Source organism: Coenobita brevimanus, chromosome 26, assembly GCF_032717465.1.
Source record: "Coenobita brevimanus isolate Jiangsu-jjx chromosome 26, ASM3271746v2, whole genome shotgun sequence".
In the NCBI taxonomy this organism is placed as follows: domain Eukaryota; kingdom Metazoa; phylum Arthropoda; class Malacostraca; order Decapoda; family Coenobitidae; genus Coenobita; species Coenobita brevimanus.
The window spans coordinates 26217590-26361768 of NC_136979.1; the positions used below are offsets into that span (position 1 = coordinate 26217590).

General features: G+C 44.9%; 1 protein-coding gene across 1 annotated transcript; it reads right to left on the reverse strand.

Annotated features, from left to right (window-relative positions):
* Nucleotides 1-13322: 13322 nt before the first annotated feature.
* LOC145394191 (UPF0389 protein CG9231) lies at nt 13323-100539 on the reverse strand. Its single transcript, XM_080268175.1, has 3 exons — nt 100171-100539; nt 29635-29728; nt 13323-15471 (listed from the first exon to the last, which is right to left on the reverse strand). The coding sequence occupies exons 1-3, from the start codon at nt 100358-100360 to the stop codon at nt 15252-15254; spliced, it is 504 nt and encodes a 167-aa protein (XP_080124301.1). The 5' UTR covers nt 100361-100539; the 3' UTR covers nt 13323-15251.
* Between the last annotated feature and the right edge of the window lie 43640 nt (nt 100540-144179).

The window sequence follows — 144179 nt, forward strand, 5'->3', positions numbered from 1 at the left end:
TCTTTGAGAGAGGTGAAGTTAGTGAATGTACAGCGAGGTTGGATGGTGAGGAATTGGAAAATGTGAGTACGTTTAAGTACTTGGGTAGTGTGATGAGTAAGGATGGAGGTCTGGAGGGTGAAGTGCTTGAAAGGGTACAGCAGGGAAGAAAGGTTGCTGGTTCTTTGAAAGCAGTGATAAGAAACAGGGATGTGAGCATGGAAGTGAAAAAGTTACTACATGACAGTATTGTGATACCAACTCTAACGTATGGAAGTGAAGCTTGGACATTGTTGGAAGGACAGAAGTCAAGAGTGAGAGCAGTGGAAATGAGTTATTTAAGAGGAGCCTGTGGAGTCACGTGGAGAGACAGGCTGACGAATGAGGATATAAAGGAGCGTTGTGGTGTGGATGTGGATGTGATAGGAAGTGTTATGAGGAACACATTGAGGTGGTTTGGCCATGTGGAGAGGATGGAGGGTGAAAGACAGATGAAGAGAGTGTATGTGAGTGAGGTGGAGGGGGGAAGAGGGAGGGGGAGGCCGAGGATGAGATGGAGGGATGGGGTGGAGAGGTATATGAGAGAGGGGTGTGTGAGTTGGGAGCAGGGCAGTGAAATGGCGGGGGACAGGGTGACTTGGAGGCAATTTGTTTGTGGCCACCCCAAACGGGATTGAGGCGTCTGGCAATAGATAGATAGATAGTAAATCAGTCCAGTCATGCAAGTCCAGAAACAAATATTTTTTTTCCCATTATAGTAATCCCCGTACTATCCGGACGCCCACTTTCTGGACATTGTGGTCCTGGACTTTCCCCCCCCCCCCCCCCCCCCAAAAAAAAATCCCCCCCAAATCCGACTTTTTCCCCACCCGTAATTTGAAATTGCCGCGCGACACCGAACAGCTGGTTTACACCATGGCCCCATCACCCCTTCCTTCTTCCCCCCTCCCCCATCCCCTGTCAGGGTTGCCATTTGGTATTTTTCATTACCAAATGTGGGCCAATTTGGTAATGAAAAATTCGTTTGGTAATGAATCAGAATAATGCATTACCAAAAGGATTTTTCACATGTATGAGGATGTTCTGGTGCCAATATTGTTTCCCATGACTAGTTGTAGTTTCACACTATTGTTACATATTACATATAAAGTTGTTTATTCATAATTAACAATGGCAATGAAGTGTGAATGATAAACAAACAAACAACATTTCACTGTAAAGTGTGGCATGGGATAGGATGTGCAATCAGACATCTTTTAATCAAACACTAGAGTAAAGGGAAGGCGATAGAGAAATATAAATTGTATATATGTTTAAGACTTGGGGGAAATATTTACCTTGTTGGTATACTTTAATGTAATCAATACTACTTTATTGAGGTGTATAATGTACATGGTACAGTTATGATGCTTCTAATCATGTATAAATCCCAGTTGTCTGTGGAGGTTTAGCACCTCTGATTTTGCTGACCCAGCACCACACCCAGAGGGGATGCCGGCTATATAGGGCAGAATGCACATATCATTAGAATGAGAGGGATGTATAACTCTGCGCTCTCTGTGTCGCAGTTGTATCTTTCTGTGGCCAATAAACAGAGATTTAATCTGCTCAACTTTAGTTCACCTGCACACGCTACCTTCTAAATTCCTCCAAAAGGATTCTACACCGATTTCCCACCATCTGCAGTGAGTGAGAAGACGTTTTGGTGGAGTGTGTCAGCCGGAAGTGACTTCGACCGGGTGCAACGTTAACCTTGCTTGGAACTGTGAGGTCACGACTCAGCTGATATATATAAATTGGTGATCAGCTGCAGGGTTCCAAGCCGATATATTAGTGACTAGTTGAGGAATCCATACAGCTGAAACATATTTTTTGGTGCCAGCGGTGGAATGACAGTGCTAGGATACGACAAGGTGCTAAAGGGATTGTAGTGAAAACCCTTGCAACCGCTCGTGATTTTACAGGCGAACAGAAAATCTTACTCTCCTATTGCAAAGAGACTAATTGCAGAGTGAGTAAGTAGACCAGATATCAGAGTAATCTGGTTCTCTTCATCTCTGCCTGGCAAGATATCTCTGCCTTCAAGCGCGAACTGGCAATTATCTTGCTATCGTACTGAGGCCAGTGCGGTGAAGGGTGGGATCATCTAAACGCATCTAGCAACTCTGGACGTGGAGGCAGGTTTAGTGTGTGGTGTGGTGGAGCTGTGCAGCGCAGTGGAGTGCCTTGCAGTTGCCCAAGGACAACCATGGGGGACAGAATCATTGTGTGGTTGGAGGAGAAACATTGCAGGGAGTGTGGACTTGCAGTACGAATCTACCAGGAACTTCAGCATCATATGACACCTGGGTAGTGTACATGCACAGTGAACCCTCAAACACACTTTTTAAGCAGCACATGTTAGTTAGATAATGTGTGTAAAAAAAAAAAAAAAGGTTTCTCAGTTTCCCCTCAATACATACATTTTCTGTATCTCTTGTCTGTGTCCCATTCTCTATTGCTAAAAGCCATAACTAATCTATTTGTGTCAGTTTAAATTTTCCTGTGACAGGGAAGGGAATAAATTCTGACAAGGTTAGATGGATACAGTGAAGAAGTGGGGACGAAAATTAAGGGGAGATTCAGACAAACCAACCACAACGGAAGGTGAATCAGACTCAGAATTGGGTGAGTGGTTAGGCACTCTGGAGAAAGGCATCAAAACTTTAAGTAGTCAGGACACTTCTGAGGAACTGGATAGTGGGGACTTGAACACTACATTTGCATTCTGGTCATTCTTATTCTACAGTTCCTGAAAGTTCAGTTAGGTCCAAAATGGTCACTAGTCTTGCTAATGAGGGTACTCTTAGTGAAGAGACTGTGGGTGTTAAACAGACTCCAACAGCACCCATGATCACTCAGGATAACCAAGGTCCAATAATCTCTGCTAGCTATGCAACCACTCACATACCCACTTACACTTCAGGCATGTTCAGTACACCATTAACTTTTGGATAGCAAGGACAAGACCATTTATTTGCTAATGTTCCTTATGCTAATTCATGGGGCATGAATACTAACAGTATTGGCATGCAAATCCAGGATCCTTCTGGTAAACCATGGGACATAAATATTAACAGTATCAGCATGCAAATTCAGATGAATCTTCCTCCCTTATGGCAACTCCCTAACATGGCACCCACCAATCTGGCTGCTGCTAATGTTCCTTCAACTTTACCTCCTGTAGCACTGGTTAGACAGTCCCAAGGACAGTTTGTTCAGGCACCTTCGAACCCAGATTGTATAAAGGTGCTACCTACAGTCCATTACTGGGGAAGATGATTATAACATCCATCGCTTCCTACAAGACTGTGAGGCCCAGATACATAGATTACAGCTTGCTAGTGACGGGGAAAAGATTTGGCATATTAAAGCCAATTCCCCAGCAGCGGAAATGTTGGAAACCTCATTATTCCAAACCGGGCCTATTGCTCATGAGTGTGAAAAGTTTAAGGAAGCCCTCATCGGAAAAAACTAGGTAACCAAGCTAGTACGGGGGAAGTTCAGGGCCACATGCCAAAGTAAACAAAATCGTACAGTCCACTGATGCGTGTGTGGCAGCTATTAAAAAGGTGAAATTGCTCTCGATACCTTGGATCATAAGGAAAGGCCAGGTGTCTTTGATAGTGGACACTGGAGCATGTGTAAACATTATTTCTAGTAAAGCGCTAGAAAGGCTGAAGTATGAAATGCCTCAAGCTAATTGGACGTTGTCAGCACCTGATGTGATTTTGACAGGTGTGACAGGGAGTAAAATGAAGATCGTATGCCAGGTACCGTTGACAATGAGGGCAGGTAAACAATCTCCTGTGTTACATGCTACATTTTATGTGGTTGAGGATTTCCCTCTGCCAGCTGATGGATTATTGGGCTTTGAATCCATGGATGAGTATAACGTGATTATACACCCTCAGAGACATTCTATTTCCTTTAATGGAAAGGAGTTTGTAGGCCTTAGTCCCTCAGCAACACAAGCCAGAATTGGCATCCAATCAGGAGCCATTCAACCAGTTGTGACTCCGACAAGTGAAGCGTCAAGGGAGTCCCCGGATGCACACGAAACAGACGGTATGGATTGGAAGCAGGTCAGGGCTATAGTGAGTGGGAATCACCACTTACCCAGTCGAACTGTCTGCAAAATTCTTGTCCGAGTACCTGATGTGTCAGAGGGAATTGATGTGGTATGTTTAACAGTGACCATAAAACATAAGGCATTGTCGCTAGAGTCCACCCTGTGTAGTGTCGGACTAGATCAGTAGACGCCCCTCTTCATCGCAAATATGAGTGGTGGCGCAATTAAGCTCAGAGATGGATGCTATATAGGTGACGATGTCCTATGGTGCCCCTGTAAAGGAAGTCAACGACGTACCAGTGATCTCTCCCATAGTCACATTACAAACAATGACTCATTCGGAACCTACACGTCTTGGGAGAGAAAAGCTGCTAGAACAATACATGAAGGTAACAGATAACATTGCCCATAAAATGCGGTTACTAGCATTTCTTAAAGAATTCTCCGATGTAGTGGCACTTCCAGGAGAACCGCTGGGTAGGACGGACAAGGTGAAGCATCATATTGGGTTGTACCCTGGTACAAATCTGATATGTGCCTGCATACCACCTACCACACACCCAAAGGAAAGCAGTGGAAGAGGAAGTTGAAAAGATGCTTCATGATGAAGTCATTCAGCCTTCTTCCTCACCTTGGAATGCACCACTCTTTCTAGTGCCTAAAAAGGATGGTGGTGTGAGACCTGTTGTAGATTTTCGGCAAGTGAACAAGGTAACCATACCGGATTGTTACCCAATTCCACATCTCAGAGACTTACTGCAGTCCTTGGGTAAAGGAAATACTGTGTTCACCTGCCTGGATCTAGCGTTAGGATACTGGCAGGTGGAGCTGACCGAAGTCGCGTCCCATCACTGCCTTTAGCACTCACCATGGGCACTTTGAATTTCTCCGGATGCCTTTTGGACTGAGTAATGCTCCTTTGACATTTCAGAGGATGATAAATCAGTTGTTTGGTGACATGATTGGGCAGGACGTCCTAACGTATCTAGATGATTTAATAATTGTAAGCAAGGATATACACACTCATTTTAGTACGTTAAAACGAGTGATGGAAACCTTAAGATCCGCGGGTCTGAAAATCAAGCTATCGAATGCGATTTTCTAAAAGCAAGTGTTAGATTTCTAGGGCACTTAGTTGATGGCGATGGCATCAAGGCTCTGCCGGATAAGGGTACAGCCATGGCAAATTTCCCTACGCCCAAGTCCAAGGACGATGTTCGCTCATTCCTAGGGCTCACTGGTTTTTACAGGAGCTTTGTCCAATTATGCTGCTATCGCATCACCATTGACGACGCTACTTAACAAGGATGATGCATGGCAATGGGGACCATCGGAAGCAAAAAGCTTCAACGACTTCAAGAAAGCCATGACAGAGACTCCCGTGTTAGCGTTTCCCAATTATACTTAACTTTTTTACCTGTGCACGGATGCCTGAGGTTAGGGACTGGGAGCAGTGTTACAGCAAAAGAATGAGGAAGGCAAAACGCACACCATTGCGTATGCCAGTAGGGCACTAAGACCCCCGGAATGGAACTACTCTGTAACACATCTGGAGACATTAGCAGTTGTGTGGGTGTTAGGACATTTCCAGGATATCATCTTCGGGTACTGGATAATTGTTTTAACGGATCATGCACCCATATGCAACATGTTTAAGGGGAAGAACTTGCATGGTAAGGTTGCGCGTTGGTTCAGCAAGGTACTGGAGTTTGACCCAGAGGTCAGGTATTTACCAGGCCGACAAAATGTCGTTGCTGCCTCGCTGAGTAGAAATATTGCTGTTGCCATATCTGAGGATATCCCTCTTTCTGGGTATTCCCCAGGCACAGTAAAGGCGGAACAATGTAAGGATACGATGTGGTCTCGAGTCATCTATGCCTTGGAGTCTGGCAACGAGTCATGTCTACCTGAACTTCCGGTACCGATGACTCACTTCCATCTTCAACAGGGTCTTTTATATAAACAGCCCCCTGGGAACGACACTGTGTATCAGTTGGTTGTTCCTACTACACTACAGCAAGTCGTGTTACAGTTGGTTCATGACGTACCTCAAGCGGGTCATCCTGGACGGGACAGATGCATACGTGAGGCAAGAAAGAAATACTATTGGCCGACCATGAGGAAGGACATTGAAGCCCACGTTAGTCAATGTGTCAAGTGCGCAGAAATGCAAGGAACGACAGGACCTCCGACTCCCATTTTGGAGTATCCCCTACCAGAAAAACCGTGGGATACAGTCTCCACTGATCTCTTAGCGTTGCCAAGGAGTCATCAAGGCTCAAGCTATGTATTGGTGACAGTGGACCATTTTTCGCGATTCACTGTTTTAGTACCTTTACAGACGAAAACTGCAGAGAAGGTGGTGCACGCTTTTGTAACCTCAGTGATTTGTCCATACTCAACACCCAAGGTATTGCTCAGCGATAATGGCAGTGAATTTCGTAACCAAGTGTTAGAGGAAATCTGTCATACGTATGGGGTAAGGCAAGTCTTTATTACGCCTTACAGTCCCAAGAGCAATGGCCAGGTGGAGAGAACAAACAGGATGATACTGAAAGTCTTGAGACCAGCAATTACCACTCAGACAGAGTGGCAAGATTGGCTGCCACATGTAGCAGCGGCCATCAACTCCTCAGAAAATTCAACGGGGAAATCTCCTCATTATATCCTTTATGGAGAGGAGAAGGTGTTACCCTACGATTTGCTAGCTGGACCTCTTACCCCAGTGTATAACCAAGAGAATTATGCCAAAGTACAGCTTGCAAAGTTTCAACACATATACAGTATAGTGAAGTACGAAAAAGATTAAAAGCCTCAAGAGCGGAGATGATGGTGAAACAACACAAAGGTAGTCAAGAAAAGACGTTGGAGATAGGCCAGAAGGTTATGATCAACAACCCTGAGAGAACTTCCAAGCTCAGACCTAAGTTCCGCGGACCATATACCATTGTGGAACATGTGTGTGGACACAGTTATTGACTAAGGAATGATGCTGATGGAACTCAGGAGGCAGTACATGCTGACATGATCAAACAAGTAAGTCAAGAGCTAAGCCTAACTAACCAATCGTCTGATGTGCTGTCCCCTCTGTCTTCGTCACAGTCTATGACGTCGTCCATACCTGTCCCTAACCAAGAGTATCGCAGCAAGCTACAATCCCACAGTAAGATTGATTAAGGGAGTATCTTCTCTTACAGGCATGTGGCTCGCGACTGGACTCCTTTTGTGTTGCTTGGAGTGGACCTGTGGAACGATGTTGGACATGGACACGACTGCATTAATGCCAGGAGCACTGAAGAGCCCAATTGGAGAGGTGGTGATAGTAGAGGATGCGATATGCATCTGCTACCCAATGGAAGGATATCTCCAAGCTCCAGATATTGTTAAAGAGGTCTCTGAGGGATTGTTTCACCTCAGACAGGAACTGTCGGAAGTTGGCAAGTTATTCAACCGGAACCCGCAGTTGACAACCTCAGATAATGAAGCCTTGGTACAAACCTTGCATGGTATAACCAAGCTTCACACTGGACATATAGTTAGGCTCACAGACAGACTCACTAAATTGCATGTCGCTTTACCTAATGCAGATTCTGATCTTTCCAAGCATGTCCATGCACGTACTAAGAGAGGACTAGTGGATCTCCTAGGTATCCTGTCTCATAAGCTTTTTGGTACAGCACTAGACAAGGACGTAGTGCAATTTGGTAGACAGATGCATGATTTGGCATTGGCGGCAAAGGCGAATAACAGGCTAATCGTACACATGTATGAACAGTTACTTGAGTTCACTACCAAAGCTAAAGAGATAATTAAGACTACCAACTATCTCGTAGGAGTTGTGAACAACATCCAAACCACCTCACCAACCCTGGCTAACTTAGTGTTAATCGCTGAGTACTTACATGCTCTCGACAAGTCAACCACTGCTTTCGAGTCGCATGCAGCCAATGTGGTGGACAGCTTAATCGACGCAAGTTTGAACAGGGATAATGCTTTATTGCTTCCTACTCACATTCTGATCAGTGCTCTTGACGTAGTTATGGTGAAGCATGGATTTATGCCACTTTTGGTATGAGTCAGCGGGAATATTATTACCCATTGTTAGAGGCCCAGTTGACCCATGATGGCATCCTGATACTGGTACCTATGAGGAATGCTGTAACATACCATGCATGGCGGTTCATTCCTTTCCCTTTTGCTACTGCTAACAATACACTTGTTATTCTGAATGAGGGACCAGAGGTGCTAGTTATATCGGATAACAAAGGGTATATAGATGAAACAACTGTGGATGAACCTGAGAAGTGTAAGGCCTCATTTCTTGATCTCCATGTATGTTCTGCTTTCCATTTTGTCTTCATTCCGTTAGGGGTAGAGAAATGTAAGATGACCTTGTTGGACACAAACACTTCCTCCGCACTGCAACATTGCACTTTACAACCCATTCAATTGAAGTCAGTTTTCCATGCTTATGTACATGCGACAATACTTCTTCTTTCCTGAGACTGAGGACGTAACACTCACATGTGCCTCACCAAACCAGTTCCTTACGGTAAAGGGTTACTATGTTGCAACCGATTATTGTGAGTTACACAGTAAAGAGATAGCAGTTCTACCTAACAAGCACCATCTAGCCTTGTCGGTGAACTTCTCGTCCCAGTTACGACCATTTTTACCTTCATTCAGTGTTTCTACCTTGAATGTGAACAGGCTGTCTGGTGTGCTCAAGGAGATACAGTTCCTCACTCACCTGAACAAGACTGATTTAGAACCATATGTACTGTCCTATCTCCCTTCATACCTTTCTCCTTCCTATTTTGGTCCTGGCATTGGTCTTCTACTTGTTGTGGTCTTGTCCTGTGTTTGTGTTTGGGGCTACTATCTACGAGGCCGAATGAGAAACCTACTAAAACCACGGATCCGTACTTGCGGATTGCAAGTGGACATGGCTAAATAGTTAGCTACCCTACACATTGGTTAGGTTACACAGTAGTTAGGACAACAATGTAGACGGGGACGTCGAAAGGTGTGGCCGAGCAATGTTCTGGTGCCAACAGTGTTTCCCATGACTACAGTAGTTGTAGTTTCACACTATTGTTACATATTACATATAAAGTTGTTTATTCATAATTAACAATGTGCAACGAAGTGTGAATGATAAACAAACAAACACCATTTCACTGTAAAGTGTGGCTTGGGATAGGATGCGCAATCAGACATCATCTTTTAATCAAACACTAGAGTAAAGAGAAGGTGATAGAGAAATATAAATTGTATATATGTTTAAGACTTGGGGGAAATATTTACCTTGTTGGTATACTTTAATGTAATCAATACTACTTTATTAAGGTGTATAAAGTACATGGTACAGTTATGATGCTTCTATTCATGTATAAATCCCAGTTGTCTGTGGAGGTTTAGCACCTCTGATTTTGCTGACCCAGCACCACACCCAGAGGGGATGCCGGCTATATAGGGCAGAACGCACATATCATTAGAATGAGAGGGATGTATAACTCTGAGCTCTCTCTGTGTTGCAGCTGTATCTTTCTGTGGCCAATAAACAGAGATTTAATCTGCTCAGTTTCAGTTCACCTGCACACGCTACCTTCTAAATTCCTCCAACAGGATTCTACACCGATTTCCCACCATCTGCAGTGAGTGAGAAGACGTTTTGGTGGAGTGTGTCAGCCGGAAGTGACTTCGACCAGGCACAACGTTAACCTTGCTTGGAACTGTGAGGTCACGACTCAGCTGATACATATACAGTAAATTGGCGATCAGCTGTGGGGTTCCAAGCTGATATATTAGTGACTAGTTGAGGAATCCATACAGCTGAAACAAGGATACACAGGATGGAGATGGTGGATTGCTTGATCTCTCTGAATAATCTGCTAGCCTACCTAGCGTGAAAATAATCAACATGCTGTTAATTATAAGAAAAGTGATTACATGTATTTCCACTTGTATATATGATGAATGAAGAATAAATGCTAGCTTTACGAGTTTGATGAGGAAAAGTTAAATTTACTGATGAAAACTGAGGAGTTTGGTAATGTGGCCGTTGCGATTTGGCAACTCTGTTTCCCCGTCAACAACAGTTACTGCCTAACTTCGATCGTAAGTTGATGCTTATCGCAAAGGAAGCCACACATGCTTGCTTTTTGTTAATAAACAGTGAATAAACTGCAATACCTCACAACTAGACCACACGGGAATTTACAGTGTTGTGCAGTGTTAAGAAATTAGAATTTAGAGTGCAAAGGATCAACTGTGGAGTGCAAATTGGCTGTTGAAACTGGCATGGTGCAGTTAAGAACAATGTGCAGTGTTAAACAATTATAACTCACAGTGCAAAGAATTAAGTGCAGCACAACATTGGATTACTGTACGTGCTTCAAGAGCATTTTAACCACTGCCAAATCTTTAGAGAAGGGAGCCACAGACGTGCTGTAAGTACCCTGGCTGAGGTACAGTCACTTCTAATTCCTCATTCTTTGGTTCCTTTTCATTAATTTCATGCTTTATGTCCATTATTGGTGTGAATAGGGTCTTAAGTAGGTTTAAATAGGTGCTATGCATGTCCGGTAGGGAGTTATTTAGGTGGCTTTCAAAGTTAGGCTGTGTTAGGGTCCTTAAGTACCAGTCCAGGAGCCAGGGGCCCACTTTCCAGACAGGACCACTTTCCGGACATGCCTCTGGCTCTATTACGTCGGATAGTAGAGGGATTACTGTAGCTATTCAGTTCAGATTTAGTGAATTCCAGTTTGGCGAGTTTTATTTTTTCTTCTGTTTCTCGTCAAATGTGAGAGTTCACTGTATTTCGATTTTTTGTATACTAAAGCATTTTTCCCCATGAGAAACTTAAGAAAATGAGATGCGTTCCAGAAGCCCCCAAAAAACTGTCAACTAGCTACTCTGTACTGTATTAGGCTGTTGTAAGCTCTTAAATCTACAGTAGAAATTTTAATAAAAGGTAAATGACCTTTAAGCTTGTGTTCCAGCATCAGGGTCTGGTGTTGCTTCTTCTTGAGAAGCTCCCCATATGATGATGATGAAGGTGAGGGACGTTTGAGAAGAATGATGAAAGATGCGAAAGATTCTCAGAGTACAGGAGGCACACACTACAAATCCAGGGTGCGGGAACAGACTGAGATGAAGCAAAGGTAGTTGCTTGCCTCGCCATACACGACAGTGGTGCTGCGGTTGGTCGCATGCCAAATTTTAAACATTTTCTCGTAGCACTTTTCATACCATCGAAGCATATGCCTTTCGTATAGGGGAATTTGTCCTATATTTTTCACTTACACACCTTTGAATTTTCGTATATTGGGGCCTCGTATATCAGGGACTCCCTGTATCCTTTTTTCCCATTGGTCCTTAACTTTGTAAACCGTGGAATTCGTAATCCATGGGTAGGTACCGGTCTGTAATTGCCGCAGATTAGGCGACTCCACTGTAACTAACATGTGAAAAGATGTGAAGTTTACTTACCAAACTGAGAGATGAATGAGGATGGAGCATTTCAGTTTTAATACAGCACAGTTTAATCATGAATAAACTTCAAAGAAAACATAGCACCAGTATACATTTTCACTATATTTATCATCCAGTCTTTCAGTTCATCATCACAGTCATATGAGCCAAATGGCTACACTACTTAGTCCAGACATTCAAGACAAAAACAACCACCTGGATGGTATTACATGGTCAACAAAAATCCAACCTTCCCTAAGATGTAATCCCTTTTGGGCAACAGTTAGTTAGAGTGCCTTAACTCACTGTACCATCATGTGGTCATTTAATTACAAGAGGCAGGTTTTTGCAATGTTAAAATTTAGGATATTTTACCATTCTTGGTAATGTATACTGCCATTATTGCAAGTGCTGAAATTTCATATTTAACTGAATCTTGATCAAGATTAGGTGATGCTGCTCCCAAGGTACTTTGAATTACTCCCCCAAGGCACTTTGAATTACCTTGGCTTCTCCATACTATAAATACACCAGTGTGTCAACTTCCTGGATGAAATATAGGCTTTTGTCTTTCTTGGAGGGAACAATTTGCAGATTGTAGCCTTTGGTTCCTTCCTTACATATAACAAATATCAGCTCAGAAACAAAAAGGTAAGCATAGCAGAGTTAATATGGTGATGTGGTGGAGTGAAACGTGACCACACGGGCAGCTAATTTCCTGTTTTGAAGAACCTCTCCAAATTCAATACAGTATTATTGTCAAAATTGGTCAAACTAATTCTGACTAGCAGTTCTCACCAAAACCCACCTTCAGTTATCATCAATTTTATCCAGTAGTTTCTTGGGCTACAAGAAATCATCTGGCTTGTCACTCATTACAGTCACCTAACAGTAGTACTACAATGACAATGACAAGCCTACATATGGTGGTGCTGTGTTCCCTGGGTGAAGCAAAGTAGCTGCAGTGTCCACCCAGGAGCCAAACCACCTAATTCCCTGCACCTAGACACTGGGAAGGACCCTGATCTGGCCCTGGTAAGGCACTGTCTACCACTAGAGGGTGCCAGTTTCCTACACAGGGTATATACCGTATTGTACTGTACCGGTATAATAGCTCCGCAGATATAACTGCTTCCCCGTGGCTGAAGAGTTTGTTCAGCAAGACACTCTGAGATTAAGCAATGGCAATTACAATGATTAAATAAAAAGAGTGGATAGTGGATACCTACTTTAAAGCCTTGACAACATTCCTGAAGACTACAGATATCTGTTCTGCATAAACTACTGATCTTTAAAGCAATATCAATGAAAATTACAAAATGGAAGGAAAACAAGAATATACCACAGACTGGATGTGTGCTAGAACACACAAAAAAATAAATCTTTAAAAAGAATACTGTACTACTGCATAATTACTTCTTTAGTCCCTGAAATTTAGAATACTGTACTTAACCAGTTTTGATCCTATTTTATGAGTACAGTAATCCCGCATTTTTTGCGGATTTTTTGTCTACGGTTTTGCCCTCTCGCGGATTTTCTTAGCATTAATAAGTTCAACAAAAATATCCTTGAATATACAGAAAAAAAAAAAATTGAAATTCCCACTGCTTCCAATTGTAGCGCGGTAAACTCACGCCACCCTCTGTCCCTTTCCCGTGGCCCCTCTGCCAGTGTTACCATATCTAGCATAATTTTATTCTTTTAGCATAATTTTGATCAAATTTTCGAGTCTGGAATATTTTTTAGCATATTAGAAGTTTTAGAATCATTCTAGCATAATTTAGAATGGAATGGAATATTTTTAGAATAATTTTATAAAAGCTACAAATCAGAGAGAGAGAGAGAGAGAGACGAATAAGGTAAGAAGATGTTTGAATAGTTGGTTACTTTCAGTTTGGGCTTGGTTGGGTTGGATTAGGTTAGGTTAGGTTAGGTTGGATTAGGTTAGGTTTTAGGTTAGGTTCGGTTTGGTTCGGTTAGGTTAGGATAAGTTTGAGCTTTGTACTTTACCCATGAAACCTAGGTTTTTCCGATGGATTTTGGTATGATTCATTCGATTTTCAGCTTCATTTCAGTCGGAAATGACCATTTTCTGTGTTTCCCCCCCTCCCTATAACCCCCGATTCCCCAAAGATCCCTCATTATTTCAGGGGGATGGGGGGGGGTCATATCTCAAAATCTGGTTATTTCCGATGGAAATGATGCTCAAAATCGAACGAATCACATCAAAATCCATCAGAAAAACGTAAGTTTCGTGGGAAAAAGCAGTATGGGTAGATACCGATATTTATCCTCTTACTGTATGTAGGTTCATTTTAATATTTTCATAGTAAACAATATATAATTAATATGTTGCACGAATATGTATAGAATTTTATCATTTAGCTTCAAGTTAGCATAATTCATTTTTTACTTGGAACAAATATGCTCAATCTAGCATAATTTTTTCATTGCCCTAGCATAATTTCGTTGTTTGGATATGGCAACACTGCTCTCTGCCTCGCATTCTTCAGTCCACGCCTGACTGCCTTAAGTGGATGTTGTGGTTGTAACCACACTATGATATGAGCCTCTTGCCTCCCACTTGCTTTCCACATGGCCCCAGGACGTAAGCCAGCCTCACCAAAGGCTAATAATACAATTAGTAAGAACTCCAAAGTGACAAAACGATCAAGTTATGACCTTAGCAGAGAAAATTGTGTTACTGGACAAGCTAAGAAACGACCGTGGGAGTGTTTGCTATCACCAGTTAATGCATCTTTTTATTTTGTACTGTTTTGTTAATAAATGTGTAGATAATTGTGTATTACAGTACGGTGTTTACGTTTTTCCTTCATAATGGAGTATGTGCTTTCAATCTTGTAAGAAGGTATTTCGGGATGAGTATGGAGGTTTCGGGACAATTCGCAGTCACAACAAACACAAAACAATTCGCCTTCATTAATGAAGATAGCTATGGGTGACGCTAGAATATAATTCAAAGGCGACTACAGCGAGGAAGAAACAAGTTAATTATTGACTAAAGGTGCAACTAATAAATAATATCCAGAACCTACGCTACTGAACATAGACTTTGCTGGATCCCCCTGAAATATAGTTATTAAAGTATTGATTAATTAATAATAAGTATATTTATCAAAGTATTGATTAGTATATTTATAGAATGGCGGGGAATCGTCTAGGGTGCGAATTGTTCTGAAGGGGAATCGTCCATGTTTTGACGGGGAATTGTCTGACGGCGAATTGTCTCGCAATCAGTATGGACATGGACTGTGTGATGGGCAGCATGGTGGACACAAGTGCAAGTTTTCAATTGTTAATAGAGTATTCGCGGAATTGACTTTTCGCGGGGGTTACAAGAACGTAACTACCGCGAAATATGCGGGATTACTGTACTATATGACTGGAAAATCTGTAGCAAGACACTGATTCACACACCCCTGTGATAACAAAATAGTTGCATCACAATCAGATCCTTAAGTTACAAAGCGCAAAAGGAATAATGTAGCATAGAAAAAACTAGAAAAGGTTCTACAAGCAACTATATGGAAAACTTCATTTACTTTAGGTTTTCACGAAGCCTTCAAACTGTCATCTTATTTTTACTTTATAAACTGTACTTTCTACTGTGAATATATATATTCCTATCACTTTCCAATATACTACTACATATTTATGATGATAATTACATTCTCTTTGCATTTTCTATTTTTTCATGTGCTAAGGCAGCTTCCTCATTAACTTTACGGTGCCAGTCTTCATTCATTCTGATGACTGACTCGCCTCGATCTCGTGCCCTCTTCCCAGAGTAGACCATGACAATGCAACCAAGAAGAGTTGCTGCACACATCATTAGATTAATCTTGATCCTTGCCTTGTTACGTGCTCGTTCCAAGGTGTCCTGGCTAGGGGGGGAGGGGGGAGAAAAAAATCAACATTATACCAGTATGCTAAGATGCAAAAATAACATACCTTCCTATATCAACATCGTAATCATCATCAAAATCCATTTTCCCATATTTGCATGTGGTGAGGAGATTCAAAGCATGGATCATTTTAAGTATGCAAATTAGGTGAGAAAAAAATCCCATGTACAATTCCTTATTTTATGCCTCACCCCTTGTCCCACACAAGGTATGAGGTTGCTTGTGTGGAACAAGGACACACAAATTTCTGAACTCACGAACACTGAGGGGGGGGTAAACGTAGGCTTTGCTGTAAGCAGTAAAATCACCTTACCAAATCAGTTCATCCTGATAGTCTGTTATATTTTTCTGATTATTTCTGGGTTGGTAAATAAACATTTCTTGTTAAATCTGTTTCTCCGCTGTTTTTAGCTGTTCTGGTGTGACGACTCTTTGTCTGATTCGTTAATGAAATGGTGGAACACACTGTTCTAATCTAAGTGTTTAAACCTGGCCTAACCTAGCTTAACAGCACCTAATAATTTAACCTAACCTAATCTTCATTTGGGAAGTTGGGAAATGAAGTCCACATTTGAGTACGATGAGTTTCGTCCACTGTGCTGGAAACAATCGTAGGTACAGATTTAGAATATGACGATAATAACAGGGAGGAAATCTTTCAGTAAGAAAACGTAATTTACCAAACTGAATATAGACTGAAAAATACTGAAACAAGCTGGAGGAATATACATTGAACTGGAAAGGTCTTCCTGGTACTTAAAGTGTACATTTACCGGTAAATAAACCAGTTTAACAGTACAGTATATCGCAGCCACAGCGGGACCAATTGGGAGTGATAGCTGAGGGTTGAGTGTACAGTACTTGTATTTTGTTTCCGCCAGATTAATCGTGCTTTCGGACTAATCGGGCACCCCTTAACACCATATAGCCCGGATAATCAGGCTATCTCTGTATATATGTATGTATGTATGTATGTATGTATATATATATATATATATATATATATATATATATATATACACAGTACCCTCGGGTCCAACACGGGTTTGTCCAAGACGGAGACCATAAATAATAATCTAATATAATGCTGTAATAAGGTTGTATACGTCCAATGTGGAACCAACAGTTCATAACAGCCCAAATCCGAGGAGAATACAGCTACGACAGTCTCACCCGGTCCAACATGGTTCCTACGTCCGGGAGAGTGACGTGGTTGTGATGTTGTCTAATAAGACACTGGCATCTGGTCACGTGATGACCAGGCGGGGCTTGCTTTTGTCTCGCTCACCAGTGTTGTGGACACACCGTGCGTTGCACTCAGCAGGTAATTGCCTCTCCCTATGTAACCATGCCTAGGAAACCGTCTGATAACCCCCTGAAGCACCGCCATCTACCTCAAGCTACTAAGCTGGAGATAACTGGGCTACTAAGCAGGGGATAACAAGTTCAGAAACACACTTTCAAGATAAGGATATTTGTTTTGGTGCCAAAATAGGTCAAGACTGACGTCTTTAGGGGCACTTCTCGAAGATTTTGTGACAATATTATTGTTTTCCATAAGGTTTTGTGTTGGTCCAAGACATTTCTCGTCCTAGACGGGACCCTCAGGTGATAATATTACTGTCTTGAACGCAAGGGTACTGTATATATATATATATATATATATACATATATATATATATATATATATATACAGTACTGTATACACACACACACAGGTCGCCAACAGAGACAGAACTCTTCCTGGATTGTGCGAAAATAATCGTTAAATCAGCGGCGAAAAGGAGACAAGCCTATTCTGATTATGTAAATGAGTGTGTGAGTGGTGGTCCCGTCAGGCAAGTGTAAATAAAAAAAACACAGGTTTCGGTCAAAGAGTAAATAATATAGTGGAAATTGAAAGATTCCATATGGTTGCACAATGGCGGAGGGCGACGAAGCTTTGTTTACATATGGTGAAAATGAATTTGAGGGCTTCTCCGAAGATGATGCGGGAAATGGAAGTATTATGTTAAACCAAACAATAGTAAACTGGGAGAAGTTTGCACACGCAGTGTAGAACAAGAACGAGAAGTCACATAATTGAAAGCGAGAAACGAATCTGCATCAAATGAAATAAAACAGCTCAAGAGGGAGAATAAGAGGTTGGAAGAAGAAAGAGACAGGATGAGAAGTAAACTAGATGAGAATAACTCTAAGTCAAGTATGCAAGATAAGCACATTAAGGAAATCAAAGAACAACATGAGGAGTGAAAAAAAAATTCAGAGGGAAGGAAACGTAGATTTGAAAGAGATTATAGAACAACAAAGGAAGGAAAAGGTGGAGAAGGAAGTGATCAGAGTACTGAGAAGTAGAGAAGTGTTAGTCAAGGATGTAGCAGATAAAAAGAAATGTGTAATAATTTCAGGAATAAAAGAAAAACATATGACAGTAAGATGAGAAACAGAAAAAGAAGAACTGAGTAAGGTTAAAGAAATAATATCAGTAGTTATGGAGGGTAACAATGAAGCTCAAGAAGAGACTGAAGAAGTGATTAGGTTAGGAAAGTATGAGGAAGGAGGGGCGAGGCCACTGAAGGTAAAGTTTAAGTCCCAGGTCATGGTAAATGAAATCATTAATAGAACTTGGAAACTATCAGACAAAGAGGGGTTCAAAAATGTTTGGATAAGGAGAGATGCAAATGAGGAAGAAAGAGCTAAAATACAGGAAGCAAGGGCAAAAAACGAACAGAGAACGGAGGAAGAGAAGACAGTGTTTTATTGGAGAGTTATGGATCAGAAATTGAGGAAGTGGTACCGACAGAGAGAGGGAGAGAAGAGGGTATAAAAAACAACAAAAATTTGAAAGTGGCATATACTAAAGCTGATGGTTTAATATTGGCTAGGTTGGAAATCAATGACTTCTTGAAGGTTCATGAACCTGATGTTATGTGCTTTGTAGAGACTAAGTTAAGAGAGGATGTTGATGTCCATACGGGAGATGGTAAATACAAACTGTGGAGAAGAGACAGAAAAGATAAATGGGAGGAGGAGTGATGACAACAGTGAAGAACAACATAAATGTAGATGCTGTGGAAATGGGACAGGGTAGGCCTGAAGTGATCAATATGAAACTAGAAACTAATTGTGGGAGAGATATGGCAGTAGTATGTCTTCCTCCTAAGACAAAAGCATGGAATGATGATGAATACCAAGAGATGTTGTCAGACATGGCTAATTATTTACAGAAAGTGATTGAGAAAAGCAACAATATAATTTTAACAGGGGACTTCAATTGTAATGAGATGAACTGGAAGGAGTGGGACTCAGGAGGTGGTGAAGATTCGTGGGGCACTACATTTTTAAATATAACAATGAACAATGTGATGATGCAGTGGATCAAAGAAGAGACAAGATTCCGAGAAGAGGAAACACCAGGAAGATTAGGTTTACTGCTAACCAAAGAACATGATGTAACAGAATCTTTGAAATATCTTTGTCCTATAGGAAAAAGTGATCATGTGGGCACTGAGTTCCACATGATAATTGGGAACGTGGTACCAAGAGACGAGTTTTACAAGCAAAGAAGATACAATAATGGGAAAGCAAACTTTACAGGATTGAGAAAATTCTTCAAAAATGTGGACTGGAGAAAATTCAGAGAAACAGGAGAGATACAGAGGAAGTGGGAAAACTTTCTGGACCTCTATAATTTCGGAGTGGAAAAATATGTGCCAAGAGTAATGGGGAAAGAAAACAGGAAAAAGGAGTGGTTTAATGGAAGGTGTATGATAGAAAAAAAAAGAGATGGATACGGCATGGAAAAACTGGAGGAAGAGAGGTAACAGAACAATGGAAAAATATAAAAGAACTAGAAATGAATACACAAGAATACGCGGAGAGGAAGAAAGGAACTTTGAAAAAGGTATAATAGACAAATGTAAGGATGAACCCAAACTGTTTTATAGATCTATCAATGGCAAATTGAAACAAAAGGAAGGAATCATCAAACTGAAAGTAGATGGAGAGGTACATAAAGATGCAGCAATGCAAGCTGAAATAATGGACAAACGTTTCCAGTCAGTTTTCACTAACGAAAGTGAGTTTGTGGATGGGGAGAGAGTGACTAGTAATGTAATGATGAAAGACATAAAGTGGAAGTACAGGAAGTGTATAAATTACTGGAAACTCAAGATGTAAGGAAAGCCCCAGGACCAGATGGAATCTTTAATTGGGTACTGAAGGAATCAGAGAACAACTGGCGGATAAGATTCACGGTTTACTCGTGTGTTCTCTGGAAGAGGGGAAAGTGCCTCAAGAATGGAAAAGGATAAATGTGGTACCAATTTATAAGGGAGGGAACAAGGAAGAACCCCTGAATTATAGACCAGTGTCTCTAACCAGCAAGGTTGCAAAATTGTGTGAGAGAATCCTGAAAGACAGATGGATGAAATATCTGGAAGAGATGAATATTTTGGCTGAAAGTCAGTTTGGATTCAGAAGAGGAAGGTCATGTGTGTCCAATCTGTTGAGCTTTTACTCAAGAGCAATTGATGTGCTACAGGAAAGAGACGGTTGGGTGGATTGTGTGTATTTAGATTTGGAAAAGGCCTTTGACAAGGTACCCCATAAGAGACTATTGTGGAAACTAGAGCATATAGGAGGACTGAAGGGAAACCTCCTGGAATGGATGAAAGACTTTCTGAGAGACAGACAAATGAGGACAGGATGTCTGGATGGAGAGAAGTAATAAGTGGAGCCCCTCAGGGCTCTGTGTTGGCACCAATAATGTTCCTGATTCACGTAAATGATATGGTAGGGGGAGTGAACAGCTATGTAAGTCTGTTTGCTGATGATGCAAAGATCATGAGGAAGGTAGAGGCAGAAGAGGACTGTAAAATGCTGCAGGATCTAGATAGGATACATGATTGAAGCCAGAGGAAGGAAATGAAATTCAATGCAAAGAAATGTAAAATATTGGAAATGGGGAAAAGTACCAAGAGGCCATCACTGAACTATTTGATGGGTAATGAACCTATCACAAAAGCGAGAGAAGAGAAAGATTTGGGAGTGCCGGTCTAGGATAGTTTGTCTCCTGAAAAACATATTAACAAGACGGTTAGAGAGATGTATAAACTCTTGATTAACATAAGAGTAGCATTTCATTACATGGATGAGGAGATGATGAAAAAATTGATAATGGCCATGATCTGCCCCATGTTAGAATATGTAGCAGTACTGTGGTCCCCACACAAAAAGAAAGATATAAACAAGATTGAGAGAATACAAAGAACAGCAATCAAGGTGATCCCCAGTCTGGCATATCTGTCGCACAGAGAGAAGCTGGAAAAGCTGGATTTGCCTTCCTTAGAGGAAAGGAGAGAGAGGGGCAACATGATTGCAGTGTTCAAAACCATGATGGGAGTAGATAAACTTGACAGAGATGATCTGTTTTTATGGGATACGAGAGTAACAAGAGGACATGGAATGAAACTGGGAATGAAACTAAGAAGCCAAGCGGCTTGAAAGATATCAAGAAATATAGTTTTCCTTAAAGATGTATAGACTGTGGAATAACCTGGACAAAGAGATCTTCCAGGCTAAAAACTTAAACGAGTTTAAAGCAAAATTTGACTTATTGAGAAACAGAGACGGGACCCCACGAGCGTAGCTCATTTCCTGTATATCACAACTAGGTAAACTGAAGTAGGTAAATACACACACACACACATATATATTTACATATATATATATATATATATATATATATCATCATCCATCATCCGGACCTCCATATATCTATATATGGAGCCTCTGTGGTATAGTGATAAAGTATGTGTTTTTGTACACTGAAGAACGAGGGTTCACGCCCCGCCAGAGTAATAAACTTTGGGAGCGTTCTTCTAGCCACGTACTGCATTGGCGGTGGTTGAACCTGTATCGTATACTATAAAGTACAGTAAAACCTCACTATATCGGACTAATTGGGGCCTAAGCCAGTCCAAAAAAATCGAAAGTTCAATAAAAAGTAACATCTGAACTCCCCCTGGACTTCCTCTTCCTTTTGTTATGCACAGAGGTTTGCTTGCCATTCATGTATTTATTCTCTCTCTCTCTCTCTCTCTCTCCCAGCACTGGGCACTTCTATTTTCTATCTATCTATCTATTGCCAGACACCATAATCCCGTAAGGGGTGGCCATTTGACTCTGAGTTATATGTTTTATGGGGAGGGGCACTAACCCTCCACCAACCCACTTGCTGACACGTAGGGAGCACGTATGGTTTGGTTACATGGTTACCACCCAGCGTTGTAAATGGTTTCTTGGCTTACAGGAAACCATTCGGCTTGGCATTCAATGTAAAGCCACCTGCAAAGGAAAGAAAAGCAATAAGAAGTGACAGGAAAGATGGGAGTGTTACTTCACATATTTTTGTCTTCATCGTCACCTTCATCTTCACCTTCCCATTCATTTTTACCTTCACTTTCAGTTCACTCTGACATTCACATTCACTTTCATATTCTCTTCCATGCTCATTTCACATTCACCTTCACACTCACTTTCAGTATCACTCATTCTGAATTTTCCTTTCACTTTCACTTGCAACCTTACTTTCTCATTTTCACATTTAGCTTTACAATTATTCACTCACCTTCACTTTTGCCCTCCCTTCTTTTACTATCACATTCACCTCCACCTTCACTCACACATTCACCTTCACTTTCACTTTCACCTTCACTTTCAACTTTTCTTTCACCTTCATCTTCACTTTTACATTCATTTTCACCTTCACTTTCATTTTCATTTTCTTCTTGGCCTTTACTTTCACCTTCACTTTCACCATCTTCACTTTTACATTAATTTTCACCATCACTTTCACCCTTCATCTTCACTTTCTCTTCCGACTTCACTTTCACATTCATGTTAACTTTCACCTTCACCTTCACTTTCACTTTTACCTTCCATCTTCACCTTCACTTTCACTTTTGCCTTCACTTTTACTTTCACCTTCACCTTCTCTTTCACCCTCACTTTCACTTTTGACTTCACTTTCACACTACCATCACTTTCACCTTCACAATGCCTTCACTAACCTTCACGTTTTCATTCACTTTCACCTCTCTCAGAGACAAAGAGAAGGGGAGGAAATATAGATGGAGAGAGAGAGGAGGGACCAAGGCTAAGCCTATCTTCCTCATTTGTTTATGCCAAGGGGATGCCACTTGTCATTTCTGTATTTATTCTCCCTCTCTCTCTCTGTTGACTTTGACATTCCATATTCACTTATGTGCTCTCTTTCACCCTCACTTTTACACTCATTTCACAGTTATTTTCATTTTACCTTTCTCTCCCTCTCACCAGAAAGGGAAAGGGAGGGAGGGAAGTTATGGAGGAGGAGAGAGAAAGGGGGGACTGAAGTTATGGTATCTCCTCTGTTTGTTTGTTTTATTGTTTTTTTCCAAGAGAGGACTGCTTCTGGCTTTATTGGACTTTTCCTGACGCATAAGAATTTAGTTCACTTGGCTCCTCGAGTCCGATAAAAGCGAATTCCACTATACTGATGTCCATTATATTGAGGTTTTACTGTATGCTTGCACCCAGTCAGCTAGCGCGAGCCGATTACACTTGGTTCACAGACTACACACACATCCAAAGCCATTCCAACATCTACAATTACACTTACAAGCACTTCTCACCCTACATACAATCTCTACCAGACAGCCTAAGCCACTTGGTAGAGATACATTGGCTGTATTGTCCCCACTTCAGTTGGGATAGGCCGGTCCTGCAGTGGACACTCAAACGACTGATGAGATTAGATATATATATATATATATATATATATATATATATACATATATACAACTAAAAAAACAAACAAGAAGCCTCGGACAAGGACTGACCAAACGATGACGACCCAGGACCGGACAAAGGACTTGGTAATGAGTACATGGAATGTAAGAGGAGCAAATGATGAGGTGAAAGAGAGAGAGATTGTCCAGGTGCTTGAGGATGCGAAAGTGGATGTATGTGGAATAACTGAAACAAAATGGAGAGGAGAAAGTGTGAGAGAATGGGAGTATGGATGGGGTATATGTGCAGGAGTAGCTGAGAATGAGAGGGCAAAGGAAGGAGTGTGTATAGTTGTGAGTAAAAGATGGAAGAAGAGCATAAGACAGTATGGATCAGTTGGGTCAAGGATTGTGTGAGTAAAGTTGAAAGTTGGAATACAAATGTGGGCGATTGTGTGTGTGTATGCGCCAATGCAAGATCGTGCTAGAAGAGTGAGAGAAGAGTTCTGGACAAATGTGGAAGTGTGCATGGAAAAGTTTGGAACGAATGAGAGAGTGTTTTTGATTGGTGATATGAATGGTAAAGTTGGTAATGTGAAGGTGGATGGAATAGTTGGTGAGTGGGGTGTGCCTGCTGAGATACATGAGAATGGGAGTGCGTTAGTGGACATTTGTGCTGGGAGGGGGTTGGTGATAGCCAATACCCTCTTCAGGCATAAAATGATCCACAGGTATACATGGCGAGTGATGAGAAGGGTGGGTGGTGAACTGAATGAAAGGAAGGCAATGATTGATTATGTGTGTGTGGATGAAAGGATGCGAAGATGTGTAAAGGATGCAAGAGTGTATAGAGGTTGGGGGAGTGGACTTTCTGACCACTACTTGGTGGTGGTTATATGTGGAAAGGAAGAGAGAGGTGAAAAGATTAGTAAGAGAGAGTAAGAAGAGATTGGATGAGGAATTTGGAAGGAATTTGAGTGTAAAATGGAGGGACTGTAAGAAAATGTTCTGGAGAGAAGTGAAAAGAGTAAGACAGGGTGGAAGTGAAGTTAGCAGGGGAGTGAATGATAAAAATGGTAGATTACTAGTGGAGAAGGGAGAAAAAGTGAGCAGATGGAGAGAACACTTTAAGGAATTGTTGAACATAGAGGATGGAAGTAATGCGAGTATAAGTGGCTGGGGAATGGCTGGGAGAAGGAGGGAGGTGAGAAGACAGGAAGAAATCAGTAGGACAGAAGTTGTGGAAGCAATGAAGAAAGTTAAATCGAGGAAAGCCCCAGGAATTGATGGAGTGTGTGGTGAAATGCTGAAGCATGGGGGAGAGATAGTAGTAGAATGGATGTGGAAGATGTGCAGATTGGCCTGGGAGGAAGGTAGAGTCCCGGAGGACTGGAAGTCAGGTATAATTATTCCCTTGTACAAAGGAAAAGGGGAAAAAGAAGTGTGTGGTAATCATAGGGGCATTTGTCTTCTTAGTATAATAGGAAAAGTGTATGGTAGGATACTTATAGACAGAGTTAGAGAAAGAACAGAGAAATTAGTTGGAGAAGAACAGGAGGCTTTAGGAAGGGAAGAGGTTGTGTAGATCAGATATTCATTCTTAGATCTTTAGTGGAAAAGTTTCTAGAGAAGGGAAAGAAGTTGTATGCGGCTTTCATGGATTTGGAGAAAGCATATGACAGGGTGGATAGACAAGGATTGTGGAAAGTGTTAAGAATATATGGAGTAGATGGGAAGTTGTTGAATGCTGTGAAGAGTATGTACAATGGTGCGAAGGCTGCAGTGCGTGTGGATGGTGAACTAAGTGAATTTTTCTCTTTGAAAGTTGGTTTGAAACAGGGATGTGTCATGTCTCCATGGTTGTTCAATCTGTACATGGATGGGGTAATAAAAGAGGTACAAGGTAGGGTAGTGGATGCTGGAGTGGCCCTGGTGAGAGAGGATAGTGTTTGGAAACTCCCTGTACTGTTGTTTGCAGATGATACTGTGTTGTTGAGTGAAGACGAAGGGGAGCTGCAAGGCTTGATGGATGAGTTTGGGAGAGTGTGTAAGAAATGGAACCTAAAGGTGAATGTAGGGAAGAGTAAAGTGATGGTCTTTGAGAGAGGTGAAGTTAGTGAATGTACAGCGAGGTTGGATGGTGAGGAATTGGAAAATGTGAGTAAGTTTAAGTATTTGGGTAGTGTGATGAGTAAGGATGGAGGTTTGGAGGGTGAAGTGCTTGAAAGGGTACAGCAGGGAAGAAAGGTTGCTGGTTCCTTGAAAGCAGTGATAAGAAACAGGGAAGTGAGCATGGAAGTGAAAAAGTTACTACATGACAGTATTGATACCAACTCTAATGTACGGTAGTGAAGCTTGAACATTGTTGGAAGGACACAAGTCAATAGTGAGAGCAGTGGAATGAGTTATTTAAGAGGAGCCTGTGGAGTCACGTGGAGAGACAGGCTGACGAATGAGGATATAAAGGAGCGTTGTGGTGTGGATGTGGATGTGATAGGAAGCGTTATGAGGAACACACTGAGGTGGTTTGGCCATATGGAGAGGATGGAGGGTGAAAGACTGACGAAGAGAGTGTATGTGAGTGAGGTGGAGGGGGGAAGAGGGAGGGGGAGGCCGAGGATGAGATGGAGGGATGGGGTGGAGAGGTATATGAGAGAGGGGGGTGTGAGTTGGGAGCAGGGCAGTGAAATGGAGGGGGACAGGGCGACTTGGAGGCGATTTGCTTGTGGCCACCCCAAACGGGATTGAGGCGTCTGGCAATAGATAGATAGATATACATATATAGTAAAAATCCTGTCTTTCGGTAACCAACGTCTCGGAAAATCTGAATTTACAGCAGTTTTAAGAAATAGTCCCATTCCAAGAGTTTTCTGGCTTCTGGGCACATTTTCTTACACGTATTGGTATGTGGCAGTTTAGAAAAGAACGCCGTGTTTTCAGCCATCTTCTGTAGTGATGTCACAGACCTTACTCCTCCCATAAGGCTCACTGGCTAGCTACCAGTGCTCTTGGGTGAGATGGTATGAGTGGTGTGTATGAGTCTTTGTGATGTCACAGACTTTACTCCTCCCATAAGGCTTACTAGCTAGCAACCAGCACTCTTGGGTGAGACAGTATGAGTGGTGTGTACGTGTTTAACGTGTATTTGGCCGTGACCTCTTCCTGTGAGCGGTCACTTAAAATTGTGGTGAACTCATGGTGAACTTTGTCTTGCCTTTACTCTGTTTTTTCGGGTGCTTAGCGTTGGAATAAGGCTTCAACAAAAAGGACAGCTTTCTTCTGAGATGAAGAAATGCATGTGTAAGTTGCTTTGTATTTCACGAAAGCTATAATTACTGAAAAAATTGGAAACTGGTGTTGCAAGAATGAAATTAATGAAGAGTTCAATGTGAGCTCTCCTATAATTTATGATATAAAGAAACAAGTGTAACCTCTACAGGCTTGTGTCAAAAGGTTCGAGTGGCTCATCGATCGAATGAAAAGTTACAAAAAAGCCTAAGCTGACTGAGCTTGACGAAGTGTTATACAAGTGGTTTGCGGTGCAGCGCTCAGAAGGGAAACCTGTGTCAGGCCCAGTGATAACAGAGGAGGCCAAGATGCTTTATGAGAGCCATGTGCCTTCTCAGACGGTTGCTTTAGGAATTTCAAGCAACAGCATGGCATCAGGCAGCTGGATGTTAGCACGAAACCCAGCCTGCTGATGCTGCCAAACATTACAGCCAAAAATTCTCTGAGCTAATCAGAGAGCGTGGATTACTGCAGTGCCAAAATTTATAATGCAGATGAGACCAGCCAATTTTTCAAGAGTATGCCTGAGAGAACTTTGGCTTGGGCTGGTGAAAAGACTGCAAATGGCTTCAAATGTAACAAGGAGCGCCTAACAGTGCTGATGTGTGCAAATGCTTCAGGTACACAGAAGTTAAAACTGTTCATTATTGGCAAATACAAGGTTAGGTAATTTTTTTTCCTATCATAAAAAAAAAAAAAAAACATACGTTGCTTACTGAATATTTACAGTAACGTGTACGGTTGACCCAAAAAAAACACTAGAATGCATTCACTGTTCATTTGTAGGACCAGAATCAAGCTCACAACTTGCAGTCCCAACCCAGATCATCCATACATATGCATAAATACACCATTTGTTCCTTATTGAATATACACGCTAGAATGCATTCATTCTCCGTTTGCAGGCCCAAAATCAAGCTCTCATTTGCAGTCCCAACCCAGATCATCCATACACACACTTCATATGCATAAATACACCATATGATCCTTACTGAATATTTACAGTATTGCGTATGGTTGACAAAACACACACACACACTAGAATGCGTTCTCTCTTCATTTGCAGGCCCAGAATCAAGCTCACACTTGCAGTCCAAACCCAGATCATCCGTACATACATTTCACATGCATAAATACACCATATATTGCTTATTGAATACAGTATTGCATATCAGTGAAAAAAAAACACACACACACACTAGAATGCATTCATTTTTCGTTTGCATGCCCATAATCAAGCTCACACTTGCAGTCCCAAACCAGATCATCCATACATACACTTCATATGCATAAAAACACCTTGGTTAGAGTTACTTTGTGTTTTCTATAAATAAAAGCACAAAAAACACACTGTGTATTCTTTATTTATTACTTAGTTTGCAGTGCGAGACGTGGACCTTGTAAGAGGGGAACAAGTCAAGAGTGAGAGCAGTGGAAATGAGTTACTTGAGAGGAGCATGTGGAGTGACATGGAGGAACAGGTTGACAAATGAAGAACTGAAGGAACGTTGTGGGGTGGATGTGGTTGAGAAGATTAGGAGAAATATACTGAGGTGGTTTGGACATGTGGAGAGAATGGAGAATGAAAGACTGACTAAGAGGGTGTATGCAGCCGAGGTGGAGGGAGGGAGAGGGAGGGGCAGACTGAGGATGAGGTGGAGGGATGGAGTTGAGAGGTATATGTGGGAGGGAGGGGTGAGTTGGGGGGAGGGTAGTCAAATGGTGGGTGACAGAGCGACTTGGAGGCATTTTGTCTGTGGCCACCCTTTTCGGGATTAGGGCGTCGGGCTAAAGATAGATAGATAGACAAGAATATATTGGTTTCCACATAATAATATAGACGATATCAGTGTTGTTTCACTCACAGAATACATCATCATACCGCACCTTCCTTGGCAACGTTACCTCCTTATCACTTCTGCTTGTTTCTTCCTCAGGCGCTATGTAATCTTTGTCCTCCACATCGTCATTGACTGGGGAATCACTCTCATGTGTGAAGGCATCGAGGGTGGCTTGAATTTCGTCATCAGAGAGACCGCGGCGCAACATGTCTTTACTGGCTCGGTCACTGCTAACAGGTGAGTTGCCGAGACAATGGTGTGCAGGGGTCACAAGAGGACGGGGAGTGGCGGCGGGTAGAGGAAGGTCTCCTGCATAAGCCCACCAAAAACTGCCCGCGAAACTTGAAAAATGTGCAAATGACGGACCTCGCAATTGCAGAACTTACATCGTCGGGTCTCAGCATGAAAAAAGGTTGACGTACCCACACTTTTACGGGATGCAGCGGGTTAACGCACATGAAAGCACTACCAATGAATATCATACCCTTTCAGGATCCCTTTTGGATGTTTCAGAATGCTGTCAACAGTGTGGTCAAATCAGGGATTTGTTGGGGTCACCATGTGAACCTGTGAATGTGATGGGCCGATCGTCTGTACACATGTATGTACAAGGTATAACTTTACTCCCTGGAATCAAATCATTGGTGACGATGCTCAGTTTCCTATTGAGAAGATAGTGTATAAGGTCCTTTCCTGTTTTGGCTAGTGTGTACTATAATGTTTATCATAGTCTATGCTATTCAGAGTGTATTTAATTAATTTTGAGTGTTCTTATTCTAACCATTATTAATGACTGGGAAATCTTTTGTAAAAAATGTGATTGGTCAAATTGTAGTTATGTTACTAATTGGAAATGTAATGATTTCCTGCTTTCATGAAGGATATATAGGTGCACTGATCAACTCTTTAATAATTCGCTTGTTTTTTGGACCATAATTGTTTGCTAATACATGATGTGCTGTTGATCATGTTAAGGTTTATTATTGCTTGAAATCCTGTATGTGTAACTGGATACTGTGGTCAATAAATACTTACTATGGATATACAGTATGTAACATGCCTGGTTACCTATAGACATAAAATATTCTTAACCCTTGTGGTGCTGTAGACCTTATTTGAGCCACAATTTATGCTGGTTATAAAACAATGACTCAGGGGAAGTTAACAACTTATATACAAAGAATCAGCCTTGCAGGGGTTAAATGAGCATACACACGGCAGTAAGTTTAAAGAAAACATACCTTACTAAATCAGGAACTTCAGACACAGTCTTATATTTTCCTCCCCACACCAGCAAGTACTTCTCCAGACGGTTAACCTTATGGTCTGTCAGTCCTGAAAGGTTATTTAATCCTTTAATATTTCATCAGACAGCCCAACAGACTACTTTACACACTACTGTATAAAATCATTACTGGATTTTCCAAATAAAACAACTATCACTGAAAAAATACAGTTATGAATATAATCATGTAACTGTGAAATCATATGAAGAATGCTAGCACTTCATGACATCTTCACATTAGTGCAGTGCCTGATAAGCTACACCATGCATCCCATAGGCTCCCTTACAAATTAACCATTCCAGCTGAAGCATATCATACTGATGTTAAATGACAACATCAACCAGAAACTTCATAACTTTGTTGCTGTTGTTATTGCTGAATAGCCCCAGTCTGTCTGGCTGAGCAGACTCATCAACCACAGACAAGCAACCATCCCTGCAGAGTCATCCTATGCAGTGAACCGATATTCCCTTGTGTCAGACAGTGCCTCACCACTGCGAGACACTGGGAAGTATGAAGGTTTAGTTCTCGGATTTGCATCTCCACCCCTTTTCCTTTGTACAAGGGAATAATTATACCTAACTTCCAGTCCTCCAGGACTTTACCTTCCTCCCTCATTTGAGCCACAATTTATGCCAATCTGCACATCTTCCACATCCATTTTACTACTATCTCTCCCCTATGCTTCAGCATTTCACCACACACTCCATCAATTCCTGGGGCTTTCCCCAATTTGACTTTCTTCACTGCTTCCACAACTTCTATCCTACTGATTCTTCCTGTCTTCTCACCTCCCTCCTTCTCCCAGCCTTTCCCCAGCCACTTATACTCACATTATTTCCAATCTCTATGTTCAACAATTCCTTAAAGTGTTCTCTCCATCTGCTCACTTTTTCTTCCTTCTCCACTAGTAATCTACCATTTTTACCTTTCACTCCCCTACTAACTTCACTACCACCCTGTCTTACTCTCTTTACCTCTTTCCAGAACATTTTCTTACAGTCCCTCCACTTTACACTCAAATTCCTTCCAAATTCCTCATCCACTCTCTTCTTACTCTCTCTTACTAATCTTTTCACCTGTCTCAAATCAAAATTAAAAAATTCAAATCGGGTGCCAAATGTGTCAAAGTGCCGAGTGGTGTGGTGATGGAAGTTTCATGGAAGGAAGCTTCTGTATACAGTAAGACCTCACTATAAGAGACTAATTGGGGCCCAAACCAATCCGAAAAATGTGAAATTCCAATAAAAGCGACATCCGGACTTCCCCCTGGTAATCCAGACTTTTTCCGATATATCAGACATTAGTCCGGATGGCATCAATGGTTTTTAAACTGTTTTGACTACCATTGCGGTACTGTACTGTGTTATAACTTCACTATATTAATCAAATGGTATAATATATATTATAATACTGTACTGTAAAGTGATAAACATGTCTTTTATTTACCGTATTGTGGTTAACATAGCTGAAGTGGTCAGGCAGCATGGACTGCTTCTGGCTTTATCGGACTTTTTCCGATACAGTATATAGGAATTTAGTCCGGTAGCTCCTTGAGTCTGATAAAAGTGAATTCCGGTCTATTGAAGTCCATTATATCGTGGGTTTACTGTACTTTGAAAAACTGGTGCATTTCATTGAACAAAATACTCATTACAATGGGGCTGAGGTGATCAATTTCCATATCTTGTGAAACGAATTCTACAAGAAACATGCGCAGGCTGTTAGGCAGGTAAATCCACTGATGATGACCCAAGACCAGCTACCCACACTCCAAAGAAGGCATCTTATGGAACCCTAGATGAAGCAGGTAGTCCTGAACCGATGCTCGAGAACGATGAGTGAAAATGACAAACAAAGTGAAGTATAGTGTGCTGTAGGCTTAAGGAATTTCCCACAGTAATATATATTAAGTTTTTGTGCATTTACAATACGTGCATATTATTTTTAACCCTGGACTTACTCTAATTGGATTTACCTGCCTGCAACTGCTGCTTTCAACACTATGCATTACTGGTGAGTTAAACAACCCATAACAACTTACAGTTCGTGTCTTCAGTAATACATTATTAAGTAAAAACTTTGTGTAATATGTAATGTTAATATGTGCCATATTGTATTATGAATGAAAAGTGAAATTTTAGTTTAAACATGAAATTGTCTTAGGGATCCCACCCCAAAATCCGAAAAATCTGATAATCCAAATGATGCTTGGTCCACTGCCATTCTGATTAATGAGCTTTTACTGTATACAGTAAAAGTCCTATTATTCGGCAGCTGATTATTCGGTAGATCCGACATTTCGGCAGTTTTGAGAAATAGTCCCATTTACGAAAATCTTTGATTGTTCGGCAGATGTCCGGAATCATCTCAGCAGTCCAGGAAGTGTTATCTGTGACTTGTAGGCCAAATGTTTCATTACGCTTCTGAATGTTCACTAATTTCTATATTTTTTCAGACTCAGGTATAGTATTGTATTGATTACAATATTGGATAGTATCATACAGTACAGTAACCACCCCCTCCAAATTAGCGAGGGTTACGTTCCAAGCCCCCACGCTAATTCTTGAAATTCGTTCATTCTTGACGCCTTCCTGAAAGTGTCATTTACTGGTAACTGCATAGTCCATGAACCACTGATACTGTAATGCATTACCCATAAATAATGGTGCTTGTTAAATCAGTTTCCCCGTTGTTTTTAGCTGTACAGCTGTGACAGCTCTAGTATTTTTATTCCTCACCATAATGGTGGAAGGGACTGTCCTGTTTAACTAAACCTAATCTAACCGAGTTTAACTGTACCTAATAATTTAACCATACCTAACCTAACCTAAAGTCAGAAAAATACTTAAAAATAAACTGGAGGAATATGAATTGCTAAAGTCTCTCTGATGAAAGTTAAACGTACATTTAGCGCTCATTCTTTTGTTCGTTTTTGTGTTTAATGTGAAAAAGAGAGTATTGATGCAAACAGTAATATACCCCATTAATCCCTTAATAACCTCCGGCACTGAACAACCCTTTACAGTACTGATGTCAGTGATATCAAGTTAGTGTGAGCTATAAAGAAAATTGAACAATTATGGGGAGGGAACGAAGGTCACTGATACGTTTACACGACTCTACGCTAAGATTCCAAGCAGTCAGGTGGTCAGTTATACTCAGATATTTTCGCCCATTTGGTAAATGCCCCGTAACTTTATAAATTTTCCCGTGACTCACAGTGAATCATAGCATGGGTTTGGGAAGCTAAATAACATATTGCTAGGTGAGCCAGACGATTATCTTCACGTCTTTAAGAAAAACAAGTTGATAGAAGAAGGGAAGAAACTTACTCTACATACTCAGAGAGGGATTAAATTTCTTCCATTTTCTTAAAGATGTGAAGATAATTGTCTGGCGCACCTAACAATGTGTTATTTAGCTTCCTAAACCCATGCTATGATTCACGGGAGAAGTTACAAAGTTACGGTGCATTTATCAAATGAGCGAAAACATCTGAGATTAACCGACCCTCTAACTGCTTGGAATCGTATCGTAGAGTCGTGTAAACATACCAGTGACCTTCGTTCCCTTCCCATAACTGTTCTTAGTTTTTTACTGTAATGGGTTGTTCAATGCCGGAGGTTATTAAGGGATTAATGGAATACATTACTGTTACCATTAATACTCTCCCTTTCCCATGTAAACAATAAAAACGAACAAAAGAATGACTGCTAAATGTACGATTAACTTTCATGAGAAAGACTTTAACAATTCATATTCCTTCACTTTATTTTATGCAATTTTCCGACTATTTTATTTTGTGTTTGGAGAAAATACTGTATACAGGACTCACTCCAAACATATTTGTAATAATATAAGTAGTGATGAGTTCACCAATACAAGTGATGTACTGAGCTGGTAGGTAATATTACGTATCATTTCGGCCATCCAGGAAGTGTTATCAGACTTGTATGCCTACTGTGTCATTACACTTGTATATGTTCACTAATTTATATATATATTTCAGATTCAGGTATAGTACTGTATTGATTGCAGTATTGTACAGTATATAGTACTCTCTCCAAACAGTTGTAATACCATAAGTGGTGATGACAGTGTTCACCAATATAGTTAAGGTACTGAGTGGGTAGGTTTTTTATTATTCGGTAAATCCAATATCTCGGCATCAACCCGGTCCCATAGATGCCAAATAATGGGACTTTTACTGTATATCTTTATTCCACTCATTTTTAATGTTTCCGTAAAGGCTGCGACATGTGATGCTGTTCTTCACAGGTTGCTAGGCAGGACTGAACATCACCACCTGCATCCTTGATCCACTTGAGGCCACTTCCTTGATCACGTGAGCATACATGACACAATACATGTCACTAACGGTACAACTTCTTTATATTTTTATCTTTTCTTTACTTAAATTAATCTTTAATGGCAAAATTTTGATGTAAAAACAAATGCCATTAAGTTTTATTTGAATTACTTTCCAACATTTATTGTCATAAGTCTGAATCACAGCAAAAAAGCTGTTGTAACTCAGATTCCCTCCTCCCAACACAAGGTAGTCATTTCTGTTAGTCACCATGTGAGTTTATATTGCATTATTATTACCTTCATTTTTGTACAGTGCTAAATATGCCTAATAATGCACAGTGAGTGTGCATGAATGTGTTTTGGGGTGATAAAGCAGCTTTCAATATGGCTATTTCAAGATCCCCCCCACCCATTAGTCATATTATAATGAGTCTTATGTTACCACTTATGCAGCCTATCAAACTCCCCAATTAACTGTATAAATGGCAAGCCCTCTATAGTCACTCCTTGTTCTTTCCTCCTCTTTTCTTTCAAGTTTCTCCTTCTGTCCACCCTGTTTCCTCTTTTCATCCCTTCTGTTCAGCCTGCTAACTCTAGAATGAGTTAGCCACTCCTTCTTTGGCTCTGATATCTCTGCTCCTTCAGAGCCCAGAAAGTAGCTTCCCAGATGCTGTTTAATGTTCTTTGTTCATACAGCCTTTTTTCTCTTTCTTTCTCTATTGGGGGGTAGGGGCAGTGACAGTTTACCTTTCATTCTAATTTTTGCTTGCCTTTTTATATATTATGTGGTAATATGCCTTGCTGTGATACCCTTATATTTCTTGTGTTGAAACCAGAGGGGGTGGACATTTTCATCCCACGGCATCCACCCGCATCCTGGCCCCTGTTTTGGGACATCACTTTCTGTCATCACAAGGGGTGCCAAGTTGATCGATGGTGGACAAATGCTTTATGCTGCAGCTCGAGATGGAGTGATGACCGATCCAAATGCCTCTTGCCCTGTGTCCTGCAGGTCCCCAATCTTGTTTCATTGGCATCTTGCAGTGCTGACATCCTATCAAAACCTAAGTTCCTCTGACTAGTGCTGTCAAGGTGGCATCATGGTAGATGGAAAACTCTATCTAGGACTACTGTGAACACCAAGACTTACAGATGATGCTTCAATGTTCAGACTCACTTCAGACGCCTTACTTCTCGGAGGCCACTCCAGGACTAGGGGGTTCACTCAGCCAGAGCTCCCAGAGATGCATCCAAGAATATGTACACCTTTGTTTCAATATTGATAATGTGAAGGATGTCATCACAAGAAAGGAGGCGGGAGTCAATGTCAACTGGCAGAGACAATGGGGAGAGGGAGGAGGAGGAGGAAGCACAGAGTGAATGCACAGCAGCCATACTGGTATATGTCACTGTACAAGACCTTCGAATGTTGTTGCAAACGGGGCCAACTCCTGGGATTTTCCTGCACTCTGATTTTTTTCCCGTGCATTTACCAGGCAAGGTCAAAGTTCATCTTTCAACACAATATATACAATAGATGTTTACTGCAAATCAGTCCCACATAAACTGAATGTCTACTGTACAGCTCTGTGGGACATACCTTGAACCAGAGTTTTATATACTGTAATGGTAAATTTTCAAATGTACCTGTACACAGCTTTATCTAATTTTTTGTACATTTATCACAAAAATTTCAGACATTTTTACTATGGTTTATTTAAGTCATTATCTAGTCATAAATCATACTGTCATGCTTATTTCCAACCCTGACTCAACCACTACTTCTAACATTTGCATACACTGCCTTCACCAACCCAACAATAAATTCCTCAGTTTCCAACCTTCTCACTGCCCACCTTACCAATTCCCTCTGGTCAATGTAAAAAGCTTTTCCCAGGTCAACATAACCACAGTACAATCTCTAATCCTCAGCCATGTACTTCAGCAAGCTTGTTTTCATCTTAGTTTTTAAATGCTCCAACATGCTTGCATGTGTCAGCCTTGGCAGCCTAATGGCAGCTCTCCATGTTGCTCTCTATTCAGTCCCTTTTATCTCCAAGGTCACACTCTATGACCTAATTCCAAGCCTTTTTCAGTCTGCCTCTCCCACCTCCACCTTCAACTTTCACACCTCTCACTTTCTGCACCTAGTTATCATCCTCCATCCTCTCCAAATGCCCATCCCTTCTCATCACATCAGTGCATTCAAGTCCCATCCTTCCTCTCCACTCTTCATTCATGACTGTAATCCCCCAGGCCTGTCTGTCTAGGATGTACAGGTACTACACATCCATGTGATCATTCTATCTCTATACGTTTAAGCCTGAGAATATCCTTCACCTTTAGTGCACAATATCACTACCATACAGCATTGCACTCTTTAACACATGCTGCATTTAAAGGACCCCTAGGTACAGAGGGAGAGCCCTCTCAATATCAGGTGAGGAAACCATCAACTCCCTTAATTTCTTCTTTCTAACTACTCCCTACACTTGCTACTGAGATTGCTCCAGCCCCACCTCAAGACATATTATTGCCCCCATATAACAAAACTCTTCCACACACTCAAGAGATTCTCCAGCAAGATTGCCTTCAACTCTTCCACATACTCAACTAACCCTCCATCACGACTGCCTTTCAACTCTTCCAGACACTCAGGAGACTCTCCAGCAAGATTGCCATTCTCACCTCCCTCCATCTGTATGCTTTCCTTTACATGAAATCAACATTATTTCTCAGCCAACCTCTAACACCACTACATCTCTTATGCACCCATTAACACAAACACTGCAAAAATTGGAGTTATTTCCCACATCCTTGTAGCAGATTGCACATCCACACACTCCTGCTATGACACCTGCTCTAGATATCATTACTTTGTTTTATCCACATTTACATATACTCTCAAACCACTGTACCCCATTCTATCTCTCCAGTTACTATATCTTTCCTCCACCTCCCTCTCATTCTCCCCAGTCAACACCAACTCAGCAGCATATAATACCTCCCACTTGAACCTGGTTCTGAAGTCATGTGAGAGCAAGTGCCATAATAAGCAATATGGGACTTACAAATGACCCGTGATGCACATTAATATGCATGGAAAATTAATCATTCAAACCTACATTCACTCTCACCTGGATGCATGCACCCTCACACATTGCTATAACCACTCTAAGCATCTGCTCCTCAGTCCCATGCTTTCTCATTGCTCACTTTACCACGTCCCAGAGCATTCTGTCAAATGCCCTCTCCAAATCAGCAATGACAAAGCACAACTCTCTTCCTTAATATATGTTTCTCCTGAAGATGTTGGACAACTGAATACCATATTACATCAGTGCTCCCTTTGTCTGGCATCAACCCAAACTGTATCTCATCAATATTCACCTTTTCCCTTATCATAAATTCCAGGACTCTCTCCATTACCTTCATTATCTGATCCAAAAGACCTGTGCCTCAATAATTTCTCTTTCCAAGACCTCACCCTTCCCGTTATACACATTTACAATCATGCTATTCAACCAGTCACCTGGAACACATTCATATATATTAAATCAGTAACTAAACTCACTCCTATACTTCCAGAGACCTTCAACATCTCAGGATACAGCACAAGCACATCCGCAGCCTTCCCAAACAGCAGTATCTCAATTGCCTTCCCCATGGTACCAATATCAACCAAAGGCCAAGGGCCAAACACCGGATCTGCCATTTGCATACTGTTGTCGTTGCATGCTCTGTTGACAGGTAATAAGCATTTTGCAGCAGTTAATGCAAATGATTAACATGGATTAAGATGTTATGCACAGATCATTGATTATTGAGTTATATTTACCGCTAATTAACGTGTGTGGTGCTGCGTGGTCATAGTAAACACATGGTGAGAGGAGTTATTAAAGGTGAGATAAGGGGGGCAAGACTGAACGTACACTCACGACAAGGAGTTGCTTATACCGCAGAGGTGTAGGGAGAGAAGTCAGTCTGGTGATTGAGTCTGGAGTGTCAACACATACAGGTGCAAGCTGGCGTGGTTAGGACAGTGAAGTTACTATGAGTAACAATAACAACTGTGCCTCGTGATGCCATACACCCTCACCACGTAAGCTGTCCTATCATAAGTGTGGTAACACTAAGTGTTTATGGAAGGATGTAGCCTAGTTGTGGCATACATATGTATGTATGTATACATATATAAATAAATATATATATATATATATATATACAGTAATCCCTCATTATACGATGGGGTTCCGTTCCTGAAAACCCTATCGTAAAGGAATCCATCATATAGCAATCCCATTATAACATGGAGTCAATGGGGATACGTTCCCAGACGTGCCTAAACTCTCACATACACACACCTTAGCACTCGCATACATGAAATATCCTTATGTTTAAACATTTAAAGTAGCACATTAATAGTGAATAAAGAGAAAAAAACATGAAAACTACAGTATACAGTAGTTCTTACCTTTACTGAAGCAAGCAAGGGTTGTTTATGTGGTTCCTAGACAATTCGCCATGAAGTCGACAATTCGCCATCATAATATGGACGTTCCCCGTCAGGACAATTCGCCATCATAATATGGACGTTCCCCATCAGGACAATTCCCCGTCATTCTATAAATATACTTATTACTGATTAACTGATACTTTAATAACTAATTTTCAAGGGGATCTATCAAAGTCTATTTTCATTCAATAGCGTTGGCTTTGGATTTCATTTGTAAGTTGCACTTTTAGACAATTTGCTTTTTTAGTTAGTTCTTTTTACGGGGTGGGGCACTAACCCACCACCAACCCTTTTAGTCGCCTCGTACGACAAGCAGGGATACTGGGGGAGTATTCTTGAAAACCCCCCTACCCCCAGGGGGGTAGATGTGGATGTGGTTGAAAAGATTAGGAGAAATACACTGAGGTGGTTTGGACATGTGGAGAGGATGGAGAATGAAAGACTGACTAAGAGGGTGTATGTAGGTGAGGTGGAGGGAGGGAGAGGGAGGGGTAGACCGAGGATGAGGTGGAGGGATGGAGTTGAGAGGTATATGAGGGAGGGGGGGGTGAGTTGGGGGGAGGGGAGTCAAATGGTGGGTGACAGAGTGACTTGGAGGCGTTTTGTCTGCGGCCACCCTTTGCGGGATTAGGGCGTCGGGCTATAGATAGATAGATAGACTTTTAGACAATATTTAACTTGTTTCTACCTTGCTGTAGTTGACTTTGAATTATGCTCTAGCATCACCCACAGCTGTTTTCATTAATTTCCATTGGTACTAAAACATCCTGGGTATATTTTAAAATGACTTTGAAGAGGTACAAGTACAGTACTAAAAAACTAGTGTACAATACTTCCTAAATAAACTGATATGAAAATAAACAACAGGGAATCATCCTGATGACGAAAAGTCCCGATGGCAAATTGTCTTGTTATTGTTGTGATGGCGAATTGACTTGATGGCGAATTGTCCTGAAACATTTATATGGACGTAATATGATGATTATTCGTATAATTCCAAAGTATGTTGATCGTTCACTTAAGGTAATTAGGCATTTATATAAATGCCAATGTCTCGTATGTAGCCTTATGCTAAGATAAAGGAATGATCATAAATCAGCTGATTCACGTTTCAATATATTATTATTTTTTCATTTAATGCCCATGATTTGATGCCATATTTTACATTTGCTATATAAACAATAAACCACCATCACTTTCATAACTTACATAATTCAAAAACTAGTGTACTTGCTAAATAAACTGATACGTAAATAAATGACAGGGAATCGTCCTGATGGCGAATTGTCCCGACTCGGCCTCACAGTCACAGCCCTCACTCATCAATGTCAGAACTGGCTGGCTGGGCAGGGCTGGCTGGCTGGGCAGAGCTAGCTAATGAGGCTGGATCGGTAGACAAGTGTGTGTGGTCCAATGCCAACAGTGTGAGGATGTTTTTGTTGCGTTTGCACATTTGCTGTTCAGAGCCGCGAATGATCCATCATTGTAGCAAATTGTTCCCATTGTATAGTGGGCATAGGGTACTAAAATTTTGACATTGTATAAGTGAAATATCGTATAAAGAGGCATCGTATAATGCGGGATTACTGAATATATATATATATATATATATATATATATATATATATATATATGAGGCATCTATTGGCAGAGTGATGTATGCGCCAAAATGGCCGATGGTGAGTTACTCCCTCCAATATGTAGGAGGAGCCTTCTAGATCCTCGCTGTATAAAGCTACATACAAATAGAACCCTTATGGCTGGCTGGCAGGTGGGCAAGAATCGCGTGTTTTAGGCTTTTAAAACCCATAGAGGAAGTCTGCTCCCACATGGCAGAAGGACGTATGGGCCACGAACAGCTAGCCATTGGGAGGCCACGTCTCAGTACTAGCCTCCAGCCTAAACCAGTCCCCCACCAGTGTCCCCCTAAACCTCGCACGTGGTTGATGGGCTGCACTGTCCTCTGCCCATTTTGAGTGCTTTGAGTGCTTTTAATTAAAAGTGTGTGGTGAAATGCTGAAGTATGGGGGAGAGATAGTAGTAGAATGGATGTGGAAAATGTGCAGATTGGCATGGGAGGAAGGTAGAGTCCTGAAGGATTGGAAGTCAGGTATAATTATTCCCTTGTACAAAGGAAAAGGGGAAAAAGAAGTGTGTGAGAGTCATAGGGGCATGTCTTAGTATAACAGGAAAAGTGTATGGTAGGATACTTATTGACAGAGTTAGAGAAAGAACAGAGGAATTAGTTGGAGAAGAACAGGGAGGCTTTAGGAAGGGAAGAGGTTGTGTAGATCAGATATTCATTCTTAGATCTTAAGTGGAAAATTTCTAGAGAAGGGAAAGAAGTTGTATGCGGCTTTCATGGATTTGGAGAAAGCATATGACAGGGTGGACAGACAAGGATAGTGGAAAGTACAGTATTAATAATATATGGAATAGATGGGAAGTTGTTGAATGCTGTGAAGAGTATGTATGATGGTGCTAAGAATGCAGTGCGTGTGGATGGTGCACCGAGTGAATTTTTCTCTTTGAAGGTTGGGTTGAAACAGGGATGTGTCATGTCTCCATGGTTGTTCAATCTGTACATGGATGGGGTAATAAAAGAGGTACAAGGTAGGGTAGTGGATGTTGGAGTGGCCCTGGTGAGAGAGGATAGTGTTTGGAAACTCCCTGTACTGCTGTTTGCAGATGATACTGTGTTGTTGAGTGAAGACAAAGGAGAGCGGCAAGGCTTGGTGGATGAGTTTGGGAGAGTGTGTAAGAAAGGGAATCTAAAGATGAATGTAGGGAAGAGTAAAGTGATGGTCTTTGAGAGAGGTGAAGTCAGTGAATGTACAGCGAGGTTGGATGGTGAGGAATTGGAAAATGTGAGTACATTTAAGTACTTGGGTAGTGTGATGAGTAAGGATGGAGGTTTGGAGGGTGAAGTGCTTGAAAGGGTACAGCAGGGAAGCAAGGTTGCTGGTTCCTTGAAAGCAGTGATAAGAAGCAGGGAAGTGAGCATGGAAGTGAAAAAGTTACTGCATGACAGTATTGTGATACCAACTCTAACGTATGGAAGTGAAGCTTGGACGTTGCTGGAAGGACACAAGTCAAGAGTGAGAGCAGTGGAAATGAGTTATTTAAGAGGAGCCTGTGGAGTCACATAGAGAGACAGGCTGACAAATGAGAACATCAAGGAGTGTTGTGGTGTGGATGTGGATGTGATACGAAGCGTTATGAGGAATACACTGAGGTGATTTGGGCATGTGGAGAGGATGGAGGGTGAAAGACTGACGAAGAGAGTGTATGTGAGTGAGGTGGAGGGGGTAAGAGGGAGGGGGAGGCCGAGGATGAGATGGAGGGATGGGGTGGAGAGGTATATGAGAGAGGGGGGTTTGAGTTGGGAGCGGGGCAATGAAATGGAGGGGGACAGGGCGACGTGGAGGTGATTTGTTTGTAGCCACCCCGAACAGGATTGAGGCATCTGGCAATAGATAGATAGATAGATAGACAATATAAAAATGAATCAAAAATCAAGTAATTGCATTATTAATATAAAAATTTCACAATTTATTAATTTTTGTTTATTTTTATTTGGATCACATAATTATAACCTGTGTTAATATTTTGTGTGTGACCCCAATGCAGGAGTGTGCATTTGTGTGTTTGTTTGTTTGTTTGTTTTTTCTAAACAATATGAATTGGAGCTGATGGGGGACGTGGAAGGTGTGTGCAGGATATTTACTGAAGAAATATGTGCAGCATGTGATGTGGTGTATGGGAGGAAGAGAAGACGGAGGGGGTGCAAGGAACGGCGTGGTGGACTGAAGAGGTCAGACAGGCTGTGGCACAAAAGAAGAAAGCATACAATGAATGGATGAGAAATAGGGGCGTGGAAGAAATTGAGAGGAGGAAGAGAGAGTTATATGTAGAAAGAAAGAGGTCAAAAGATCAGCAAGAGAGAGTAAGAAGAGAGTGGATGAGGAATTTGGAAGGAATTTGAGTGTAATGTGGAGGGACTGTATGAAAATGTTCTGGAGAGAGGTGAAGAGAGTAAGACAGGGTGGAAGTGAGGTTAGCAGGGGAGTGAAAGATAAAAATTGTAGATTACTAGTGGAGTCACATGGAGGGACAAGCTGACGAATGAGGATATAAAGGAACGTTGTGGTGTGGATGTGGATGTGATAGGAAGCGTTATGAGGAACACACCGAGGTGGTTTGGCCATGTGGAGAGGAGGGAGGGTGAAAGACTGACGAAGAGAGTGTATGTGAGTGAGGTGGAAGGGGGAAGAGGGAGGGGGAAGTCGAGGATGAGATGGAGGGATGGGGTGGAAAGGTATATGAGAGAGGGGGGTATGAGCTGGGAGCAGGGCAGTGATATGGCGGGGGACAGGGCAACATGGAGGTGATTTGTTTGTGGCCACCCCAAACGGGATTGAGGCATCTGGCAAAAGATAGATAGATAGACTAGTGGAGAAGGGAGAAAAAGTAAGCAGATGGAGAGAACACTTTAAGGATTTGTTGAACATACAGGATGGAAGTAATGTGAGTATAAGTGGCTGGGGAATGGCTGGGAGAAGGAGGGAGGTGAGAAGACAGGAAGAAATCAGTAGGATAGAAGTTCTGGAAGCAATGAAGAAAGTTAAATTGGGGAAAGCCCCAGGAATTGATGGAGTGTGTGGTGAAATGCTGAAGCATGGGGGAGAGATAGTAGTAGAATGGATGTGGAAAATGTGCAGATTGGCCTGGGAGGAAAGTAGAGTCCCGGAGGATTGGAAGTCAGGTATAATTATTCCCTTGTACAAAAGAAAAGGAGAAAAAGAGGTGTGTGGTAATCATAGGGGCATTTGTCTTCTTAGTATAATAGGAAAAGTGTATGGTAGGATACTTATTGACAGAGTTAGAGAAAGAACAGAGGAATTAGTTGGAGAAGAACAGGGAGGCTTTAGGAAGGGAAGAGGTTGTGTAGATCAGATATTCATACTTAGATCTTTAGTGGAAAAGTTTCCAGAGAAGAGAAAGAAGTTGTATGCGGCTTTCAAGGATTTGGAGAAAGCATATGACAGGGTGGATAGATAAGGATTGTGGAAAGTATTAAGAATATATGGAGTAGATTGGAAGTTGTTGAATGCTGTGAAGAGTATGTATGATGGTGCTAAAGCTGCAGTGTGTGTAGATGGTGAACTAAGTGAATTTTTCTCTTTGAAGGTTGGGTTGAAACAGGGATGTGTCATGTCTCCATGGTTGTTCAATCTGTACATGGATGGGGTAATAAAAGAGGTACAGGGTAGGGTAGTGGATGTTGGGTGGCCCTAGTGAGAGAGGATAGTGTTTGGAAACTCCCTGTACTGTTGTTTGCAGATGATACTGTGTTGTTGAGTGAAGACGAAGGGGAGCTGCAAGGCTTGGTGGATGAGTTTGGGAAAGTGTGTAAGAAACGAATCTAAAGGTGAATGTAGGGAAGAGTAAAGTGATGGTCTTTAAGAGAGGTGAAATCAGTGAATGTACAGCGAGGTTGGATGGTGAGGAATTGGAAAATGTGAGTACGTTTAAGTACTTGGGTAGTGTGATGAGTAAGGATGGATGTTTGGAGGGTGAAGTGCTTGAAAGGGTACAGCAGGGAAGAAAGGCTCCTGGTTCTTTGAAAGTAGTGATAAGAAACAGGGAAGTGAGCATGGAAGTGAAAAAGTTACTACATGACAGTATTGTGATACCAACTCTAACGTATGGAAGTGAAGCTTGGACGTTGTTGGAGGGACACAAGTCAAGAGTGAGAGCAGTGGAAATGAGTTATTTAAGAGGAGCCTGTGGAGTCACATGGAGAGACAGGCTGACGAATGAGGATATAAAGGAGCGTTGTGGTGTGGGTGTGGATGTGGATGTGATAGGAAGCGTTATGAGGAACACACTGAGGTGGTTTGGCCATGTGGAGAGGAGGGAGGGTGAAAGACTGACGAAGAGAGTGTATGTGAGTGAGGTGGAGGGGGGAAGAGGGAGGGGGAGGCCGAGGATGAGATGGAGGGATGGGATGGAGACGTATATGAGAGAGGGGGGTGTGAGTTGGGAGCAGGGGAGTGAAATGGCGGGGGACAGGGCAAGTTTGTGGCCACCCCAAACAGGATTGAGGCATCTGGCAATAGATAGATAGGATTCATTAAATTGCATTTTTTGAGAGCATTACACTGATATAAAACAACATTAGTTTTTTCTTTATACCTTTTATGTACACATTCTTCAAATTAAATTTTAAGCTTCAGTTACTCGAAAGTAACCCCCTGGTGCATACATCACTCTGCCGACAGATGCCTCATATATATATATATATATATATATATATATATATATATATATATATAGATAGATATAGATATAGATATAGTTATATATAAAATTTCTCAAAGTTAGCATAAGTGTTTTGCCTCTAGCCTAGCACCTCGCCTTGATGGACTTTTGTTTTGTGATATTGATTTACAATGCAGATACATTTTTTTTGTACTTAAAATAAGTATTTATGCAAAACAGAAGTCTGTCAAGGTGTTCTGGTGATCTGAAGGGGAAATATCTGCTAACATTGGCCAACCACTAATCTGCTGATCAAGATACAATCATCGAATGTGATCTCGATCTTGGAGAGAATCGGCAATTTCAATTGGAAAATATTTTAAACTTTATCACCATATAGGTTTGCATACCTAATTATTTGAAATTCAGTGAAAAGTTTGTGCTTAATGTAATTATTAATAGAAAATCAGGATTCAATGTGAAAATGTCCTAAAGTTAGCTGAAGTGTTTTGCCTCTAGCCTAACAACTCACCTTGATGGACTTTTGTTTTGGATAAATATCGATTTACAATTTAGATACCTTTTTTTAAAAGTCAAAATAAATATTTAAGCAAAACAGAAGTCTGTCAAGGTGTGCTAACAATCTGAATGGGAAATATCTGCTAACATTGGCCAACCACTCATCAGCTGACAGATATATAAACACTGACGATGTGAAGGGGAAATATCTGCTAACATTCGTGCATTTTAGCTCTGAAACCTAATTTTCAAATTAAGTTATATTAAGTAAAATTTTTAAAGTAGATTTCAGATAAATAGGTGTGTATGAGCCACTGTGGCAAAAAAAAAATATATATTTTCCAGTGGAAAGTGCTGATTCGGTATTTAGTCACGCCAAGTTGGGTGAACAAGTGAGTAGGAATGGATCCCGTCGACTTTGTATGAAAAAATATTTTTTTTTATTACTTATGAATATTACTGTGTCCATGCCTTCAACTTTACCGTGTTATGCAAGAAACTATGTAGAGTGGCATTTAAGAAAGGTAAGAGGCAATTGGGATATTACCACGAGTTAGGAGCTGGTAGCGTGAAGCAGGTTGGTGGCCAATATACGTTTCATGTACAGTATGAAAATAATTTCTTGTGTGTTACAAATGGCCTTCATCGAGTCAAAAGCTTGCAAAAATTATACTGTGTTGTGCAGCAGGTGAAACAACTAGCCATGGTGAGGCAGAAGATCGAGCTGGCTGGATGAATTTTGTGAGGAGATATGCATGATCAGGGATTTTTGGCACCCCTTTTTAACGTGGCAGCGTCTGGATTGACTCTGTCGGATACGATATGTGAAACTACAGAACGTGGTGAATGTTTTTGGCGTACCCGATAGAGCCAGGATTCTGGGGGCTTGAATGATGAGTGAATGGAAGCGTGGCCCATTGGATTGGGCAATTTTGGGCTGTCTGGACACTGCTACTCCTCATCCTGCCCTTGGGTGGGAAAGGAGGTCTGGATGATGATGATGATGATGTTGTGCAGCAGAGTGCTTATAGTTTTATAGGAGAGATAATGGTCGGACTTTTCTTAAGTATCCCGGACTTGTAGGGGCATTTGTCTGGCATTTGATAATATTGTCCGGCCTCAGCCTGTGTCCGGGAAATCCGAAATCCGGGAAATAGGGGTTCACCAAATCAAGGGTCGAGTGTGTGTGTGTGTGTGTGTGTGTGTGTGTGTGTGTGTGTGTGTGTGTGTGTGTACTGTATGTATGTATATATATATATACACTAATAAAAACAATTAAGGGAACAAGATTTTGATTTGTGATATTTCCGAATCTATGCTTTGTTTGGGTTCAGAAATAGTGTTGTGAGCTGAGCAATGACTGAGGAACCGAATACATCTGTGTGAGTTGAGTTGTCCTTTCTGAGTATGTCAATAAAAATGGGAGTGTCACCCTACCCCTATATAAAGAGTGAAAATTTCATTTTTCATTGAGTAGAATTGGTCAAAATCAGCATCAACATGAGGTGTTTCTGGCTTTGGGCGATTTTGTTGTGTTTCCCTGTCATCACTGAGTGTGTGCGGCAGTATTTGTCCATAGTTGAGGTGGCTCAAGCATTACAGATGCTTGAGGAAGGACACACCCAAAGAAGGGTTGCCCAAGGCCTTGGAGTGTCTCCTAGCATCATCAACCGGCTCTGGAGACGATACCAAGATGACGGGCTGTACACCAGAAGACCTGGGCAAGGTCGCAGACGCATGACATCCGCAAGACAAGACCGCTACCTGCGAGTGCTGGCCACCCGGAATCAACAGAGTACTGCCCGGGCACTGCAAAATGACTTCCAACGGGCAACTGGGGTCCGTGTCTCAAACCAGACTGTGCGCAACCGGCTTCACGAGGACGGCCTTCGGGCTAGACGACCTGTTGTGGCCCCAGTTTTGACCCCAGCTCACCGAAGAGCACGTCTGGAGTTCGTCCGAGATCACGTACAGTGGCAGTTACGCCACTGGACCCCAGTACTGTTCTCAGATGACCAACGACCGCCGTATCAGTGTGTGGAGACGTGCTGGAGTGCGGTACGCACTGTGCAACATTCTGGAACATGACCAGTATGGTGGTGGTTCCGTAATGGTCTGAGGGGGCATATGCATTGAGGGATGCACAGACCTCATTGTGCTGAATGGCAGTACCCTGACAGCTGCACGATATGTGGAACAGATACTGGATCCTGTGGTAAGGTCTTCTGCTGGAGCTGTGAGAGAGGAGTTCCTTTTGATGCAGGACAATGCTCGCTCTCACACTGCACGTGTCTCGATGAACTTCCTCCAGGAGCAAGGGATCGCCATAATGGAATGGCCAGCATGCACATGAGACCTCAATCCCATCGAGCATGTCTAGGACATGCTGGCACGGAGGGTACATGCTCGCCAACCTCGGCATGATAGCGTTCCAGCACTTACCGAGGCTTTGGTGGCAGAGTGGGAGAACATCCCACAGGACGCCATACGACACGTGATTCGGAGCATGACTCGTCGTTGTCGGGAGTGCATCCAAGCAAGAGGAGGTTACACTCATTATTAGAGACTTCAGAACCAGTTTTTAAGACAATTCTGAGACATTCCGTGTCTTGTTCATTTCTGTTTTGGGGGTTATCTGGTACTCGCTTGTTCCAACAATAAAGGTCTCGTTTTGATTCCTTGCTGAACATTGCCTTTCATTGCTAACATATCAGGGAATACCCATAAGCAATTCTGAACCTAAACAAAGCATAGATTCTGAAATATCACAAATCAAAATCTTGTTCCCTTAATTGTTTTGAGTACTGTATGTATATATGTATATATATATTATCTATTCTATCTATCTATCTATTGCCAGACGCCATAATCCCGGACGGGGTGGCCATTTGACTCTTGAGTTATTTGTTTTACAGGGAAGGGCACTAACCCTCCACCAACCCACCTGACACGTAGCGAGCACATATGGTTTGATTATATGATTACCACCCAGCGCTGTAAATGGTTTCTTATATATATATATATATATATATATATATATATATATATATATATATACATACACAGTAGAACCTCGGACCTCGAACACAATCCGTTCTGGAAGGCTGTTCCAGGACCGAATTGGTCGAGGACCGAACTAATTTTCCCCATAAGAAATAATGTAAATCATTTTAATCCGTTCCAAGACCCCAGATGCTTACCTATTTAATTTTTTTTTTGTTATTTCATACATAAAATTGCATGGTTAAACAGTAAATAAGACATAGAAAGTAAAACAATACATAAAATATTGCACAAGAAGACTAAACTGAACTAAATTCGATGTTATTTACCTTCTTGGTGGCGAGTTTCTGGCGCACGTAGATGGTGGTGAGGGAGGGAAAGGGAGGATGGAACTTATTGCTTGGAAGGGGAGTCCCCTTCCATAAAAACTTGGGGTAACTGGCCTTCGGGTGTTCTCTCTCTTTCGACTCTCTTGGGTTTGGGTAACTCTGCTTCAGGATTTTCTTTTCTTTTACTGCCTTTGACCAGAAACCTGTCCAATGTGATTTGTTTTTGCCTATGTTTTAACACTTTACGGAAGTGACTCATGAGAGTGTCACTGAAAAGGTTTAGTGTTCCGTTGGCTTCACCTTTATCAGGGTAATATTTTTCCATAAAACTTCGAAGATCACCCCACTTTCCACACATTTCTTGGATCAATGAAGTTGATGCATCCTCCCTTGCATCCTCTTCCCCTGAAGACATTTCCTCCACCAAAGTCTTCGTCTGCTCATTTTGGAGGTGTACGAGTTCTTCGGTGGTAAGCTCAGCACAATGTTCCTCCAAAAGCTCTTCCACATCATCATTGTCCATCTCCAAGCCCATACTTTTGGCCCAGAGACACAATATCCTCAAGAACTGTATCATCACCAATATCCTCAGCAACTCCAGCACTCGTACCTGTAGCTTCAGCAGCCTGGAAGCCTTCAAAGTCTCTCTCTGTAACACAATCTGGCCACAGTTTCCTCTATGCTGAGTTCATTGTTCTATAACTCACTTCGTTCCAGGCTTGATCAACAAGATTTATGCAACGAAGGATGTTGTAGTGATTTTTCCAGAAGTCTCTGAGGGTCAATTCCATGTCATTGGTCACTTCAAAACACCTTTGAAACAGGAATTTTGTATACAGCTTCTTGAAGTTTGAAATCACTTGCTGGTCCATGGGTTGGATTAAAGGTGTTGTGTTAGGGAGCAGGAACTTTACTTTGATGAAATCAAACTCTGCACCTAAGTCATCCTCCAAACCTGGAGGGTGAGCAGGAGCATTGTCCATCAGAAGAAGGCATTTCAAAGGCAAATTTTTTTCTTGCAAATATTTTTTAACACTGGGTGCAAACACTTCGACAATCCAGTCAGTAAAATATTGCCTGGTCAGCCAAGCCTTGGGATTAGACCTCCACATAACAGCCAAATTACTCTTCATAACACTGTTTGCTTTGAAAGCCCTCGGATTCTCTGAATGATACACCAGCAGTGGTTTGACCTTCAAATCACCGCTTGCATTGCCACAAAGCAAGAGTGTGAATCTATCCTTCATTGGCTTGTGTCCTGGCAGTGTTTTTTCTTCACAAGTAATGTAGGTCCTTTGGGGCATTTTTTTCCAAAATAACCCAGTTTCATCGCAACTGAACGCTTGTTGCGGAACATAACCCTCAGCCTTGACATAATTGCTAAACCTGACCTCAAATTTCTCGGCCGCTTTTTGGTCTGCACTCGCCACCTCTCCATGACGAACCACACTGTGTATGCCACTTCTCCTTTTGAACTTTTCAAACCACCCTCTGCTTGCTTTAAAATCAAAAGTTTCAACACTGGTATCAGGGCTTTCCTTTACAAGGTGACTGTATATTTCTCTTGCCTTTTCACAAATTATATCCTCACTAACACTGTCTCCTGCTAACTGTTTCTCATTGATGAAGATAAGCAATAATTTTTCCACTTCTTCAATTATTTGTGGTCTTTGCTTAGAAACTAAAAACGATCCTTTGGCAACATTGGTTGCTCTAATAGCATCTTTGTTTTTCAGTATGGTACTAATGGCCGATTTGGCCATGCCATACTCTCTGGCCAGGTCAGACACTCGAACACCCTCCTCATACTTTGCGATTAATTCTTTCTTAAAATCTATTGTTTTCCGCACTACTTTCCTCTTTTTACTGCCAATAGCGGTACTGGATGAACTTGCTTTCTTTGGAGCCATTATTAGGGGCTAATACTGCACTGAATCATGAAAAATGTGAAGCACAGCAGGACGACCACGTTGATGAACAACAAAGGTGGATGCGTGACTATCGCTCGCCTTGTCGCTCGGGTCCTCCGTTGGCCAGCTTCCCTTCGTTCGGCTACGTTAGGGTTGGTCGAGGTCCGATATTTTGGTCGACCTCTAGAGCAAAAATTTCTTGAATTTTTTGGTCGAGGTCCGATTTCTTCGACATGTGAGACGTTCGAGGTACGAGGCTCAACTGTATATATATATATATATATATATATATATATATATATATATATACAGGTAACTCGCACGGAACACGATCTCACGGAACGCGCTCGCAATTATACACGGTAAGGGCTGGGATACATATAAGACAATGTAAGATTAAAAAACCATTATGAAAACTACAAATTAACGCAGAAGAGGCCTTTGAAAGATCAAATCCTCGAACGTCACTGCAGCGCGCGGTGTGTTTTGATTACGTGACGATCTAGGCAGGAAATTATTCAGTGAGTGAGACATTCCCGAGTACAGTAGCACAGTATTTGTAAGTTAAATATTTACAGTACTGTGCTGTTCTGGTAAGTTTATGTGCAACTTAAGGTACTATTAAATAACGTTAAAGCAAGAAATAAAGTCTTATAACCAGTTTACCTGATAGGCGTCAGAATATTGCCTTTTTTATTTGTTCGTTTTTTCCACAATACTGTACAGTATTTGTAAGTTAAATATTTACTGTTCTCGTATGTACTGTACTTGTAAGCACTTAAATAAAGTTAAATCATTAAATAAAGCCTTGTAACCAGTTAACCCGAATTATATGATTACCCATGATCGGCGTCGGAATATAGCCTTTTTTGTTTGTTTGTTAAACTCTTACTGTACTGCTTTTCTACAGTACTGTATTTGTAAGTTAAATATTTACTGTTCTGGTATGTACTTGTAAGCAATTAAAGCATTAAATAAAGCCTTGTAACCAGTTAACCTGATTTATATGATTACCCATGATCGGCGTCGGAATATTGCCTTTTTTTGTTTGTTCGTTAAAGACTTATAATAAAAGAAAAATACATTTTTGTCTTGGTATCTTTACCTATTTGCTCAGGTTTGCTGTAATGGTTTGGATCATTTGATGCAATGCAACTTGTAGAAAACTGTGAATAAACTTTCGGGAAGTTAACGAAAATCTGGGACATGAGACTGACCTTGACTTCACCGTCTCATGTATCATGTCAGTTCACCACCTGCTATCGTGATGAGTGGGTGTACGATTTTTTCGCTCGTGGCCATGCCAAACCACGCATAGGTACACCCATTATCTCGACCCAGACAGAAAATACAATCTTTTTCCTCCCTTGCAAAACACAAACAACCACCCTGTTTACGAGACAGCAATATAGATTGCGAAAATAACAAGGTAAAATGATAAAGATGAACGTAAAATGATAAAGATGAACATGTTATGACGGAAGAAGTACGTTTTCCCCGTCTGTAAACGTATTTATTTCTGCTTTGTATCTGTATTCGTAATAATTAGACTTATCGTTAGTTCTGAAACTGCATTACCATTCTATTTTTAGCCATTCTCGTGGTGTGGGAGCTGGAAGTTGTGACACAACTTCCTTATTGCTAATCGGACTGACCCTCCACATTATTCTCCCGTGGCAGAGTCTAGCCTTGGAGGACGTGCAGTTTTCTCATTTAGGACTGAAAATTCAAATCTTTCGCTCCCTTTTCCAAGCATGGGCACAACGATAACGTAAAAAATAACTCGAAACTACCATAAATATATATCAAAATGGTGAAAATGTATTCATAATATATTTTTTTTTTTTAGCCATTCTTAACACATTATGTACTGAAATCATTCGATATCACAGTACTGCACTTCTAAGTTAAATATGTACTGTTCTGGTATGTCTATCTATCTATCTATCTATAGCCCGACGCCCTAATCCCGCAAAGGGTGGCCGCAGACAAAACGCCTCCAAGTCACTCTGTCACCCACCATTTGACTCCCCTCCCCCCAACTCACCCCCCCCTCCCTCATATACCTCTCAACTCCATCCCTCCACCTCATCCTCGGTCTACCCCTCCCTCTCCCTCCCTCCACCTCACCTACATACACCCTCTTAGTCAGTCTTTCATTCTCCATCCTCTCCACATGTCCAAACCACCTCAGTGTATTTCTCCTAATCTTTTCAACCACATCCACATCTACCCCACAACGTTCCTTCACTTCTTCATTCGTCAACCTGTCCCTCCATGTCACTCCACATGCTCCTCTCAAGTAACTCATTTCCACTGCTCTCACTCTTGACTTGTTCCCCTCTTGCAAGGTCCACGCCTCGCTTCCATACGTCAGGGTAGGGATCACAATACCATCATGCAGTGACTTCTTAACTTCCATACTCACCTCCCTATTTCTCATCACTGCTTTCAGTGTGCCAACAACCTTCCTTCCCTGCTGTACCCTTTCACGTACTTCATCCCCCAAAGTTCCATCCTTACTCATCACACTACCCAAGTACTTGAATGCACTCACATTCTCCATATCCTCATCATCCAACCTCACTGCACACTCTGTGACTTCATTCCTCTCAAACACCATAACTTTACTTTTGTTTACATTAACTTTCAGCTTCCTCCTCCTACACACTGTCCCAAATTCATTCACCAAACCTTGCAACTCCCATTCATCTTCACTCAACAATACTGTATCATCAGCAAACAGCAACACCGGAAGCTTCCAAATCTCACCCTCATTCATTAGGGCCACCCCGACATCCACTGCCCTACCTTGTACCTCCTTTACGACCCCATCCATATATATATTAAACAGCCATGGAGACATTACACACCCCTGTTTCAGTCCCACATTGAGATCAAAGAACTCACTCAGCTCTCCATCCACTCGCACCGTAGCCCTAGCTCCCTCGTACATACTCTTCACAGCACTCAACAATTTCCCCTCCACTCCATATATTCTTAATACCTTCCACATACCTTTCCTATCTATTCTGTCATAAGCTTTCTCCAAGTCCATGAAGGTATGTACTTGTAAGTTAAAGCACTGGTACCAGTTAACCTGATTTATATGATTACTTATGATCGGCGTCGGAATGTTTCCTTGTGTTTACGTACAGTATTTGTGTGTTGAAGTTTTGCTCTGGAGTACTGTATTTGTGAGTTATAACATTAAATAAACCTTCTAACCACTTAAAGTGCTTTCTAGTGATTACCAGTGACAGATAACAGCAAAACAACACATTTGGGGGGTCTAGGGAGCAAAATACGGAGTAGTTTAAATAAACGCGATTTCGCACCTAACACGGCACGGTAGGAACGAAACCCATGTGTTCCGTGCGAGTTACCTGTACAGTATATATATATATATATATATATATATATGTGAGTGAGTGAGTGAGAAAAAGGCAGAGTATAAGAGAGAAGTGGAGGAACGATTGGGCAAATATGAATTGGAGCAGATGGGAGACGTGGAAGGTGTGTGTGTAGCATATTTACAGAAGAAATATGTGCAGCATGTGATGTGGTGTGTGGAAGGAAGAGAAGATGGAGGGGGGTGCAAGGAACAGCGTGGTGGACTGAAGAGGTGAAACAGGCTGTGGCACAAAAGAAGAAAGCATACAATGAATGGATGAGAAATAGGGGCGTGGAAGAAGTTGAGAGGCGGAAGAGAGAGTTATATGTAGAAAGAAAGAGAGAGGTGAAAAGATTAGTAAGAGAGAGTAAGAAGAGAGTGGATGAGGAATTTGGAAGGAATTTGAGTGTAAAGTGGAGGGACTGTAAGAAAATGTTCTGGAAAGAGGTGAAAAGAGTAAGACAGGGTGGAAGTGAAGTTAGCAGGGGAGTGAAAGATAAAAATGGTAGATTACTAGTGGAGAAGGGAGAAAAAGTGAGCAGATGAAGAGAACACTTTAAGGAATTGCTGAACGTAGAGGATGGAAGTAATGCGAGTATAAGTGGCTGGGGAATGGCTGGGAGAAGGAGGGAGGTGAGAAGACAGGAAGAAATCAGTAGGATAGAAGTTCTGGAAGCAATGAAGAAAGTTAAATCTGGGAAAGCCCCAGGAATTGATGGAGTGTGTGGTAAAATGCTGAAGTATGGGGGAGAGATAGTAGTAGAATGGATGTGGAAGATGTGCAGATTAGCCTGGGAGGAAGGTAGAGTCCCAGAGGATTGGAAGTCAGGTATAATTATTCCCTTGTACAAAGGAAAAGGGGAAAAAGAAGTGTGTGGTAATCATAGGGGCATTTGTCTTCTTAGTATAATAGGAAAAGTGTATGGTAGGATACTTATTGACAGAGTTAGAGAAAGAACAGAGGAATTAGTTGGAGAAGAACAGGGAGGCTTTAGATAGGGAAGAGGTTGTGTAGATCAGATATTCATTCTTAGATCTTTAGTGGAAAAGTTTCTAGAGAAGGGAAAGAAGTTGTATGCGGCTTTCATGGATTTGGAGAAAGCAAATGACAGGGTGGATAGACAAGGATTGTGGAAAGTGTTAAGAATATATGGAGTAGATGGGAAGTTGTTGAATGCTGTGAAGAGTATGTACAATGGTGCGAAGGCTGCAGTGCATGTGGATGGTGAACTAAGTGAATTTTTCTCTTTGAAAGTTGGGTTGAAACAGGGATGTGTTATGTCTCCATGGTTGTTCAATCTGTACATGGATGGGGTAATAAAAGAGGTACAAGGTAGGGTAGTGGATGTTGGAGTGGCCCTGGTGAGAGAGGATAGTGTTTGGAAACTCCCTGTACTGTTGTTTGCAGATGAAACTGTGTTGTTGAGTGAAGACGAAGGGGAGCTGCAAGGCTTGGTGGATGAGTTTGGGAGACTGTGTAAGAAACGGAATCTGAAGGTGAATGTAGGGAAGAGTAAAGTGATGGTTTTTGAGAGAGGTGAAGTCAGTGAATGTACAGCGAGGTTGGATGGTGAGGAATTGGAAAATGTGAGTACGTTTAAGTACTTGGGTAGTGTGATGAGTAAGGATGGAGGTTTGGAGGGTGAAGTGCTTGAAAGGGTACAGCAGGGAAGAAAGGTTGCTGGTTCTTTGAAAGCAGAGATAAGAAACAGGGAAGTGAGCATGGAAGTGAAAAAGTTACTACATGACAGTATTGTGATACCAACTCTAACGTACGGAAGTGAAGCTTGGACGCTGTTGGAAGGACACAAGTCAAGAGTGAGAGCAGTGGAAATGAGTTATTTAAGAGGAGCCTGTGGAGTCACAAGGAGAGATAGGCTGACGAATGAGGATATAAAGGAACGTTGTGGTGTTGATGTGGATGTGATAGGGAGCGTTATGAGGAACACACTGAGGTGGTTTGGCCATGTGGAGAGGATGGAGGGTGAAAGACTGACGATGAGAGTGTATGTGAGTGAGGTGGAGGGGGGAAGAGGGAGGGGGAGGCCGAGGATGAGATGGAGGGATGGGGTGGAGAGGTATATGAGAGAGGGGGGTGTGAGTTGGGAGCAGGGCAGTGAAATGGCGGGAGACAGGGCGACTTGGAGGCGATTTGTTTGTGGCCACCCCAAACGGGATTGAGGCATCTGGCAATAGATAGAGATAGATAGATAGATAGATAGATATACAGTATACAATATATATATATATATATATATATATATATATATATATATATATATATACCCGTATCCCTGACCGCCTTGGAGAGAGCTCCAACATACTTGACCTCTTCCTCACAACTAATCCTTCTGCTTACTCTGTTAATCTTTTCTCTCCGTTGGGCTCCTCTGATCACAACCTTATTACCTTAACCTGTCCTATCCCTCCAATACAGCCTGTGGACCCTCCAGGGAAACGTCATCTGTGGCATTTTGGAGCCGCTGACTGGGAGGCCCTCAGGCAATACTTCTTTGATTTTCCCTGGAATGATTATTGCTTCCATGGCCGGGAGCCATCTGAGTGTGCCTTGCGCATTACAGAGGTTATTCTCTCGAGCATGGAAGCATACATTCCTTTCTCATATCCTTTGACTAACGCAAGAAAGCCTTGGTTTAATCACGCTTGTTCTAATGCTGTCTGCAACAAGGAGATGGCCTACAAAAGGTACCGGAGCCAACCCACCCCTGAATCACATCATCTTTACGTTTCTGCCCAGAATCATGCTAAGTCTGTTCTTCGCTCTACTAAAAATAATTTCATCCATACTAAATGCTCTCAACTCTCCAACTCGAATTCTTCCCGCTCCTTCTGACACCTTGCCAAAAATCTTTCTAACAAGTTTACCTCATCATCCTTCCCTCCTCTTTTCTACTCTGATGGTTCTGTAACTATTTCTTCTACTGATAAAGCAGATCTCTTCACACAGACTTTCTCCTCCAATTCCACCTTAGACGATTCCGGTGCTGTTCCTCCATCACTTCCCCCCTCTGACTTCCTCATGGCTGACATGAAAATTTCTTCAGTTGATGTATTTTCTGCCATCACTGGCCTCAGTACTAACAAGGCATATGGGCCTGATGGGGTCCCTCCTGTTGTTCTCAAGAACTGTGCTTCTGTGCTTACACCCTGCCTAGGCAAACTCTTTCGCCTTTGTCTGTCAACTTGTACCTTTCCTTCTTGCTGGAAATTTGCTCTCTTTCAGCCAGTCCCAAAGAAGGGTGACCACTCCCAACCCTCCAACTATCGTCCAATTGCTTTAACATCCTGTATTTCAAAAGTTTTCGAGTCAATTCTCAATAGAAAAATTTTAAGGCATCTTTCCAATCATAACCTTCTTTCCGATCGTCAGTACGGGTTCCGTCAGGGACACTCCACTGGCGATCTTCTCACCTACCTTTCAGACTCCTGGTCATCCTCCTTTTGGGACTTTGGCGAAAGCTTTGCCATTGCACTTGACATCTCAAAGGCTTTCGATCGAGTCTGGCATAAATCTTTAATTTCCAAACTGCCCTCCTATGGTTTCTATCCGTCTATCTGTGCCTTCATCGCTAGCTTCCTTTCTGGTCGTTCTATAGCCGCTGTTGTAGACTGCCATCGTTCTTCTCCTAGATCTATCAACAGTGGTGTTCCTCAGGGCTCTGTCCTATCACCAACTCTCTTCCTTTTATTCATCAATGATCTTCTAAGCTGTACATCTAACCCTATCCACTCATACGCTGATGACTCCACCCTTCACCTTTCCATTCGGTTCCCACAACGCCCATCTCAACAGTTACTTCAATAAACAAGGGATGAGGCTATGGCACACCTAATGTCTGACTTGGCTCGTATCTCTGACTGGGGTAAAAATAATATGGTTGTTTTTAATGCATCTAAGACTCAGTTCTTACACCTATCAACCCGACAAAATCCTCCACAGGTATACCCCCTAATGTTTAATAATATTCAGCTTAATCCTACATCATCCTTGAACATGCTTGGGGTTTCATTTACTCGGGACTTATCTTGGAAAGATCATATTACATCTCTTGTAAAATCTGCTTCCAAGAGATTGGGTGTGCTAAGCCGACTCCGCTCTTTCTTTACCCCTGCACAATTGTTGACTCTATACAGGGGTTTTATCCACCCCTGTGTGGAGTACAACTCTTATGTGTGGGGAGGCTCCCCACATACAGCTCTTCTCAATAGGGTGGAGTCAAAGGCTTTTCGTCTCATTAACTCTCCTCCTCTTACTGACTCCCTTCAACCTCTGTCTCTTCGCCGCACTGTTGCATCTTTATCTCTTTTCTATCGCTACTTTAATGGTCACTGCTCCTCTGAACTGTCTGCTTGCATCCCTCCACCTCTACGACGGGCGCGTAGCACCCGTCTGGCAGCAAACTCTCATCCCTTTTCTGTCCAACTCTCTAATGCAAGAGTTAACCGTTACTCCCAGTCTTTCATTTATGCAACAGGTCAGCTCTGGAACTGTCTCCTTCTGTCTGTATTTCCTGCTGCCTATGATCTCCAGTCTTTCAAACACAGTGTGTCCAGGCATCGGATCTTGAATTTGGCTCTCTATTGTATTATGTTTTTCTCCTGGAGGGAACTGTTACTGCGGGCTCATGGCCTTTGGTTCCTTCTTCCTCGAATAAATATATATATATATATATATATATATATATATATATGTATGTATACATATATAAATGTATATCTATATGTATACATACATATATATATATGTATATAGATATGTATATACACATATATATATGTATATATACATATATATATGTATATATACATATATATATGTATATATACATATATATATATGTATATATACAGTACGCTCGTGTCCAACACGGTAATATTGTCATGCAAGGGTCCCGTGTTGGACCAAAAACGTGATGGACAAACAACAGAGCTTATGGGGAAAAATGAATTATGTCAGCAACCCTAGGAAAAGTCACCCTAAATACCTACCATATACCTATACATATATTGGTACTACTGTAATTATAATAAATGGTACTGTGCTATGAATGATAACTAACCTTTTAGGATAGTGTTGGTGGGCTTGCTGGGAATGGAAGATGGTATCCAAGGCTGTAGGTAGTCCTACTGGGTCCCAGGAGGATGGCTGCTGGTGTCACTAGCGGGTAATGGCTGCTGCTCCTCCTCAACCTCCCTCATAAATCCTTCGAAATCACACTCAGAATCACTATCTTCGTCCACAGCCATGGAAGGTCCTGCTTCTGCCTGTCCTAGCACTCTGTAAGCCTTTGCTGCTGCCAGGATCTTGTCTTGGTTTTTTATAATGGTCCTCACGCTGGCTTCATTAATGTTGTAGGCCTTGGCAATGTCAACTTTCCTCTCCCCTTTCTACTTCCTCTCGATGCTTTCTAGCTTGGTGGCCTGAGGGAGGTGCCGATGCTTCTTGGGGTTCTCAGAAGGCTTCCTAGGCATCGTGGGCAGGGTAAAATGCAGTAACAAGAGAAGAAAATGCAGCAAGAAAAAAGCACCTTCCAATGCGAATTATGCGACTGAGTGGCGCTGTGGCGGGAGAAATTTAAACAAAACATCACGTGACAGCAGAAGCGTTTTTAATTGGGCGGCATCACGATCACGTCACGATAGCGGGCGGGGAAGGCTACTTGATCAGAAATTTTCATTGGCTATCATCATCATGGGAATGTCCAGTATGACCGTGCAGGACCGGGGGTGATCGTGCTAGAGGTGAACTCTGCGGATTTCGCCCACTTCTTGGTGCTCTGTGCGTGTTATGCTAACACACTCGTGTTGCAGGAATTAAATTGTATTAAACAATACTAATAATTTGCTCTCCGTGCTGGACGTGAATCGTGCTGGACTAACACGTGTTGGGCGCGAGGGTACTGTATATATGTACACATACAGCAAGCTCGCCCCCAACGCTTGGGTTTCCTTCCTAACGTGGCGCGTTCGGCGTGAAACCGCGTAAGTTTTAACTACCCCATATTTTGCTCCCTAGATCTCCTAAACGTGGTCTTTTGCTGTTATCTGCCATTGGTAATAAATATGAAGCACTTTAAGTGGTTAGAAGGTTTATTTAATGTTATAACTTACAAATAGAGTACTGCACAGGAAAACTTCAATATACAAATACCTAAACACAAGGCAACATTCCGATGATGAAACCAGTCGGCGTCGGAATGTTGCCTTGTGTTTACGTATTTGTATGTCGAAGTTTTGCTGTGCAGTACTGTATTTGTAAGTTATAACATTAAATAAACCTTCTAACCACTTAAAGTGCTTCATATTGATTACCAATGGCAGATAACAGCAAAATACCACGTTTAGGGAGTCTAGGGAGCAAAATGGTTTTCTGGACTATTCGCTGTCAAGCCAGTTCGCCGTCACAACAATAACAAGACAACATAGACTTTGATGGATCCCCCTGAAATATGGTTATTAAAGTACTGATTAATTAATGACAAGTGTATTTATAAAAGTATTGATTAATTAATATATTTTTAGAATGACAGGGAATCATACAGGGTGCGAATTATCCTGATGGGGAATCGTTCATGTTTTGACGGGGAATTGACATGATGGCGAATTGTCTTGGAACCCACCGATTGTGTGTAATCTATAACTGGTTACAAGGCTTTATTTAATGCTTTAACTTTCTTTAAGTGCTTTAACTTACAAGTGCATACCAGAATAGTAAATACTTAACTTACAAATACAGTACTGTGGAATAGCAGTACAGCAAATATTTAACAAACAAATAAAAAAGATAATATTCTGATGCCTATCAGAAAACTGGTTATAAGACTTTATTTCTTGCTTGAACATTATTTAATAATACTTTAACTTGCACATAAACTTACTAGAACAGTACCGTAAATATTTACCTTACAAATACAGCACTGAGGAAAGCAGTACAGCGAATCACATCACATGATCAAAACAAACCGTGCGTGCTGAGCTGATGTTCGAGGATTTGGCCTATCAAAGGCCTCTCTTGCGTAAATATATAGTTTTCGTAATGGTTCTTTAATCTTACGTTATCTTATACATATCCCAGCACTAACCGTGTATAATTGCGAGCGCGTTCGGCGAGAACGTGTTCCGGGCGAGTTTACTGTACAAGCATTCCCCGGTTTAACAATGTAATTGGTTAGGTAAAATCCATCGTTAGGCGGGGTATCATATATCAGGGTACTTTTAACATGTAGAGTTAACCAGCCTTGGGTTTCCCCTCAAACCAAGCCCAAAACCCACCCAAATGAGCCCCAAAACAAGTTTAAAGCCAATCTAAATGGCATAGCAGCTGTCAAGGGAGTTAACCTAAGCCTAACACAAGTAAATAACTCACTGAAACCAACAAATAAAGTTTGAAAATCATAAGGAATAAGTTAGAAAATGTCAAACACCTCTCATCACTTCTTGTAAGTCCATGTCTGGTCCTGGTCATCTTTGCTATCCCCCTTGAGGCTACGGGACAAGTGGTGCTCCCTACCACTCAATCCTTCTCCTCAAAGACCTCAAACGCCATCTCTAGGGGTGGGTCATAGGGGGAGGGGAAGTCTGGTGAGGTGAGGTGATCGTAGCTTGAGACTGATGCACTGGGGGTGGCTATGAAATGAGATGCAATGAGGCAGGCGGTGGCAATGGAGTGTGATGCAATGGCTCAGGTGGTAGCAATGGGGTGCAATGTGATGGCTCAGGTGGTGGTGAAGGGGTGCAATGCGATGGCTCTGTGGGTGGCAATGACAGAGGAGGTGGTGAGGGAGACAGATGTGATGACCGGTTAGGCGGTGAGGGAGACCGCTGCGATGACTGATGAGGTAGCAATTGAGTCAGATGCGGTGGCTCACAGCGTGGCTAGGGAGACAAAGACAGTGGTCAAACTGGTGAGAGAGATGGAGGCAGCGATGGAGTGGCGGAGTGCCTTAGTGGAGACACAGGTGACACTGGAGACGTGGATCGGCTGGAGGTTTGGTCCAGCACTATGGGCCGAGCACGTCCTTGGCAGGAGTAGACCCTGGGCGTTTCTCCGCTGGTCAATGGTGGGGGAGATGCTCTGCTGATTGAAAGCTGGGGAGATGCTCTGGTGGTTGAGGGCTGGGGAGATGCTCTGGTGGTTGAGGGCTGGGGAGATGTTCTGCTTGTCGAGGGCTGGGGAGATCCTTTGTAGCTTGCTGGCATGGTGGGGGCCCGTTTGAAGAAGGCAGTGATTGTTGATTGCCTGGCTGCCCTCTTCTTTTCCTCCAGCACCATCCTGTATACCTTCATCCCCTCCTCCAGTCGATTAGCAGTGTCCCTGCTTTGTTCTGGGAGAGGGTCATGTGTGCGCATCAGCCCAATTATTTTGTCCAACTTTGTTAGTAACTCCCTCAAAATTGTAATATTGAGGGCTCGCACTTCAGGGACGACTTTCTCCTCCTGTCCCTCCTGATGCGCCCGCTGAATCTCCATATTGGGGAGTTCCTTGTTGCTGAGCTCCTCCCTGTGGCTTTCGAGAACCTCCTCCATGTCATCCTCATCGACCTCCCCGAAGCCCGCCTCGTGAGATGATTCCACTATGTCCTGCCACACACACTGCACCAGCAGAGCTTGCACACCCTCAGCGAACCCAGTGAAAGAGTGCACGCACTCTGGCCAAAACTTCTGCCACACACCGTTCATGGTGGGCTGGCTAACTTCATGCCAAGCTTCAGCGATGTTCTCTAGGGTGTGGTGTATATTGTAGCCCTTCCAGAACTGTTGCACCGTTGTCCTATCATTACTCTCACAGGCCCTCACCAACTGCTGCATAATGCGGCAGATGTAATATGCTTTGAACGCAGAGATCACCCCTTGGTCCATGGGTTGCAACAACAACGTGCTGTTGGGGGGGGCAGGAACACCACCTCTATGTTGCGTGCCTGTTCCTTCATCGTGGGAGGGTGGTTAGGCACATTGTCTACTACCAAGAGAAATCTGTTCGCCAAATTCTCCTATAAGGAATGCCTCTTCAAGATACCAGAGAGGTACGAGTGGAAATATTACGAACAGATATCGGAAGTCAGCCAGGCCTTATTGTTGGACTTCCAAATCACCCCAAGGTTCTCTTTAACATACCCCACCAGAGCCCTGGGGTTCTCAGAGTGGTAGGCAAGGGGCAGCTTCAACATGAGGTCGCCTTCGGCACTGCCCCCCAGCAGGAGTGTCAGCCGGTCCTTCGAGGACTTGAACCCTGGCGGAGGCTTTTCCTCTATTGCAAGATATGTCCTGGAGGACATTCTCTTCCAAAAGAGCCCAGTTTTGTCAAAATTCAAGACCTGCTTCGCACTGTAGCCACCCTCCGTGATGATGCATTTCAGTTCAACAGGAAATGCTGCCGCAGCTGCTGTATCTGCACTTGGAGCTCAACCGACTGCCACAGCGAATGGACGTTGAGATCTGGACTCGGTGCCCGAAGTGACGGTGCTGTAATAATTTATCACAGTGTGGTGTACGAGGTGGAGTGTTCCAGTATTTGTTGCATGGAGGGGAGGTGTGTGTGTGTAGTGGTGAATAATGGAGGGGAGGTGTATGTGTGTGTGTAGTGGTGAATAATGGAGGGGGAGAGTGGAGGAGACAATGTGGATACTGCTTGGCAGGGCGGGAAAAGACCCCACCATATGTCAACTTTGGGTGAGGAGGAGTCTTCACGGTCGATTGAGAAGTCCAGGAGGACGTCGCCCCTGTCCAAGACCGTCACTGAAGGTGGACAAGCTCCAGAGGATGGTGCAGAAGTGCAGACGAGGGTGACATACATCATGCGGACCCAGGACTAATCCAGGGTGTTTTGTCACCCAAAGAGGGTAACAGACGCCCTCAACGCATCACTCTTTGCCAAATACATTGTGGAGGGATCCAACAAGCTGCTGGGAGACGGGTCGTGCCTGTCATTTGCCATCCTTTCAGCCAACCTGACCAAGCTCCAACAACAGCCCGAGGAAATGGTGAACTTGGGAACTTGGGCTGTGGTGTGCAGGTGTGCCAGCTATGAGCCAGGTGGTGCAGTCAACGTGGGCAAGAACGGGCCGATATCCACGGAACTGGACGTCTCAGTGATAGATGAGAGGCTGCACCCTGCAGACAACCATGCCTCGCAACTCCTGGAGGTTGTCAGGATTCCAGTTCGCTTTCCGGCCCCTGGTGCTTCTCACCAGTTGCAGTGGGTAAGACTAGTCTATTGTGGTCCTCTTCCCTCCAGGGCCTTCCTTGGGTACTTGTCACTCCCAGTTGGTGAGTACACCCATCCAGTATTGCACTGCCATAATTGTCATCTGTTTGGCCACACCTGACTTACATGTCGAAACAAGGTTAGGTGCTCAATGTGTAGTGGTTACCACCCCTTTAGGGCAGGATCAGAGGAGAGTCAGAAATGTACCAGAGATCCCAGGTGCTTTATGCCCTATCTACAGGAAGGCCAGTGATATATACTTGACCATGAGGATGGCAGGTGCCAGCTCCGCGGACATCAACAAGTGCCTTCGTGAACTACACATTGTGTCCCATAGCCCACTGACTCCCCATGGGTCGGGTCAACCAACACCTTCCCAGGCTTCCCACAGTGCCCTCGTTCAGCAAGGTAAGACATAACCCAACTGTGTAGCCTCAAACCGGTATGTGGTCCTTGCTGATTATGTTCTGGAGGAGGACCCAGGACCAACTGATGAATTGGGAATCTCCACCCACCCCACATTGGGGGCAGAGGTCATCATCCACACCAACACCACCGCTAATAAGGCACCATCACACCCCCACAAAGCTCCTAACAGTTGTCGCCGCACTGCCAGCCCACAGGCCCAGGGGGTGCTTCTGCAGGATCTGGATGTGGCTGCCCTTGGGAACACTGGTACCTCCTGACAGTGCTTCTCTGGCCCCACCCGTGCCTCGCCACCATCGATGAGCCGACGAAGATTTCACCCTACCCATCCAGGATACCAGCAAAATTTGGAGCATCTGTCTTGCAGTGATGATGGCCTTCGTTCTGGGAACACTTCTCTCTGAGGCACTTACATTACAACGACAGGGGAGGTCCTTCATGGAAATCTGTTCCCTCCTTTGGCCTCGGCTATTGTCATCAGCATCATGGAGGTGCAGGTGGCTTGAGAATCCTGCTGTGGATTTCTCATTCACTAGTACATAAGAAACAGGATTTTAAAATTTTAGTGGCTGAAAGGGGACCAAATGTGGTAGAGGTGTGTGAGACCTGGCTACAACCCCACATTCGCCTCATCCTGGGGGGTTTCACAGTTTACAGGTAGGACTGCCCTTGGGGGCAGGGTGGGGGCCTATTACTGGGTGTCCAGGAGAACTCCCAGAGTGTGAGCTTGCCTCTTACCCAGTATCCTGGTGGCCTGATGGAAATCTTGGCGGTTAGGGTGACTCTAAAATCTGGATGGGCGTCAGTGCTATTATGTTACAACCCATGTCAGGACTGTCATGGGAGGAATTAGTGCATTACTATCACCAGCTGCCAGCCCCTGCCTTCATCATAGGGGACTTTAACGCCCATCATTACCTTTAGGATCCTGTACTGGTCATCAATAATGCTTTGGGATCATCTCTTTTTCAGGTGCTCTTGGACTCCCCACACATTGGCCTCCTTACACCTCCCAGCCTGTACACCCAATATGACCCCCATTCCGGGCGACCATCAGTCCTGGACCTCTGCCTTAGAGACTCAGCCTTCCAGTGTCCAGCTGTCGAGGTGGGTCCTTATATGGGCAGCGACCATCTATCAGTATTTTATGATTACCCAGACCTTTCCACATAGCTGTCAGGAGACTGACGCCCCAGATGGAAGCTGGTGGGAGACAAAATGGACACATTCCGGAGAGAACTGGCTTCCTGTTTTCCAGGCAGCTGGGGCTCCCCTCCACTGTTGGTTAAAGATTTTGCAGATCTCCTGGCTAAGGAGGGGAGCAGTTTTTCTGCATTCAACTCGCCGTTGTGTACACCAGGTGGGAATTCCCTGGTGGTCAGACGAATGTGCAGCTGTAGTCAGGGACTGTCATCGAGCCTGGCACATGTGGATCCGCAACCTTTGCCAAAAACTGGGGCTCGAGTACCATCGGGTCAATGCTATCTGCTCCAGAACCATCAAGTTGGCAAAATGGCAAGCCTGGACCTCCTATGCCAGACTTTCCTTCTCCACCTCCTCGGCTTGCACTTGGAGATTCCTACAGGCCATGGCAGGACGCCCCACTACCCACTCATATCCACTCCGCAGGGATGGTCTGTGCCTCCTTGATGACCTGTCCAAGGCCAACTATCTGGCATCATTCCTCCACACCCAATTCGGCTATCCATCTCCTTTGCCCTTATACACGGTGTACGAAGAGGCGATACAACAAAGCATCTCTTCCCCTGCCACTTCTGGTCTAGACAGCCTTTTCACTGCCTCAGAACTCGCCTCCGCCTTGACTGCCCTCCGGCCTGGCAGGGCGGCGGGCCCAGACTCAGTGGCAAATGAATTCCTCCAGCGAGTGACACCCAACCTGTAGGATTGCCATCTTAACATTCATAACTGCAGCTGGAGCCAGGGAATTTTCCCAGCAGAATGGAAGACTTCGATGCTGCTGCCTTTTCTCAAGCTAGGGAAGGACCCGACAATGCCATCCTCATACAGGCCCAATGCCCTCCTCTCGTGTGTAGGGAAACTGCTGGAGAGGATGGTTGGTCGTCGCCGATCATGGTGGCTGGAATCTAGATCTCTTCTTCAGGAGGAACAGTGTGGTTTTCACCCATGCCGGGGCACCTTGAACATACTCTGCCAGCTGGAACACCTGATCCACGACACATACCACAAGGGGCAATTCATGCTGGCCCTTTTCGTGAACATCAAAGGGGCCTTCGACTCATCGCCATATACTGGCATTCTGTATAAGATCTCCTGCCTTGGGGTCTCTGATTCAGTGTTGGCATGGCTTGCTGACTATCTTGCAGGCACCTGGTGAACAAGCCTACATCTTTTCTATCCTTAATGACCTAGAGCAGGTTGTACAGCACCCTACCTGTATCCCTGACTGCCCTGAAGAAAGCTCGAACATACTTGACCTCTTCCTTACAACTAATCCTTCTGCTTACACTGTTAATCTTTTCTCTCCGTTGGGCTCCTCCGGTCACAACCTTATCACCTTAACCTGTCCTATCACTCCAGTACGGTCTGTGGACCCTCCAAAGAAACGTAGTCTGTGGCACTTTGGAGCTGCGGACTGGGAGGCCCTCAGGCAGTACTTCTTTGATTTTCCCTGGAATGAGTACTGCTTCCATGGCCGGGAGCCATCTGAGTGTGCCTTGCGCATTATGAAGGTTATTCCATTGGGCATGGAAGCATACATTCCTTTCTCATATCCTCTGACTAATGAAAGAAAGCCTTGGTTTGATCACGCTTGTTCTTATGCTGTCCGCAACAAAGAGAGGGCCTATAACAGGTACCAGAGCCAACCCACCCCTGAATCACATCATTTTTATGTTTCTGCCAGGAATTGTGCTAAGTCTGTTCTTCGCTCTGCTAAAAATAATTTCATCTGTACTAAATGCTCTAACTCTCCAACTCGAATTCTTCCCGCTCCTTCTGGCACCTTGCCAAAAACCTTTCTAACAACTTTACCTCATCATCTTTCCCTCCTCTTTTCTACCCTGATGGCTCTGTAGCTAATTCTTCTACTGATAAAGCAGATCTTTTCACTCAGACTTTCTCCTCCAAGTCCACCTTAGACGATTCCAGTGCCGTTCCTCCATCACTTCCACCCTCTGACTTCCTCATGGCTGACATTAAAATTTCTTCAGCTGATATATTTTCTTCCATCACAGGCCTCAATACTAACAAGGTATATGGGCCTGATGGAGTCACTCCTGTTGTCCTTAAGAACTGTGTGTCTGTGCTTACACTCTGCCTAGGTAAACTCTTTCACCTTTGTCTATCAACTTGTACCTTTCCTTCCAGCTGGAAGTTTGCTCTCATTCAGCCAGTTCAAAGGAAGGGTGACCATTCCCAACCTTCTAACTAATGTATCGTCCAATTGCTTTAACATCCTGTATCTCAAAAGTTTTTGAGTTTTGAGTTTTTGAGTTTTAAAGCATTTTTTCTATCACAAGGTTCTTTCTGATAGTCAGTATGGGTTCCATCAGGGACACTCCACAGGCAATCTTCTCACCTATCTTTCTGACTCCTGGTCATCCTCCTTTCGGGGCATCGGTGAAAGCTTTGCCATTACACTTGACATCTCAAAGGCTTTCGATCGAGTCTGGCATAAATTTTTAACTTCCAAACTGCCCTCTTACAGTTTCCACCCTTCTATCTGTGCCTTCATCTCTATCTTCCTTTCTGGTCGTTCTACAGCCGCTGTTGTAGACGGCCATCGTTCTTCTCCTAGATCTATCAACAGGGGTGTTCCTCAGGGCTCTGTCCTATCACCAACTCTCTTCCTTTTATTCATCAATGACCTTCTAAGCAGTACATCTAACCATATCCACTCGTACGCTGATGACTCCACCCTTCACCTTTCCATTCAGTTCCCACAACGTCCATCTCGACAGTTACTTCAACAAACAAGGGACGAGGCTATGGCACGCCTAATGTCTGACTTGACTGGGGTAAAAATAATCTGGTTGTTTTCAATGCATCAATGACTTAGTTCTTACACCTATCAACCCAACAGAATCTTCCACTGGTGTACCCACTAATGTTTGATAAAATTCAGCTTAATCCTGCATCATCCTTGAACACGCTTGGGGTTTCGTTCACTCGCGACTTATCTTGGAAAGATCACGTTACATCTCTTGTAAAATCTGCTTCCAAGAGATTAGGTGTGCTAAGCCGACACCATTCTTTCTTTACCCCTGCACAATTGTTGACTATACACGGGATTTATCTGCCCCTGTGTACAGTACAACTCTCATGTGTGGGGAGGTTCCCCACATACAGCTCTTCTCAATAGGGTGGAGTCAAAGGCTTTTTGTCTCAGTAACTCTCCTCCTCTTACTGGCTCCCTTCAACCTCTGTCTCTTCACTGCACTGTTGCAACTTTATCTCTTTTCTACCGCTACTTCAATGGTCACTGCTCCTCTGAACTGTCTGCTTGCATCCCTCCACCTCTACGATGGACACATAGTACCTGTCTGGCAGCAAACTCTCACCCCTTTTCTGTCCAGTTCTCTAATGCAAGAGTTAACCGTTACTCCCAGTCCTTCATTTATACAACATGTCAACTCTGGAACTGTCTCCCTCTGTCTGTATTTCCTGCTGCCTATGATCTCCAGTCTTTCAAAAGCAGTGTGTCCAGGCTTCTCGAAATGATCGGATTTTGAATATTTCTCTCTCTTGTATTTTGTTTTTCTCTTGGAAGGAACACTTACTGCGGGCTCATGGCCTTTGGTTCCTTCTTCCTAGCATAAAAAAAAAAAATAAATAAAAAAAATTAAATCTGTTGGCGAGGCAATTTTCTCTCCACGTCCCATCCCCAGGGGGGTGCCCAAAGGCTCGGTCCTCAGCCCCTTGCTTTTCAATGTCTTGATGTCAGACCTGTCAAACCCTCCTGACATCTCCACACTGGTTTATGCTGACGACGTGACTATCATTAGCTGGGACACCACTATGGAAGGTGCACAGAGGAGACTTCAGCTGGCCATCTCAACTCTAGAGGATTGGGTTCACCAATGGGGTCTTGAGATTGGTGTGTCAAATTGTGCCTTGATGGCGTTCATTTTGCGCCGCATGCCATCTCAGCTGGTGGTCAGGGTAGGCACTGAATCTCCACCAGTTATCCGTACACACAACTTCTTGGGACTCTGTCTGGATGGGCCAATCCTTACGTGGCGTGGGTCTGGAGATTGGTGTGCCTTGATTGCCTTCACCTTGTGCCGCATGCCATCTCAGCGAGTGGTCAGGGTAGAAACTGAATCTCCACTTGTTGCCTATACATACAACTTCTTGGGACTCCGTCTGGATGGGCCCAATCCTCACGTGGTGTCACTGGATAGAATACCTTCGAACATCCTGCACCAAATGGCTAAACGTTATGAAGGGCATAGTAGGGTCTAAATGGGGTGCCAACCGTGACCTTCTTCTAGGCTATTACTGTGCTGCCATCTTGGGAGGGATCAACTACACGTGCTCAGTTTATGGTTCAGCATCCTCCGCTCAGTTGCAAAAACTTGATCTGATACAAAATGCCGCCCTACGCATTGCCCTGGGCACATTTTGTTCTTCCCTCGTGCTGTCCTTGCAGGCAGAGAGTGGTTTCCCTCCTCTACATGTCACCAGGTAGAAGATCGTTTCCTGTCACTACCAGACCATCCAACACTCCTCCTGCCACCACCCTCTGCCAGTGCTCTTCGAGGTGGGTGTCACTTTGTCTCACCCTGCTTGGCCTGTGAGGTCCTGCCAGCCACTCTTGAACATGGCTGTCGGGGCATACAGGTCCCTCTCACTGCCACCACCATACTGTCAGCCCCTCCCCCCAGTGCCACCGACACCACCTAGGAGGGACCTCTCACCTCTGGTATCATTCTGCCTGACAGAGACTTTTGACAAATCTCGTGATGGACATCTTGCACCAGCACTGTACGGGGAGCTGACACAGTGTATTCAGGATACTCTGAAGTGTTTACTGACAGTTCACACACCATGACACCTGCAGCATCTGCCACAGCAATCTACCTAGTGGACCTCTCACTCTGTCAAACATGGCACTTGGACGCACTCCATGATAGTGTCACGTTAGAACTTCTGCCATCTTCAAGGCCTTGGCCTTCATCAGAGCATATCTCCAACCCCAGAAGGTGGTCATTTATACTGACTGTCTGGCAGCACTGCACCTTATTGTGTCCCCCAAGGCATGTTCAGCGAGACTTCTCTATGAGATCCAGACGGAGTTCAGTCAACTTCTCCAAGGGAATTGGGTACTTCAGTGGAAACCATCTCATGTGGGCATCAGGGGCAATGAGACTGTCAACAGGGCTGCAAGGCTGGCTTTGACCTCAGCAGCTGTGGAGGCTCTCCCACTTCAAGAGGCAACCTGTAGCAGGCTTCTGACAGTTGCTAGAGGAAAGGCCTGGGACTTGGACTTGGCAGCAGATTTCCTCTCCTCCACCTTAGGGGCTTACCGCATGGACTCCTCGTCATCCTCGGGTGTGCTCAGCTGACCAAGGGAACGCACACAATTCAAAATTTTGGCCTAACACCTGTGGATGCAACGTGGGAAATTATCAGATCTGTTGCCAGGCCAGTCAAGGACCTCAATGATAATCCAATTATCTTAAAGCTATTTTGTCACCTTTCTTGACTTGTGACATGGAGGTGAATCGTGCATGAAAGAGTCGCACCCATGAATAGCAAAAAAGTTTAACAAATGATCTTTCAGAACTTGAATGTACCGGACACCATTCATCATCAAGTTCTTAGGAAGAAAGTAGAGACCTCCCCTTCCCATTTCACCAGAGAAACACCCCCATACCATTACCGATTGTGGGTGCTTAACAGTTGGCATCATGGAAGCAGGGTCATATCGACTATGGGAGGCAGGGCAACGAACCTTGGCAGAATGCACCTGGAACAATTGAAATGTGCTTTCATCGGAAAACATAACTTTTCTCCACTAATCTGATGTCCAGTGTGCATACTTCTTGGCAAACTGAATTCGCTGCTTCTTCAGGTGGTCAGTGAGAAACAGTTTCTTGGCTGCAGTGCAGCTTGGCAAACCCAGATCCTTCTGCAAGCGGGGCTGGATAGTTCGAAGTGACACGTCGTGTACCAGCTGGGGATGCATTTTCTTCAATTCTGCTGTTGTCAGTTGAGGATTCTTGATTACATCCCTCTTCAGAAGCATATCTGTACCTCTGAAAGTTGTTCTTTCTTTCCACCACCATGCTTGAGCTTTGGTACAACATCAGGTGGCAGGCCACATGCTGCAGCAAGAATCTTCATGACGGTCAATTTTGCGTGTCCAGTATGTTCACAAATCGTGTTGATGGGGACATTATCTTGCCTCCATGCAATGATATGGACCCTCTCATCCCTTAAGCAGTACTTTCCAGGCATGACAACTCAACTCTAGGAAAATAACAGGGCAAATAGTAATGCATACAAAAAAAAGAGGGAGGTGCAAGCATGGAGCGACAGGAACACATACTCCCACTCTCACTTCTAGACAACCACTGACGTACTGATTCTTTCACCACCTAGCGCCAACACCAAAGGAGTTGCCAGTTACTTCTTGACCCAAAATTCACTTGGCAGAGGTGGAAACACAAAGCAAAGACAGAAAGCTCTCCCATAAGAAGTCTGTGTGTAGGTCCTAAGTCAATTTGTGGTGGGTGTTTACATATATATATATATTCAGTAAAACCTCTACAATTCGGCATCCTTCAAGTCGGAAACCTCTACAACTCGGGAAGGCTCCAAAATATTAATTTAAAAAATCAAAACTCAAAAATTCCCAAAAATGCACACGTGAGAGGAAAAGAGTCGGCATAAATCCCCCCAACTTGGAAAGATGCCGAGTTGTACAGTAATGTTTGTGTTTAGTGCTTAGTTCCCCAGTATAGTACAAGCCATAAATACATTACAGTATTTTTTTTTTTTTTTTTTTAATGCGAGGAAGAAGGAACCAAAGGCCATGAGCCCGCAGTAACAGTTCCCTCCAAGAGAAAAACAAAATACAATAGAGAGCCAAATTCAAGATCCGATCATTTTGAGATGCCTGGACACACTGCGTTTGAAAGACTGGAGCTCATAGGCAGCAGGAAATACAGACAGAGGGAGACAGTTCCAGAGCTGACCTGTTGCATAAATGAAAGACTGGGAGTAATGGTTAACTCTTGCATTAGAGAGTTGGACAGAAAAGGGATGAGAGTTTGCTGCCAGACGGGTGCTACGTGCCCGTCGTATAGGTGGAGGAATGCAAGCAGACAGTTCAGAGCAGCAGTGACCATTAAAGTAGCGATAGAAAAGAGATAAAGATGCAACAGTGCGGCGAAGAGACAGAGGTTGAAGGGAGTCAGTAAGAGGAGGAGAGTTAATGAGACGAAAAGCCTTTGACTTCACCCTATTGAGAAGAGCTGTATGTGGGGAGCCTCCCCACACATAAGTGTTGTACTCCACACAGGGGCGGATAAAACCCCTGTATAGAGTCAACAATTGTGCAGGGGTAAAGAAAGAGCGGAGTCGGCTTAGCACACCCAATCTCTTGGAAGCAGATTTTACAAGAGATGTAATATGATTTTTCCAAGATAAGTCCCGAGTAAATGAAACCCCAAGCATGTTCAAGGATGATGTAGGATTAAGCTGAATATTATTAAACATTAGGGGGTATACCTGTGGAGGATTTTGTCGGGTTGATAGGTGTAAGAACTGAGTCTTAGATGCATTAAAGACAACCATATTATTTTTACCCCAGTCAGAGATACGAGCCAAGTCAGACATTAGGTGTGCCATAGCCTCATCCCTTGTTTGTTGAAGTAACTGTTGAGATGGGCGTTGCGGGAACTGAATGGAAAGGTGAAGGGTAAAGTCATCAGCGTATGAGTGGATAGGGTTAGATGTACAGCTTAGAAGATCATTGATGAATAAAAGGAAGAGAGTTGGTGATAGGACAGAGCCCTGAAGAACACCCCTGTTGATAGAGCTAGGAGAAGAACGATGGCCGTCTACAACAGCGGCTATAGAACGACCAGAAAGGAAGCTAGCGATGAAGGCACAGATAGAAGGATAGAAACCGTAGGAGGGCAGTTTGGAAATTAAAGATTTATGCCAGACTCGATCGAAAGCCTTTGAGATGTCAAGTGCAATGGCAAAGCTTTCGCCAAAGTCCCAAAAGGAGGATGACCAGGAGTCTGAAAAGTAGGTGAGAAGATCGCCAGTGGAGCGTCCCTGACGGAACCCATACTGACGATTGGAAAGAAGGTTGTGATAGGAAAGATGCCTTAAAATTTTTCTATTAAGAATTGACTCGAAAACTTTTGAAATACAGGACATTAAAGCAATTGGACGATAGTTGGAGGGTTGGGAGTGGTCACCCTTCTTTGGGACTGGCTGAATGAGAGCAAACTTCCAGCAAGAAGGAAAGGTACAAGTTAACAGACAAAGGCGAAAGAGTTTGCCTAGGCAGGGTGTAAGCACAGAAGCACAGTTCTTGAGAACAACAGGAGGGACCCCATCAGGCCCATATGCCTTGTTAGTACTGAGGCCAGTGATGGCAGAAAATACATCAACTGAAGAAATTTTCATGTCAGTCATGAGGAAGTCAGAGGGGGGAAGTGATGGAGGAACAGCACCGGAATCGTCTAAGGTGGAATTGGAGGAGAAAGTCTGTGCGAAGAGATCTGCTTTATCAGTAGAAGAAATAGTTACAGAACCATCAGAGTAGAAAAGAGGAGGGAAGGATGATGAGGTAAAGTTGTTTGAAAGATTTTTGGCAAGGTGCCAGAAGGAGTGGGAAGAATTCGAGTTGAAGAGTTGAGAGCATTTAGTATGGATGAAATTATTTTTAGTAGAGCGAAGAACAGACTTAGCACGATTCTGGTCAGAAACGTAAAGATGATGTGATTCAGGGGTGGGTTGGCTCCGGTACCTTTTGAAGGCCTTCTCCTTGTTGCGGACAGCATTAGAACAAGCGTGATTAAACCAAGGCTTTCTTGCGTTAGTCAAAGGATATGAGAAAGGAATGTATGCTTCCATGCCCAAGAGAATAACCTCCGTAATGCGCAAGGCACACTCAGATGGCTCACGGCCATGGAAGCAATAATCATTCCAGGGAAAATCAAAGAAGTACTGCCTGAGGGCCTCCCAGTCCGCAGCTCCAAAATGCCACAGACGACGTTTCCCTGGAGGGTCCACAGGCCGTACCGGAGTGATAGGATTAGTTGTGTGGAAGAGGTCAAGTATGTTGGAGCTCTCTCCAAGGCGGTCAGGGATACGGGTAGGGTGCTGTACAAGCTGCTCTAGGTCATTAAGGATAGAAAAGATGTAGGCTTGTTCACCAGGTGGATCCGTGAAAGGAGAGGAGAGCCAAAGGTGGTGGTGAACACTGAAATCTCCAAGAATGGAGATTTCAGAGAATGGAGAAATGGACAGAATGTGTTCCATCGTAGAAGTAAGATAGTCGAAGAATTTTTGATAGTCAGTAGAATTAGGGGATAAGTAAACAGCACAGATATATTTAGTCAGAGAATGACAGGAAAGCCGAAGCCAGAGTGTGGAGAATTCAGAAGAAACAAGTTCAGGAACACGAGAGCAAGATAAGTCGTTGCGTATGTATACACAACAGCCACCTTTGGCTTTGAAATGAGTATAGAGAAAGTAGGAAGATACAGAAAAGGGTTTGCTGTCAGTTGCCTCAGACAACTGAGTCTCCGTTAGAAAAAGAAGGTGAGGTTTAGAGGAGGAGAGGTGGTGCTCAACAGAGCGAAAGTTAGAGGAAAGGCCGCGAATGTTGCAGAAATGAAGAAGAAGAGAGTCAGACAGTGGTTCCAGGCACCTCAAGTCGTCACCGGGAGAGGGGCAGATGGCGGGGGCATTTATGGTCCCCCCCCCCTGGGGACTCCGAGGCTTGATTAAAAGACGCCATTTTTGTTGAATTTAGAATAGGAAATGTGGTGTGTACTGTGCATGTAGTTTGGTGTAGATAGTTAGAGAAATTTGTACTGGAGAGCATGCTGGCCTACTCTGTGTAACTGAGACACTGAAAAAGTTCAGCAAAGGGGGATGGTCAGGAACTAGTCCTGAGGGCTGATGAAACGGGAGCTCCAGCACTCCGTCATCAGCTTTCCATCCACCTCGGGAGTACTGCCCTGCTCGACTGGTGCTACAGTCTACTCCTTTATAGTGTTAATTGTGCTTTACATAGTGTACAGTGTCAAGTACAGTACAGTAAAGGTGTGCAATCTTGAGCCCCCCTAACACCTCCAAAAACTACCAAAAGTCCTCCTCCATGCCTGGAATACACCCTACAACTGCAAGGAATCATGGTAAGGCAGTTTTTACAGTTTATTATAAAAACTTTTAATTTTTTTCCATTTTTTCCTTTTTTTTGGGTATGTGTGCTGAGGGGGAACTTAAAGTTCATCCCTACAACTTGGCAAGGCTTGCACATGTATTATGCCAAGTTGTAGATGTTTTACTGTATATATATATATATATATATATATATATATGTATATATATAATCACTCTAATATCCGGACGCCCAATAACCGAACATCCCCACTACCCGGACCTTATCGTCCTGGGATCCAACATTCCCAAAATGGTCCGAAAACCCCCCCAAAAATTTTTTTTTAATCGATTTTTTTGCCATCCGTAATTTGAACTTGCCGCGCGCGCCGCGGGAGAGCATTGTTTTGGTTCGTCATTCCTCCAACGTCCAATAGAGCGCCGCTGCATCCTCCCCACTTCCCGCCTGTCTCTCACCGCGACTGGACCTACGCTCTTCGCAATGGCTGCCCACGTGCTCGCTTTTGTGGTGGTGCCATACTTGCTGCAAGGCCTCCTGCTGCTCTCGGGCCTCCTCTTAGTGTGTGTGATGATGGCCCCGCCACCTGAGAAAAGGAAGAGAGTGGTGTTGACTCTGGAAAAGAAGAGGGAGATATTGGAGAAAGTTGATGCGGGTTGGTCTTCTTCCCGCATTCTCCGCGAGTACAACCTGGCCCGGTCGACTTTGTTCGATATCAAACGTTCCCGAGACAAACTCATGCAGTACACGGCTGACTTCTCGTCGCGAAGCAAACGCAACGTGGAAAGGAAGGTTATGTTTACCCCCAAGTTTGCAGAAATCGACCGATCCACGTCGGTTTGGTACCGACAGCAACGTGCAGCTGGTGTGATGGTACGTGGAACGGAGCTGAAGGCTGCTGCTGAGAAGTTTGCAAGGCTTCACGACGCCCTAGACTTCAAGGCATCCGAGGGTTGGCTCTTCGCGTTCAAGTTGCGACATGGCCTTACTAACCGTAAAGCACATGGCGAAGCATTGGACGCTAACGAGGATGGAGTTGACGAGTTTCGGCACAAGGTGAAAAGCTTGATCGACAGGGAGGGCCTCACTCTTGGTCAAGTCTATAACGCAGACGAAACTGGCCTATTCTATCGCTCGCTGCCAACGAACACTCTAGCCAAGGAGACGGAGAAGCGTGTACCTGGCCGCAAGCTTTCTAAGGAACGGATATCTGCTTTGTGTTGTGCCAGTGCTAATGGCATGCACCGGCTTAAGCCCGTTGTTGTTGGCCGCGCAAAGCAGCCTCGGTGCCTTCGTGGGGTGATGGATGTCCTTCCTCTCGTCTGATACCATTCTTTGAAAGCAGTGTTCACAGCTGTGATTTCACCGTCACTTCGTCAAGGAGGTCATCCAGTACCAGACGAAGACACTGGGAATCTCGCGCGACCAGGTAAAGGCTCTCCTTCTGCTCGACAATGCACCTGCCCACCCGTGCGACAAGGACTTGGTTGCTGAAAATGGCCGTAATAGGTGCATGTTTCTGCCACCTAATACGACTGCTCTCATTCAACCAATGGACCAAGGAGTGATCGTGGCAACAAAGCGACTGTACCGTCGGAAGTTCCTGGACGAGGTGGTGGTTGTTCTCAAGGATGAGGACGAGCGCAGGGAAGGACGTGACCCACAAGGCAAGCGGACTTTGGAAAACCTTCACCGCTACAACATCGTCTGTACTGTACAACTGGGCTAGTGCATGGAAGGAAGTCCCTGTGAAGACTCTTGAAAATGGTTGGTCTCGTCTGCTTCTCGGAACGGATGTGGAGTACGATTTTCTTGAGTTTGACGTGGATGACTTCCATGCACGGCTACGTACGCACGGCGACGTTGTTGATGTGGACGATGTTCGTGAGTGGTTGGACGACGATGAGGGCGATCCTGGGTATCAGACGTCGTCTGATATCGAGATCACGTCTTCGGTTGCTGGTGTCAGTCCCGAACTTGAAGATTCCGACGACGAAGGCGACGATGATGTGGACTCCTCTCAGCAGGACACTACTCCAGCCATCCCCAAGCTGAGCGCACTCTGGGAACATCTAGAGTTCGTCCTAGACTACCTGGAACACCCGGACTGCGACAGCGAGATGGGGCCCTTGGGACTCGTGGAGGAAGTGCGTGCTTTCAGGCAGCGCATCATCAATCGCCAGAATCGTCGGTCATTGCGTCAGTCAACGATTGACAGTTTTTTCAGGCCCGTGACCCCCGCTGTGCCAAGCCCTGGCTCCACTCCGTTGCCTCTCCAAGACAGGCCCTCATGCTCCGAGCCACAGCCCAGCACATCAGCCACAGTGGAGTCACCGCTCGACGTGAGTTTGCGGCTTTCCTCAGAGTCTTCTGCAGTGGGTACGCCATCACCACGACCCAGCGATGCACCCCTTGGTCGCCTGCCAGTGATACTCTCGGACTCTGACTGTGAATAAACAGCAAGAACTTCTCCACTAGACCACACATGAGTTATGAGTGTTGTGCAGTGAAAAAAATGGTGTGTTGTGTTAAGGTTTTCGAGTTGAGAGAATAGACTCAGTGGAAACAAAATTTAACGTAAATAAACTTCTTTGTTTTGGCTTTGGAAAATAAAAAAAAATTGGGAAAAGTTAATGTGCAACACAAAATTAAACTGGAACATTATTTGCACTAAAGTAAACAATGTGAAGAGAACGGACTTCTGTGTGTTACTGACTAAGTTCAGTGCAAGACTTCAGGAAGAGTGTACTGCAAGGGCTTCAGGAAATCGTTCTTACTGTCAGAGTCCGAGAGGAGGCGGTTATTCATCAAGGTGGCCAGGGACTTGCTGTAAGTAGCCAGAATGTTTCATACTGTACTTTTTTCCATACTATACTTACCAGAATGTTTCATACTGTACTTTTTTCCATACTATACTTACCTCATGCATGAGCAGTAGGAATGTGTTTTTCTGAGTTAGGCTACGTTAGGGTCCATAAGTACCAGAATGTTTATTAATGTATGAACATACTTCTAAACCCTCATTTTATGTTTCTTTTGCATTTATTTCAGTCATTTATATGCCTTATTGATGTGATTTGGGTGTTAAATAAGTGCTATGCATGTCCAGAGGGAGTTGTATAGGTGTTTCTCTGAGTTAGGGTCCATAAGTACAAGTCCATAAGCTGGGGCCCAATATCCGGACGAAACCAATAACCGGACCTACCAATGGCTCTATTACTCCGGATATTGGAGTGATTACTGTATATATATATATATATATATATACACATTACACTCAATCCTCGTAAATCGCGGCAATTTGGGTCTGGACCACTGCCATGATTTACGAATTTCGTGATTTATGAATAATAACTCCTATGTGAAAAATTAATTTGGGTCTGGACTTTGGCCAACCCGCCCCCACAGCACCCTACCTACACCTATCTAGGCACCACCAAACACAAACATACAAATTTAGGAATATTCAGTGCATGTATGAAATAGAAATAAGCCATGTTAAGGGATCTCACCTTAATCCTATGATGAAATTGGTTAAGTGAATGGAGTGGGGTGGTGTTGGGAAGAACTCAGAAATTCTCAGCATTTGCTCTTCCCAAACTCTTTTGCCAGCTTTGAAAACTTCTCTCCCCTCTCAACACAACAAATGAGCTCCAAACGTTGACTGTACAACAACTGCGGCAGCTTCCTGACGCCATACTGCTTACAGCACTTCACTGGGGGGTCGGGAGGGGCCATGGCAGGTAGGAGGCGGGGGAAAGTTGCACAAAAAAGGCAGTTAGCTCTCATACTCCATGGCGCCAGTCCGTAGTGTGCGGACTGGAGGGACAACAACAACAACAACAACATGGCGGCATTAGTATGCACATATGCCATCAGGGACGCGCGGTGATTGGTTGTTGGGTCGCGATTTTCAATTTGAATGCCGCAGTTTACAATTCTCCTCGGAAAAGGCCCACTTGGGTGCCTAGATCCGTGATTTTCATGACTTAACAGTGATTTAAGGTTGCCTGCAGTCTGACGGTCACCTAGCTGTGATTTACGAATCCGTGATTTATGAACATGCGATTTACAAGGATTGAGTGTATATATACATATATTTACAAGTATACCTCGATATACGATATTTCTAGCTGCGATACCCAGGCTTAATGATGGGGGTAGAAATACCACCATACCCCACCTAACGATGGCCAAACCCCATTTTAATTACTTTTTTTTTTACCTATCATGATCATATTTTAGACTAAACTTGTGTGTTTAGGTTGATTTATAAACAGTTTTTAGACTAAGAGAAATGTGTTTTAGCCATAGGTGGGGTGAACACTGTCGTTTTGGAGTAGAGTTTACTAAGCTTGATTTTTTTCCGACTTATATTTGACAATATTCAGATTTTATTTGTTAGTTTTAGGGAGTTCTTTAAAGGTGCTAGGCTTAGGTTAGCTTCTTTTACAGCTGTTAGGCCATTTATATTAGCTTTAAACTTGTTTTTGGGCTCATCTGGGTGGGTTTTGGATTTGGTTGGGGGGAAAAGCCAAGGGTGAAAAATGCATCCCATTACTTTACATGTTAAATCTACCCCGACATACAATACCCCTCATAACGACGGGTTTTTACCTAACCAATTGCATCGTTAAACCTGGGTATATCTGTGTGTGTGTGTGTGTGTGTGTGTGTGTGTGTGATATAAATATATATATATATACAGGTAAACAAAAGTAAAGTTATGGTGTTTGAGAGGAATGAAGTCACAGAATGTGCAGTGAGGTTGGATGGTGAGGATATGGAGAATGTGAGTGCATTCAAGTACTTGGGTAGTGTGATGAGTAAGGATGGAACCTTGGGGGATGAAGTGCATGAAAGGGTACAGCAGGGAAGGAAGGTCGTTGGTACACTGAAAGCAGTGATGAGAAATAGGGAGGTCAGTATGGAAGTTAAGAAGTCACTGCATGATAGTACTGTGATCCCTACCCTGACGTATGGAAGCGAGGCATGGACCTTGCAAGAGGGAAACGAGTCAAGAGTGAGAGCAGTGGAAATGAGTTACTTGAGAGGAGCATGTGGAGTGACGTGGAGGGATAGGTTGACGAATGAAGAAGTGAAGGAACGTTGTGGGGTGGATGTAGATGTGGTTGAGAAGATTAGGAGAAATACACTGAGGTGGTTTGGACATGTGAAGAGAATGAAGAATGAAAGACTGACTAAGAGGGTGTATGTAGGTGAGGTGGAGGGAGGGAGAGGGAGAGGTAGACCGAGGATGAGGTGGAGGGATGGAGTTGAGAGGTATATGAGGGAGGGGGGGGTGAGTTGGGGGGAGGGTAGTCAAATGGTGGGTGACAGAGTGACTTGGAGGCGTTTTGTCTGCGGCCACCCTTTGCGGGATTAGGGCGTCGGGCTATAGATAGATAGATATATACAGGTAAGCCCTTAATTCACGCGAGGGTTACATTCCCAGACCCTTCAAGTATGTGGTAAATTTGCATATACATTCTGCCCTTGTATGCACATAATTACGCATGTCTACTAAGTATATTACATCTGAATAATACTGTTTATGCATTACATACACCTTATAAACTAGCATAAAGTATAAAAAACAACAAAAACGTAAGAAATTTAACACTGAAACCTGACAAGCACAAGCATCGATGGAGAAACTTCAGCAGTCTGGTGCACAAACCCTCACTGCCTCCCATATGCTACATTCTGCCTTCTTTATTGTCCAAACAGTTGACTCATTCACCCCAAACATACGGTTCCAAGCCAGTTCACAGGCGTAAGTGAAGACACTTTCGCACAGTCTGGTGCACTAGCCCTCACTGACTCCCGTATGCTATGTTCTATCTTCTTTATTGTAAGAACAGTTGACTCACCCCAAACACACGTTCAGAGACAATTCACCATGAAGTCAATTCACCATCAAAACATGGACGATTCCGTCATTCTATAATTATACTTATTAATGATTAATTAATACTTTAATAACTAATTTTCAGGCAGATTTTATATCTCATATAAGTAAAAAACTAGTGTACTGTACTTGCTAAATAAACTGGTATGTAAATAAATGACAGGGAATCGTCCTGATGGGGAATTGTCGCCGACATTCCTCCCTTAAGTTTGTCCAACATTTTAACTTTCTCTGTCAGCAACATCACTTTATGAGTCCGTTTGGGTGTGTTACCACATGCATCACTAGCACTATGCTTAGGCCCCAGGTTGGCAGACAAGGCAAGCAATCACTGGAAGGCAGAAAAATAAGCCACAAATAACGATTCGCGAGTCATGCATGGTTCGACCGTCGGATTCAAACTGACTGTGTGGACCGACCTTCCACACACACACACACACATACATATATGTATGCACACAGGCATCAGGTAGGCATTTTTATATTTTATTTATTTCTCTTGTATATTAAAATCATTTATTTGAATTCAATAATTTTATGTTTTAATTATTGTACGAAAAATTCGTGGATAACCAAAATCGTGTGAAAAAAGTTCACGTGAATTAAGGGCTTACCTGTATATGAGGCCGTGCGTGCGAGTTTGTACCAAGCGACATTTTTTTTTAAAGCCAGAAATCGCGTTTAAAGTTTGCAAATATTGAAACGATCATAACTCCGTTGTTTTTAAAGCTAGAGACTTCATTCAAAGACCATAATGAAGGGTAAAGTATGCCGAATATACCCATATTGTTAGTCACTGAAAATAATATACGCAAATATACGAAATTATTTTATTTCGAAATGCCAAAAATCGGTGATTTATAGTATACAACTTCAACGAAGTATAACTCCGTTATTAATAAAGCTAGAGAATCGATTAAAAAAACATAGTAAAGAGGAAAGGATGTAGATTAAGAATATATAAACAGATTTTGGATAAACCAATTAGAGCAAGAGAAAACACCTGTTTTCCAAGTGCAACAGAATTTTCACTCAAAGTTCATGATAACAAAATCATTCAATACATAGTTGTTAATAGACAAAAAAACATCAAATATACACTAGGGGGTGGTGATAATGCACTAGGCCACCACGTACATTATCACCACACCCAGTGCCCTCATGTAGTGCCACACATCCACCATTATCACCAGCGTCATCACTATCATCACAAGAACCCCATCACTTTCACCACGACGAACTATGGCACCAGGAGCCATATCACCATCATCAACATCCTCACATAACAGCACACTAGCTGCACCATTATCATCATCATCACTATGACTATCACTGCTCTCCAAAGCAGCCACACTAAGACCAGGGCGAGCTTTATGGGTGTAAAAAACAGCCACTTTAAAAGACTTGGAGCCTTCAGCAGGGCAGCTCTCTTGCACCCCTGAAGGCCCAGTGGTAGGGTCATCAACATACTCACTATCAGAAGACATTAAGAGCACAATGAACACACACACACACACACACACACAAAAGGAAAAGTGTAGCTTTTGTACGCGGAGAATGACATGCGAGGCAAAACTGGGCCTTCGCAGTACTGCCAACAGCATGCGCTGGAAACGCTGAAAACAGCACGTAGCCACATCATTAGCATAAAAGTTTCTGAGTTAATGAGAAACAATATTGACCTTATTTACCATGTCAGAGCATTTGCAAAATTTACTTAATAATCTGGTACATAAATTAAAATTATATTCAAAACAATTGTTAGATGCTAACAATAGCTAACAGTGTATAGCAAGTGGATTGGCAGTGACTCATCCTGTCGGTGTCACTTGGCACAAACTTGCCGTGTTGGCGGTCTGTCACCCACCCTCATCTCACAAATCGATTTCAGTGTTGTATTTTGGAGGACTTTCAACCTTATGTCTAGTTCAAAATTGTAGCAAGCGACATGCCTGGGATATAAAAGAAGGTTCAAAATAGTGACATAACATGAAAACACATGATCGGCTTGGGTGGCGCTTGGTACAAACTCGCATGTGCGGCCTCATATATATATATATATATATATATATATATATATATATATATATATGTATTTATATATATACACACACACACACACATATATATATATATTTATATATACACACACACACACACACACATATATATATATATATATATATATATATATATATATATATATAAAGCTACCGCAAATTGAAATAGGACCTTCCCCCACGAGGTATTAAAAAACACGGAAATCAGAGTGTATCACAATGTTTGTTCATGAAATGCCATTCCTTAATATGAAATAATGTCTCCTTGTTTTTCAGGACCAGTTGGATACGTTTCGGCATGGAGTCACTTAGATCTCTAAAGTAATCTAAGGAATTATCTATGCACCAAACATTTGTCAGCTCAGTCTTCAGGTTGTCCAGATTGGGTGTCATCTTCTCTGCCATGATTTTCTTCATCTTTGCCCAGCAGTTTTCTATCGGATTTAGATCCGAACTGTTGCCAGGCCAGTTGAGGACCTCAGTCCGATTATCCTGAAACCATTTTGTCACCTTTCTTGACCTGTGACATGGAGCTGAATTGTGCATGAACACGCCCATGAATAGCAAAAGAGTTTAACAAATGATCTTTCAGAACTTGAATGTACTGGCCACTATTCATCATCAAGGTTTTAGGAAGAAAGTAGAGGCCTCCCCTTCCCATTTCACCTGGGAAACACTTCCATGCCATTACTGATTGTGGCTGCTTAAGAGTTGGCACCGTGTAAACAGAGTCATATCGACTACGGGAGGCAGGGCGATGAACCTTGGCAGAATGCACCTGGAACACTTGAAATGTGCTTTCATCGGAAAACACAACTTTTCTCCACTCATCCGATGACCAGTGTGCATATTTCTTGGAAAACTGAATGCGGTATTTCTTCATGCGGTCAGTGAGAAGCGGTTTGTTGGCTGTGGTGTGGCTTGGCAAACTCAGCTCTTTCTACAAACGGTGTTGGATATTTTGAATTAAGACATCTTGTAACAGCTAGGGATGCATTCTCTTCAGTTCTGCTGCTGTCAGTCAAGTATTCTTGATTGCTCCCTCTTCAGAAACGTATCTGTACCTCTGGAAGTTGTCCTCTTCTTTCAACCACGATGCTTGTGCTCTGGTACAACATCAGGTGGCTGCAGCAAGAACCTTCATGACGGTCAACTTTGCCATTCCAGTACTTTCACAAATCGTGTTGATAGGGACATTATCCTGCCTCCATGCAATGATATGGACCCTCTTATTCCCTGAGCAGTACTTTCCAGGCATGACAACTAGACTCTAGGAAAATAACAGAGCAAACAATAATACATATGAAAAAAGAGGGAAGTGCTGGCTTGGAGCGACGGGAACATATGTTCCCACTCTCGCTTCTGGGCAAGCACTGACGTGCTGAGTGTTTCACTACCTCCTGCCAACACCAAAGGAGTTGCCAGTTACTTCTTGCCCAAAAAATTCACTTGGTAGAGGTGGAAACACAAAGCAAAGACGGACAACTTTCCCACAGCAATTCTGTGTAGGTCCTAAGTCAATTTGTGGTGGGTGTATATATATATATATATATATATATATATATATATATGTATATATATATATATTTATATATATACACACACACACATATATATACATATACATATATTTTTATATATATATATCCATTTATTTATATATATATATATATATATATATTCACACACACACACACACACACACACACATATATATATATATATATATATATATATATATATATATATATATATCGTTTTTAAAGGCTCCAACATGCTTGCATGTGTCGGCCTTGATCACCTAATGGCGGCTTTCTACGCTGCACGATCCATTGCAGCCTCCCTGTTCAGTCCCTTAACCCTAAGATCACACTTAATGACCTCATGCCATGTCTTTCTCGGTCTACCCCTCATAACCCCACCTCCAATATTAACCTCTCCTAATCAAAACACCAATACACTCCAGTCCCATCCTACCTCTCAACTCTTCCATTGTAAACCCAGCCCCTCCAGGCCTTAGACGCAGGGACGCACTACACATCCACCTAATCATTGTCATTTCTGTACGTCTGAGCCGGCGAATATCTTCCTCCTTCACTGCCCAGGTCTCACTGCCATACAGCATTACACTCCTAACACATGCTCCATACAAAGACCCCTTAGCACGTAGGGAGAGCCCTCTCAATGTTAGGAGAGGCAAGAGCTCCCTGAGCTTCTTCCAACCACTTTTCACCCTAGCCACAGAGCTAGCTCCAGCCCCACCTCCGGCACACAACATGTCTCCCAAATAACAAAACTCTTCCACACACTCAAGAGATTCACCAGCAAGTTCAATCCTTTCACGTCTGACAATCTCCACCTGCTCACCCAGGCACGCCGTACACATAAAATCAGCATTATCTCGCAGTCTACCTCTGATACCACTACATCTCTTATGCACCCATTTATCACACACACCACACAAGATGGAATTACTTCCCATGCCCTTGTGGCAAACTGCACATGGCCACTCTCATTCGTCTTTGACAGTACCGCCACCAACCCTAGATATCATCAATTTTGTTTTATCTGCATTTACCCTTAAACCCTTTTGCCCCATACCATCTCTCCACTTCCTAAACCTTTCCTCCGCCTCCCTTTCATTCTCTGCAATCAACACCAAATCATCAGCATACAACAACTCCCACGGGAGTCCGTTTCTAAAGTCACGTGAAAGGGCTTCAAGTACCATGATAAACAACATGGGACTCAAGACTGACCCCTGATGCACACCAACATTCACGGAAAACTCATCACTCAAATCTCCATTCACTCTCACCTGGGTGTGAGCACCCACATACACGGCCATAACCACCCTAACCAGCCACTCCTCCAAGCCAAGCTTTCTCATTGCCCACTTCACCACCTCTCTAGGGACTCTGTAAAAGGCCTTTTCCAAATCAACAAAAACAAAATAAAGATCCCTTCTCCTACCAATATATTTTTCCTGAAGCTGTCAAACAATGAATATGGCATCAGTGGCCCCCCTACCTGGCATAAACCCAAACTGCATCTCATCAATATTCACTCTTTCTCTAATCATACCTTCTAAAACTCTCTCCATTACCTTCATTATCTGATCTAAAAGCTTTATACCTCTATAATTTCCTCTTTCCAGGGCATCACCCTTCCCTTTATACACATTTACAATTACACTCTTCCGCCAATCATCTGGGACAACACACTCATAAATAATCCTATTTATCAGGTCAGTGACTAAACTCACCCCTATATTGCCTGAGGCCTTCAACATTTCGGCAGTCAACCCAGACACACCTGCTGCCTTCCCCACCCTCATCCTGCCTATTGCCTCACTCACAGTAGCAGTATCAATCAAAGGCCAAGGGCCAGACACTGGATATGCTGGCTCCAAACCTTCCCTGTCCCAGTCAAACTCCTCATTCAACAACTGGTTATAATGCTCTCTCCATGCACCTTTAATATCCTCACTGTTCACCACTACCCTTCCTTCATCATTCTTCACACACTGCTCACCTATGATATCACGATTATCCATCTTAACTTGACCTGCCACCCTAAATATATTTTTCCTTTCCCCATGATTTAGGTTATCATGTAATTGTCTCTGTGACTAAGACTTTGCCCTGTATACCTCTCCTCTAGCCCTCCGCTTGGCAGCCAGATATTCCTCTTTGCTACCACCTTTCTTCCATTCCCGGAAAAGCCTTCTTTTCTCCTTAATTGCAGCTTCTACACCCTCATCCCACCACCAAGTTACTTTATGTCTTGGTGGTCCTCTTGTCCAGCCACATGTTACATCAGTAACTCTCAAGAAATTGTTCTTGAGGGCTCTGTACTGTTCATTAACACCTCTGTCTACAGCTACCTGTTCAGCCACCACTCTCCTCAACTCGCTATAGAAGGTATCCCTTACTACTTGGTTTTTCAGCTTCCATATTTTCCTCCTAGGTACATATATCCTCTTTTTCATCACTTGTTCTTTAAGCACCATATCACAAATCAATAGTTTGTGCTGCTGCACACATTCCTCACTTCCTATAACTTTAACATCCCTCACTAACCTCCTATTGGCCCTCCTAACCAGAAAATAATCTATCTGACTGCTATTTCCCCAAGACTCATACATAATTAACCTACTGTCTCTTTTCCTAAAATATGTGTTGCACACAATCATGTCCGTTGCCTCCCCAAACTCGAGTATCTTTTCCCCTTCCGCATTCCTTAGACCATACGCACATCCCCCATGCACTCCTTCATAACCTTGTGCTGCTTCACCTACATGACCATTTAAGTCCCCTCCCAAAATCACTATCTCATCATCCCGCATACCACCCACTACACGTATTAAATCATTCCAAAATCTATCTTTCTCTGATTCATCCAATCCTGCCTGTGGAGTATATGCCGATATAATTGCAGCTATCTTTCTTCCCAACAGATTTTTCACTACCAATATCCTATCGCTTACTCTCAAAACATTCATAACATATCCCACCCATTTCTCCGCAACCATCACACCAACACCTCCATATCCGTCTGTCCCCCCCTCCCAAAACAACTTATAGCAACAGTCCTTCCCAACAATCTTTCTGGCTGATCCACCCCTGTACCGGACTTCCTGCAAACACGCCACATCCACCCACCTCCTGCTGAATGCCTCAACGACTTCCCCTGCTCTTCCCCTCAAACGTCCCACATTCCATGAACCCACCCTCATCCCCATGGGTGATTTACTGTCCTCAGGCTTGCTTTGAAACTTATTTTGTTTTGTCATCTTCAGTATTAATAAAGGGGGACAGACACAGCACAGGTCCCACTCACTGCACATTCCCAGGTCCAGGCAATGGATCTGGGACCCCTAGCCCACCAGCTTAACAGTGGCTGTGGTAGTGGCCTCGGGGCACCCTGCCAGGACAGCTGCAGGGACACCCTCCAAGCGCATCTTGGCACTGCAACTATCCCGCCATTATACACCCACTGATAGGGAAGCCTCCTGGGGCGCTACTCCCAGGTTCGGGCCCCTCTCTATTGGGCGGAAGCGGCAGCCTGGGAACCGCAATGCCCTGTACCCTCTGGCACAAGCCTGAGACCCATCTCGCCCTGGACCCATGATCTATGCTGGCGGAACCCCCGCCACGCCTCCCCCCAGAGGTCCGCCACTAGGTAGCGGGGGCAAAGTTTTCTGGCCGCAAGCCCTTGCTGGTGCCAACCCCTGTAACGTAGTGGGATACGTTGTGTGAAATGTAAAGTGCATGTGGTGTAGTGCATAGATAATTAGAGGAAATGTTTGGGAGAGTATGCTGGTCTACTCTCCATGTTACTGTCACACTGAAAAGGTCAGCAAAGGAAGATGGTTAGATAGCTAGTGACACAGGAGCTCCAGCTCTCCCTATCACCAGCATTCCCATTCCCCTTGGGAGTACTACCCTGTTCGGCCCGTGCTATATATAATATATATATATATATATATATGTATATCTATCTATCTATTGCCAGATGCCTCAATCCCGTTTAGAGTGGCCACAAACAAATCGCTTCCACGTGGCACGTTCCCCCCCCTATTTCACTGCCCTGCTCCCAACTCACACCCCCCTCTCTCATATACCTCTCCACCCCACCCCTCCATCTCATCCTCAGCCTCCCCCTCCCTCTTCCCCCCTCCACCTCACTCACACACACTCTCTTCATCAGTCTTTCACCCTCCCTCCTCTCCACATGGCCAAACCACCTCAGTGTGTTCCTCATAACGCTTCCTATCACATCCACATCCACACCACAACGCTCCTTTATATCCTCATTCGTCAGCCTGTCTCTCCAAGTGACTCCACAGGCTCCTCTTAAATAACTCATTTCCACTGCTCTCACTCTTGACTTGGGTCCCTCCAACAACGTCCAAGCTTCACTTCCATACGTTAGAGTTGGTATCACAATACTGTCAAGTAGTAACTTTTTCACTTCCATCTCCACTTCCCTGTTTCTTAACACTGCTTTCAAAGAGCCAGCAACCTTTCTTCTACCATTTCAAGCGCTTCACCCTCCAAACCTCCATCCTTACTCATCACACTACCCAAGTACTTATATGTACTCACATTTTCCAATTCCTCACCATCCAACCTCGCTGTACATTCACGGACTTCACCTCTCTCAAAGACCATCACTTTACTCTTACCTACATTCACCTTTAGATTCCGTTTCTTACACACTCTCCCAAACTCATCCACCATGCCTTGCAGCTCCCCTTCGTCTTCACTCAACAACACAGTATCATCTGCAAACAACAGTACAGGGAGTTTCCAAACACTATCCTCTCTCACCAGGGCCACTCCAACATCCACTACCCTACCTTGTACCTCTTTTATTACCCCATCCATGTACAGATTGAACAACCATGGAGACATGATACATCCCTGTTTCAACCCAACCTTCAAAGAGAAAAATTCACTTAGTTCACCATCCATACGCACTGCAGCCTTAGCACCATCATACATACTCTTCACAGCATTCAACAACTTCTCATCTACTCCATATATTCTTAATACTTTCCACAATCCTTGAAGCCGCATACAACTTCCTTCCCTTCTCTAGAAACTTTTCCACTAAAGATCTAAGAATGAATATCTGATCTACACAACCTCTTCCCTTCCTAAAGCCTCCCTGTTCTTCTCCAACTAATTCCTCAGTTCTTTCTCTAACTCTGTCAATAAGTATCCTACCATACACTTCTCTTATTATACTAAGAAGACAAATGCCCCTATGATTACCACACAGTTCTTTTTCCCTTTTCCTTTGTACAAGGGAATAATTATACCTGACTTCCAATCCTCCGGGACTCTACCTTCCTCCCAGGCCAATCTGCACATCTTCCACATGATCACATCCATTCTACTACTATCTCTCCCCCATGCTTCAGCATTTCACCACACACTCCATCAATTCCTGGGGCTTTCACCAATTTAACTTTCTTCATTGCTTCCACAACTTCTATCCTACTGATTTCTTCCTGTCTTCTCACCTCCCTCCTTCTCCCAGCCATTCCCCAGCCACTTATACTCGCATTACTTCCATGCTCTATGTTCAACAATTCCTTAAAGTGTTCTCTCCATCTGCCCACTTTTTCTCCCTTCTCCACTAGTAATCTACCATTTTTATCTTTCACTCCCCTGCTAACCTCACTTCCACCCTGTCTTACTCTCTTCACCTCTTTCCAGAACATTTTCTTAGTCCCTCCACTTTACACTCAAATTCCTTCCAAATTCCTCATCCACTCTCTTCTTACACTCTCTTACTAATCTTTTCACCTCTCTCTTTCTTTCTACATATAACTCTCTCTTCCACCTCTCAACTTCTTCCACGCCCCTATTTCTCATCCATTCATTGTATGCTTTCTTCTTTTGTGCCACAGCCCGTCTCACCTCTTTAGTCCACCATGCTGTTCCTTGCACCCCCTTCCGTCTTCTCTTCCTCCCACACACCACATCACATGCTGCATATATTTCTTCGGTAAATATCCTGCACACACCTTGGAAGCTCTCCTGTAGTTTCACTGAAAATAGCGATGGGTAAACATACGCTTTACTCAATGCAGTATAAGCACCTTATCAAATCAGCTCTTCTTCTTCTTGATAGTCTGTTATATTTTTCTTATCATTTCTGGAGTGGCAAATAGACATTTCATGTTAAAAATGTTTCCACACTCTTATTAAATGATTATTTCTGGACTGCTAAACAGATGTTTCTTGTTAAAAATGTTACCATATTATTATTAACTATGTTCCGCTGTCTCAACCCGCATGATTTGTTAGCATAATGGCTGATGGGACCCGTAACATAAGTGCTTAACTAAACTTAACCTAACCTAGCTTAACTGGTATTATTATACAAGTTGCCAATATGCAGTTCAGGGATACTACCACTATAAATGCATAGTATAATAATTAATCCCTTGACAGCGGGGTGTCACATTCGTGACGCTCGGGCGCAATGGATCATACTGCAGGGCGTCACTTTTGTGATTGTGCTATTTTGAATTCTCCCGGGCTTTCAAGTGGTGGCTTGTATCATCAATCAGTCCTGCCAGTGTCCAACAATAGTCAGAGCTCCTAATGTCATCTGTACTCCCATCCATTTAGCCATTTTTTCCAGTTCTTGACTCCCTCCCTCCATTACCCTCTCCTCTCGCCTGCCTGGCCGCGCTGTGCTAAGCAAACCTTCCCCGGAATTTTCCACTGATTTCATCCATTGAAATAAGCCCTATGCCCTATTCTTATACAAAATAATATATACAAAAAAGAAATAAGGTAAGTGATAGTGCCATACACCTGGAATTGGCTAATTATCACCTGACAACACCTCAAGTGCATTCGTTCACTAATTTTCCCTGGTAATTTCCCCTTGAAATATGCCGTATAATCTATTCTCGTAATAAAAATATATATAAGAAAGGAAGGGAGAAGCCTAAGTGATATTTACATTCGCCTGGAACTACCTAATTTTTTATGTATTGTCGAGATTTCCTTCCAATCATTTCATAACATATAAATTAGCAGTTGTCACTCTACTGACCTTGTCAACCCTTGGCTGCCCATATATGCCACGTCATTCGGTTCCTTGTCGTCCTCTGAGGTGAAATCATGTCGCACTCGCGCCCCGCCATTTCTGCCGCTTCTACGCCCATTGCAAAGGGCCCTGTGACCTCTACTCCTAGAAAAACTCGTGTGGGAAGCAGTAAAGGACTGACTCAGCAGTGGAACGCGAACTGGCAGAATTATCTATGATAATGATGGATAGTGACTCTGATCCTTCGGGTGAATCGTGTGATGACCCTGGGGAGGAAATCGTGACAGAAACTCCAAGTACGAGTGCTTCAGTGTCCCAAGTTCGTCCTAGCTCCAAGGGAAAGGAGCCCTTAGTGCAGCAAGGGAAGGAATTTGGGAAGGGAGTGAAGAGGAGGCGGGTTAGCCCGGGAACTATGGTCCGCGTGACCCAGCCCACCATGAATCCCGAGGTGAATCACCTCCCTGCTCTCTCAGTCCCACTTCACTAATTTCTTCCTCCTCTTCAGCAGAATTATCTTCTGAGTCTTCGTCGTCGGAGTCTCCACCTGCACCTACAGTGAGGGCAGTCCGTAGGGGAAAAGGTAAATCCCTGACTCGTAAAAGTACAGTAGCAACTAGAATAAGGGCTGCTAGTGCTACAAGGCAACCTAGGGTCAGTCAGAGTGACCTTGAAACAGCCCATTCTGCCTCACAGCCACCCTCCATCCTCACCCTCCCTACACTGCCACGAGAGGGAACCCTGGACGCCTTTGTGTGGACAGAAGGTTCCGATTTTCGACTCTGAACAACTCCATTTTGACGCGAGTTCCTCAGGGATACAGCCTGCCTTCACTCTTGACAAGAATGCTGAGTGTGTGGACTTCCTTTTGGCCTTCCTCGATGACGAAGTCATGCAGCACATATGTGATGAGACCAACAGGTAAGAGTCACAACGTGCTGCAAGTGGTGCAGGTGCAGTGAAGATGCAACAGTGTACCGTGCTTGGAGTGCAGGAGCTGTACCGGTATGTGTTCTTCACCCTCATCCTTCTCAGGCCACATTCAAAGAAGCATGAGTTGGAAAATTACTGGTCCATGGACCCCTTACTACCCTCACCCACCTTCAATAAGTACATGGCCAGAGATTACTTTCGGAACATCATGGGAAACCCACACTTCACCAACAATGATGTACCTTCCCAGACTGACCCACTCTGGAAGATCCGGGAGATTCTGAGCAGAATGAAGGATAAATTTATGTCATTCTTCCACCCATTTCCGAAGGTTGTCATAGACGAATCCTTGGTTTTGTTTAGAGGATGTCTTAGGTTTGTACAGTACTATCTATCTATCTATTGCCAGACGCCTCAATCCCGTTTGGGGTGGCCACAAACAAATCGCCTCCAAGTCGCCCTGTCCCCCGCCATTTCACTGCCCTGCTCCCAACTCACACCCCCCTCTCTCATATACCTCTCCACCCCATCCCTCCATCTCATCCTCGGTCTCCCCCTCCCTCTTCCACCCTCCACCTTACTCATATACACTCTCTTCGTCAGTCTTTCACCCTCCATCCTCTCCACATGGCCAAACCACCTCAGTGTGTTCCTCACAACGCTTCCTATCACATCCACATCCACACCACAACGCTCCTTTATATCCTCATTCGTCAGCCTGTCTCTCCACGTGACTCCACAGGCTCCTCTTAAATAACTCATTTCCACTGCTCTCACTCTTGACTTGTGTCCTTCCAACAATGTCCAAGCTTCACTTCCGTACGTTAGAGTTGGTATCACAATACTGTCATGTAGTAACTTTTTTACTTCCATGCTCACTTCCCTGTTTCTTATCACTGCTTTCAAGGAACCAGCAACCTTTCTTCCCTGCTGTACCCTTTCAAGCACTTCACCCTCCAAACCTCCATCCTTACTCATCACACTACCCAAATACTTAAACGTACTCACATTTTCCAATTCCTCACCATCCAACCTCGCTGTACATTCACTGACTTCACCTCTCTCAAAGACCATCACTTTACTCTTCCCTACATTCACCTTTAGGTTCCGTTTCTTACACACTCTCCCAAACTCATCCACCAAGCCTTGCAGCTCCCCTTCGTCTTCACTCAACAACACAGTATCATCTGCAAACAACAGTACAGGGAGTTTCCAAACACTATCCTCTCTCACCAGGGCCACTCCAACATCCACTACCCTACCTTGTACCTCTTTTATTACCCCATCCATGTACAGATTGAACAACCATGGAGACATGACACATCCCTGTTTCAAACCAACTTTCAAAGAGAAAAATTCACTTAGTTCACCATCCACACGCACTGCAGCCTTCGCACCATCGTACATACTCTTCACAGCATTCAACAACTTCCCATCTACTCCATATATTCTTAACACTTTCCACAATCCTTGTCTATCCACCCTGTCATATGCTTTCTCCAAATCCATGAAAGCCGCATACAACTTCTTTCCCTTCTCTAGAAACTTTTCCACTAAAGATCTAAGAATGAACATCTGATCTACACAACCTCTTCCCTTCCTAAAGCCTCCCTGTTCTTCTCCAACTAATTTCTCTGTTCTTTCTCTAACTCTGTCTATAAGTATCCTACCATACACTTTTCCTATTATACTAAGAAGACAAATGCCCCTATGATTACCACACACTTCTTTTTCCCCTTTTCCTTTGTACAAGGGAATAATTATACCTGACTTCCAATCCTCCGGGACTCTACCTTCCTCCCAGGCCAATCTGCACATCTTCCACATCCATTCTACTACTATCTCTCCCTCATGCTTCAGCATTTCACCACACACTCCATCAATTCCTGGAGCTTTCCCCAATTTAACTTTCTTCATTGCTTCCACAACTTCTATCCTACTGATTTCTTCCTGTCTTCTCACCTCCCTAGTTCTCCCAGTCATTCCCCAGCCACTTATACTCGCATTACTTCCATCCTCTACGTTCAACAATTCCTTAAAGTGTTCTCTCCATCTGCTCACTTTTTCTCCCTTCTCCACTAGTAATCTACCATTTTTATCTTTCACTCCCCTGCTAACTTCACTTCCACCCTGTCTTACTCTTTTCACTTCTCTCCAGAACATTTTCTTACAGTCCCTCCACTTTACACTCAAATTCCTTCCAAATTCCTCATCCACTCTCTTCTTACTCTCTCTTACTAATCTTTTCACCTCTCTCTTCCTTTCCACATATAACTCTCTCTTCCGCCTCTCAACTTCTTCCACGCCCCTATTTCTCATCCATTCATTGTATGCTTTCTTCTTTGTACAGTAAATTCCAAGCAAACGTCATCGCTTTGGAATCAAGTTCTTTGTACTTTGCGACTGTAAGACAGGGTACATCCTTGACTTCGTCATCTATTCAGCCAGCACTGTCGATCTGGAAGAAAAACACCCCCTTGGCTTCTCAGGCTGTGTAGTGAAAGTGCTGCTTGAAAGGTATTTTGGTGGGAATCATGTGCTGTATACTGACAACTACAATACAGCACCGAAACTTGCTAAATACCTTTCAGAGCATGGCATCGGCTCCTGCGGCACTGTGAAGAGCAATCGTGCCAACTTCCCCAAATTCCCTGAGGCAGGAAACTCACAGTGAAGAGACGTGCACCTACGCAAGTCTGAGAAGATGCTGGCAATACGGTGACATGACAAGAGGGTCGTGCACATGCTCACCACCGTACACAAGGGGGAACTGAAAGACAGTGGAAAGGTCGACCGTAGGACAGGAGAACCTATGAGGAAACCTGATGCTGTCATCAACAATAATATCAACATGCGGCTGGTGGTGAAGTCCGACATGATGATTGGAGAGATCGACTGCCTCAGGAAGAATGCTAGGTGGTACAGGAAAGTTTTTCTGCATCTCACTGACATGACGATGCTGAACGCCTTCATCCTGTACAAGATGAAGGTAAAGCCACCCAAGTCCTTCTCCCTGAGGTTGTTTGCCAGGACTTGTGTTCAGCAGCTGCTTGAGAGATATGGTTAGGGTGACAGATGCAGCTCCAATGCATCATTCTGTTAGCCTTCCTGACAGACTTGAGCAGAGGGCATACATGGATCGGCACAGACTGGTGCAAATGCCTGCCATAACGAAAAGGAAGGCTGCGATCTGCAGGTGCCAGGTGTGTGCACATACCACCAGACGCACATCTGAGCACAAACGCACCTCTTGGCAGTGCGCTGAGTGACAGGTTCCACTCTGCGTAACCTGCTTCTTTGATTACCACAGCCTGAAGCAGTTCTAAAACTGCAAGTGGAAAATGTAAATGTGTAAATAGCAAGTGAAAGCAATGGATGTAAATATCATTAAACTGTGTAATATAGTTTTATAAGTTACTGCAAGTGACAGTGCATAACATAGTGTAAGTAAAATAGAAGTGTAAATATTGAAAATACAATAGAAAATGTAAATAATTAGTAATATAAGAATATGAGTACAAATACTTGAAGTTATGACAGTGAAAGTGAAATCTTGGCTCTCTACGTATTTTACTGAAAGAGAAAGTGAATGCCTACAGTGACAATAAACTACTATTACTGAAGGAAACTTATGGATAAATACTGCAGATATATATGTTATAATGTAATAGGAATATAAAGTGTGAGTGTTTTTATGAATAATAAATGACAGAATACCAGCAGAGAACGAGGACGGGTTGGAAGCTCTTACGTGCTCGTAATTTACATTGCTTTCACAGTGTTTTTTTTTTGGAGTATGGATTCCACACTATTTGAATATCATAGAATAGTGTTTCTAGTGATAATATCAGGCTGTGGTAATCATATTACAGGATGTTGGGAAGTGTAAAGTGGAGACTTAGTTACCCAAATTCAGAAGTCTCCACAAGTCCTACGGTTGTTGACGAAGGCTCAACAAACAACCCAGGAGAAAGCCGAAGGTATGTGCCATAAGCATATGTAATTATAATATTCTAGGGTTAATAACTGATTTTTGGTAAATATTTTTAAAAACTCAGTCGGAGCGCGAACATCCCCACAGGACGCGTATGGATTGGCGAAAACATCTCCGCGGTGTAGGGGTTAAGAATGCTAAAGAACCCCATAACCTCATTCGCAAATCGATAATAACCGAGATACTGAATTTAATAAAAATTTCCCAAAATATCACACCTTGGATCTTGACTGCCAGCCTGTGTAAAAAATGCGTACGTTTGTATGTGTGTTTCTCCTTCCATCTGATGCGCATGTGTCTTCTATGTCTGTTTCAGCCACTCACAGGCATACTTTTGGTCACATGATGGTATTCTACCAATCAATTTGAAATGTGCTCTATGATTCCTTCTGGACAGAAAATTCAAATCCTTCTCACTATGGCTTCCGATGAGGTAGGACGTGATCTGTGCACCAGGTGTGATATTATTTACGTGTTATTAAGCGTTTCCACTCACAACCAGAGGAAGCCGTTGAGTTCTTGGGAAAACACGGTGTACTACCTTCTCAAGTTACTTGCCCTGAGTTTCTGGAACCTTGCAAATTTAGAAAAGACAAACACCAGTTGTACAGTGGTCGGTAAAAGAGATATGCAAAAACCAAGAAACAGATCCACTGTGGTTCCAGTGTTTCAGTCTACAGTATAAAGGAACTTTTTTAGACCACCTGGAAAATGACAACGACCCAGACGACCCTTGTCCTGGGCCATCGTATCTCTAAGGTAAGCATTGTGCTGCAGCAGGTTTGATTAGGTTAGGTTAGGTTTGGTTTGTTTGGTTAGATTAACCAGTTGTGCAGTATATTCTTCTGGTGGTTTCTGATGCGATTTGAATGATTTTTGCCTTCATTTTCTGTTGGTTAGGTTAGGTCTGTTTGGTTAGGTTAACCAGTTGTGCAGTATATTTTTCTGGTGGTTTTTGATGCGATTTGAGTGATTCCTGTCTTCATTTTCTGTTGAAAATGCTTCATTTCACCTCCTCATCCAGTCAAAGTCCATGACTAGAAAAGATGCAAAATGAAGAATTTCCAACAAAAATGGAAGTCAAAATCACTCAAATCTTGTCAAAAACTACACAGAAAAATATACTGCACAACCTGGGGGGTGTATTGGCAACTTGTAATAATTTTACCACTTAACCCCTTCTTTACCGAAAATGTGTTTTGATGTAACCCCGTACATTGCCTGTTAACATCCGTGAGACACCGGAACCGCTACCGTGGTACGCTGGTACACCCTTTAGTGAATGGCAGCTTATGGGCCTCAGGGTAGCCCGGTAAGGCAGTTTCTGAGGACCTCGTGTTAGCAACAGCTCTGTGTTTTGACAACAAAGACTGTGACGAAGTTCTGACGAATTCTGACATCATAAGATACGTCATGACTGAGTTGCGGTGGCACCAATGGCTTGCTTACTCGTCTGTGATGTAAGCTCTTTTAGACCAATCATTATTTTATTTATAATTTCTACTACAGATATCGTACTATATTTTCTGCTGACATACAGCAAAATTTACATCCCTTGGCCTGCCAGAGAGACAATCAGTTACCATGCACTTGACCATGAGAGAAGGTGTACAGGATATTTCTCTCTCAGGCGTCTCTGGCAGATTCCAATAGTGACGAGTTTATTTCTCATGAGGATACATACTGTATTTAGATGTATCAGATGATGATGCAGCAGTGTCTGATGTGTCAGTAGATGACTGTGATCCTGAAAATGATAGCAAGGTTGATGTGAGTGAGGAGGAGGAGGAGCTTAGTAGCAAGCTTAGTGACACTGCACTCAAGGCAACAAGTGGGTCAAGGTCGCCATCACCATCACATGTGTCCACACACATCATGCTCAGCTTACAAGGTAAATAAGTAAGCCATTCATCTGTGCAGGACATTATTTTCAAACCAGTTTATACAGTAGTTACCTGGGTGACTGCTTCAGCATAAGACATGTAAACTTATGTACCGTAATGATTTATTTTATAATCTTTTTTTATTACAAACATCATGTGGGGTTTATGTGATCATCAGGATACAAACAAATCACAAAGAGTGAATAGTTTCGACGTGGAAAAAAATATACACTACCTCTCACACTACGGGAGGGGGAGCTATCAGGTCGGTATGGGAGGGTAAACGTAGTGTTTACATTCGGGGGAGCGGTCGGTAAAGAAGGGGTTAACTGTACCTAATGATTTAACTTAACCTGCCCTACCCTTTGGCTGAGAAATCAGGAAACGAAATCCACCTTTCAGTATGCTGAGTAGGATTCTTCCACTATGTCAGAAACAACCATGAGTACGTTTTATGAAATGAGACGATAATGATAGGGATAATTTTCTGCTGGAAAATGTCATTTACCACCCAGGAAATAGCAACAGAAATACAGAAAACAAACTGGAGGAATATGAATTGGTGAGGTCTTGATGCTTTTTAACATAAAGTGTACATTTACCTGATTTCATTTCATTCATTCATTGCCAGACGTCATGTATCCCAAACGGGGTGGACAAGGGCTTAGAGTTAATTGTTTTACAGAGAGGGGCACTAATCCTCCACCAATCCCACTTGACACGTAGGGAGAACGTTATGCCAACAGCATCTGGTGTTCCCAGGCGGTCACCCATCCAAGTACTAACCAGACCCAATTTACCTGATGATACTAATAAAATGCACTTTAACTTGCTTGAATTGCAGTTGTAGCTTAATATCATATATCACAATGCTGTAACTTACCAAGCCTCTTTTTTGGAGCACTGCTGTACGTTGTTTGCTTCTCTACGGTGGTTGAAGGATCCTTTATCTTTACATCATCACTAAAGCTTCTTCCAGTTCGTATTGTCAGGGCCGTGAAATTGTACAATGGCCGATTTAAAACAGCTTGACCCAAGCCTCTTAGAACTCTCAGGTTGTGAGATAACGTCATCCTTGTTCTGACCTCTCGCACGATCGTGCGAATCACTTTCTGCAGCTATTTACCTCGTCAGTATGTTGATTTATTGCAGACTGGCGTGACGATGGAAGTGTTGAAAAAACAGAATGGCTGATTCAAAACTAAAATTTCCACGGTGGACCAAATATAAATCTTCTAATCTATTCTTCTAGTCTTCTTCTTCTTCTTTGAAGGCCCAGTACCACAGACCTCAGTAGCAGCTGATCCATGCGGCCGACATTCAAGACAGAGCATGAACCAACCGATTATTGTTGTAAATGCATAGAGTACTTATACCGGTACAACAAAAGAGGGTAGTGGGTCTTGCCCACTGAGCTCTACAGCACAAAGGGGCTCTATCCGCTATTCGGCTCTGACGTGTGACTTTGGACACCATATTAAAACACCCGCATTTGTCGCTTAAAATACGAAAACCGCACTCGCCGCTTACTATACAAAAAACTACCTGTTCTATTTATCGCCAGGCACCTCAATCCTGCAAGGGGTGGCCATAAACCGCTTTCATGTCGCCCTGTCCAATGCCATTTCACGGAGCTGCTCCTAGCTCTCATATAACTCTCTCATTCACCTCTCCACTCCATCCCTCCATCTCATCCTCGGCCTTCCCCCTCCCTCTCTCCCCTCCACCTCACTCGCATACACTCTCCTCATTAGTATCTCTCTCTCTTTCCATCCTCTCCACATGGCCAAACCACCTGAATGTTGAAATACCTGCCGTAACAGCAGAACACCGCCAAGGCATGACGACACCCGCCTGTAATGCTTCCCGTCCCGTAAACGCCTAGTGTGTAGCTGGGCTCTCTTTCTAGATCGGAGCTTAGACAAATAGGAGAGGTAGAACACAAAAACTCAAGGCAACAACCTTACACGTGTATTACTAAGTTGGACAGGGGAACGAGTAGATGTCACTGATAGATACACTGGACAGATATGGCTTATCAGTATCGCGCAGGATACAGATCGGATCACAGTGAATAGCACTTGAGGCAGAGTATTATAATTATAAGAAGTCCGGGTTTTCTATATTTGTGGAGTCACTAATATTGTTCCTTGCTGGTGTTTCTTTGGCACTGGGGCCTGGATATGGTCTTTGTATCAGGAGGTATTTTCTGGCGGTAGCGTATTCACTCTAATAGACACGACTCTCACTGGGTGGCCGTATTTGCGGTTACACTGTCACTGTTACTCACTCCACCACTTTGGTATTATCACTGACTTCCATTAGAGGGTTAGTTCACCGTTCTGCCTCTGTGTAACTAGGTCACAGACACTGTGCTATCACTGTCACTCCTTTCGGGCTCGGGCGTTGTGGCGGTCAGGTACTATACAAGGGCGGCGGAGGTGTCGCAGCTCCACTACTGACGGGGCTGGGTTCTGCCGGGGGCCTCTATATCCAGAGGCCACGGGATCACGCGCAGGGCTGTCCTCTCTCGTCTGGGGCTCTGCCGTGCTGGGAGTGGTAGTGGGCTCCTGTAACCTGGTGGGGCTATATGATCCAATACAGGGTCTAGCTCGGGAGAATTCCATTCCATTTCTCGTCCGGGGCTGTTGGTGGAGAAGGGCCCCGTGCTCTTGGGGTTGGGGGAGGGAGTACGGCCCTCAGGGCTGGGGCCAAATAACTGCCTGAACCTTTCGTTCAGGCTCCTGACGAAGGACAAAGATCTCCGACATCGAGGTGTGGGAAGTTCCTGCCCAGGAGTCCTGGGGGCAGTCTGGGGTTCCCGAGGGCTGTGGTCCCCGGTGCTTGGCGGCGCCATCATGAAGGGGCTGCGGCACCGGTCTGCATCGGGGTCCGTCAAGTGGGTATCCTCCAAAGCAGGTTGTAGGGAGCAGAGGGCAGGGGAGATCAAGGGACCTCCCCAGTACTCCTCTAGGCCTGAGACTCCCTCTGGGTCATGGGTCGGGGAACAGGCGTCAGCTTCTGACGGAGGAGCAGCTACAGGCCGTCTCCTGTCGTAGGGCCCGGCTACTGGCCGTGGCCTTCTAGGGGTGTGGCAACCAGCCGTCGCCAAAGCCCAGCTACTGGCCGTGGCCTGGGGGAGGGAACAGCTACCAGCAGACCCAAGGGCACCTTTGAAGCAGCTACAGGCCGTCTCCTGATTCCCCTCAGAGCGGCTACAGGCTGTCTCCTTCAGGAGGGTTGAGCGGCTACAGGCCGTCTCGAGAAGAGCACCTTCGGAGCGGCTACAGGCCGTCTCCTGACAAAGGCGGGAGTGGCTACAGGCCATCTCCTGATTCCCCTCAGAGCGGCTACAGGCCATCTCTTGATTCCCCTCAGAGCAGCTACAGGCCATCTCCTTCAGGAGGGTTGAGCGGCTACAGGCCGTCTCCTTCTGGAGGGTTGAGTGGCTACAAGCCGTCTCCTGACGAAGGCGAGAGCGGCTCCAGGCCGTCTCCTTATTTCCCTCAGAGCAGCTACAGGCCATCTCCTTCAGGAGGGTTGAGCAGCTACAGGCCATCTCCTGACGAAGGTGGGAGCGGCTATAGGCCATCTCCTGACGAAGGCAGGAGTGGCTACAGGCCATCTCCTTACTGCCCTCAAGAGCAGCTACAGGCTCTCAGGAGGGTTAAGCAGCTACAGGCTGTCTCTTTCAGGAGGATTGAGTGGCTACAGGCCGTCTCCAGAAGGACACCTTCAGAGTGGCTACAGGCCGTCTCCTTATTTCCCTCAGAGCGGCTACAGGCCGTCTCCTTATTGAGGGGTGAGTGGCTACAGGCCGTCTCGAGAAGGACACCTTCAGAGCGGCTACAGGCTGTCTCCTTATTGCCCTCAGAGCGGCTATAGGCCGTCTCCTTATTGAGGGGTGAGTGACTACAGACCGTCTCAGGGGTGCTGGCAGGAGCTGGAGAAACAGCTCCACCCCGAAGCTGTTGAGGGTTGGGTTGCCTGCAAGGTAGTTGCGGTTTCCTGCTATGGTGGTGGAGAGCAAGTTGTGGGTCACAGGGGCGCGCGGCCCAGGCGGACTTACGTCCCTCTCACACGGAGCTGGACCGCACACTTTCTACCTCTCCATGGGCTCTTTCTGGGTGTGTCGTGTTGTTTCTGGAGCCCAAACCCGGGATTTTACCCCCCAAGTAGGAGACCACGGAGGGGCTCTGAGGGCGCGCGTGTTGTCCAGGCAGTGCAGGCCGATGTCCCTAACTACCTTGCGCCCTTATTCCCCTGAACAGACCCAGCAAGGACGTTGCAGTCCGGGCGCATTACCCTCCAGCCAGACCAGCCCTCGCCAGGTTTGGGGTGGGGCTGATTCTTCAGTTGCAAGCATCACCCAAGTGACGGCCTTCAGCTGCACAAAACCAGTGACTACCGTCAGCCGCACAAAACCAGTGATGGCCTTCAGCCGCACAAACCCAGAGACGGCCATCAGCTGCTCAACCGCTGCAAAACCCCCCCTCCCCTGCAGAAACTGGTGATGGCCTTCAACCGCACTCAGGGAGAGGTGGTACCGCCCCCTCTCCTTCTGCAGCTGCCTCCAGGAGCTGGACTCCAGTGATGGCCTTCAGCTGCACCAGCAGGCAGGTGATGGCCATCAGCTGCACATCAACTGCCATCCACTCCCCTCACAGGACACCAGCGACGGCCTCCAACTGCACCTGTGGACAGGTGATGGCCACCAGCTGCACCTTGCCCACGGTCCTGTCAGGCAGCCGGGTCCCAGTGACGGCCTTCAGCCACACCAACATCCTGTTGTCCATGGGACCTCGGCGATGGTCATCAGCCACGCCAGGGAGAGACGCCTCATCAAACGTCTCTCATCCCCTGTGACTTCCCCCGCGGAGGACGACCCTTGCTTGGCTCCACCCTGCAGTAGCCAAGCGGGACACCCTTCCGTTTCTCCCCACAGAGGCAGTCCCCAGGAGGAACTTCCCTGGCTGGAGAAGGTTTGGCGAGGCCCCATAGTGACCCCAGGAGTGTGTGCAGTTCAGCCAGTGCCCGGGGAAGATGACCGGCTGACAGACTCCTGCCGGAGGCAACGCCGCAGACTACCCCTGACAGCGGCCCGATGGGAGGGAGACTGCAGCCGCCAAACTCCTAGAGGTGCCCCTGCGATCCCAGGGCGCAACCTCCCCAGCCCCAGATGACAGCAACCCCCTCCCCAGGGTGGGCACAGACAAGAATGCCTGCTCGCCCTGTTTGGCCCTAGCCCCAAGGACCAGACCCCTTCACGAGGCTCCACGAGAGGAGGGCCTCTCACTATGCCGCCCAGCAGCCCACAAAAGATGACGTCGCCCCTGAGGATTGTCCCGTGTCCCCTGAAGGAAGGAACACCTGACAGGACCCCTCCTACACCTATAGAGCCCAGGACTTCAGCAGCCCAGACAGAGCCCTCTAGAGTACTTAGTGCCTTTGTGATTGAATAGTGTACTGTGTTGTACTCATATCATATAATGTGTGTTGAATTTAAGGTAATATACATGTAAGGCTGTTGCCCAAAGTTTTTATGCCCTGTTCCTCTTGTAGTGTGTTCTAGCTCCGGTCTGAAAAAAGAACCCCGGCTCCATAGCTAGTGTTTCTAGGACGAGAAATCGACCTAAAAACACGCAGCATAACACTGGTGGTCAGTGGTGGTTCTTGACCCAAGTAGAATACAGGGAGGAGCAAAACAGGGATATTGGCAGAATGGCAACTAAATAAATTCGACCCAGAACTAAATAAATTCGACCCAGAACAATATGACATACACACATACCTATCCATAATCAAACCACTCTTAGATATAGGGTTTGAAAAAAAAAAAAAAAAAAGGCAGTCATCCTGCTTCTCCTGGGCAAAGCAGTAGCTATTATTGCACCCAAGATCGTCCTGGAGCTGACATGGGCAAATGTCACCCAAACAGTGATTCAAGCCATCACGCCATCATTGGAAAGAGTTGTGGCACTATCACAGCTCAACTATCTAACCTACAGTTGGAGCCTAGGTGATACACTCATCTTGGCCAGGCAACTCGTCACTGGTGCATACCCGGAGACTGATGCAGCAATCCAGGAACAACATACATTCAACACACTTTTAAGGGTCCTCCCCAGTGTTATCAAGGAACATTTTATGATACACGACCCAAGGGGAGACCTAGATAAAGACATTCAACTGATACGGCATCTCCTAGCCTCCCGCTCCATCCCCCAGCAGATCAATATCGCAAGCAAATTTCCCACCCAAAGACCAGCAATGCACCACAAACCATGGACGCCCTCAGCCCACATCAACCCCCCATCCACACCCAACCTACCCAGGGCACACCCCCACCAACAAACACCCCAACCCCAAAGAAAACAAAAACTTGATTTCCATCAACCCATGGGAGTTCTCCACCTGCAGCCACAGATGTCCACTCCATGACATCCGAGAAGAACTAAAGGCTGGGCGGCACAGACCAACCACCCTGGGACGATGGAGTGTCCTTCCTGGATAACGAGGGCACTGGGGACGATGTCTTACCAGCTGAGGGCACCGACCCCAGAGAAACAGAGCCGGAGGAAAACGATATCTTGCAGCAGCTGGATTTTTAGGCCCGTCCCTGCACCTCCCCACGGTGGCGGGGGCTGTCACGAGTCGGCTAGTGACATTGGCTTTTGTGGGAAACCGCGAACTCTAGTGGAATCCCAGTTTATCATTCAGTTAACCGCTCACTCGGTCGGGAGTGTTTTTCAGACAATTTTCCAATGTGTCATGTCATAAATGATCATCTTTGTGCGAGACATTAGCGCTTCCACTGAGCGATTTATTTTGGGCATGTTTCGCTCATTCTAGCCGTTAGTAAGGCGGCCACAGCACTTGCCTCCTTCCCACGAGTTAGTCAGTCGAGGTTTGAGCGCCACGAAACCAGGTTGGGCCAGAGCGTAGTGCCGCCGTTCCTGATTTCCACATACTGTGATAGGCGAGAGACTTAAGCGAGTGCAGTGTCCTTCCAGTAACGACGCCCAGTCATCTGCTTAGTCCACTCTTTGACCAGTATTTTCTTTTTGTTTTCCTAGACTTAAGAGTTTAGTTAAGGTGCTGTTCCCTCACATGCCGGCTGGGTGCGCCGCATGTTATTTTCCTAGGTTTAAGAGTCTAGCTTTTGAGTGAATGAGTGAGTGCGATCTCTTTATTTGAATTCATTTTGAAATGTAACGTTAAATTTATTTCTTTGTAATCAATAAATTTAACAGTTCTTTTTTCTCGAGCTTAATGTAATGTAAACTCGTGTTTCATTTCTCCATAATTAAGGTTATTCTAGTTGCAGCTCCTAGCTTGCATAAATGCTTTGGTATTCATAACTGGTACTTAGGCCAGTCTTGTTGTATTAAGCTTAAAATCCGTTGTGCCTTCTAGGAGTTAACGCATCAGCAAGAACTTGATATTAATAGTATTAGTTATTTATTGTCAGGGGTGAAGTCACTTTCTCCAGAGACTAACAGTACTAATAAACAGCAATTGTGAGGAATTAGTCTCTGCTGTGTACTGTTGAGAAAGTTTATAAATTCTCGTTCTTAGAGAATCGGCAAAGCAAGCCAGAATAAAGTAATCATTGCTTGATTTAGCAAGACAATTCATTGTCCCTGCTATCAGTATTACTGAACATTATCTTTTAATATTGCATTCATTTTAAAAACCCCGTGACAGGGGCCACCTCTCAGAAATAGTCCCCCAGTCTATGACAAGATGAGACTGAACAGGGTGAAAGTGAGGCTACTGGTCAACACAGGAGCGGCCGGATCCTGCCTCTACAGCCATTTTTACTCCCGTCATAGCTCGACCTTTGGACCGCTTTTCCCTATGTCAGCTCATCTCATGGATGCATGGGATGGCCCCCTGCCCATACGTGGAGAAACCCAGGCCCTGCGCACTGACACCCACCAACAAGCCTCTACCCAACACAAATTCATCGTGTTTGACTCAACCTGCCATGCATATGATAGTTACCTGGGACTGGACCTCCTGCAGAAGCTGCACACAAACATCGGTTGTCATAAGCAACGTCTCCAGTTCCAGAAGCCCCTGGACCTCTTCCCTCAGCCCCTCTCCCCAGCCCCCCCTCTCGTCTCTCCACCCCCCCTCCACACCCCACCTTCCCAGCAACCATCTCCACTGCCCTAACAATTCCCCCCCAGCACGAGGCCTGGCTACATCTGAACAGGCCCACTGAAGCCTCTGTCCTGTTCTCCCCCAACCTGCCACCTGGAACCCTCTCGGCCTGTCTGCTGTCCCCCACCTCCTCCCCCCCGACATTGCAGCAGTCCGAGTGGTAAACATCTCCACCACCCCCCTCACACTACCTAAAAGATCAGTGGTGGGAAAGATGGGAGAGGCCAAGCCCTGTACACCCCTCCATTCCCCCCTGCCACCCTACCCCTACTACCTGAACACCTCTCACTGCACCAAGCGGACAGCCTCCACCAACTTCTCCTGGACTTCCAAGACCTCTTCACGTCAGACCCTACTGACATCGGCCACACAACCTACCTGACATATGAGATACACACCACAGGACCACCCATTCACTAACCATCATGGTGGAAGAACCCCAAACAACGGGCTGAGGAAGACCGGCTGATCCAGGAAATGCTAAATGCTGGTGTTGTATCACCCTCCACCGGCCCATGGTCCTCCCCCATCGTCCTGGTCAAAAAGAAAGACAGCACCATACGCTTTTGCGTGGATTACTGCCAACTGAACGACGTGATTACTAAGGATGCCACCCCCCTTCGCAGGATAAACGACTCCCTCGATTCCCTACAAGGAGCCTCCTGGTTCTCCACTTTGGACATCCTATTGGGATACTGGCAAATCCCCATACACCCCAAGGACAGGGGGAAGACAGCGTTTTCCACCAGTAATGGGAAACATAATGAATTAAACGTCCTACCATTCAGACTCTGTAACACCCCCACCACCTTTTCCAGGTTAATGGAGTCTGTCCTGAGCGGCCTTACCTGGGAAATCTGCCTGACCTACCTGGACGACGTAATTATTTTCAGCCATGCATGGGCCGACCACCTCCAGTGCTTCAGGAAGGTCTTCCTATGCATTCGCCAGGCAGGCCTCAAGCTCAGACCCTCAAAATGCGTTCTGGCCGCATGAACTGTCGCCTTCCTGGGGCACATTATTTCCCAGGAAGGAATATTGCCTGACCCCAACAAGCTGCATGCCATTGTAGACCTTCCCCTACCCCGAGATGTCCACGAAGTCTGCATCTTCCTAGGACTTACTTTGTACTACAGGTGTTTCGTGAAGGGGTTTGCAGGCATCACCAAGCCCCTCCATGACTTCATCAAAAAGGGTGAGCCTTTTATCTGGACCGACGAACAGAGAGCAGCATTCCACGAACTGAAGAACAAACTCGTCACCACCCTGATCATCACATTGGCCTACTACACCCTGTCCTTTGGTCTATAAACCAACATGTCCTTAGTAGCAATTGGCGCTGTCCTCGCCCAGGTGCAGGAAGGACGGGAGCACATCATCACTTGCCCCAGCTGCACCCTCATCCAAGCCAAGACGAACTACGCTGCCACCAAACGAGAGTGCCTAGGCATCATATGGGCACTGGAACACTTCCGAGCCTACCGGTCGGGTACAAACATCACCGTCATCACCGACCACCAGTCACTCCAATGGTTATGGCAGACAAACACACACAGCACCCAACTCATTAGGTAGAGGGAAACTCTCGAGGAGTTCAGCTATGAAATTTCCTATCACCTCAGCAAACTACACACCAACGCCGATGTCCTATCCCGACTACCAATTAACTCTATCCATGTCGAACCAGATCTCTTACAACAATGGCGCAACAAAGATCACCCCCACTGGATACTGCCACGTTTGGTCTCCAGACTCCACCAACAGGGTAACCACCTATTTACCCAGTCGAGGCATATAGTGTTCGACCCCCTAACTGTCCTAGATGCCATGACTCACCTGCACTCTGACAATGGGATTCACTTGGGCATTAAAAAAGTTTTGCAAGTATTCATTGATGCCTATTGGATCCCTAACCCCTCCAACCTGGCCAAATAAGTCACCCAGTCCTGCCAGGCCTGTGTGCTAGGCAAGGACACCAGCTGCACACCTGGCCCATCAGGGAGCATCACCGCTCACAAACCTTGGCAGTTGTTATCTGTAGGCCCCTACCATCCAAATCCAGCTGCAGGTATATTATCACCTTCGTAGACACGTATTCAAAATTCCTTGTCACCTGTCTGGCCAATGAACACCACCCCATCACCATGGCTGATGCCCTCGTCTGCCACATCTTCCCGTACAGTATTTCAGGATTCCCCAAGCCCTGTGCTCAGACAATGTCCCTGAGTTAACCAGCGCCATATGGCAAACACTCGCCACCATCTTTGGATACTGCGTCTTGCACTCCTCCCCCTACTGGACCCAAGAGAATGGAATATGCAGGAGGAGCCATCGAACCCTCCTAAACCAGGTGTGGGCCTGGATAGAAGAGACCAAGAATGAGGGCTGGCCAGCCCATGTCAAGACTGTACAGTGGAGAATAAACTCCTGCCCGCGAGACAACGGCGTCTCCCCCCACAAAAGAGTATTTGGGGAGGCCCCCCTCCTCCTGCCTTTGAGACAACACCTCCAACCCCTCTCCACGTCCCCCACGTCCGACTCCCTACACGACCTCAAGAGGCGACTGCACTACCTGCAGAAAAATCTAGTCCTACAGCCGGATGTCGCTCCCTCCAACGCCTACAAACCAGGCAGCTCTGTAGTAGTGGCGGAGCTACCCACACCCAACAAAGTCTCCCCACAGTTTATGGGACCTTATATCACTCATGTCCCAAACCCTTACAAAGTCACCATAGATTACCACAGCACCCAACGCACTTATCAGAAATGTACGCCCGTTCCAAACCAACACCGCCTCACGCCACGACCCCTCTCCCTCCACCACCCACACCACCTCCCTACCACCTGCCACTCTAGACCCCCCGTCAGACTCATACACTTCCTATATCACGCCCTCCTCCCTACCATCCTCCCCTACTCCTTCCCCTCCAGCCCACTCCCCAACTGCACCTCACACCTAATCTCCCGCCACTTCACCACCACCGCAAATACAACCACCCAACCCAGGGGCCCTAGGTCCACCCCCAAACAATCCACCACGTTCCCAGCACTGCACCGCATCCGCTGCCACCTTCATACCCGCACCGTCACCCCCACCCCTTACACCTTGCTTCACACCCACCACCCGCCCCACACCACGAGCACAGCCCCCTACCACCACCCACGCCACCCAGTCACTGAACACCCTGACAGCACGCCCAACCACGACATCACAAGGCCGCATTCCCCCATCACCACTCACACCCACCCTCAAAACCACCACCACCCGCTCCGACCGTCTTTCATGCCCACCAGCCAGATACTCCACTACACCATCACCCAGCCCCCCAGCCTCTCCTACACCACCAGAACAAACCTCCCCTACCTCACACACACCCAACACAGCCCCCATAATACTAACCCTACACCAGGGCCAGTGAAAACTTCCACCAGCCCCTATCCCCAGGGAAAAGAGCAGCACCTGCCCTCAGCAGCCGCATAAAACCCCCACCACCTCACCAGTCACCAGCATTCAGCTAGGACACACTGAACACCAACCACCACCAGCCATGAAGGTGCAGCGTGTCACCTGGGCCCCGACTTATGGAAGAAAACAACGCATCCATGGGACACATCACCTCCTGCAACTCCTCCAGGAAACACCTCAGGCCTCCACCTTATGCGTCACCTATGCCCATCACCAGGACCCAGACATAGCCACCCAACACTGGACCAGCCCTCACCAAGTTCAGGGTGGGGCTGATTCTTCAGTCCCAGGCAATACCCAAGTGATGGCCTTCAGCTGCACAAAACCAGTGATGGCCTTCAGCCGCACAAAACCAGTGATGGACTTCAGCCGCACAAACCCAGAGACAGCCAGCAGTCGCTCAACCGCTACAAAATCCCCCTCCCCTGCAGAAACCGGTGACAGCCTTCAGCCGCACTCGGGGAGAGATAGTACCACCCCCTTTTCTTCTGCAGTTGCCTCTGGGAGTTGGATGCTGGTGACTGCCTTCAGCCACACCAGGAGGCAGGTGATGGCCATCAGCCACACCTTGACTGCCATCCACTCCCCTCACAGGACACTGGTGATGGCCTTCAGATGCACCTGTGGACAGGTGACAGCCACCAGCCGCACCTCACCTACGGTCCTGTCAGGAAGTCGAGCCCCGGCAATGGCCTTCAGCCACACCGACAGCAAAGGGACAGCCATCAGCCACCCTCCTCCTGTTGCTCATGGGACCTCAGTGATGGCCATCAGCCACGTCAGGGAGAGACATCCCACCAAACGTTTCTCATCACCTGTGACTTCCCCAACAGAGAACGACCCTTGCTCGGCCCCACCCTCTGGTAGCCAAGTGGGATGCCCTTCCATTTCTCCCCACAGAGGCAGCCCACAGGAAGAACTTCCCTGGCTGGAAGTGGTTTGGCGAGGCCCCATGGTGACCCCAGTTCAGCTGGCTCCCGGGGAAGACAACCAGCTAATGGACTCCCACTGGAGGCGATGCCACAGACTACCCCTGATGGCAGCCCAATGGGAGGGAGACTGCAGCCACCGGACTCCCAGAGGTGCCCCTGTGACCATGGGCACAGACAAGTGTGCCTGCTCGCCCTGCTTGGCCTGAGCCCAAAGGACCAGACCCCTTCTCAAGGTTCCACGAGAGGAGGGCCTCTCACTACGCCGCCCAGCAGCCCACTAAAGACAACATCACCCTTGAGGATTGTCCCGCATCCCCTGAAGGAAGGAACACCTGACGGGACCCCTCCTACACCTGTAGAGCCCAGGACTTCAGCTGCCCAGTCGGATCCCTCTAGTCTATTTAGTGCCTTTGTTGCCCAGAGTTTTTATGTCCTGTTCCTCCCGTAGTGTGTTCTAGCTCCAGTCTCGAAAGAGAACCCCGGCTCCATAGCTAGTGTTTCTAGGATGAGAAGTCAACCTAAAAACACCCAGCATAACAAATGTATTTCTCTTAATGCTTTCTATCACATCCACATCCACAACACAATGCTCCTTCACTTCCTCATTTGTCAATCTGTCACTCCATGTAACTTTACATGCTCCTCTCAAATAACTCATTTCCACTGCTCTCAATCTTGTGTCCTTCCAACAAGTTCCAAGCTTCACCTCCATACGTTAGGGTTATATTGCAATACTGTCATGCAGAGACTTTTTTTGCTTCCATGCTCACTTCCCTGCTTCTTATCACTGCTTTCAATGAACCAGCAACCTTTCTTCCCTGTTGTACCCTTTCAAGCACTTCACTCTCTAAGCTTGCATCCGTATTCATCATGCTACCCAAGTACCTAAATGCACTCATATTTTCCAATTCCTCCTCATCCAGCCTCATTATACATTCAATAGCTTCATTCCTCTCGAAGCTATAGCTTTACTCTTTCCTACATTCAGCTTTCGATTCCGTTCTTACACATTCTCCCAAAGTCATTCACCAAGCCTTGCAATTCCCCTTTGTCTTCACTTAATACATCATCATCTGCAAACAGGACAGGGAGTTTCCGAACACTGTATGCCCTCTCTCATCAGGGTCACTCCAACATCCACTGCCCTACCTTGTACCTCTTTTATAATCCCATCCATATATAGACTGAACAGCCAAGGGGACATGACACACCCCTGTTTCAATCCAACATTAAAATACAAAAATACACTCAGTTCACCATCCACACACACGGCAGCCTTAGCCCCCTCATACATACACTCTTCACGGTATTCAGCAACTTCCCATTTACTCCACATTTTCTTAATATTTTCCATATTCCTTGTCTATCCATCCTGTCATATGCTTTCTCCAAATCCATGAAGACCACAACCTTCTTTCCCTTCTCTAAAAAATTTTTCCACTGAAGATCTAAGAATGAATATCTGATCTAAACAACCTCTTCCCTTTCTAAAGCCTCCCCGTTCTTCTCCAACTAATTCCTCTGCTATTTCCCTACCTCTGTCAGTAAGTATCCTACCATACACTTTTCCCATTACATTAAGAAGAGAAATGCCCCTATGATTACCACACACTTCTTTTTCCTTTTTTCCTTTGTACAGGGGAGTAATTACACTTGACTTCTAATCCTCCGGGACTCTGCCTTCCTCCCACGTCAATCTGCACATCTTCCATATCCATTCTACCAACTCTTCCCCATGCCTCAGCATTTCACCATTTCCTCATTTTGACTTTCTTCATTACTTCCACTACATCCATCCTACTGATTTCTTCCTATGTTCTCACCTCCCTCCTTCTTCCAGCAATTCCCCAGCCACATACATACGCATTCACTATGTTCAACAATTCCTGAAAGTGTTCTCTCTGTCACGACTCTAAAATATCATAACACTGCATAATAGCTTATAATATATATATATATATATATATATATATATATATATATATATTATATATATATATATATATATATATATATATATATATATATATATATATATATGATATATTGTTATCGTAGTCGTCATAGTAGTTAGTAGAACAACAGGAAAACGTAACAAACACACATAGTTCTCCACGAACCAAAGATAAAGAAACAAATACTTCTGGGTGAGGAATTGAAGATGATGACGCTTACTGGACACTTTTCTCTGATGTAGAAAGTGAAGATTTTAGTTCTGGCATACACATCTATGAAAACCTACTCACGAGGGTTCACAGGTCAGGAAACACATACGCAACTATCCTTTTGCATAACGACAAGGGACTTCAAGTGAATTTGACCAAACAAATAAACACCATGGCTAGATGATCTAACACCACAGCTGCAACTTCCCCACCCCATGTCTGTTTACCATGAGGATAAAAATCTTACAAAATTCTCAGGTACAGAAAAGGACTGAATCGACATGATGTCCCTTATTGATCATGTGAACAACTCATTGTTAAGACATATAACAGATGAGTGAAAAGATAGCTGTTTTTTCATCATGGATTAACCAAGAAAGATGCCCAGCTGATGATCTACTTAGACCTGATAAGCTCTTACGAGCTCAGACATAATATGATGAGGGAAATACCCACCGTAGCAGCAGAACACCGCCGAGACGTCGCAACCCCGTCCTCAAGAGGAGACCACGGAGGGATTTTGAGGGTGTGTGCACTATCCAGGCAGTATGGGCATATGTCCCCTACTACCTTGCGCCCTTATTCCCTGCAACAGACCCAGCAGGAGCTACTCGGTGTGAAGGTATTACCCTTCAGCCGGACAAGCCCTCGCCAGGTTTGGGTTGGGGCTGAATACTCAGTCCCAAGCAGCACTCCAGTGACGGCCTTTAGCTGCACAAATAACATGACGGCCTGTAGCTGCCAGGCTTGGGTCCAAGTACATGGACTCGTACTCGTACTTAAGTATACAATATAATGTACTTGTACTCGGGTTTAAAATTTCCATAGTACTTGTACTTGTATTCGGACTCAAAGTACTCAACAATTTTGCGAGGACTTTCGAGTACAACCATGATATATAAAACTGGTGAGATAACAATGGTGTGTCCTTGGAGAGGACAGGTGGCCTGGGTTGGTGAGTCACTGAGGTCAAGTGGTGTACAGGCACGCCCACTAACTCCTGATAAGCTGCTTTATATATATATATATATATATATATATATATATATATATATATATATATATATACCTACATACACACAATAAACTGCTGAAAGCAATTGAGGTTAAATCAGTAAAATGTACTTGTACTTGGATTCGAGTACAACACAAATGTACTCGTACTTGGACTCGAGTTCAGCTATAAAACGGAGTACTTGTACTTGTACTTGGATTCGTGATACCGTAATGTAATCGTACTTGAACTCGAGTACAGAAAAATGTACTCGTACCCAAGCCTGGTAGCCGCACGGAACAAATGATGGCCTGTAGCTGCACGCAACAAGTGATGGCCTCTAACTGCACAAATATCAAGATGGCCTCAAGCCGTGCAACTGCTGCAACTCCCCCCCCTCTCCTGCAGAAACTGGTGACAGCCTCCAGCTGCACTCGGGGAGAGATGGTAACGTCCCCTCTCCTTTTGCAGATGCCTCCAGGAGTAAGACACCTGTGACGGCCTCCAGCCGCACCTCGACTGCACGTCACTCCCCATGCAGGACACTGATGATGGCATGCACCTGTGAACAGGTGATGGCCTCCAGTCGCACCTGCAGGCAGGTGACAGCCTCCAGCCACACCTCGACTGCATATCACTCCCCACGCAGGACACTGATGATGACGTGCACCTGTGGATGGGTGACGGCCTCTAGCCGCATCTCGCTCACAGTCCTGCCTGGAAGTCGGGACCTGGTGACTGCCTCCAGCCGCACCAACAGGAAAGGGATGGCCTCTAGCTGCCCTCCTCCTGTTGCCCATGGGACCTCGGTGATGGCCTATAATGCACCAGGGAGAGACATGCCAACCAAAGTCTCCCATCCCCTGAGACTTCCCCTGCAGAGAACGACCCTCGCTTGGCTCACCCCACCTGTAGCCGAGCTGGACACTCCTCCGTTTCTACCCACAGAGCCAGCCCACAGGAGGAGCCTTCCTGTCTGGAAAAGGTCTGAAGAGGCCCCGTGCTGTCCCCGGGAGTGTGTGCATTGCAGCCGGCGCCCGTGGGAGACAGCCAGCTGACTGACTCCTGCCAGAGGCGATGCTGAAACGCAACCCTGATGGTGGCCTGACGGGAGGGAGACCACAGACGCCGGACTCCCTGAGGTACTCCTGTAAACCTGGGGCACGACCACTCCAGTCCTAGATGACAGTGGCCTCCTCCCCAGGGTGGGCACAGACAAGCACGCCTGTCAGGACTCCATATTATAATTACAAATCATAATAGATAAATAGATAGATAGGCAGAGCTCCAGGCAAGCCTGGGAAAGGGAAATGATCTTGCAAGTTAACTGACAATACACAGGAAGTAGCAAGTCAGGGGATGATATAGGTAGTGTATCAGCGAGATAGCATACAAACAAAGCCTAGTGACCATACACACATACTCACACACAGGTTTCTAGAACTTTCCAACCACAGTGTAACACACGTGACACGACCCTTGCTACACCAGAATTTAGGAAGCAGAGCTCAGAAGGAGATAGGCCATAGAACCGGCAGGTAGTAGGGAGAACGAACCTAGCAACATGGGCAAGGGAGAGAGAGAGAGAGAGAGAGAGAGAGAGAGAGAGAAAGGAGGTAGCTAGCGGGACTCTACTTATACTTCACTCGTGTGAGACTTTGTTAATATTTCCAAGACAAATAAAAATAGTCCCATACTATTCTTTACCTCTCCTGTCATTGCATGACAAAAGGGAACCAAGATTATCTACTTACAAAGCTACTCAAGTATAACAACCGCTCATCCACAAGTCTAATATATGTATAACCAATCTACAAAACTCTACTACAAGTTTTTACAAAGTTATTGTGAGATATGGCGGCAGCGAACGTATGAACCTCGTCTACAAATCTACAGTGAATTCCTACAAAATATCAAGATTGAAAACAAAAAATACCTCTCACAACCAACAACTCACAACCAGCTCCTGACAGTATTCTCTCCAACCAGCCTCCTCCGTCTCCCCGATCATCACGCCGATTTAGAAGTGATCACACGACGTCTTGCCAGTAGTTTAACAAAATACTGATACAAACAATCTTGTAATTTCTACGACGAACCAACGAACTACAACAATCTACGATCAACTACAAGTAACAACTCTACGAGTCGTCTGTATAATCTTCTACACACACCTACAAGTAGTGGCAGTCTTCATCCCAAAACGAGTAAATCACAAGAAAAAAGGACCGCGAATGCATCGAGAAAGAAAAACTAAGCAAACAAACGAAGAGTGAGACACGACTCACAACTCACAACCACCAGACCTCGCCCTCCTCTCTCTGCTACATCCACCCAACCTCCACCGCTGATGCAGGAGTGAAGAGGTCAAAACGACGAAGCAAATACCAAGTCCATATTCACAACTCATCTTACTCACTCATCTTCACTCAAGTTACTCATCGCTACTCATTTACTCACCACAGCTACCAGTGTGGGAAGTCGACGTTACCATACATGTGCTGAGACGACGCCAAGCCGTGTCTGACACCACAGCACGTCAATCAACCCGTGAAGAACAACGCTATCACCACGTGCAACACCACTCACACCATTCCCACCACGGTAAAAATTAGTGAGTTTCATAGTTACTTCATCTATACGATACACAGTGATAGACAACACATTTTGCACAAAAATATAAAACCTGCTGTATAATTACAACTTAAATACATATACCTACTTCAATTATCTTCATAATTCAGTCATTCAATATTTACACCAACAATAAATGTTCTACACTGTATATATTCATTCATTTACTATAGCATTTATTTACTACCAACGAGAATTACCATTTATACCTACATAAAATACGTGTTTCATACATACAGCTATACATTATTACATCTACCATCACAGTTACTCAGTGAGCGATTAAAAGAACAGTATTAAACATTTATTAATTAAAGCTACCTAGTGGAAACAGATAAATTAAGTTACAAGGAAAACCAGAAAAAAAAAAATGGCCAACACAAATGACGTTAGCAAGAATGAACATCTTCAACACAATCGTGAAGACAATGATTTCCACACAGTGCTGACACATATATTGCCCACGATAGGTACAAGTGAACAACAAGTCAGTGTATATAGATAATACTGTATATAGTGTATATATATATATATTTTTTTTTTATATAAAATAACAAAATATGGGGCTATATAATATCATTTTCAGTAATATCTGTGCAAAATAAACTAAACCTTAAAAAAGGGTCCCAAGGAAATTAGCCAGCAATTATGCAACCTCGAGCAACACCGAAAAAACGTAGATAAACGAAGAAAAACAAACAATAGAAAATCAATACATACAAAAAAAAAAAGAAAGAAAGAAACTAAGAAAATGAAATAGAGTAAGGTCACATAACAAACAAATTAAAATAAGCGTAAGTGTTACTACAAATGCCAAAATACCACATAAACTCCTTCTATAAGTGAATCAAAAAACAAATTGTTGTCTCCACAAGCAAGTGGCATGGCACATCATCACATAAACTCCTTCTATAAGTGAATCAAAAAACAAATTGTTGTCTCCACAAGCAAGTGGCATGGCACAGCATCACATAAACTCCTTCTATAAGTGAAATAAAATGCAAATTGTTGTCTCCACAAGCAAGTGGCATGGCACATCATCACATAAACTCCTTCTATAAGTGAAACAAAAAGCAAATTGTTGTCTCCACAAGCACGTGGCATGGCACATCATCACATAAACTCCTGTAAGTGAAATAAAAAGCAAATTGTTGTCTCCACAAGCAAGTGGCATGGCACATCATATCATCGAACGCAGCATGACCGGATTCAATGTCAGAACTGCAATTATTACAATTGTGTAACAATTATTTAACGACAAACGATTGCATTATATTACACTTCCTACAATTATGTAACTACAAACGATATGTAACTACAAACAATATGTAACAATTACGTAACAGTTGCATTAATAAGATGTAACTTTTATGTAACTTTAACTAAATTATAAGGCCAACACAATTATGTAACAGTTGCATTAACAAGATATAACTTTTATGTAACTTTAACTACAAATATAAGGCCAACAAAATTATGTAACAGTTGCATTAACTTACCACAATATTATGTAACAATTTATAAAATATTACAATTATGTATTACTACAATTTTACCACAATTCTGTATTGCCAGAATCATCATACAAGTTAGGTGAAATCTTAGACATTACTAAAGGGATAACTCAATTATGTAATGCAATAACCTAGCAGCATTACCATTGCACAATTTTATGCGTATGTCTGTTATACATACACATCTTACAAAATGTCATACAACAACCATTGCATTTATTCAAATATGTATACAGCTTGTTTAAAATGTAATATTACTGAATCATTGCAATTTACTATGAATATTATATGTATACAATATTAATATCAATATTATGTACTAATAGATTAGCATATGTCAATGATGATTGCTGTCGGAGGACCTTCAGCGGCGCGGCCGAGCAATGTCAGGACTCCATATTATAATTACAAATCATAATAGATAAATAGATAGATAGACAGAGCTCCAGGCAAGCCTGGGAAAGGGAAATGATCTTGCAAGTTAACTGAGGAAATGTTGACAATACACAGGAAGCAGCAAGTCAGGGGATGATATGGGTAGTGTGTCTGCGAGACAGCATACGAACAAAGCCTAGTGACCATACATACACATACACACATACTCACACACAGGTTTCTAGAACTTTCCAACCACAGTGTAACACACGTGACACGACCCCTGCTACACCAGAATTTAGGAAGCAGAGCTCAGAAGGAGATAGGCCATAGAACCGGCAGGTAGTAGGGAGAACGAGCCTAGCAACATGGGCGAGAGAGAGAGAGAGAGAGAGAGAGAGAGAGAGAGAGAGAGAGACAGGGAGGTAGCTAGCGGGACCCTACTTATACTTCACTCGTGTGTGAGAGACTTTGTTAATATTTCCAAGACAAATAAAAATAGTCCCATACTATTCTTTACTTCTCCTGTCATTGCATGACAAAAGGGAACCAAGATTATCTACTTACAAAGCTACTCAAGTATAACAACATCTCGTCCACAAGTCTAATATATATATATATCTAATCTACAAAACATCACTACAAAGAACTTACAAAGTTATTATGTGACACGCCTACTTACTCTGTTTGGCCTGAGCCCCGAGGACCAGACCATCCAGCAAGGCCCCATGAGCGGAGGGCCTCTCATCACGCCCAGCAGCAGCCCACAGAAGATGACGTCACCCTTGAGGGTCGTCCCGTGGCCCTTACGAAAAGGGATACCGAACAGGACCCCTCCAACACCTGGCTGACACCTGGGGGCCAGCAGACTCCTGCAGCCCAGTGAGAGCCCTCCGGTGTGCCCAGTGTAATAGTGACTGACTAGTGAATAGTGTGATATTGGTACTCAGGTTGTACACTGCGCCTAACTAGTGCTCTCGTGACTGAGTAGTATACTGTGTGTCTTTCATATTCATATTGTGCACTGTGTATGACTAGTGCCCCTACCACCGCATAGTATATGGTGTGATACCTATATTTATGTTGTGTACTCGTGATCAAATAATATACTGTGTGAGATGTACATCCATCTTGCGTACAGTGTCCTTCTAGTACCCTTACGACTGGATAGTATCCTGTGTGATACTGATAGAACACAGTCTAGTCAGAGCCCTCCAGTCTGCCTAGTGCACTTGATACTGAATAGTGCATTGTGTGTAACTTCCACATTCATATTGTACAGCGGGAATTGGAATTATGACAATACACATGTAAGGTTGTTGTCCAGAGTTTTTATGTCCTGCTCTTCTTGTTGTGTTCTAGGTCTGGTCTCAAAAGAGGACCCTGGCTCTACAGCTGGTGTTTTTAGGACGAGACGTTGACCCTAAAGCACCTAGTTTAACAATGACTTTAAGACAGAATTTCTAAAGAAATTTTCTGGAGATATAAATTTCTTTCCAGGTAAGATTGTGGATCATATGGGACAACATACCACAAACCCTGTCTTAGGTGAAATAACAGCAGATGTGTCTGTTATGCTACGTGCTCAGAGCTCAACTCTTTGCTCTCTGAGCACGAGCAACTAATCTGGGGTTCCCTTCAGGACCGGGTCTAGAGCATGCAACTAGAGGAACAGGGAAAAAAAAAAAAAAAAAAAAAAAAAGGCCAACCAACCTTAAACGTATATTACCCAAAAGATATACAATACTGGACACAATACAATGTACAGAACAAACACACTAATAAGGACACAGAGGACCCGAGTGGGGCTACAGGTGACTGGGTAGCTACAGGTGTTGCCCAGGTGTGGGAGGGGTCCCGTCAGGCGTGTACTCTCACAGGAGGCACAGAACCACTGTCGGGGGCTGGGTAATCCGGTGTGGGCTGCTGGGCATTGTAGAGGGAGGCCTTTCCCTGGTGAGGCCTCGGTGGATGCATTGGCCCTCGGGACTGGGGCCGAACAGGGTGAGCAGGCATGTTTCCTTGCGCCTTCTCCTGGAGGAGGACTGCTCATCAGCTGAGCTGGGAAGGTCTCATCTGGGAGTCCTGGGGGCACCCCTAGATGGCTGGGGGCTGCGGCCTCGCCTTGGTCGAGAGGCCTCAGGGGCTGCCTGTGGCCTCCCTCATCTGGGAGTTCGGCAGTGAGGGGCAACGTAGGGGCGCTGGCTGCAGTGTCTCCCCAGGTTCCCAGTGAGGCTGCTCCAGATCCTCTCCAGGTGCAACTCTGCTGAGGGGCTAGCTTTGTGCAGAGAGTGAGAGGGATGTCCCACTCGGCCTCTGGAGGGGTGAGGCAAGCAAGGTGCATTACCCTCAAAGGGCATTGCAGGGGTAGCAGACAAGGAAAGGACAGTGGTCGTTCCCTCCCCGACAGGCACAGTGGGCGCCACTGCAGTTCTGCTGGACCCTGGGATTGCAGGTGAGAGGAGTACAGTGGCCGTCCTCTCCCCAGCAAGTACAGTGGATGGTGCTGCAGTCCTGCTCCCTATGGAGGCAGCAGATGAGGGAAGGACAGTGGCCGTTCCCTCCCGATGGGCACAGTGGGCGCCGCTGCAGTTCTGCTTGTGCCTGGAAGGACAATGGCCATCCTTTCCCTGTCAAGTACAGTGGACGTTGCCAAGGTCCTGCTGCTGGTGGAGGTGGTAGATGAGGGAAGGACACTGGCTGTTCCCTCCCCGCCAGGTACAGTGGACACCACCATGGTTCTGCCTTGCCCTGGGACAGCAGGTGAGAGGAGGATAGTGGCCATTCTCTCCCCAGCGAGTACAGTGGACGTCGCTGTGGTCCTGCTCCCAGCGGAGGCTGCAGGTGAGAGAAAGACAGTGGTCATTCCCTCCCTGGCGGGTACTGTGGACGCCACCGCGGTCCTGGAGAGGGGGTGGTCGATGAGAGGAGTACTGTGGCTGTGTTCTCCTTGACGAGTACAGTGGCTGTCATCGCGGTTCTACCTGGAACTGTTGAGAAATAAGTCCCACTCTGATCCTGGTGAGTGCTGGTCTGGCCCATGAGTAGTGTGGCGGGGTGGTGTACTACTTCCTGCAGGCTCCACTGAGGGGAAGAGGGGCGTCTGGTGACGCCCATTTGGCTCAGGCCCTTTCCATGCTTCCCTGTGGCCTCGCCTTGGTGCTGGTATTTTTCCACCGTCATCGTTGGAAAAGTCATGTCCCTGTGGCTGGAGGTGGTAGGTGTCGGAGGTAGCAATTTGGTGGGTCGGCAAGAGATGGTGAAGGAGGAAGGTCCAGTGGTGGGTGAGTAGGTTTGGCTCCTGGTGCGGGTTGTAGATTATGTCGAGGGTGGAGGTCTGGGGAGTCTTTCACAGGTGGTGCAGGAGCTGTGGTGTCTTCCAGGGGTGGTGTTTTTTTACCCTGGGCAGGGATCCACATCTGCTATTGGATCTTCATTTCTGGAGGCACAAAAGCGTGGTGTCTGGACGGTGACTCCCAATTGAATGCTGGAGATGGGTGAGGTGACCTGGGTTTTATGATGTCATAGGGGACACGTGCTAATCCTTGCCCTGGTGGGCTTGGCCACTGCAATTTTCCACTTTGCCTGATTTATTTTTAGGGTTATGGGGGATGTGTTGGGAGTGGGAGGGGTGGGGGTGGGTGGTTTGGGTGGTGTTGGGGGTGTGGGTGAGGGCGTGGATGTGTACCTAGCTGGTGGGTGAGAGAGCTAGCTGGATCTGGTAGTGATGGTGGCGAGAACCTGGGGCCAAGTGGTGATGTGGCAGGGTGAAGGTGGGGGGTTCTTGGTTGGGGTGGAGGAGTTTTTGCGCTAGGAGGTGGGGGCATGGTGGTGGTCAAGGATGAGGAGCTGGTGTGGGGTCTGGCGTAGGACGTGGGTGTGGAACGAGGAGTGGGTGGGGAAGAGAAGTGTGTGGGTGAAGGGGTGGCAGTGGTCAGGGCAGGCGTAGGTGGCATGGAGCATCAGTCACGTGGCAGTGTGGCCGGTGATGGGTGGGGGGTCTCCTGGTTGGATGGTGGGGCCTTAGTGTCCTGTGGTGGTGGTGTGGCAGTGGGTGGTGAGGTGGGAGGTGAGGTCGCCAGGGGGGGTCTGTGGGGAAGGTGTGGAACAGTTGGAGGGCAAGGTGGGGGATGTGATTGTGGAAGGGGGAGTGCGTGAGGGCAAGGAGTGAGATGGCGTGATGTAGCAGACGTATGAGTCAGGTGTGTGGTCAGAGGTGGCAGGTGGTGGTGCGGAGTGCTGGGTGGGGGAGTGTGGCGTGATGGGTGGGGGGAAGAAAGGACGCACGTGGTGGTTGTGATAGGTATGCGGGGTGTCATGGTACTGGATTGTTACTTGGTTGGGGTTGGAGACGTTGATAATTGTATATGGTCCTATGAACCATGGTGATTGCTTATTTGGGACCGGAAGTTGGGCTACCAGAACTGAGTCCCCTGGCTTGTAGGAACTGGCAGGCGATGTCAGGTTGAAGGTCTTGGTGTTTTTGCAGGTGATGCAGTTGGCCCTCGAGGTGGTGAAGAAGGTCGGACGTGGGGGATGTGGAGGGGGTTGTAGGTGGTGTCAGAGGAATAAGGGGAACACTTGTTTGTGAGGAGTAACACTGTCTTCCCGGGGACAGGTGTTCATTCCTCATTGTACAATTTTTACGTGGGCTGGCCAGTCCCTGCTTCCCGTTTCTTCTATCCTGGTGCTCACCTGGTTGAGGAGGGTGTGGTGGCTTCTCTCGCATATCCTGTTCCCTTTGGACCAGTAGGGGCAGGAGTGGTAGAGCTTGTATCCGAAGATTGTGGTGAGTTCCTTCCATATTTTGCTGGTAAATTTTGGGGCGTTGTCTGAGTGAAGGGCTAGAGGAATGGCAAAGTAGGGGAAGGCATGGCGGACGAGGGCATCAGCCATGACCATGGCATGGTGTTCTTTGGCCAGGCAGGCAATCAGGAATTTTGAGTACAAGTCTACGAAGGTTATGGTGTATCTGTAGCCAGCTTTAGGTGGTAGGGGGCCGACTATGTCTACAGACAGCAGTTGCCACGGTTTATGGGCAGTGATGTTTCCTGAAGGGCCAGGTGTTTGTGAAATCCTTGCCTAGTGCACAGGCCCGGCAGGCCTGAATGACTTGTTTGGCCAGGTTGGAGGGGCCGGGTGTCCAGTACATATCATTAAATATCTGCAGTAGTTTTTGGTGCCGAGATGAATGCCGTGATCCGAGTGTAAGTGGGTCATTGCATCAAGGGATGTGTCATAGTCGAGCACTATATGGCCGGATTGGGTGAACAGATCGTTGCCTTGCTGGTGGAGCTTAGAGAATACTTGGGGTGGTATCCAACTGGGGTGATCCTTGTTTTGCCATTGATGTAGGAGGCTGGTGGCGGCACTGATGGAGTTGATGGGCAGTCGAGACAAGGCATCGGCGTTTGTGTGTAATTTGCCGGGCTGGTATGCAATCTCGAAGTCGAACTCTTCGAGAGTTTCCTTCCACCTGATTAGCTGGGTGTTGTGGGTCCGGGTCTGGCATAGCCCCTACAGGGACTGGTGGTTGGTTATGATGGTGATGTGAGTGCCCAACAGGTAGGCTCGGAAGTGCTCCAATGCCCATATGATACCTAGGCATTCTCATTTGGTGGCGGTGTAGTTCTTCTGTGCCTGGTTGAGGGTACAACTGATGCAGGCAATGATGTGTTCTCACCCCTCTTGGACATGGGCAAGGACGGCACCAATTGCCACCAGGAATAAGATAGTGTACAGTCGAAAGGGTAGGATGTAGTCGGGGAATGTGACAATTGGAGCCGTGATGAGCTTGGTCTTGAGGGTGTGAAATGTTGTAATATGATCATCTGTCCAGGTGAAAAGTTTGCCCTTTTTCGTCATGTCATGGAGGGGCTTCACAATGTTCGTGAACCCTTTCACAAAGTGCCGGTAGTGGGACGTGAGCCCAATAAAGGTGTGGACTTCGTGGACATTTTGTGGTAGGGTGAGGTCTGCGATAGCACATAATTTGTCAGGCTCGGGTGCTCTGCTTTCCTTAAAGATGATGTGTCCTAGGAGAGAGGCGGACCATTCAGCCAGGATGAATTTTGATGGACTGAGCTAAAGTGGACATCTCGTGCTAGGGGGAGGTCTACAATAGCATGCAGTTTGTCAGGGTCGGATGCTATGCCTTCCTTTGACATGACATGTCCTAGGAGGGAGACAGACCATTCAACCAGGATGCATTTTAACGGCCCAGCCTGTCAGATGCGGATGAAGACTTGGAGATGGTTGGCCCATGTCTGGCTGAAGATGATGTCATCAGGGTATGCCAGCCAGATTTCCCAAGTGAGGCCACTGAGAACTGGCTCCATCAGCCGGGAAAATGTAACGGGGTCATTGCAGTTGCAAAGTCCAAAGGGGAGGATGTTGAATTCATAATGCTTCCCGTTGTTGGTTGAGAAAGCTGTTTTCCCCTCGTCGTCCGGGTGTACAGGGACTTGCCAGAATCCTGACTGGAGATCCAAGGTGGAAAACCAGGATGATCTGTACAGGGAGTTGAGGGAGTCATCTATCCTGGATAGGAGGGGTGGCATCGTTCGTGGTCACGTCATTCAGTCGTCAGTAATCCACACAGAAGCACATGGTGCCATCCTTCTTTTTAACTAGATGACTGGAGAGGACCAAGGGCTGGTGGATGGAGATATGACGCTGGTATCAAGCATTTCCTGGACCTGCTGGTCTTCCTCAGCCGGTTGCTTGTTTTTTTCCGCCATGATGGTTGATGAATTTGTGGCCCAGTGGTGTGGATTTCATGTGCCAGGTATGTGGTGTGGCCAATGTCCACTGGTCCTGATGAGACGAGGTCTTGGAAGTCCAGGAGGAGGCATTGGAAGTTGTCAGCCTGGTGTAGTGAGAGGTGTTCTGGTAGGGGGGGTAGGGTGGCAGGAGAGGAGGGGGGTGCACACAGTTCAGTGTCTTCCATTTCACTGACCACTAATCCTTTGGAGAGGGTGAGAGGAGGGGATGGAGATGTTGGCAATGCATACTGCCCCAAGATTGGGGGGAAGAAGGTGGGGAAGAGCAGACAGGAAGAGATGGTTCCAGAATGCAGGTTAGGAGAGAATAGGATGGAGGTTCCGGTGGGCCTGTTCAGGTGAAGCCAGGCCTCATGCTGAGGGGAAATGGTAAAGAAGGAGGTGATGGTAGCAGGGAAAGTGGTGTGTGGAGGAGAGGGAGGGGGAGGGGGATAGGGGATAAGGTAGAGGACATGGCAGGGGTGGTACAGGGTGAGAGAGAAGGTGGAGGTGTGCACGTGCATGTGGCTGGGAGGAGGGGTCTGGAGGCTTCTGGAAGTGGAGATGTCGATTGTGACAGTCAATGTTGGTACGTAACTTCTGCAGGAGGTCCAGCCCTAAGTAGCCATTGCAGGCACGGCAGGTTGAGTCAGAGATGATGAATTTGTGCTGGGTTGATATTTTCTGGTGGGTATCGGCATGCAGAGCCTGGGTTTCCCCATGTATTGGCAAGGGGCCATCCCCCACATCTACAAGGTGAGCTGAAGCAGGGAGAAGCGGGCCAAAAGCTGAGGCATGGAGGGAGTACAACTGACTGTAGAGACAGAATCTGGCTGCTCCCATGTCGACCAGTAGCCTCGCTTTTACCCCATTCAGACTCATCTTGTAGACTGGGGAGTGGTATTTTGTGAAGTGGCCCCCGTCACTGTGGAAAGGTGCAGAGGTGGTCCTAAAAATCCAGCTGTTGCGGGGCGTCTTCTTCGGGCTCCATTTCCCCAGGATTGGTGTAGTCAGTGGGTGGTGCATTGTCCTCAGCACACTCGTTGTCTAGGGAGGAGACTTTGTGGTGCCCTTGGGCAGTTGGTCTGCACTGGGCAGCTTTTAGTTGTTCAAGTATGTCGTGAATAAGGTATCAGTGACTACAGGTGGAGAATTCCCATGGGTTGATAGAAATGAGGTCAGTATTCTTAGGGGCGGGGCACCTTTTGGTAAGGAATACCCTGTGCATAGTGGGTGGTGTTGAAGGACTTGTGTGGGTGGGGGGTGTCCATGGTTTGGGGTGTGGTGCCCTCTGTGTTGGGACTCTGCTGACTGCGATGATATGTTGTGGGGTGGTGCGAGCAGCTAGAAGGCGTCTGACCAGCTGGATGTCTTCGTCGAGTCTCCCGTTGGGTCATGGATTGTAAAATATTCCCTTATGGCGCTGGGTAGGATCCTCAACAGGGTATTGAAAATGTGCTGTTCCCGGGTGGCCATGTCAGTCTCTGGGTAAGCAGTGGTGACGAGTCACCTAGCCTGGATCAGTGTGTCGTCTAGGTTGCTGTTGTAGGTGAGGGTGTCGAGCTGAGATAAGGTGACAACTTTCACTAGGGATGGCGTACCTGCTTGTGTCAAAATTTGTGTGAACTGCGCCCATGTCAGCTTCGAGATGATCTTGGCAATGCTTGACAACGCTTTTCCCAAGTGTGGTAGAGTGACTGCTATTATCTCCCTGTCGTGGTCAAATCTGATGTCCAGTAGTGGTTTAATCATGCACTTGTATGTGTCTATTTCACACTGTTCAGGGTTGAATTTTGGCAATTGTATGTGCGGTTTGGCCGCTATTTTGTTAGATTTTACTTTTCGTTCCTCGTTGCTCTCTGACTGGATCAAAAACCACCACTAGCCACCAGTGTTATGCTACATGCCCAGAGCTCAACTCCTTGCTCTCTGAGCTTAAGCAACTGATCTGGGGTTCCCTTCAAGACCAGGTCTAGAGCATGCAACTAGAAGAACAGGGCTCAAAAACATAGGTCAACCAACCTTACACATACTGTATATTACCACAAAGATATACAATGCTGGACACAATATAATGTACAGACTAAACACACTAATAAGGATACAGAGGACCTGAGTGGGACTACAGATGACTGGGTAGCTGCAGGTGTCGTCCAGGTATCGGAGGGGTCCCGTGGGCGTGCGCTCTCTCAGGCAGCACGCAACCACCGTTGGGGGCCGGGTGATCTGGTGTGGGCTGCTGGGCAATGTAGAGGGAGGCCTTTCCCTGGTGGGGCCTCAGTGGTTGCGTCGGCCCTCGGGACTAGGGCCGAACAGGGCCAGCAGGCGTGCTTCCTTATGTCTGCTCCTGGAGGAGGACTGCTCGTCACCTGGGCTGGGAAGGTCTCAGCCAGGATTCCTGGGGGTGGCCCTGGATGGCTGGGGGCTACGGCCTCGTCTTTGTCGAGAGGCCGTCAGGGGCTGCCTGCAGCGTCTCTTTCGCTGGGAGTCCAACAGTGAGGGGCAACGTAGGGGCTCTGGCTGCAGTGAACGTATCCCCAGGCTCACTGTGGGGCTGCTCCAGATCTTCTCCAGCTGCAACTCTGCTGGGAAGCTAGCTCTGTCCCCTGGGGTGTGTGGAGAGCGAGAGAGACGTCCCCATTTGGCCTCTAGAGGAGTGAGGTGGGCAAGGGGTGTTACCCTTGAGGGGCGTTGCAGGGGTAGCAGACAAGGGAAGGACAGTGGCTGTTCCCTCTCCGACAGGCACAGTGGGCTCTGCCACAGTTCTGCCTTGCCCTGGGACTGCAGGTGAGAGGAGTACAGTGGCTGTCCTCTCCCTGGTGAGTACAGTGGACATTACCGCCTTCCTGCTCCCAATGGAGGCTACAGGTAAGGGAAGGACAGTGGCCGTAACCTCCCCGGCGGGTACAGTGGACACCAACTGCGGTCCTACAGGGGGTAGTAGGTAAGAGGAGTACAGTGGCCATCCTCTCCCCAACAAGTACAGTGGTGGTCCTACTTGGGACTGTTAAACAAGTCCCACCCCAATCCTGGGGAGTGCTGGTCTGGCTCGAGAGAAGTGCGGCGGGGTGGCATACCACCCGTGGGCTCCACTGAGGGGAAGAGAGGCGCATGGTGGTGGGGATGTATGCCCGTCTCACTTGGGCCCTTTCCGCGCCTCCCTGTGGTCTCTCCTTGGTGTTAGTATTTTAACGAAAGTCACCATAAAGAGTAAATTGAAGAATGGTACTGTTCTTGTCTTAGAAGAATTATGTAAAGTGAAAGGACTCTCAGTGGAAAATGCCTTATGTCAGGTGAATAACGATGGGAAACTCATGTTTTCCTAATTAATCAGATGAATGGAGAAGTGCAGATGAAATGGGGGACTTTATGCAACGTAGAGACATGTCCTGCTTCTATACGGGAAATAAGTATAACTGGAACTTCATGTAAGATAAAATCTACTGACAGAGAATGCGTAAAGGAGAATTTGATTCACTCAGGAAACTATGATGTAGAAAATAGTCTACTAGAATTATTACAAAAACACCGACAAACTGCAGCATTACCTGGAGAACAATTACCCCACAAACATATGAGTAATGGCCCGATTCTTGAAAATATTGGATTCAGCATGTTTATAACAGATTATGGAATGCAGGATAAAATACCCACCGCCGCCGGACCGCCCACCCCACCACCCCCCACCCCACCACCGAGCCGCTACCACACCACCACCCCAGGAGGACACCACGGTGGGGCTAGTGACCTGGAACAAGAGGGTCACTGGGACACTACTGTCCTGAGTCCCTCTTCCCCGCAACTATCCCAACACCAGGTAAGCGGGAAGGGACAACGACCCTGCGAGCAGGACAGCCGTCACCAGAATCGGGGTGGGACTGAACAAGATTCAGTCCCAGGTGACACAGCGTTCACTGCCACTGTACGTGACGGGGAAGGAGCAGCCACTGTACGCCCTTCAGTTACCTCCCCAAGGGCAGGAAGGCCAAAGGCTATGGCCAAAGTACGTACCAGGGTAAGGGGACCTTCGGCTACGGCCTCAGTATGTACCGGAGAGGGCACGGCCTCTGTGCACCCCTCTCCTGTCTCTCTCCTACGGGAGCAACACCGCGTTCATGGCCACTGTACGTGACGGGGGAGGAGCAGCCACTGTACGCCCTTCAGTTACCTCCCCAAGGGCAGGAAGGCCCAAGGCTAGGGCCAAAGTATGTACCAGGGTAAGGGGACCCTCGGCTATGGCCTCAGTACGTACCGGAGAGGGCATGGCCTCTGTGCACCCCTCTCCAGTCTCTCTCTCCTACGGGAGCAACACCGCGTTCATGGCCACTGTACGTGACGGGGAAGGAGCGGCCACTGTACGCCCTTCAGTTGCTTCCCTACGGGTAGACAAGCTCCCGGTTACGGCCAAAGTACGTACCAGGGAAGACAAACCCTCAGCTATGGTCTCAGTACGTACTGGAGAGGGCACGGCCTCTGTGCACCCCTCTCCTGCTTTTCCCTCCTACAGGAGCAACAACGCGTTCACGGCCACTGTACGTGACGGGGAAGGAGCGGCCACTGTACGCCCTTCAGTTGCTTCCCATAGGGCGGGTAGGCCCACGGCTACGGCCGCGGTACGTACTTGGGTAAGCAGACCCAAGGCTACGGCCTCAGTACGTACTGGAGAGGGCATGGACTCTGTGTACCCTTCTCCTGCCTTTTCCTCCTTCGGGAGCAGCACTGCTGCCACGGCCACTGTACGTGCAGGGTAAGGAGCAGCCACTGTACGCCCTTCAGCTGCGAGCCCCAGGAGTCATGAAACCGCGCTCTTGGCCACTGTACATGACGGGGAAGGAGCGGCCACTGCATGCCCTTCATTCGTGGTTCTGAAGGCCCTCCTGATGCAGGAAGTCCCTTGTGCGGCCGACCCTTTCCCTCTCGGCTGCGTGGGACGCCCTTTGTCACCTTCCGGGAGTGTTGCCCTGGAGGTGCTGCCAAAGTGGTGGCGTGGCCCGATCCAGGTCCTACCGCCTACCCCTGGGAGATCCCTGCTCCTGCCAGACACCCGACGGAGACGGTGCCGCAGCTCACCCGTCGGCGCCTCCCCCTACAGGCGACCGCAGTCCTAGGACCCCTAAGCCCGACCAGCAGGCCCCGGGTGAAGGCAACCCAGGCTCTCTCTCCCCACGGAGCCAGAGGCGACTGGCCCGCCTCCTACAGCTGTTTGGCCACAGTCCCGAGGGCCACCTCTCAGGTCGAGGCCCCCAGACCGGAGGGCCTCCCTGCACCCCACCAACGAGGCTCCAGTACGAGGGCCTCCTCCCAGGTTGAGGCCCTCAGACAGGCAGGCCTCCCTGTACTCCACCGACAACCAGGACCCGGACAGTGACTCCCCTGTGGGCAGTGCATTGCCCTCTGCAGGAAGGCTCCCCCTAGGGCCTCCCCCTCATGCCCGGACACCGTAGTGAATTCTATCCAGGAAACACGGGTAGTGACGTTAATGCCCCTTGTGTCATGAACAGTCGAGACAGGAAGATAACAGTGAACAGTGACAAAGTGAAGGCCAGAACAATACCAGTGAAAGTTACCACTAACCTACTAAAGCCCGATACCCGGCAGAATAGAAAATAGCTTGAGTCCCTGATAAGAGAACTTATAAAAATCGTGAACCAAGACCAGGGTGCACGGAAGAATCAAAAGTCTGTGAGCAAGTGCCATCACGACTAATCAAGTGTCGTGACCCGCACCCTATCTAGTTATAGTAGCATTCACCCCACTAACTCTTGGCCCTGTTCATCCCTAGTGCATCGGACTCAATTTATATAATACCAATACTGCCTAAAGACAAACTAAGGGTATCGTGATATTATAATTAATTACCTAAGTGCACATACAGAATACTGTGTCTCAAGTGTAACTGTAAATCTTGGTGTTAAAGGTTAACTCTGTGTCCCTGTCTACTGTATATCCAATACCTCTCTGTTTTATATTGTAACGGTGTAGGAATTAAGACAACAGATGTATTAAGGTATACTGCCTGGTTTTTATGTCCCGTTCCTTTGTAGGTGTTTTATTTCCGGTCCGGAAAGAGGACCCCGTTCAGTCGCTGGTGTTCTTAGAACGAGAAGTCGGACTAAAAACACCCAGCATAACACAGGAAATGGATTTCTATCGGGCCAGTGCACGATTTACATTATCAGAGAGTATTGGCATGCATGATCTGGTTCCATATTGGCCCAATACATGCTTCAAGATATTGGATGTTGAGGAATTTGATCTTTATTGGCAAAATATATGATTATCAGTATCAGGTATCAGTGAATACCAAACACCTAAATCAATGTATATGGCTTGCCTGCATACACTCTTGTGTAATGTAAACATAAAGACGGATTCTTAAAAAAATTTATAAAAGAAAAAAAAAACATACAGCAAATACACTGTCCAGGATTCAAACCTGCATCAGTCATTCCTGTATCTATTGACCACCACGTCATCCCACCTGCATTGGCTTGAGAGGAGTTATGTCCAGTTTTTATTTTTGTTCAGTGACTTTATATTAGAATCTATATGCTTATTTAATATAAATATTGACTTAGTAATCTTGTAAAGCTACTATCAGTAGGCCTACCTAGTATCATGCATAATGGCGCGATTCCACTGAGGCAACATTTCGGCAACATGTGGCATGCTACATTGTCGCATAGGCCAAGTGTGTTGCAACCAGTTCAACACAAGGCAACGTGTAGCATGCGACTGTGTGACATGCAATAGGTGGCAACAAGTTGCCCATTGAACATGACGCATGCAACAAGATTTAGCCTGTTGCCTAGTGTTGCCGGCCTTCCCACCAGTCGCGGGAAGGATTTGATGTTGAAAGCAAAAAGATGAATTGGTCTCAGAAAAAAACGAAGAATTTATAGATGAATATAGAAAACTTGTGGTTCTATGGGATATACGCTTGGAACAATACAAGAATAACCAGGCTAAACTAGATGCATTGCACGGATTAGCCAAGAACACACACACACACACACACACACACAGAGGGAGTCATCGGAGGTAGATGTCCGTCATCGGCGCTCCGTACCAACCAACACGGCCAGTGGCATTACCTAAATTAGTATCTTTGAATGAGTCAAGCTCTGTACCAGGTTAGACTAAATGATTTTTCATTATTAAAAGGAAAAGAAATAATAAGTTTAAACAAGACTAGTTCAAACAGAACAAATAACCATGAGGAAAAAAAAATGCACTGAGTCAGCTGGGTTTGTTTAGAATACAGCAACACGGGGAAAGTGTACATACTCTGTAAGTACATAGTCTGTTATTATAGTATTGCAAAATGGATACATACTTTAGTAAAACAAATTTGGAAAAGAAAAGGGATAAAAGTAAAAAGCAAAATGATGATTTCTACCAAGAACTGGTTGAAGTGGAGACTACAATAGACTGGTTGAACGTGTACACAAACTAGAAATGGCTTTCAAAAATGAAATTGATGAAATGAAGAAGCAAATGCACTTGCAAAAGGAAGAGAGAGAAAAACTAGGAAGAGAAGACAATAAGAAAGACACAACCATCAGTGAACTAACAGTGGAATTGAGTATGCTTAAGAAGAAAGTCAGTGAAATGGCAAGTACAGTAGTCAATCACGAGAGTGTTATGGAAGAGTTCAAAAATGACACAGAGACAATTAGGCAAGCAAGCAGTCTTATGGACCAGAGCAGTGATATTAAGGAGAAGATAACACAGGTGAATGAAGCTGTGCAAAGCTACAAAAATGATGTAGAAACCACGTATGCTGAAATGGTGAAAGTAAAGAAAGACTTAGAAACAAGGGTGGAGGAAAAAAGCATTAAAAAGGAAGTGAAAAGAATAATCCAAAACAATCCAAAGTTAGTCAGAGATTCAGTAGAAATAAACAAATCAATAGTAATCACTGGTATAGAAGAGGAAGAAGTTAAAAACAAGATCACTAGGGACAAAAAGGAGATGGCAAATGTAATGAGCTTACTGAAAGAAGTATCAGAGGAAATCTGTAGTAAAGACATAGGGGAACACAGAAGGTTAGGGAAATACGAGAAAAGCAAGACAAAACCTCTAAAGGTGACTTTCCAGAGTGTAAACACTGTGGAAGAGATACTAAAAAATGCAAAGAATCTTATGGAAAAAGAGGAGTTAAAAAATGTATGGATAAAACGATGCCTAACACAAGAGGAACTGGAATTACTGAAAGAGAAAAGGGAGGAAGCAAAAACAAAAAATGAGGGAAGATCAGAAGAGAAGAAGAAATTTTTTTACAAAGTAATAGGACTGCAGGTACGAAAGTGGTACACAAACAGGATGGAAGAAAAAGGAGGAAGGTAGTAGAACCATGTCATGACAAGTATATAAACAAGATGATAAAGTTGATGTACTCAAATGTGGATGGAATGGTATCTAAATTACTAGAGATGAATGATTATGTCAGAGAAAATGAACCACAAATAATATGCCTAACTGAGACAAAAGTAACACCAAGGATATCCAATGACATACTAAACTTAGAGGAATACAATATATGGAGAAGAGACAGAAATTAAAAAAAAGGAGGAGGAATTATAATATTAACTAAGAAAAATCTAAAAGTCAAGGATATAAAACTAGATATACCATTACAAGTAGAACTGATTGCAGTAAAGATCGACACATCTGAAGGTAAAGTAATTGTAGCCAATTTGTACATGCCACCCAGATCAAACACACGGGAAAGAGACGAATATGAGGACCTGGCAGAGAGTACAATTCAAAGTATAAGATCATTGCTACATAAAATGGAAGAGAAATCGGAAAGAATTATACTAGCTGGGGACTTCAATACAAATATAAATTGGAATACTCTAGATATAAATAGCCAAGAAAGCTGTTGGGACCAAAAGCTCCTGGATCTCGTACAAGAGTTCTTAACGCAACATGTGAGGGAAACCACCAGAAAAAGAGGACTTGATGTACCTTCAGTGCTAGATCTAATATTTACTAGGCAAGAAAATGATATTGACAGTTTAATATATCACCCTCCACTCGGTAAAAGCGATCATGCAGTACTAAATTATAGCTTCAGGATAGCATATGACATAGTAAACAGCAATGACAGTTACAAAAAGAGCCTAAACTATAAAAAGGGAAATTATCAAGACCTAAAGAAGAATTTCTTAGAAGGTGACTGGGAAAATGAGCTTAGAGGACAAGATTTAAATGCTGTATATAGAAATTTTTGTGAATTTTATGAACTAGGAGTCCAGAAGTACATCCCACAGCACAAAGAAGCAGATAAGAAAATACAGAAAAGGTTCAATACAGAATGTAAAAAATCAAAAGAAAGAAGAGGTTTGTTGTGGAATAGATACAGAAGACACAATAGTGAAAGGGCGTATAATAATTACAAACAGGCAAGAAACGACTATACAAGAATAAGGAGGGAAGCCCAAAAACAGTTTGAGGAGGATATAATAAATAAAAGTAGTGATCAACCAAAGCTGTTTTACAGCTATATCAGAAGCAAAACCAAAGTAAAAGATATGATACAATCCATTACGGACGAGGGAATCACTTATACATAAGAGAAAGATATTTGTGAAGCACTAAATAAGAATTTCCAATTAGTTTTTACAGAAGAAAAAAATTTTGAGAGGGACTATGTGGAACACGCATGTCCACACATACTACCAGATATACAAATAGCAGAAAAAGTAATACAGGAGGAGTTAAGTAGATTAGACAGAGGAAAAGCAAGTGGTCCTGATGAAATTTCATGTTGGGTATTACGAGAATGTGCAAAGGAGTTAAGTAAACAATTATTTTTAATTTTCAAGAAATCCTTGAGTCAAGGAAAACTACCTGATATTTGGAAAAAAGCAAATATTGTCCCCTTATTCAAGAAAAGAAATAGACAAAATCCTCTCAACTACCGACCAGTATCACTGACCAGTGTTGTAAGCAAGGTATTAGAAAAACTTATAAAGGGAAGGATGGGTGGACAGTATCTATTTAGATTTCAAGAAAGCTTTTGACACAGTACCACACCAAAGACTTTTATGGAAACTGTACCATCAAGGAGGAATTCGAGGCAAACTGTTTTGTTGGATGCAAGACTTTCTCATAAAAAGAGAAATGAGGACAGTACTAAGAGGAAACTACTCATCATGGAAAGAAGTGACTAGTGGAGTACCACAGGGTTCAGTGCTGGCACCAATCATATTTTTAGTGTATATAAATGATATAAACTGTAATGCTGTGTTTTTAAGGCGACTTCTCGTTGTAAAAACACTAGCTACTGACGCAGGGTCCTCTTTCTAGACCGGAAGTAAAGCACTAACAAAGGAACAGGACATAAAAACCAGGCAGTATACCGTATCACATCTATTACCTTGGTCCTACTCATAACAGTACACATAGAATGATATTTAGGATACAGAGACACAGAGTTACAGAGTTAACACTTGGCTTCACAGAATAATGATATGCACTACAATTATCACACAGGGAGATTGCGAGTGTTCTTTAATAGGGTTCTTATGTCACTTGGAGGTAATATATAAATGGGGTTGTTCACTTTAAGAATACACAAGATTGGGAGTCTGGTTTAGGGATATAACTATAAAAGAGGTAGGGTGCGGATAGCGACACTCGACACTGTCACCTGGTCACGGAGACACGTACACTTAACTTTCGACTCACCCGCGCTCCTACCTCTAGACTCACAGAAAACTCCCTGGTTCCTTAATATGGGGAGGGACTAAGACAATTCACAAAATGCACTTTCTGCCCTGGTAACACTAGATTCTAGTGAGCCACTGTTTACTATATTTTCTTGGGTAGTCGCTGTCACTGTTTCCCTCTGTTTCCTGGTTATTGTCACTGTCACTGTTTCCCTCTGTTTCCTGGGTATAGTCACTGTCACTGTTGCACTTTAGGGTACAGGGAGGCTCTCCCGTCTGGGGGCCTCGACCTGAGAGGCGGCCCTCGTCTTAGGGCCGCGCCAGTGGGGTGCAGGGAGGCCCTTTGGTCTGGGGGCCTAGACCTGATAGGTGGCCCTCAGGACTGGGGCCGAACAGCCGGAGTAGTCGGGCCTGCTTCCTCCGACTCCGGGGAGTGAGGGAGCCTGGATCGCCTTCGTCGTGGGTTGTGGAGTCGAGCCTGGGCGTCCTGGGACTGCGGGTACCAAGAGGGAGAGGCGCCGTCAGGACTGGACTGCGGCAGCATCTCCTACGGGGCTCCGGCAGGAACAAGGAACTCCCGGGTGTGGGCGGTAAGTCCGCTATCGGGCCTTGCCACCACTCTAATGTCTCCTCTGGGGCTATATTCCCAGATGGCGACGAAGGGCTCCCTGAAGGGAAAGAGGCTGGAGGAGGACTCATGTTGCCCGTGGTCTCTCGAGTGTGTCTGGAGGCCGGAGCCGGGGATCTCTTTCCCCTATTACACACCTTGGCTGTAGCCGTGAACTTGCCCGGCGTACGGGGGACACCTATAGGGTGATCGGGGTCGCACTTTCGCCTCGGCTCGGGAGCACCGGCGTGGTGTTCCTCCCGTAGTAGGAGACAAGCCGGAGGGAGGGACACAGAGGCCGCACTCTCTCCAATACGGACTGATCCTACCTTCAGGGAATTCTCTACCCTGGTACGTGCCCCGGCCGGAGCCAAGTGTCTGCCCGTATGGAAGACAACCACCGGGCGAACTGGTTCGCCCGCATGCTGCGGCTGGGTACCGTCCACGGGGTGTCGCTTCCGTAATAGGGAACTACACGTACGGCAGCAGGGGCTCTTTACCCTGGTCCGTATTCTGGCCGTAGCCAAAGAACAGCAGGAGAGGGATGCACTAAGGCAACTCTCTCTCCCTGGTGTGTTAAGGCCAGAGCCTGGGGTCGCCTTCCCCTTTACACACTCTATTAGGCCGTAGCCTAGGTTTGTCTTTCTCTTTTCACTTTTTGTTAGGCCGTAGCCTTGGGCCTCCTGCCCTTGGGCCTCCTGCCCTTGGGCCTCCTGCCCTAGAGGGTGTAACAAAGCCGTCAATACGGTGTTACCTGGGACTGATTTAATTTCAGTCCCACCCCTATTCTGTCGATCACTGCCCCGCCCGCACAGTAGTTCAGTTCCCCTGATCACCTGGGGTTGGGGCACTTGCGGGGAATAGGGGCTCAGGGCCGTGATGCCCTGATGACCCTCTTGCCCGGGGTCACTAACCTCACCAGTATGTCCTCCTGGGGTGGTGGTGGGGTGGCGGCTCGGTCGTGGTGTGGGGGGTGGTGAGGTGGGAGGTCCTGCGGCGGGCACGGCGGGCATTTTATAAACAGTAACACTGGAAATGAGAGCTATCTGAATATGTTTGCAGATGATGCAAAAATACAAAGGAGAATTACAAGCACAGACTCTTGTAGGGAGCTACAAGAGGAATTAAATAAACTTCATGAATGGAGTAGTACATGGCAAATGGAATTCAATGTGGACAAGTGTCATGTAATCAAGTTTGGTAAAAGTGGAAAAAGACCTGATTGGGATTATAAGTTAGGAAATAAAACCCTATACACATCAGAAAGAGAGAAAGACCTAGGTGTGATTATCAATAACAGACTATCTCCGGCTGACCACATCAGCGAGAAGGTACGGAACATGTATACACTGCTTGCAAATATGAGAATAGCATTCACATACATAAATGAAGACATGCTAGGAAGGATAATAACATCATTCATTAGACCAACCCTGGAATATGCATCAGTAGTCTGGAGTCCTCATCTCAAAAAGCATATAGACAAGATTGAAAAAGTTCAAAGGGCCGCTACAAGATGGATACCAAGCTTAAGGGACCTAAGCTACGAAGAAACACTAAATAAACTGAATCTACCAACACTACAGGAGAGAAGGAAAAGAGGTGACATGATAATGCTGTATAAGTGCATACAGGAAAGGAGAAAATAGACATAAATGATTACTTAACATATGGAGAAGCATCAGCAAGAGGACACTGCAAAAAACTGCATAAGAAGAGAGGTGATAAAGACGTAAGGAAATCCAGTTTCCCAAACAGAGCAATTGATCAATGGAATGCACTACCGAATGAAATAGTGTGTGCCAAAACAATTCACAAATTTAAGGATATGTACGATGAATATGGTTTAAGACACGGGACAGTACGAGCTTGACTCATTCCTGTAAAGATACAATTAGGTAAGAACAATTAGGTAAGAACACACACAGACACATTCTCTCTCTCTCCTGTCTTGTCGCTTCTCCTCTCTCTTCCCGACTTCTCTCTGTGTCCCCCTTCCCCTCTCTCTCTCTCTCCGCCAGTCCTTATACTGTGCCAACAGTAGCAAATCTTTCATCTGTAACATTATTCTCTCTATCCTGTCTCTTGTTAAGGTAAGGTAGGGTAGTTCAGAAAATTTTTGCATTCGTGCCTTCTTCTTGACGGCGGGCACTCAGCACTCGTCTTTCTGTACATTCAAACCTTTTTATAACTTATTCGGCAGTGTGTGTGTGTGTGTGTGTGTGTGTGTGTGTGTGTGTGTGTGTTTTACACGGTATCTACTTGTATGATTTTTTGTTAAGCTCTGTCTATCTACATATCTGTCTGTCTGTTACATCGTGTTGACAACTGGCTCAGTTTTTGTTGAATCGGTGGAAATGGTTTTGTGGCATTCAACATAAACATTGGCATGTAGCATGCTACATGAAACAACAATGTTGCCTTGTCGCAGTCAACATGTCTCCTGGTTGAATGCCGCATTCAATATACATGTTGAAAGCCAGGCAAATCGCATGCTACATGTTGCCTGTGTTGCCCCTGTGGAATCGCGCCTTAAAGTTAAATACCATTCAACACAGACCATATTCTCACATATAGGAATATCAAGATGTCAATATTTGGAATGGCAGAATATTCCAAAAGCAAATATGTATTTTATTAATATTTTATGGAACTGTTTTCTTCAATTATAAGGGTGATAATTTCTGCTATGCTGTTTGTACTTAAATTGGCATCTTTCTTGAATAATGCATTATAACAGAATCTAATGCATTAGAATATGCTGACAGTCACGATCGAAGATAGACAGGATGTAGTTAGAGCCCTATTATTGTCTTATTCTCCCATTGAGCTAAGTGGAAAAAAAATGTAAAAGGCAGGCTATGTTAACGAGGCATTTAATTTACACTCCCGAGAACCACATATACAGCAAAGAGGAGCGTAAACACACACACACACACACACACACAGATACATTTTATATATATATATATATATATATATATATATATATATATATATATATATATATATATATATATATATATATATATATATATATATATATATATATATATATATATATATATATATATATATATATATATATATATATATATATATATATATATATATATAAATATAAATAAATATAAATATATATATATATATATATATATATATATATATATATATATTAAATATCTATATCTCTCTATCTATATATATATATATATATATATATTTATATAAATATATATATATATATATATATATATATATATATATATATATATATATATATATATATATATATATTATATATATATATATATATATATATATATTTTATATATATATATATATAATATATAATATATATATATATATATATATATACATATACATATATATATTATATATATATATATATATATATATATATATATATTTTATATATATAGATATATATATATATATATATATATTATATATATATAAAATGCAGCAGGACAATATATATATATATATAAAATGCAGCAGGACATCGAAGCAGACAGCAACAATCCACCAGGAGCCCACGGAGGAGTGTACACGGCGCTAATGAGCTCCAAGCGGAAACGGCCTAAGTCCACCCAGGCCGCGCGCCCCTATGATACGGAACTCACCTGCTGCCACCATAGCAGGAATACAAGACGACCTGCCGGGTGAGCTTCCCATCAATCAGACAGGGGTGGAACTGTTTCTCAATTCCAAACAGCACCCCTGAGACGGCCGGTAGCCGCTCACCCTCCTACAGGAGATGGCCTGAAGCTGCTCTGAAGGAAAAGAGGAAATGGCCTGAAGCCGCTCCCGCCTTCGTCAGCAGACTGCCTGCAGCCGCTTGGAAGGTGCCCTGCAAAGAGACGGCCTGTGGCCGCTCACCCTCTTACAGAAGACGGCCTGAAGCAGCTCTGGAGGAAACAAGGAGATGGCCTGAAGCCACTCTGGAAGAAACTAGGAGACGGCCTGAAGCCACTCCCGGCTTCATCAGGAGATGGCCTGCAGCCGCTCGGAAGGTGCCCCTCGGAGAGACAGCCTGTAGCTGCTCACCCTCTTACAGGAGATGGCCTGAAGCCGCTCCGGAGGCTAATCAGGAGACGGCCGGTAGCCACTCCCGCCTTCATCAGGAGACGGCTGGAAGCCACACTGAAGGTGCCCCTGGAGAGACGGCCTGTAGCCGTTCCCCCTCCTACAGGAGATGGCCTGAAGCCACTCCAGAGGCTAATCAGGAGATGGCCTGTAGCCACTCCCGCCTTCATCAGGAGACGGCTGGAAGCAGCTCTGAAGGTGCTCCTGGAAAGACAGCCTGTAGCCGCTCCCCCTCCTACAGGAGATGGCCTGAAGCCGCTCTAGAGGTCAATCAGGAGACGGCCGGTAGCCACTCCCGCTTTCGTCAGGAGACAGCCGGCAGCCGCTCCGAAGGTGCTCCCGGAGAGTCAGCCTGTAGCTGCTCTACTCTCCTGCAGGAGACGGCCAGTAGCCGCTCCGAAGGTGCCCCGAGACAGCCATGGCCAGTAGCCGGGTCCTACAGCCAGAGACAGCCTGAAGCCGCTCCTTCGTCAGGTGCTGAGCCCGGTCCACCCACCCATGACCTGGGGGGAGCCCCAGCCTGGAGAAGTATTGGAGAGGTCCTGTGACCTCCACCGGGTTCTTATCCCTATGGCCGGGACACCCCTGATGGACCCCAACACTGGCCAACGCCGCAGCTCACTCCTGACAGCATCCCCGATCTTCGGGGACCGCAGCTCCCGCGACCTCCCGACTGCCACTCAGACTCCCGAGCGGGACCTCCCTGCACCCAGACGCTGGAGATTCTCATCCTCCGTCAGGCACCTGACTCAAAAGTTCAGGTGACTGTTCTGCCCCAGCCCAGAGGGCCAGGCTCCCACCCCGAGCCCAGAAGCTTTGGGCCCCTACGCCCCAGCAACCCTGGACGAGAAAGAACGCGCCTACGCGCTGTCCCCTGCCCCTGGGACCTAGCAGCCCCTGGCGGATCCCAGCCCCATCAGTAGGGAGGTTGAGACTCCACCGCCGCCCCTACGCCTGACTGTGACCCGTCTGACCTGACAGTGAGTGAAAGTAAACACACACAGCATAAAGACAGTGTAGGAGTGACAGAATAAAGTGAGCTGGTGGTTAGAGTGTAAAAGAAAGTGCTAGAAAAAGATAGTGCAATAGTGAGACACTGAAGGACGGGTCTACCATAGTGAACAGTGCCGCCATATCACGTGAAGATCATACATAGGCCCCTGTGTTGAAATTCCAGTACCGCCAGCTCCACCCGGGTACATAGTGAAGTAGTGTTATAGTGACCTACGGGCCGAGGTACAGTGAACACTCTATCCAACAGTGATAGCACATCTCGGTAAGACCACGCTTAGGCCCAGTGTAAAATATTAATGCTACCCAGGGAAATCAGACAACCACCACCACCGACCTAGGAAATCTAAACTCCTCCACCAACGTGTCTAGCTCAAGTGTCGTTCACCCTAACCATTCTGGTCCTGTACAGTATCCTGTGTGATACTACTATTCCATATCTACAGCCCAAGAATTATAATAGTCCAGTTTATTTTTATTTGTGACATCTGCTCGTTCCTGTGTAAGATTTAGTAATACACATGTAAGGTGGTGCCTTGAGTTTTTGTGTCCTGCCTCTCTCTTATTTGTCTAAGCTCCGGTCTAGAAAAAGAACCCAGCTATTCACTAGGTGCTCTAGGGACGGGAGGCTGACCCTAAAACACCTATAGTAGGACTCGCGCACGTTTGCGGCTGTGGTGTGGTCCGCACCTGTGTACAGTGTTGCCACGTTTTCTATACCGTTCTCTCTCTCTCTCTCTCTCCTGGCGGGAAATGTGAGCCACCCTGAGTACTTTTGATTCTTTTATAAGTTATTTATAATTGTGCTTTCATCTGTTAATTTGGTTTTTATATTTAGTAGTAGATGGAGTGTCAAAGTTACTGTCTGCTGAGAGGTTTGTTAGGTTACTGATTCATACACCCCGACGTAGTGGGGTGTGGGTGTAGGTGTGGGTGGGAGTGTGGATGTGGGTTTGTTGGGGTGGTGGTCCAGGGGGGAGGGGAAGTGTGAAGGGGGATTTGACCTGAGACACCCAGGAGGGATTAAGAAGGGCGGGACGGGGAAGGGGGGGCTGGATTCACCTACCACATGGCGGGAAATGTGAGCCACCCTGAGTACTTTTGATTCTTTTATAAGTTATTTATAATTGTGCTTTCATTTGTTAATTTGGTTTTGTTATATTTAGTGATGCCGACAATGCATTCAATGCATGCCCCTCTCCTGCCTCTCTCTCTCTCTCTCTCTCTCTCTGTAGGGAAGCTATCTGTCAGTGCTGCCACTCACAAGAATTATATGAATTATTTCTTTTACTTTGGATATTGGCATATTTCTTCTTTTTTCAGGCTCATTCTATTATATCCATAACTGTAATATTATTAACCACCCTAAAACTACGCTAAAAAACATTAAAAGTGACTGCTATTTCTTTTAGCAACACTGTACAATATGTATGCCATGTTTCTGTGTTACTGTATAAATATTTTATGCATAATTA

What these genes read in the sequence shown, in the direction of transcription:
- LOC145394191 (XM_080268175.1), bottom strand. Translation starts at nt 100,360, where the DNA reads ATGACGTTATCTCACAACCTGAGAGTTCTAAGAGGCTTGGGTCAAGCT. An exon ending in TGCTCCAAAAAAGAGGCTTG is followed by an intron (nt 29,729 to 100,170) that starts GTAAGTTACAGC and finishes ATAACCTTTCAG; the next exon opens with GACTGACAGACCATAAGGTT. An exon ending in GAAGTTCCTGATTTAGTAAG is followed by an intron (nt 15,472 to 29,634) that starts GTATGTTTTCTT and finishes CTCCCCCCCTAG; the next exon opens with CCAGGACACCTTGGAACGAG.